Source organism: Chelmon rostratus, chromosome 6 (assembly GCF_017976325.1).
Source record: "Chelmon rostratus isolate fCheRos1 chromosome 6, fCheRos1.pri, whole genome shotgun sequence".
NCBI lineage: Eukaryota > Metazoa > Chordata > Actinopteri > Chaetodontiformes > Chaetodontidae > Chelmon > Chelmon rostratus.
In genome coordinates this window covers 7,974,235-8,114,756 of record NC_055663.1, presented here as the reverse complement: position 1 = coordinate 8,114,756, position 140,522 = coordinate 7,974,235, and the positions used below count along the sequence as shown (strand labels likewise).

At 41.8% G+C, this 140,522-nt stretch overlaps 10 protein-coding genes across 15 annotated transcripts; 3 read left to right on the top strand and 7 right to left on the bottom strand.

Annotated features, from left to right (window-relative positions):
* Nucleotides 1–304: 304 nt before the first annotated feature.
* On the bottom strand, nt 305–27,817 carry LOC121607968 (1-phosphatidylinositol 4,5-bisphosphate phosphodiesterase gamma-2-like). The gene is made up of 33 exons (XM_041939044.1): nt 27,626–27,817; nt 21,519–21,710; nt 20,488–20,637; nt 19,442–19,535; nt 19,307–19,354; nt 18,865–18,949; nt 18,625–18,705; nt 18,482–18,525; nt 18,299–18,371; nt 17,054–17,155; nt 16,627–16,745; nt 16,092–16,177; nt 15,892–16,009; nt 14,902–15,070; nt 14,670–14,765; nt 13,756–13,842; nt 13,194–13,354; nt 12,458–12,658; nt 10,823–10,945; nt 10,560–10,740; nt 9,708–9,776; nt 9,503–9,612; nt 9,235–9,331; nt 9,067–9,139; nt 7,832–8,004; nt 7,482–7,584; nt 4,799–5,002; nt 3,926–4,065; nt 3,610–3,718; nt 3,343–3,510; nt 2,291–2,379; nt 2,060–2,181; nt 305–1,955 (listed from the first exon to the last, which is right to left on the bottom strand). The coding sequence occupies exons 2-33, from the start codon at nt 21,700–21,702 to the stop codon at nt 1,913–1,915; spliced, it is 3,702 nt and encodes a 1,233-aa protein (XP_041794978.1). The 5' UTR covers nt 21,703–21,710; nt 27,626–27,817; the 3' UTR covers nt 305–1,912.
* A 1,417-nt stretch (nt 27,818–29,234) lies between these two features.
* On the bottom strand, nt 29,235–38,302 carry meak7 (MTOR associated protein, eak-7 homolog). The gene is made up of 9 exons (XM_041939402.1): nt 38,216–38,302; nt 37,272–37,477; nt 36,705–36,968; nt 36,414–36,558; nt 36,125–36,336; nt 35,374–35,560; nt 33,286–33,404; nt 32,084–32,263; nt 29,235–31,319 (listed from the first exon to the last, which is right to left on the bottom strand). Exons 2-9 carry the CDS (start codon nt 37,440–37,442, stop codon nt 31,191–31,193), a joined length of 1,407 nt encoding a protein of 468 aa, XP_041795336.1. The 5' UTR covers nt 37,443–37,477; nt 38,216–38,302; the 3' UTR covers nt 29,235–31,190.
* Nucleotides 38,303–53,681: 15,379 nt separating this feature from the next.
* cotl1 (coactosin-like F-actin binding protein 1) lies at nt 53,682–64,019 on the bottom strand. The gene is made up of 4 exons (XM_041938997.1): nt 63,594–64,019; nt 62,660–62,742; nt 56,368–56,525; nt 53,682–53,823 (listed from the first exon to the last, which is right to left on the bottom strand). The coding sequence occupies exons 1-4, from the start codon at nt 63,668–63,670 to the stop codon at nt 53,713–53,715; spliced, it is 429 nt and encodes a 142-aa protein (XP_041794931.1). The 5' UTR covers nt 63,671–64,019; the 3' UTR covers nt 53,682–53,712.
* A 5,991-nt stretch (nt 64,020–70,010) lies between these two features.
* Nucleotides 70,011–78,864, top strand: klhl36 (kelch-like family member 36). 2 transcript variants are annotated; one of them, XM_041938803.1, is made up of 9 exons: nt 70,011–70,310; nt 71,498–71,605; nt 72,897–73,091; nt 73,325–73,447; nt 73,604–73,825; nt 74,828–75,133; nt 76,469–76,696; nt 76,967–77,124; nt 77,659–78,864. In XM_041938803.1, the coding sequence occupies exons 2-9, from the start codon at nt 71,519–71,521 to the stop codon at nt 78,230–78,232; spliced, it is 1,893 nt and encodes a 630-aa protein (XP_041794737.1). In that variant the 5' UTR covers nt 70,011–70,310; nt 71,498–71,518; the 3' UTR covers nt 78,233–78,864. The 2 variants fall into 2 exon arrangements, with proteins under 2 accessions (XP_041794737.1, XP_041794738.1); XM_041938804.1 differs by lacking the exon at nt 70,011–70,310 and adding an exon at nt 70,319–71,375.
* Nucleotides 78,850–88,624, bottom strand: zgc:56622 (uncharacterized protein LOC326033 homolog). The gene is made up of 10 exons (XM_041938805.1): nt 88,294–88,624; nt 86,139–86,315; nt 85,697–85,813; nt 85,185–85,262; nt 84,781–84,897; nt 84,176–84,288; nt 82,636–82,723; nt 82,462–82,545; nt 80,103–80,185; nt 78,850–80,017 (listed from the first exon to the last, which is right to left on the bottom strand). Exons 1-10 carry the CDS (start codon nt 88,381–88,383, stop codon nt 79,984–79,986), a joined length of 981 nt encoding a protein of 326 aa, XP_041794739.1. The 5' UTR covers nt 88,384–88,624; the 3' UTR covers nt 78,850–79,983.
* Nucleotides 88,625–89,885: 1,261 nt separating this feature from the next.
* On the bottom strand, nt 89,886–97,053 carry tat (tyrosine aminotransferase). The gene is made up of 11 exons (XM_041939610.1): nt 96,756–97,053; nt 96,267–96,371; nt 95,984–96,051; nt 95,150–95,308; nt 94,519–94,657; nt 94,332–94,384; nt 92,209–92,361; nt 91,980–92,108; nt 91,582–91,665; nt 90,747–90,845; nt 89,886–90,606 (listed from the first exon to the last, which is right to left on the bottom strand). Exons 1-11 carry the CDS (start codon nt 97,051–97,053, stop codon nt 90,466–90,468), a joined length of 1,428 nt encoding a protein of 475 aa, XP_041795544.1. The 3' UTR covers nt 89,886–90,465.
* Nucleotides 97,054–103,184: 6,131 nt separating this feature from the next.
* On the bottom strand, nt 103,185–115,327 carry LOC121608213. Its single transcript, XM_041939400.1, has 5 exons — nt 115,241–115,327; nt 114,500–114,601; nt 111,935–112,048; nt 109,617–109,725; nt 103,185–107,974 (listed from the first exon to the last, which is right to left on the bottom strand). Exons 1-5 carry the CDS (start codon nt 115,307–115,309, stop codon nt 106,140–106,142), a joined length of 2,229 nt encoding a protein of 742 aa, XP_041795334.1. The 5' UTR covers nt 115,310–115,327; the 3' UTR covers nt 103,185–106,139.
* A 1,611-nt stretch (nt 115,328–116,938) lies between these two features.
* pdf (peptide deformylase, mitochondrial) lies at nt 116,939–120,071 on the top strand. 4 transcript variants are annotated; one of them, XM_041938905.1, is made up of 4 exons: nt 116,943–117,050; nt 118,020–118,245; nt 118,321–118,687; nt 118,789–120,071. In XM_041938905.1, the coding sequence occupies exons 2-4, from the start codon at nt 118,069–118,071 to the stop codon at nt 118,944–118,946; spliced, it is 702 nt and encodes a 233-aa protein (XP_041794839.1). In that variant the 5' UTR covers nt 116,943–117,050; nt 118,020–118,068; the 3' UTR covers nt 118,947–120,071. The 4 variants fall into 4 exon arrangements, with proteins under 4 accessions (XP_041794837.1, XP_041794839.1, XP_041794836.1 ...); XM_041938903.1 differs by having other exon boundaries at nt 116,939–117,040; nt 118,020–118,687; nt 118,789–120,069; XM_041938902.1 differs by having other exon boundaries at nt 118,020–118,687; nt 118,789–120,069.
* On the bottom strand, nt 119,896–124,630 carry spata2l (spermatogenesis associated 2-like). 2 transcript variants are annotated; one of them, XM_041938900.1, is made up of 4 exons: nt 124,508–124,630; nt 123,026–123,392; nt 122,368–122,661; nt 119,896–121,693 (listed from the first exon to the last, which is right to left on the bottom strand). In XM_041938900.1, exons 2-4 carry the CDS (start codon nt 123,386–123,388, stop codon nt 120,668–120,670), a joined length of 1,683 nt encoding a protein of 560 aa, XP_041794834.1. In that variant the 5' UTR covers nt 123,389–123,392; nt 124,508–124,630; the 3' UTR covers nt 119,896–120,667. The 2 variants fall into 2 exon arrangements, with proteins under 2 accessions (XP_041794834.1, XP_041794835.1); XM_041938901.1 differs by having other exon boundaries at nt 124,525–124,597.
* Nucleotides 124,631–125,157: 527 nt separating this feature from the next.
* Nucleotides 125,158–132,836, top strand: si:dkey-238o13.4 (uncharacterized protein LOC560780 homolog). The gene is made up of 6 exons (XM_041939469.1): nt 125,158–125,304; nt 126,911–127,018; nt 127,396–127,535; nt 127,809–127,905; nt 128,577–128,701; nt 130,671–132,836. The coding sequence occupies exons 1-6, from the start codon at nt 125,220–125,222 to the stop codon at nt 130,845–130,847; spliced, it is 732 nt and encodes a 243-aa protein (XP_041795403.1). The 5' UTR covers nt 125,158–125,219; the 3' UTR covers nt 130,848–132,836.
* The last annotated feature ends 7,686 nt before the right edge of the window (nt 132,837–140,522 follow it).

Genomic DNA, 140,522 nt, shown 5'->3' with positions numbered 1-140,522 from the left:
ATGACTTCTATTAATATCCAGTACTACTACAGTAATTAAATATCCAGCCACTTCAACAGTTATATATATATGTGTGTGTGTGTATATGTGTATATATATATATACAAAAGTAGCATTGTATTGTAGTATTGTGTATGTATGTATGTATATATATACACATACATATACATACATATATATATATATATATATATATATATATATATATATACACACACACACGTATATGTCTATATGCGGAGTATAAACCTCCACCCTGCCAGAGGTGGGATTCGACCCAAGTAAGTAAGATGAAATACAGATATAGGGTGTAGTTCACCGAGCATACTTTATTGACTTAATCCATAAGAAGGTGACAGAGGGATTACATAAAAACTATAAACACTGGCCTCCAATTAAGTCAGAGGCGGTATGACAATTCAAAGTGGGGGTGGGGGGGGGGGGGGGGGGGGCACCAGATTTTTCATATCTGGATTTTTTAATATCTTATATTTTAGTTTACTACTAGTCTTTCATAAAATGTAGCTATGATCATTTTATTTCACGAGTCAAACTATTCTTGTAATGATGTCTTGACCACAGGACATTAAGGCTACAGGTTCAGGATGTGTTACTGAGGTGATTAGTGGAGCATCAATCTCTTTTCAAATGTTTGAAAATGAAATGTAATCGGTTATACACACTTTACTGCATCTGAGAAATACAGGAATAGCTTGTTTTGTATTATCATTGGCTGCTTACAGCTAAAGTTAGTCGCCGTCAGACAGATGTTAAGGAATCACATGAAAATTTTACATGTGGCGATTATTGCACGCACGCACACACACACACACAAGGGTTATACATACTTTGGCTGGTGCTGCTCAGTCTGAGCTTTTATTGGCAATGGAGCAGACACTGCTCTGTGATGTCAGCACAGTCTCATCTGTACTCACGCTGGTTCCTCTGCACCGTGTTTTAACTTGCAGCTGTTGCCATGTTGAAAGGTTCCTTTCATCTGTGGCTTGATTTTCTCTGTTCTCTACAGTCACCTACATTGTGGATCTAGTCTTTTTATGTGAATTTACGCCCTGTAAAGTTTTAAGGTGAAGACAAAATTTAGCTCTTTTTCAGGGAAGGTGACAGTTAAGTGTCACTTGCTGCTCTAACTGTGCCCTTCCAAAAATTTTGGCTGGCATGACGCCTCTGAATCAAGTCCATGAAATGTTCTCATTACATTAAGTCACCTGTTTTCATTAATCTGACCTCTCTTTCAAGGATACAACACATTACCAGGCTGAGAAAATAATGTCACACTGGTGAAAACACACAGCAAAAACAACTTTCATGTCACCAGACTCACACAGTGCCTGAACGCCACATTCCACATCTGTCGTTTCACACTTGAAATTAGACAAAAAAATAATAATTTCAACACACACTCCTTAGTCAATGAACAGTCTGCTGTTCTGCACTGAAACAGTTACTTCATTCAGTGGTCGCTGCTCTTAAACTGGCAATAAATATTCTGTATAGTTTGAGTACAGACTGAATGCAGAATTGTTTGGCACCACACCGGCTGTCTGTTGGGAAATGTTACAACCTCACATCTTATCCCTCATAAAGGAGATACATGATTCACCCTCCCTCAACCTGCCTCACCCAGCCCTACTTAAGTTCATAGTTTCCAGCATTTCCCAGGAAAGATCATACGTTTCTTATCTTAAATAAATATAGCTATTTGAGGGAACATTGGATTTTTGTCATTTTTTGGTATGAAAAAGAAAAATTATAACATGTCACAAATAGAAAACTCGTAATTGCACAGATCACAAATTATTGAGAAGCAGAGGGAGGTGACATTAGATTTGTGGTGGGCATTTTCCATGGCCCAGGCAGGATGGAGGTGGACAGGCGAGGTTCTGCTGAGTCCTCAGGAGTAGTTCTTACTGTTGTTTATCTTCTTTTCTTTTGTCCTGGGACACAAAGAAAAGACAAATAATTAGGACCTCAACCCATTTCATTTGATTTAACCACCATTCATTGGCTTTCCCCCACAGTCTGTGAGAAGGAGGCTAACCTGTGCCTCTCGCTGGAGCGCTGAATGTTGGTGTGTGTGTCGTACAGGAAGGTTTCACTGCTGAGCTCAGACTGCTTCTTCTTCAGCTGGCTGGAGGACGAGTACAGCTCCTCCTCCGCTTTCTGAATGACAAGGGTCACGAGACCACAATCTCAGAAGTGCCTCTAGACTGAAGTCAAGCTGCGGGCATATGTAAATCAACAGTGATGTGTGCTGCGTGCGTTTGCTCACCCCGGCTTGCTGTACATTGATGTAGACCAGCAGAGAGGCTAATTCTAAGTTTTCACTGTAGCCGTTTTTAAGAGGAACAGAGCGGTAACCTGTTTGGGAAAAAAAAGGAAAACATTTAATCAACTCTGTTTGCAGTTAAGTCTGTTAATGATGCTACAATATCAACCAATCACATCAAACTGTTATAAGGGAGTCCTCTCTGCACACTTTATTTGGATCCTGTTGCTTGTACTGTGAGTACCCATCAGGTGCACTGCAGACTACACATCCAGCTTCCATGCTGGGACACTTTTCATGCTCCAGGTTTGCTGTGTGTCAGTAAGTTTGTGGTACTCTGATGAAACACACTTGAATCACACTTGCAATATGGTATGCTGATTAGCAGTGTCAACACATATTGTAAATGTAAATATATGATCCAATTCTAAAGTTGTTGTTTGATTGGGTATATCAAACATTTTTTGAGTGGGAAAATAAGTCTGACACATGTTTTCACTGCTTTGCTGATGTCCGTCCTCTCTCTCACTCCTCTCCTGATTCAGTGAATTAAGAGTTTATTTCAGACAAGTTGGTGGTGATTATTGAAACAGTGGAAAGTCAGACCAGGAAGGTTTTGGCCAGTTTCATTTTGTTGTTTTGCTGTTTGTCACATTTGAATGAAGTACGTTTTATGATGATAAAACAACTGTATTTGTGAATGGAGTCTGGTAGCTTTGGCAGAAAACATTACAGGCAGACCTGATGTTCACTGTGATGGATTCACATTTCGAGGGTGAAAGTAACACTGTATGTCAAATGAAGGAAGAAACATTTGACAGTTTGACATCAATGATTTCTGTCCACTCTTTGTTGTATACAGAATCTGAGCTGTCTCAAAAGGGATAAAAGATGAGGTAAAACTGAGAAGTAATAAAATATTGTGTAGCCTGCCTCTAGGAAAAAGCAATATACAGTAAAATAACACTCTTGCAAGGGCAGTATGACATGAGTATAAGGAGTACAACGAGAGCAGCTCTGGCCCTCTGTGCTCTAAAGCATGAGTGAGTTCCTACCTGAGCGGATGCCTTTGACAGGAAATGTGGCCTGAGCCAGGAAGTTGGGGTCTGAGAACATGTCCTCCTCATTGACCACAAAGCGCAGGAAGGTGAGTTCAGGCTCGTACACGTTGAAGACAACAGGCTCTGCTGGGGCTTTCCACACGGGGTTCAGACCATTATCACCTGCAGCAAGGAGAACGACAGCACCGCTCACTCATCAATTCTACCCTTTTTCCATCTCGCAGGTTCGCCGTTTATCCTCCCCACTTCCCCTTTGCTTACGATAGACGATGGTTTTGAACTTCTCTTCTGTGTGTCCACACAGCTCGATCTCCACGAATGGACTGGCGATGCTGCGGCCAGGCTTAGGAAGGTGTCTGGCAGCAATCACCTGCAAAAGACAAATACAATGCTGTTAACTTCTCTCCTGATCACTGAGCTAAAGGGCATCATGCTCCTCTAACATGATAATGCAGTTTGACATTGTCAAAAGTCATTGTCACAATATTACACTTGGCCCTGAACCTGAATATAATGACCTCATGATGATGACTTGTTAGCCAGTTACTAATAAATGCGTGTTTGTGTTCAGACGTACCCTAACCACAATGTTGTATTTGACCTTCTTCTTCTCCTGCTGAGGGTCGTAGCTATCATAGCGCATGAGCTCCGGCTGCAGCACGTAACCTGTCCGTCCTTTCACACTGAAGAGGGCGCTGTTCAGCTGGGTGTATTTATCTGGGCGGATACATACACATTGTGAAAATCTTAGTGAAACACTCCACATAAGAAGAGATGATGGAACCAAAGTGGTTGCAACAGTTGATTACATCTTTCCGGCTAAAACGCCAGCAAGTGCTGTCTGCTCTGCCTCTCTTCCCCCACCCCCGCTCCTGCCTCAGGACCTCACTGTCCTCTCCGCCTTGCATTTCATGAAAGTTTCCAGATCCTGCCATTCCTCATCTGACTACCAGTTGTCCCTCTGGAGTTAACCTCCACTGGCAATCATCTGACCCTGCTCCTCCCTACACACCTGTCCTTCCTTGCCTCACACCTGTTCCTTGTTCCTTTGTCAACCTCCAGTGAATAGACTGTACAAAGGCCACTTTCCCCTGCTGATATGACAAATTGTCATTGTGTGACTAAGACTGACGCGTGAGTCGAGTAGTAAGTAAAGTAAGGAAAGCACAGGTGTAAATAATAAAATGGATGATGGCTGAATTCCATTTAGTTGCTTCAGTTTTAGGGTTACTTCCACTCCAATTAAAATTCCACTACTATTCCCTTGTCGCTGTGATTTTTGCACATATTCACAAAACTGTTGATATCCAAGACTTTCATAATGTTTAAAAGCAGGTGTGGAAATGGAAAATGGATGGATAGACAAGAGTGCAAGAATTTTGTATGGAACCTGAACGAGTTCCTCTACAATAGTCCTCTCTGGGAGGTCAGCCTGGATAAACTTCTGTACCTGCAGTCTGGTAGTTGAGAGCCACCATGTGACAGCCGCAAGCCCACAGAGGGTAAGGGTCGTAGTTGGAGGACTCCACACGCTGACCTTTTGGGTAGACCCGACTCAGAGCTTTGCGGTTGTACCGCAGGAAGTCTTTGGTGCGGCTCTTTCCTGGGATCTTGTTCTCCACGAAGGAGCGGATCTCTTTGTAGCTGTAGCTGTCTAGAGACAGAGAAAAGAGCAGTGATGGTCAGCTGATTTCAGCTCCTATCAGTTGATGCTGACAGATCGATAAACTGGACTGAAACTGGATACTTGGTGGGTACACGGAATATCTTTGGCTTCACACGTTGTTGGCTGGTTGTTGGTGGCAGCTAGCTATCTTAGCATGTAGTTACTGATTGTGCTAGCTGATGATGTCATAGCTGGTGATGTCACAGACAGGTTTGTTGCGTGCTAAGATGCAGAGAAAGATTGCTTGGTTTGTTGATTGGTGGGTTGAGCATGCAGCCAGCGGTGGCAACGTGCTAGGTAGCAGAACATATTGTTGTTGTAGCTGATGATGTTATAGACAGAGGCAGGTGCAGGGGTTGTTCTGGGATGCTGGGAAACACTGTTGAGCCTCCTATGTGTCGTGGGTCCAGCTGAACAATGTACCAGTTATTGTGGTGATGACCCTGTGGCCTTGCCTGCACTCTTTCACTTACAGACAATTATTGAAACCATGTTGTTCTCTTTAGTAAGGCCGGTCAAGATGATTCAGGCATGGAAGAGCTTCTCAAAGAAGTGGGTTTGCTAATTAGTAGGTATCTGTATGGCTTGTGGAACTGTATTGATACCTGTGACAGTGGCTCGACTTCTGAATGGACCATAGTATTCAGATGAAACTGTCCATCAAGCCAGTGGGTTCAGCTAATGTAGTTAAACCAAAGCAGACAGAAGGCCAGGTCAAGCTGCAGAGTATCTGCTCTTTGCTTGGATGAGTGTGGGTTTTAAAGGTAGTTAAAGGCACATTAGGTCAGAGTTACAGAATGTTGTTGCCTGTCAAAAAGCCAAAAAAGCTCAGCAGATGTGTGATGGCACAGCCTGACACCCACTGCAGGGCCGCATTATTGGTTAAGATGATGTGACTGTCTTGAGTTTCTGAACCATTTAGACTGCATTAATGATATGGTACGAGTAAATGACTTATGTAAATAACTGCTAAATATAGAAAAAGCATAGTAAAACAACAGAGTCACCTAACAAAGACCGTTGTGATGTGGATGTAGGTTATGTATTATTCAGTGCATTTCTAAATTTAGATCGGTGTGACACAGGAAGCTGTCTAGTCTTCAGATCTTTCCCTTTGGTCACATCCTGCTTCTTGCAGAACTTTGAGTTGTGGTGAAAGAACGGTGAAGGCAGATCCTCGCTGAATCAGTTGACAGAATGAAAATGAGTATCAGTATTTAATTTCCATTTCCTACGGATGAATTTGTCCAGTACAGTGCAAAAGGCTTTTTGATCAAACTTTCAAACTCCATATTACACTTTGAAATATTAACCGAAATTCTGCAATTGCATCGCTTATTTTAAAAGGTAAAAAGGCTTTCATCTTCTATTTGAATGGACTCCTTAATTGAAAATAGACCACAAAAAAAAACAAAAAACACCTGTCATCATAGTTTCACTGCAAAACCAAATGCACTGTTTTCTCACTGGTCACCTGTATGCTCATTACATTGCCTATTATTGGTCTTAGTCATGCAAAGAGTTTTTTTTATATATTACAGGTAGTCATTGTGCCATTGCCTGTCATGTTTTTCAAGCCTTTTCTAACTGGATTCTGACACACAGATGCACAGATGTGCCTTTCTGTTCTCCCATCTCTTCCCCATCATCAGAAATGCGACATCATTGGTTCTGCACAGATGTACAGTTGTGTGTCATCTGCATAACTATGGACACACAAACTGTGCTCTCTGACGATTTCACCAAGTGGCAGCAGACGTATTGCTTTGTTATAGACAGTCATAGCTTCTTTCTTATATATTACAGTGAACTGTGAGCCCAGTTGTCGTCCATTTTCTTTCAGCTGCTCGACAGATTCTCGTGCTGTTGTTAAACCACGGGGAGATTCTGTCAGTCGACCTCTTTTTAACCTTTGGTGGAGCAACAGTATTAAAGGCAGGAGTCCTTAATGAGTCATACTTTATATTTTTTCCATACATACAATGTTTCTACATATAAAGCTTGTTGTGTGAATTGTGTGAACAAAATAATTCAATTAATGTAATTGGCAGAGTTCAGCTGTGGCCTGAGTCAGGTGTTAATTACACATAGATGGGGAGAACAGTGAATGTAAATTGTATCAAACTTTCTCCAGAGGTCTTTGCTATAGAAACTTGGTCTAATCATAATCAAAATATTTCAGTGTCTAAGACTAAGATATGTGGAAGCAAATCAGAGTGTAGTATGTATTTGTAAATCTTCTTTCATGACGGGGGGTCAGGAGATCTGTGGCTGAATTACAAAGCTTAGCAAATCTTACAAAGCAAACTCCTAGCCTGCTCTAAATCACATTAAGAGTATAGACTGCTTGCGTTGGAGTATGTTTTCACTGTGAAGTTGTGGTAAAGTTCGTCCCTTCGGGCCTTAGTTGCACGACCGCGTTGCTTGTGGTCACAGCTGCTCAGTATGTGTGTCTGCATGTGTTTACCAAAGCGGTCCTTCTCCTTGCTGCGTGGCTGACAGTAGACCACCAGGTCCGACATCTCCATGGCAACCTCTGCCTTCTTCTCCACTTCCTCCTGCTGTCTGATCTGAGATTCGACAGACAAACAGTCAGTTCCTGTTTGCACAGTCATACTGACGGACCACCGGTAAAACACGTCATTGTGGTTATACAGTATGTAGGCTGTTTCAGTCATATACTGGGCTTGGATGTAGTCACAACTAATGTGATTATATACATATAAATAAAGTCGCAACATGGTTTAGATATCAATCTAAGTTTGAGGTGTGCTCTACCACCACTACATATATTGTGATATGCCATAAGATACAAACCTCTTGTTCCCTGTTGTATTGCTTGCTCATGGCTCTCTGAGTAATGTCCCAGGCCACCTTGTACCATTCATACAGCTCCTCTACAGAGCCTGCTGCCAGGTCAAACTGCAGACTATCCTGCTCCATGTCCTGCAGGGTCAACACGTGGGGCTTCCCATTTTTACCAATCTTCACTAGAATCAAAGAGACGAACAGTGAGAGAGAGGGTGAAGAGGGATGCACAGCTTCTATACTTTTCCATATTTTAGACAATTCATACTTGAATCCCATTCTAAATTTTGGACTCAGTCCCTTGACTTTTACAGATTAAACCACAGGACGCCACATTCATCATTACAGCATGTGCAACACTCAAAAGGCAAATAACATTTTTTTTTCATGTGGGAATAAGCTAAATGGCATTCAGAGAGAATTCTCAGTGTGTCAGGATTAACTCTCTAACACTACACATATAACAGCTGTGTACACTATGCTCAGCATAATGATGAATGATGTTTCATGTAAAAATCATGTCATTGGAAAGCCGTGAGAGCTTGTGCACTTTGCCCCCATACATGCTGTTGTGTGTGAGTCCCTGTTTCCTTTAATCTCTGAAACAGAGGTAGTTCATGCAAAGTTAGCACAACCCACACTGGCCGCATTTATGGGAAATAGGCTTGGTTGAAATCTACAGGAATTTTCCTTTAAAGGTTTCCTTGGTCTGCATCTCTACTGTGAACTGTGCAATAGAGGCAAAATGTTGCCAATCAAGGCAATTAATCAGGCTTTAGGGGTTTGTGACCACTAGTGGAGCAATGCTTTACTAACAAAAAGGGAAACTTGCGAGTACATGCACAAGCACGGGTATGATGCAATTCACACTCCAGTAATTTCATGCTATTCTACTGATTGACAGATTGTGGTGGTGGTGTCAGGAAATGTAGCAATGTTCTAGCAAAAGGCAGGAAAGAAGAAGATGTCTATTCTTCTGTTGTAAAAGGGTCATGAACATTGAAGGCTAAATAAAAATGTCAAGACTTATCCGATGTTGGTTTAGTTGACACCCAGCTGCAGTAATATTACTTTGATTACGTAGCAGTTGCTCTTTATAGCTTGCAAGCCTTGCTAATTAGCTTTTTAACTACTAGGAAAAGCAACATGACTGTTGTGAGGATAGTGGAAATTTCTGTCTGTGGTGAATGAGATATATGACTGTATGTGAATGTCAAGCATGTCCAGACACTAAAATAACTCACAGTTTTGGATGTTGCACTTGGAGATGTCCACAACACCCTTACATAGTTCACCCAGTGGGTTGTCTTCCATGTCCTGTTCACACATCACAAACACACACAGATTATTCTCAGTCAGTCTCTATGCAGACGAACCTCCACTCCAACTGTGACCTAAATTCTAATCTTCACCTGGTTTTTGCTGTCAGGTTTGGTGTTGTTGGACACTTCCTCTACATAGTTAGATGGGAAGAACAGCTGCACCTTTCCACCGTGGTCACCTTTCCGCCTGTAGTGAGTAGAATATGGGGGGCGATGAACGGTACAGCCAAGTCTTGGCAAGTATATGCAGATGAACATGCAAGATGCAGCGGCATAGAAGGGTCTAATCTCTAAGGTATGTTAAAGAATCATTACCAATCCTTGATATAGCTGCCCATGTGTGTTTGTGTGGACTCACCATCCATTGCTCTCCTGTGATACATTGTGTATCAAAGCTCCTTTACTGAAGCTGAGCTCATCTGGCCTTGTAGCTTGGTAGCCATACACAGCCCGAACTGTACTTTTAGGCTAAAGTAGACAAACACACACAGTCACGAATGTCGAAGGAAAGCACACAAGATAATGGCCAGCCAAAGCTGACAGAATATAGTTTGCATACACACCAGTGAGGGTTCAATCTCATTGGGTTCCACGTATGTCTTCATCTCGTAAAGGGAGGCACAGTCTTTCTCCTGTGAAACACATTCCACTGTTAGACGCCAGCCATCGCTTACAACATGTTATTGGGTTTAGAGGCATATATTGAACTGATATTGGCCTTAAATGTCCAATAGTGAGCAAATAAAAGGTGACTAGGATGTATTGAAGACTATTTTGCAGGACAACAAGATAGAAAATGTAAGTTCGACAGCTTTGAAGACATTGGAGGGTGTTTGTTTTTAAATTCTTTTTCATTTTATTTTTTTCGAAAATATTTTAACATCTACTTTACTAAATCGACTGGCACATTTTCTACAGACATTCGTGGTTCAGAGATGATGAATGTTAATGACTTAAGTGACCCCAACTTTTAGTCTAATCTTTTTCATCTTTAGCAGGTTGACACTGTTAGGTAAGAGTAACAACTATTGGATGGATTGCCATGAAGTTAGTTTCAGCTGTTCATGTCCTCCTCACCGTGAATTGTAATCATTTTGGTGATCTCTGACTTTTCTTCTTAAGCAATCATCAGGCCAAATTTTCAGCTTGGGCAATACTTTGGTTCATGACCAAATACCTGCAAAGCTAATGATTCTTATCAGCCTCAGCTGGACGTTCTGTTCAGAGATTATTAGCAAATGTCCGCATGCCAACATGCTAAACTAAGAAGTTGAACATGAAATAGCTTCAGCTTTACAATATTTCCGGTGGATTGTTTATAAAATTAAATTTATTATGTCTCCATTTTTTCTTTGATTACTACAGTGATGCTCAACATTTTCTCTGGCCTTCGTCTGTCTCCTCCAGTAACTCACGGTGCTGAAGCGGTCCACCAGCTCGGGGGTGACGGGGTAACGCAGCTTGATCTTGCGATAGAGTGGCTTCTTCCTGAAGTAGTTGACCAGTTCCACCAAGCTCTCAAACTCTGTCGTGGTGCCCAGCAGGTACATGTTGCCCTCCTTCTGGATCCGGCAGTGTTTTACCTTACCATCACCTCTGAAAGAGGGAGAACTTCAATTTAGAACAAAAAAACACACAAAGCAGTGAAAGAGGAGTAAAGTCGTAAGTGTCACTGCACCTGAATGTGATGGCGAAGGAGTCCGGTTCTCCTTCTCTCTGTCGGATGAGGAAAGCTCCATCTCTGGGAATCCTCAGCAGGTAATCCTCTGCCTGACCTCTGCTCAGGTTACTGTAGAACCACCTGCACATCACACACACAAACACACACAGGGACAGTTACATTGTGTGTGTGTGTGTGTGTGTGTGTGTGTGCGCGTTTGTGTGTGTGTGTGTGTGTGCAAAGACCATTGTCAAAAATACTGCATGTATACACCAGTATTCACACAAGTATTCAACTACATTGAGTATGGTGGTGGTATGTGTCAGATGACATTACAGCATGCTGCTAAGACAAAAGAGATGTTTTTTCCTTTCGTGCAACAGAAGCGCATTTAAATGGAAAAATGAAGTGAACAAAGAGAGAAGGGAAAGAGTTACTATGCGTCTGTGGGTGTATGAGAGTGAAAGTGAGAAACTGAACGCATCTAACAGCATGTGCGGCTGATTCAGACACAGAGGTAAAACTTCACCAAACCACTACAACAGTATCAGCATGAAAACCATTGCACCTTCACATTTAGCTCTGTATATATACATAGTGTATAGAGGGATTAGTTGAAGTGCTCTTCAGTTGCTTGAGACTGTTCTGCAGTCCTTGTTGCACATGAAACCTGATTAAATCAAACTGTTTGAACAACAGGTTGTAATGTACTCGACACCAGCTCACTAACAGTTACATGTACACCCTAACATGTCTTGATGAGAGTCAGATGAGGAAATAAATATCTAATTTCCGGGTGTCCAGAGACACACCCACGACACGTTTAGCCTAGCTTAGCACAAAGACTGGAAGAAGGTGAAAAGATAGTGAATCTGATATTCCTGGTAATGTTCCCAAAGTATAAAAACCTCATTCAAATTCTCATGTGCATTTGTACAGTAATGCACACAACATGATAAATAACTAAATAAACTAAGCCTTGGTACAGAGCCAGTTTGTCTTGTGGCTCAAGGGACTGTGTTTAGAAAAGGATAATATATATATATATATATTTTTTTTTTTACAAACTAGCCAATATAGTGTTTTAACATTTCTGATTTTAGCTGCCTTTAAAGGGGAATTCCTGTAATTCAGTTTACACATCAAAGTCTGTTCACAGATCTCAAGGAGTCATAAAATAAAAACTGTAACACTTTCTGTCCAGATGCTTGTGGATGCAGTATTTTGTTATAGTTCAAGTATGAAAAATATGGTAAATCCGAAGGATAAACAAGTATTTTGATGTGTGAAACCTGGTAATGAGGAATGGCCTCCAGTGGTAAGAGTGAGGCTGCATGTTATCTGTACATCAGCAGGCTGATTTATTCAGAATTTACACTGTTTTTTATGCTGCTGGGAAGCTTCCTCGATTATATGGATAATGTTGTTTATTCTGCTGTAGCATTATGTCCACACAAGGTTCAGATTTAAATATATAAAACATGACACTACATCCGTCTAAATGTTGGGGAACACAGAATAAATGCTTTAATTAAGAAAAATTATATCAAGGCATCATAATTAAGTGGTATCTTACATCGTATAATGCATTTTATCATGTGTATCTAGCTCCTTGTAATGTATGGGAATGGGTTTATATACAGTATGACATACCCTTCACGTAGATGTGGGTTGGGCGGCGGCACGGTGTCGGTGAGGCGCAGTTCAAAGTCTTGGCAGCGCAGCGGGTTTTCTCTGTAGTGCTGGATCAGAGCGTACACGCTGGGAAAGTGCAGGTTTGGCGTCAGGAAGTAGTAAGTGTGTGACCCATCAGAACCCGAGCGAATGCGACAGTGCTGGACCCTCCCACCCCGCCTGAAATGCACAAAGAAAACGCGTTTACAGATAAGGACATTTGCTTTAAAGCGATTACGCAATTTGTGAAAGCAATAAAAGTAAGAACATTGTAAAATTTGCACTTTCTGAGCTTGCGGTGGTTTTGCCTTCGCGGGCTGGGTTTTCGGATATAGTTTGGGAATCAAAATACTAAAATTTTTTAATCAAATTGGAAACATAAAGTGAGTTTACACATGACAACAGGATGGTGCAATGCTTAAAAGGTTGTCCCCAGACTGGTTCCACACTATGTCCCCAAATGGTGCCATACTATTCTAAGAAACATGGCCATCTTTTCTTTCTCAAGGGCACACCGCTTTGACTTGTCACATACAGTATCTGAACCAAGAGGATCGACGCAAATACTAATACTTCATGTGGATTATGCCAGCATGGCTCCTCAAAATATGGCTTAGAAATGCAACAATGCAACAAAAAATTTTCACACAAAAAATCTACAGTCCTCAAGCTTTTGGTTGGGCTGACCACAAGATCAAGAACTTGGATGTGGTACCAGAAGGAGAGGGTGAAGTCTGTGACATAGGTATCACTCTCTCGGACCAAGAAGGTGCCATCTCTCCCCCCGATCTCTGCGCAGTAATCGTAGATCAGACGCTCGCCCATCAGCCTGCCCTCCTTCATGCGGCCATGAAACCAGGACTCTGTATAGTGGTTCTGAAAAAGATGAGCAGCTTTTTTTCATATGTACACATGATACAGTATCTGTTTAATGTAGGAAAATGATCACTGTATATATCATACTGTACATCATTATCAGAATTGTTTCTCCCATGTTGCTTTTGTGTCAGCACTGGGCCTAAAATCCACGATTAGCCTTTGATAATAATAAAAATAACAATTATAATATTATCATAAAATGACTTCAGTTGAATGATTTTTTTATATATATATATTGACACCTGCATTGTTTCCATCCATGGGTGCTGTGTAACACTCTTCTTCTTCTGTGCCTTTTCTTGATGCTTTGTGCATTACCAGCACCAGCTGACTGATTTGACATTGAAACGATGCCATAAAAACTTGCTGGTAAACTTTCCCCTCTCTCTCTCTTTTACCTTCCTGAGATCTTCTTCCTCCTGCTCGTACTCCTCTGCATAGTACAGCTTGTCATCAGAGATCACACAGTAGTGCTTGTTCCATCGCTGAGAAAGGGAAATGAAAATTTACATGTTTAACTTCACATGCAAACAAGCCGCTCACACAGGGAGCTTTTCAGAGCAACACGCCATAGTTTTACTGAAATGACTCACTGAAGTTCAAATATTAAGTATTTTTTATATCAACAAGGGAATCCCAGCAATGACACACATACCTACAGGAAGTGTAAGATGCTAATTTTCAAATTAATAGTGACGTTTCAGGGATAATTATCCTCTATAGAATCAGCAGGGGTGCAGTATAAGACTGGAGCTACTTTTGCTGCTCCAACTACAACAGATATCATTTACAAGTGTGTGTAGCTCTAAACATTAGAAAAAGGTCACATCAGAGAAACATAACTTGGGATACCTAACCTAAAGTGTGACATGAAGGCAGTTTTAAGTAGGTGCATGAAAATGACAGTATATTGTTTGATCACGATGAACACCGATGCACCGTCACCGCTCGGGAGGCTTCACTATAGGAGGTGTGTTGGCCAGCACAGCATAACTATCACTGACACACCCACTGTAACACCTCCTCTCCCACTTTTACACAGTGGTCGTTTATTTTCTATACTCATGCTACACTGCTGAGCATGTTGGAAATGACAAACTTTTTAAAAAGACCTACATAATCACCACACTTACTTGTAAACTTTGCTTTACTTGCATGCATTTTGCCTTCAATTCACGTTTTGCTTATGTCATATCAAATACTTCACCTGTGGTTTCTAGTCGACAACCAGCTTGAACACAAAGCAGTCGAACCTGCCAGCATTAGGAGCCTCAGGTACCTTACCATACCCATTTGACCCCTCTACCAGTACCTGGTCCACAGGGTCCCAGATCTCCAGGTCTCCCTCTTTCTGCCCCTTCCTGAAGTCTTTAGTGATTCCTGCTCCCTCCACACTGAGCTTCTTGTGCTGCACATGGTCAACAAGGAGAGCACAGTCATGGCCTTTAGCAACGGCAACAAAACAGAATAAAACCTTTTCTCATTGATATACCAATTGCAATGACACAGCAGTATATCTACACACACACACACACACTCAGTACCTTGAGTATGATCTTGCCTTTCAGCTGTGTAGGTGAAGGTAGCTGCTCAGCCATCTGCTCCACAGGGTCAGTCAGCAGTTTGTCTCCAAACACTTCTTTGAAGATTCGAGCCATCTGACGCTGCTGCTCTAGAGGGCAGTGCTCCTCTATGGACAGGATCACTGGGAACCTGAGAGCAGGAGGCACGGTTATCAAGATGCGTTTGAGAAAAATGCATCAAGATGCAAGAAAAGAAAGAAACAGACAAAACAAGGGGCCAAAAGTGGCTCATTAGCTTTTCTTTAGTCAAAAACATTTTGCAAAATGCTGGGAACCACAAAAATCATTGGGGATTGAGTTTGTAATGTTTGTAATGGTTTGAACTAGTTCAATGACTGGAATAATATGGGAAAAAAAATAACACAACAAAATTCTGCAGTTACAATATAAGAGTAGATACAGTAGGGTGGCTAAAGAAATTACATGCAATCCCCAAATAATATGAACAACAATGTGAATGGGGCTGAACAAACTGAATACAAGAATTTAGAGCTGCAGTGATTAGTTGATTAATCAACTAGTCGATCAAAAGGAAGTTAACTGCCAACTATTTGCTGATCAATTAATCAATTCTGTCGCTTTTTAAGCAAAAATGTCTTCATTGCCAGGGTTTGCTGTTTCCTTTCGTTATTTATAATCTTAAATGTCACTCTGGGAAATTGCGAAGAGCACTTTTGAATTTTTTTTCTAAAAATCATAAATGTTAGTTGCAGCCCTGTAACAAAATAAATCATGAGATTAACACTTTTATCTAACCAGTGATATTGACATTCAGATGTGACAACGATCTGGCTAAATGAGGTGAAAGAACATAATGTTGTTATACATAGATTCAGTATCAGCCGGAAAGACAACTGTGAACGCTCTCATACAGTGTGTGCGTGTGTGTGTGTGTGTGTGTGTGAAAGACACACACATACAGTAGTGACAGTGTTTTTTTGTGACTCTTACTCTGATGCGACAAAAGCGTGATCGTTGATGGCTTTGACCACATCCTCAAACTTGATCTTGGTCGTCCTGGTCCACCCGTGGTAGATGATTGGCTCCCCGGGCCCTTCCCAGCAGTCCACTGGACAGATCAGAGCATTATTTATCCAGCTAAGAAACATGCATGATCTAAGTGTAGCACAGCGGGGATGTTACATACTCACATTCAACACAGCGGCATCCCAGACGCAGACAGCGTACATAGGCCTCTGTGGACGACTCGCTACGAAGCTGGTCACCTGTCAGGTAGCTGTTGAAGAACACAGGGAACATGCTGAGTTACATTTATTTCACAAAATTCAAACCATGGTCATGTGTTGTCGCCCTGCTATTGACATCATGTATTGGTCCTGATAATTCATATTAATAAATAATTAAGAAATGCTTTATAACTCCATTACTAAGAACACCTTTAGTGTTGCCAAGTCACTTAAAACCACTCTGGATCTAACTTTCTAAACTCCATCTCTTCTAAAGGTGGAAATGTTGATAAAGTCATTTAGTGCTGTGTTTCCTGCCTCCACTTTGTGTCTTTCGAATGGGTCAAACTCCACTGAGCAGCTCTGGTGTAGGGTTTCTGCTTGGATTGTGTTTTGGCAAAATAATGCCAACATTGTATTGAAATGATCAATCACACAGTAAAACTGTGCGTCACTATACAGCAGATAACTTGAATAGCGTGTGTGAAGCCACACTGACGTGTTGTGTGAGGAGCTGATCCAGTAGTGGGACAGAGGGTTGTTCATGTCCAGGTTGCTGATCTCTGAGAACTTCTCGTCCCACACAGAGTTCTCCTTGGAAAAGAGGAAGCTGAGGAACTGGAAGAGGACAAATGCACAAATGAGACGCAGCAAAGCTTTCACTAGTATTTTTCAAGCCAAACAGAATTTTCACCATACTTGTAACACGTCATTCTTGTGTAGGCCACTGAACTACCTCCCTACAAATAACTATTTAGTCATTTCCTGCCAACTTCAGTTCAGTGTTACACAAACTGCAGAGGAGAGGCTCAGAATGGCTGATGTGACAGTGAAGTACGCCAATGAAACGCTTGCATACGGTGTCACAGTCTGCTACATCTTCCATCTCTGTCACACACAACACGTGCAGGCACAGAGCAGAATACCTCGCTGACGGTGAACTCGGGATCATTGGTTTTTCTCATGGTGTCGTCGATGAAGGTGGTCATCAGTTCTCTGACCTGGTTCAGATCACTGGCCCAGGGCTCCTGAGGGATGAAGGGGCACAGAGAAGAGAGACAGTACAGCAGTCGTACAAGCTGCCATTGAATTGCTTTCTTATCTGTGCCTGTCTTGAAAAAAGTATATGATGTTTCATTCAAACTGGCAAAAATAAATATAAGCTATAAACTAAATTGTGTCTGTCTTAAAAAATCCAAAAAATGACAGGAGCATCTTTTTATCTTTCCACCGCAAAGAATCTGCTCTCCAATGAGATCATATCTACTAACTATAAATAAAACCAAGCGTTCAAATGGAGGTAGGATGTGGTTAATAAATTATTTACTTAGAATTTGATACCAGAAGCTGGTACCTAAAGTGATGATGAATGGTGAATATACATAACATGGGGGAATATGTACAGAAAATGTAAAGAAATAGGTAAAGAAAACAGAATTTGAAAATATGATAATGACACTTGTAATTTATTTATTTGAGACTCAACCATGTCCCACCATCGGCCACAACTTGGAGTTTGGGGGTTTGGAGTACCTTAGGGGTTAACTCTGGGCACTATAATTTCATCTCATTACATTTTTATGCTGATGGCACTCAGCTACAACCTTCCAGTGAAGCCCACCGGCTTTGCACGCTGCCTGTCCCACAGAGCTGCTGCCAAAAACTGGACGCCAAATAATTTTCTTCAATTAAATTCTCATTCATGATTAAACTTGTTTGCTAAAATCTAAAACATTGCATCCCAACTCAAATCTCAATTACCACATCACTAAAATAAAGTCTTAATTTTATTAACTAAGAAAACTGCAAACACTCCACTGTCCAAGTTAAATCAGAAATATAGATCACACAGCTGAAACAGACTTTTTATCACTATAGTTATGTAAATATGTATATGTGTAAATGTAAGTTAATTGTCATACTGTTTGCATGCAGTCATAATATGGGTTGAATAATTAAATTATGGTTCATTTTACTGCAGGTTTGCAACATGCATTATTAATTATTTAAATTATTTGGATCACACAAGTCTAAAACACAGCCAGAAAGGGCTTGAGGGAACAGTTGTTTGACAGGCACAAAAGAGCAGGTAAAAAATGAGTCAGACATGCAAAGTTTCACCAACAACTCTCCTGTCTGGTGTACTAATCATTCACCGTAGCTTCTTTTACCTTTTGCTGGTAGATGAGGAAGCGCTGGAAGTCATGAAGCAGAACCGCTGAAGCATCTGGTTTATCTGTGTTTCTGTATAACGGAAGAGGGCAGACACTCAAACCACGCTCACCAGCTTCAACGCGTTTTAACAAGCTGAGTTTCATTCGCATCGGGGGAAGATGAGAGAAACACGAGCTCACCCCAGAATAAATGCGCACGATTCCCTTTTGAACTCATCGAGGATCTGAGTTTAAAAAACAAGATGAATGAATGTGCTGGATAAACATATGTACAAGAACAAATACAGTGTACATTTACTTTAATGGGATCAAGTCAGCCTCACCTCATTCTGTTCAAACATTATGTGGTTGTACAATTTATGAAACTGCTCAAAATCCAGCCGCTCTTTCTTTGCTCCCACTTCCTGCGAAAGCAGAACATAAAAATGAGTGAGCTAACGAGAGCGGATTTTTTTTTCTAAATCAGGTCACGTTAATATCTGTTACGATAGATGGGATGCATTGATGTGCATTAATTCATGACACACAACAACAATGAGGATATGGCATGGACAGGAGAGTACCAGGAACTTGTCTTTGAGAACACGGGAGCTGGGGGCCTTGTAGTTGAGCAAAGGAAGCAGAGCCTTCAGCTCCTTCATGGAAAGGCTGGGAAAGACACACAAAGACACAATGCATCGTGTGTACTGACGTTTATCATAAATATGATCCACAGCGCAGTCAAGGTGTGCTAGTGTGTGGAATGTTTGGAATATGATCCCTGAAAGTTTTCACCACTTTTACAAAAGCTGTGATCTTTCACAGCAGCCACAAAGTGCAACAAGTTCCTGCAGGTTTTCTCACGCTTTTTTCAAACGCTACCTTTGAGGATGCACCCGGTACACTAGAATTACCACCTCACGGTTGTCTGCCTCCACCAGCCAGAATGGGACAGACAGACTGACAGAAAGAATGACCAAGTCGTATCATACTACTCATATATATAAATAAATATATATACAGTACCTGTTTGTTTTGGTTTGATTGACTGAATACATCTGCTTTCTGAGCCAACTGGAGGGAAAATAACAGAGAGGCATCAATGATTGGATGAGTCTTCATCCTTAATAATTGTGTGTGTGTGTGTGTGTGTGTGTCTACCTCTCTATGAGAACCGGCGTTGGAGCTGCCAGTGTCTCTTGCCTCAGCAGTTCCAGTCCTATCAGCCATTTTTGTGCCTCTTCCACAGAATCAGCTGCACAGGAACACAGACAGTGTGACTGTACTGAGCAGACATTTATCACTGTGGGATGATGAGCAGTGGATCTGCTCTTAAAGCATAAGGGACAGATCCGCTCTGTTGGAAACACTCTGCCTTTGAGTTCTCTTTGTTCACGAGAGGAGAGTAGTTCAACATTTCAACACACTTCCTGGTGCACTGAGCAGACAATGTGAACACAAACTATACTGCACCAAAGCACTTGATCGAATGGAAAATAAGACAAAGTGCAAAGTGCAAATGGAACAACTAGTCATACTGTATCAACTGTTAGGTACCTGTTCTGCCTCTGGTCTGATCCAGACCTAACATCACTTTCTTGGTTTGCTCAGTGCTTCATTGTGGTTCACAGAGTAGTGCACCTTGAGTACAGAACTCCCACCTAGACACGTACTAATTTTCATTTTGGGTAAGTCTTTTAAGAGAATACTTCAACATTTTGGTAAAAGTGCTTCATTACAGAGCTGCTGTACAGTTAACGTAGCTCAGCATGAAGCCTGGCTTCTCCAGGCTGGCCTTCTCTGCCCAGAGTGCATGTAAAAACACACACACCAGGTTCAGGTTTAAGGTTGAGTTAGGCTCAGTGACTGTGCCAGTTTAACATAAATCCAAAATCTGTGCACACCAACCATATCTGGCAACCCGCACAATAGCCAAATAACAGACGTTCTGGTCGGATGGATAAATTCTCTTAAAGTCAAGAAATAGCTCTAACATGTAACTGCCTCCAAAATGTTGAATTAGTCCTTTCAGTTGCAAAATCAGCATACTGGAGGTTTTCATTCAGAATTCTGTGGTTGGCCTTCAAAACATCAAGCATATCCCGGACCTACAAATGAGCTGGAGTTTAAACAGAACACTACAGAAATCCACTTTTCATGAAAGGTAATTCCAAAACTGAGGACAGAATCACACATGAAGCCCTCACCTCCCAGACTGAGGGTGTTGAGAACAAACTGGGAGCCGTAGAAAATTGTGAAGCAGGTATTTTCATCGTGTTTATCCTTGCCGTCTTTAAAGCGCTCAAAGTCCTTGGAGTTCCTCCCTGGACGAACCTCTCTGATCTCAAACAGGTCCACTGAAAGACAGCACACATTTTTGGTGGTTATCATTTTTGAAGGAGGCAATTAGGAGTGTGTCCCTGGGGAGTTGTCTCTCATTCTTGGCTCTGATTCAGTTTCACGCATTTTCAGATTACTACTATAGTTAGTGTTCTTTAGGGCATGGATATTTGTATAATTTTCCAAAATGGCAACATGGAATAGCATGCAACAAACATCCTTCCAGATCCCAAACTGGTATAAATTTGGATGTTAGGTTTGTAACTAGCTGAGAAAATGTGGCGTAAAGTGACTTTTAGTTTGCAGGGGTTTTCTTTATTAGCCTGTAAGAGTTCTGCCATTAGGACAATACAATCATGGTGAAGTTGAATGAGAGGTGCCCTGTAGAGTTTTATTGTGAACAAACACTCCTGTGTACTTTTTTCCGCAAAACACACTGTGTGCATTCTTCAAATGTGACAAACCTGTTGAGAGCATTTCCTTCCTCATACATATTGGAATATTTTGAATCTTGCGTTTTTAACATTCACATTTGCTAGCTTGGACTCACCTTCTTCCTGCCTTTGCAGGTGCAATAACATCTGCTGATCAGTGGAAAGAGAGTGAAACTCTTGGCAGGAGTCTACATCAAGTTGCCTCAATGCTAATGTGCGTGCATGTGTGTCCTTGTTTTTTGTGTATGATACAGTGCAAAAAAAAAAAAAAAAAACTGCTCAACGTGTAAAAACAACAACAACAACAACAAAAAAAAACCTCCACAGGGCACCTTTAAAGGACTATAAGTCATCAGTAATATATCAACTAGTCAATCAACTAATTTTGCAAAAGCTTACCAGCCCAGGGGTTTTAATACTGAAGAGATACTGTCACTGTATTTTAAAATATGCTGCATACTCACAGACACCATCAGTCTTGTCGGCGGTGCGTGTCCACGCCACCTGCCGGGTCTCCATGATGACCTGCACGGTGAGCCGCTCCGCCTTCTGCCGAAACACCGTCATGACGACGCCCATCTCCATGTCCCGTTTGATCAGAATCTTCTTGTACTCCGTCATCTCGCCCTGCTGCCCCCAACAAGCCATATCTGCAGCTGAGACAGGCCAAAAAGGAGACGCAGCTCATTCACCGCAACTACTGCAACTGCTGCTGAAGGTGTAAAATGTTTATATTATGAAGTGCTACTGAAATTCTGCAAAGTGAAATCAGCTCCATGCAGCTCAGTCTGCAGGAGAAGTTTTATTCCTCTCACCTTTCAAAAGATTTGACATGTTGGAAGCTTGAAATTACACTGTCTTTCACATAAAGGTCAGTTAGCTTGTAGGCACTACTTATCCTATGAAAACAGTTGTACAAGCTCTGGATGAGCTTTGTCAAGTCCGAGAAAATAACCCTGGTGATGTCATCAGGGTTATTATGAGGCCAAAAGAGTAATTCTGCATCTTTATAGTGTCCCTTAAATCAACTGGTCATTCATCAATACATGAAAAGCAAATGAAGTTAAGCCAAAGAAATGTTTTTGTGTCCTCTGAACTTTCCGATCAAGTTTTGCTTGACATTATTGGCAAAACAAAAAAATTCTGGTCTTTTGCTCTTTTATTTACAACGCTAATGTGCAACACACCAACATGTTTTGGAGGGATAAACTCTACAAACTGGGTCTACAGGGTTGTGCAGTTCCAGGTTCAGCATTGAGCATCAGAGGAACGTGTTATTTCGCAAGCACTAATCCACCATTTCTCATGTACTCATGTTACTGGTTGTTTAAAAAAACTGCTTAAGGCTTTTGGCACCTTACACTAACACATCTAGCAGCCTGAGAGTGAAACCATCTTCTTGTGACACATCAATAGATCCTGCAATGGCCTTAAAACATAATCAAGCTTCCCCTTGCAGCACTTTAAATCAAACTGAACTGTAGGTCTGAAGGAGTCACAAAAAACAGAGTTCAGCGCGGAATGATCTCAGTCGTAACACAGGACAGAGGTGAAAAGGAAGCATCTTATTTCATCATTATTGTTGAATAACAGTCAATGGTGTAGATGAAGATGTATCACTGAAACATCTCTGTGTCTTGTTTCTCACCTCTCATCAGTATGTGACAGCACATTTGTTTTTTTTATAGCAATGTCATTTTTAAAATAGATCAGATTTATTTATTTAAATGTTAAACCTCAATTCTCTGTTTTATTACATGATGGTGAAGACAAATTGATTTAGTTCCTTTTCTAAATAACAGAGTGTGAAAATGTCCTCCAGAAGATTATGCAACATTTATATCTTTTGAAGAAAAATAGATTGTGAAAATGGGTGAAAATATCAAAAGGAAAACACACACACCACAGGTACCGTGGACCACAAACTATAGTATTAAAGACATTCTTAACTTTCACCTGTAATTTCTCTGATAAAAGCTTCATAGATGAAGCCCGGCCTGCCCACCTCTGCACTCTGCTACGCTAACATAGGAGCTGATTAATTGATTGATCTCTGCCTGACACATTCTGGTTTTGGCAGAGGAGAGAAACCAGCAGCTGATTCAGAAACACAACATCCTTCATGTAGATCTTCACTGCTTCCAGACTTCACCACCTCTAATCCCACTCTAGCTACAGAAAGGTCCAGTTGGTGATTTCGTAGAATTGCTTGCAGGCACAAACTGAGCTGTATGATGGCCCGTTAACCTCTCATCACTGTGTCACATCCAAAGTATCTCTATTATTGCTTTTCACTTGAAGGCAGGTGAATGTTTCACTACTATAAATTCAGTGGTATTTAAATTTTAAAAGCATGTGGGGGTTAAGATATGAGCAGTTACTGCAGCAGCACAGAAATAAGTACAAATAACTACATAAACTTAGAAAATAGCAAAAAAAAAAAAGTTCAGTTAAAAAGTAGATAAATTCAAAAATAAGAATAGAATTAGATAGGAACCGACACAGAGCAACTCAACTCAAAATTACAATAGCAATTAGGCAATAGCAGTACACATACAGTATCCACAGCTGGTGTTGCACTTGCACTAACAGTGAAACATCACCTCAAGTAAAGTGACATGGTGGTGTGATTGGTAGCAGCAAGGAAAGGAAAGTACTGTACGTATAAGTAACTAAAAGTAGTAAAAGTCAATGACACCGTCAACTACAACAGCATAGAGTAAAATATTGTATGATTATAAATAGATAGAACCAGTAAGTATTACTTTAGTTTATTAGTTATTACATTTCACAATTTCGTATTCTTTTTCTTATAAGATTCAATTGGTTGTTATTTACTGTTAGTGAGACAAAACAAGACATCTGAAGATGTCGCCCTGGGACTCAGGGAATTGGGATTCTAATTTTTCACTGTCTTCCAATATTTCTTTGGCCGACAATTAATTGCTGGAGAAAATATCAGCAGGTTAATCCATAATGAAAACAATCATTAGCTGCAGCCCCAACCCTGTTTATGACCAGTGTCAACAGGATGTTGATTCATTGTTCATGTGCTGGATCCTTTAAAAGTTTTGGTGATCCATCTACGATCATCTCTTTATTCTACCCAACTTGCTAAAGCACAGATAGCTCTGAAAATCCAACTAACATGCAGAACGGTGGACTGCGATGCTTCACATATAGATGCTGCTGCAAAGAAGCTACGAATTATAAAACGTGGATGCATCACACACATCTCCAACCAGGCAGCACAGAAGATCTTTACAATCAGTACAGTTTCAAGGTGGAGACCCAAGATTAGTGTCACCAACTCAGCATCTGACCAAACATGAAATATGGTCACAATCCCCCCCTCTGTTCCTGAGTTGTGGAGTTGAATAGACAGAAGGTTATGAGGTCACAATGACGTTGACCCTTTGACCTTTTGGATAGAAAATGTCATAAATTTATTGCTTGAGACATTTGTGTGAAATTCTGTCATAATTAGAGAATGAATTCTTGAGTCATGGCTAAAAACATGTTCTGTGAGGTTAAAGTGACCTCGGACCACCAAAATCAAGTCACTTCATCCTTGAGCCTTAAGCCTTTTCTGAGCTTTCACATCCATGAGAATGGGACATGTTTCAGTGTATCCTCTCCAGCTGAGGGCCATTAGAACGATCACCCACTTTTCTTCACATACGACAGCAGTATTAATATCAGATGCAAATATTAGAGCTCAGATACATATCTTATTATGACCAAGCTCTCGTTCTGCCTCAGTTCATTTTATTATTATCAGTCTCTTGCCTCTGTTTCAACACATTCACTCCTCTATGTTAATCATTAATTTTATGTTGTACATACTGTATTAGTATATTGCTCGATGATTATAAGGTGTATAAGACAGGAGTTGGTTTTAAAGAGGACGGGTGGTTTTGATATGACGTACTATCCCCTGGTACGGTGCATTCTAACGGCTCAAACAGAGTAGGAATATGTAGTGCAGTGATAGTGCCAGATAAAAAGAGTTACTGAGAAATAGTGTGTGCGCAGAGTTGTGGAGCTGAGAGGAGTGCTGAAGGGTGTTCAACCTGGTACGCCGCAGCACCTAATATTTAACTTGCAAATGACCGGAGATATCAAAACAAGACGGTGACACAGAAAGAGTTCTGTGGAGTTTTAAATATCAATAAAAAAAGGCGCTGTGGAGAGCATAGAGAGGAGAATGAATGAGTAAATAAAGATGAGACGACTTAATAAAAAGAATGAATGCAAAAAATAAATAAAAATAAAATAAATCATTTGGCACCAAGTTGCCTCTCTTCATATCAAGATGTGATTGAAAAGAAATATACACTTCAGGTCCAGGGAGGATTTCAGAGAAAATGCTCTGATGCACCTCATTATAAAAATGACTGCATAGTTTCACTAAATTTAGATTAGACTGCATTAGATTCAACTTTATATTGAGTACAAGTACTGACACAACAAAATGCAGTTACATTAATAGTAATATAGAGCTAACACTAATAAATGTCAAATCACATGTTCATTGTGAGAACATCTATTGCCTTCCTTCTCCTACACTAATGCATACACTACAAAAACCTGAAACTGACATTACTACCCAACTCTTGCCCCGGTTTTCCTTGCTGAAACCTTTACCCCTGTGAAGGGATTGTCCCCACTGGGATCACTGCAGCCTTAATTAGACTACCAAATGTAATCCTACTGATGCAGCAGTGATAAATAACACACACACTGTGCCCATACAGCCATATGTGTTTATGTCATGCATGTGCAAACACACACGCTTCAGGAAAACCGGTGTTTATATGATCTATGGTGCTGTGCGTGAACATGTTTGCTCTGTTGGTGCTTATGCTTATGTGCACACACAGCTGCAGGCCCTCTGGTTAGGCACAAAAAGATTGAATTTCATGCTGGGTGTCAAATGGTCAAAACTGCCCTAACTACACTGGCTTCAGGCCACAGGAGTAGATGATGCAGTGGTTACAGTCTCACCAGAGTGGCCCTGCAATGACTTTTTTATATATATTTCTGTGGGCTAAACTTAGTGTCACCACAGTTCACTGACTGCAACACCACCACAGCGTCTTTTTTCTCTTTTTTAAGGCGAAAGTAAACCGAGCGTTCAACACGATATTAATGCGCCTTATCAACATTACAAATCAAAAGTTGTAAGTTTTGATTTGTAAGTTCATTACATGATTTTAATTAAAAGTAATTAACACTGCATAAAAACACTGAATATGAAGGTGGAGGAAAGAAGACAGCAACGAGAGCTGTGGTGCATGTCCCGGTGTGCCAGCTCTTTTTCTTGTGGCGGAAGGATCGCTTGGAAACACACAGCAGTTATGTCCCACCTCTGCTCCTCAGGCTTTTTAGCGTCTTTTAGCTATCTGCTTTTGTTTTTACGAGCCGCTCGCTCTCAGCTCTCGTCAGCGGAGTTTCCACCGACAGGCAGCTGTTTCGAGCTGGAAGAGGAGCTGGCCTGCACCGGATACCCGGTCAGAGAGGGGCTGGTGGAGGAAATCAAACAGTGAGCGGGGAGACAGTCACACGCTGCTCACCAAACGGCTCGCCGGGGGCTAACGCTAACCTCTGTGTCCACGTTTGAAAGCGCGGATACTCGTGCTAATGCCGGGCTACGAGGTAGAGCGGCTTTGCTAGCGCCCCGCAAATGTGTTAGCCAGAGCAAAGCTGCCACGAAACCTGAAACTATTGACCGGCGCAACCGTTTTCAGGATATGAAAACACTTTGACGAGCCTGCTGTTAATGTTTAGCTCATTATTCAGACGTTCAGAGTCCCTTGTTTCTTCCGTTATGCCAAACAGCAGTGCGGACTACCTTCATCAGAGAGAGGCTCTTCATACTCGGTGCTGAGCCGCGTTCAGTGGCTGTTCCCCCTTTTTTAAACAGCTCGTGAAGGCACCGTGATCAATGGATCCAATCCATCTAATGTTCCATCAATAGACAAAACTATCTCAGAACCAAACCAAACTACAGCCTCCTAAATGACCACACAATTGAATCAGCACCTCTCTAAAAAAATGAGTTTTCACAAAAACTGTTCCTGGACCTTCATACGTGTAGGATTTACTGCAGGACTGCCGTGTTGGACTGTATAAACGCACATCTGAGCGCACAACCAGAGCCAGCAGGAGGTCACTCAGGCTTCACACCGACCGCTTCTCGTTCAAACCATAAAAACAGAAATGAAAACTCCTCCAGGACTGACACAATGATGCGCTATAGCTGCAACCTTGTGTCACCATATTGCTTTTAGTTATACTATCTATTTTACCTGTTCCCCCCTAACTAAATAAGCTTCCATATGGTTCCACCTGTCAGAGTGCTGGCAGGATCAGGGTGGGAGCAGCAAGCCGCCTCCTGCCTGCTGCCTGCGCGCCTGCAGCCGGTGCATCAGCGCCGTGACCGGCCGCAGGACCGCAGACACACATCATCTGCAGCCCGGCTGATACGCCGCCAGCAGCCAGCGGATTTCCCCTTCTGACTTTACTCTGACACACCACTTTAACGCGATCTCAAAAGGCATCAACTTACCTTTACAAGTGAAAACGATTCTGCCCAGCTGTGCAAAGTTGCCGCTTGTTTTCTATCTGATCATGATTTGAAGGTTATGAAATGAAGCTGGAGAGGATGTAGAGTGTTGACAAAAAGACCAGCCGCAAAACGGTCAGTTCCTCTATCTGTGTGTACAAGGAAGTAAAAGTTAACTTGCATTATAGCCATAGCCTACATTAAGTTTGGCCTATTAAAAAAAATGCCGGAAGCAAGGACGGTATCTATGCAAAGTGCGCTGGGTAGGCGGCATCAGAGCACGAGCTTTGTCAGGATGAAGACTCATGTATATTTTTTTTTTTTTTTTTTTTACAAATAAACGTTTTGGTCCGAGCTTCGCGGATTGTTTTGGTGTTTAGTGTGAAAAGCTGCTCGAAGCCCGCTGCCTCTCTCTGATGCTGAGTGCAGCCCAGCGGCGTCAACACAGTCCATCAGCACATGTCTGACAAGTGCTTCTCACTGTGGGGGTAGAGGACACCTGATTGTCCATCAACGTGGTCCAGAGGGCCATAAGAATTACTTCATTGACTGGAAACAATCCCAGTTATAAATCTGAGAGGAGAGAAGGAAAGAAAAGACGGAAGACTGTGTTTTTCTGTCTGCCAGTGGTGGGAGACCACAGATCCTAGACTTAAGTAAAAGTAGTACTACCACAGTGTAAACATAGAGTACTCTTTTGCAGTAAAAGTCCTGCTTTCTAAACCACAATTACTCAAGTAAAAGTGCAAAGTTTATATCCACATAATGTACTTAAAGTAGGCTTTCAAAAGTCCTTATAATGCTGCAGTTATATTAATATATCATTTTATTGCAGTAGTATTACTGATGCATTAAAATGCTGTGTTCATGAGATAGCATTTTAATGTTGTAGCTGCTCATTTAACCAATTTAATACACTGCTGGGTAATTTAATCTATAGAACAATGCTTCGGAGTTTAGAGCTTGATCATATGTCTTGTATGTCAAATCTTCAGATCAATGTAGTGGAGTAAACAGTACAGTACAATCACTCGCTCTGAAATATAGTGAGCATGGGAATACTTAAGTAAAGTTCAAGTGAAGCACAAGTAGGCAGTTTTTAAGTATAAAACTATACTTAAGTACAGTGCTTGAGTAAATAATAATCGACAACCACCGCTGTCAGTTATGTGTTTGGCAGACAGCTCTGCTGGTCAGTATGAAAATAACATCAAATCTTTTAGGGTCTACTGGTTACAAACGTCCTTTAAAGTAAGAACTGTGGATGAGTGTTGCAGAAGCAGAGAAAGTAATTTATTTCCAGTTTCGTCTAATCCCTATGTTTGTGGATTACTGGGTAACTCAAGCCCTCAGGACTCAGGAGAGACATTTAATGAGATATTTCTTAATTTTATAGGATCACAAGACAAAATGGTCGGGAACCACTGATAATGACTTCGATAATAACACAGTCCGGCGTTCTCTGACGTGTGAAAAGATTGAGAAGAGTTTTAAAAAAGTTTGAGAGAGCGGCAAATACCATAGAATTAACGTACAGCGTTTAAGTAAAGGCTGAGCAAATATGATTAAAAATAATGGAAAATACATCTCCATCACTTCAATTATGGGCGCATGAATGGTGGCTGAGTATAGATGAAATATGTGATCATATAGAAAAATAATGTAGCAGTGTATAGAAATAAATTAATTTCAAATACATGAATATATACACTAGTGCATGACATCTTGTCCGTACATATGTCATAGGCCTGTAAAGAACGTTTACCTGCCCTAACCTGTATGAAAGGTATTGTACTGTACAAGTTTGTTGATTGATTGGTTGATATATTAAGGTGGCCATACAATTCCATACAACATGTGCACAGTGGTTATAAACAGCATTCCATCTGGCTAGGGGGGAACAAGTGTGATGAAGATCTTATGATGAAGTGATCCAGTGGCTGAAAATATAGTCACATTTCTGGGAATAAAATAATAAAATGATTTCCATACACAAATAAAAGGACAAGTATAAACATTCTTTATGGAGCCATGTCCTTCATGCCACTGTGTGAATTGCTGTAAGATTATATAATAGATTTGCATGTTACTTTACTTTCCTCAGTAATTTGCATGATAGCAGAACAGAGGAGGAGGGGGCTGAATACAGTGTTGCCTTTCAGCCTCTGAGCAGGCGTTTGTATCAGTACAATTAGAGATGTCAGAATGTTGATATTGAGATATTGTCGTTCATGTTAATGACAACATTTTACAGCCTGTCTGGCAGTCAGACATGACCACAGTTCACACAACTGAGAAACACAAGTGAAAGTAGGTGCACCGTCCAGATGCCCTCTTACTTTAATACAAGCCACACTGTCATAATGTATTCACTACGCAGACACAGACACACACACACGAAGAAAATCCTCCATCATACACTGTATTCTATGACATGATCGTAAGAGGCAGAAAGTTTCTAACTGCACAATTGTGATCATATTACTTCATGTCTGTTGATTCATTAGAGTTGTCTGTCCAATGACTTAGTAACAACCTCTCATTTAATGTCTAGGTCATCATGAGGGTTAACAAGCCATAGACTTTCACAAAAGAAAAAATCCAGAGGTGCATCCAGTCAGTATAAACGGATAGTTAGAGGAGTTTTTTGTGTCTTGTATTCATGAAGCTTATCCACAGCTGTCCGTCTGAGGAGGGTACTTACAATACCTCTGGTATTTGAACAAACAACTGATGTATCCTCTTGTATTCGAGAAATTCCCTGAATAACTCCAAAGCTTCTCAGACGGTTAAACCACTTGTGCAGGATCTTTACATTAGTCCCATGTTCACACATACAGTAGATGTTGTGGCTCAGAATGTGAGGAGGCTGGAGAGGATGACTGACACACTCGTGTCAGATTGTGTCTCCTAATCCTGGAAGGTTTTTAATACTGTACAATAAATAATCTATCACTACACTTTAAACCCAGACCTTCAGGATCATTCCCAGTATGAATTTATCATTATACATAATTATTAATGGTGTAACTTACTGTTACTGTTACAAACTTCAGTTAGTGATTTCAATAGAGATGATGTGGATGCATTGCGTTCAGGTCGACTAAGCCTATTGCTGGTGAAAAAATTGGTTTCGCTGCCTCATCTCTGATAGATTTTTCAAGATCAAAACAGTTTTCTTCTCTCAAACACCAGTGTAGCTTGCTGGAGATAAGTGTGAATACACCCCTGACACATTGGTCCCTTTCTTGGCATTGAATTGTCCTAGAAAGGGTCAGATCGGACTTAACAGACCACTTAAAACCTGCCTTTAGACGTAGTTAGGCTTTGTTAGCCTGGTTAATGTTGTAATGATGTCTTCTATAGCCAACACCATCTTCAACATCTGAAGAAGATGTTCAGTTGGTGTGTGAACGGGTCCAAACAGACTGAAAGGTAGGGAAAGAGAAATGTAAAAGTCAAATGTAAATGTTATCCAGTTATGTCAGATGATAAACTTGTGTCAGTGCCAGGTGGACTGGGAGCCTCAGTATGGTAAAAGTGTTTTGGTGTATCTCCCTATCGCCCCTCACTGCTCCTGGTCTTCCTCCGGCTCCCTGAGGCCCTGACTGTGCAGAGTCTTCCCTGTCATCTCCATCATCGCCTGAACCTCTGGATCCACATCCAGGATACTCTTCTTGCCCTCCCCCTCCTCGCCCTGAAACACAAAACACACAAGAATAGCCTGGGTTTCATTATTCAGCTGTACAATGTAAAAAAACTGGAATGTAAATGAGGTTCTCTATCAGTGGTGCAGATGATACAGTTAATTACACCCCTAAAATGCACACCTGACATCCAAAAAACAAATGGGTGGAGAGTTTTATTTAGTTGTGTTTGCAATGCCCCAGCTCTTAAGCAGGAGTTTTCAAAGGGCACTTGAATGCAGCATTATTTAATACGATATTTTGTTGCCGTATAATCATTGGGGGAAAGAAACACATTAAGACGTGAAACACCGACGTGTTCTGTAACTCCTGACTGCATAATACAAGAAAGGCACGGAAATACTACGCCTGTGGCATGCCTGCATCTGTCTGTCTCCCTCTTTCATTCCCACATGTCTCCTCCAGCTCCTATGAGTTTCTGACTACCCAGCAGATGGCCCTGCTGTTTCCTCCATGTGTCTCCCCCAACAGCAGCAGCGTTAGCCCCTCGCATATTACTGTAACATCTGCAGTGTAGGACAGCTGAAGATGTGGAATTATGTCATGCAAGATCTTCTTGAGTATTGCTTGACATTTGCAAGATTAATAAATAATTAGCTCCTGATTTCCGAATGGTTGGCATACCACATAACCTTAACGTCCCCAGTTTGACTGCAGCCAGGGACCTTTATTGCTTGTCATACCCCCCATCCCCTCATTTCCTGTCTGCCTCTATTATGTGCAACAAATAAAGGCAGAAAAAAAGCACTCTCACCTCCTCTGGTTCTGGGGGTTTTCCAACCGCCCACACTTCCATTGAGTCCAGGGTGAAGTCCTCATCTCCAGAGAGCTGAGGGCTGCCATAGGTGGTGCACTTGGGCCGTGCGCGGCTATGACCACAACCGAAGTCACTGTCCAACCACAGACCGAAGTAACCGTGCTGGCCGCCCATACCCTGATGAAGACCAGAAAACATAAACACAAAGAGACACAAAAAGAATGAAGGCAAGTAAGAAGAATCATCTTTATCCTTTATTTAAGCCCCTCTGTTCCGTCCCGAAGTGGGAACAATATTTCTGGACTTCAACACTTAAAATAGGACTATTCTCATGAAAGTTTCTGTTGAACACTCAAATTAAAGCTCAGGGTGAATGTGAAAACAATATCAATAGTCACACCACATTAGAAGAGATTAACATTTTCTGAATGTGACCAACTTTTTTTAGGGACAACAGAATAAACTTAAAACACAAAATTGACTTATCATCATCTTATTGAGCTGTTAAGTGCTGTTCAACGGTCACTACTTTTAGCTCTGTTTTGTTCTCCACCAGCTCCCGCCAGTCTCTAACTGTGTCTGTCTGCTGTTCGGCACTGTGTGGGCAGAGTTCAGTGGGTTCACAGCTGCCTGCAGCTGCTGGAAACAACACTGGTGAGAGTAGATTTGCACGCCGCTCTTTGGTGACAATTCTGTGCAAGTTTGACACCACAGTCGACCACTACAATATTAAAATTAAAACACAAATTATTAAGTAGTGCAGCATTTTAAGCTTATTATTGCTACATCACTTGGCCAAACAGTGTCTGTTTGTTCACCAGTTATTAGGGCCGCTGTTCTACTGTAACTGATGTACGTTCTAAAATAAATACTGTATGTAGCAAATAACACTGTATCATAGTGGTAACATGGCAGGTCAGAGGCACTGGTTGACAGGTATGAACGCAGTTTTTGATAAAGGTTTCTGTCCCCTAAATTCCAATGCCACCACAGACCTCTCTTGCATGTCATACTCCCCATCCCCCTTGCTGTCTTTCATAGTTTTAAATCGAGGTTTCTGTCGTCTAAATCAGAAACCTTGTATAACGATGCGACTATATCACTATAACTGAAAAACTGTTTACATTTTAAGTCCATGTGATAATCACAGGCCACCAGCAGCAGAATTAAAGCTCTAAACTACACTACTGCAGTCTCACCAGTCCGTTGGGCATGGTCTGCTGATTCTGGTTGAGGTACATAAAGTGTTGGTTGTATCCTGTTGCTGTATAAACTCTCAGTCTGGGGAACACAGCGAACAGGAAGCATCTGGAGTCACCTGCACGCACAAATAAACAAATCAGAAAGATCTGAGTGAAAAATCAAGTGACAGCCCACACTATTCAAACAAGTGGTATTACTTCCTCAAAGTGTCCTTTTATCAGTGCTTGAGTATTCGTCTTGATGTGGGGTCTGCTCCACACCACCATGATAGCACTGTTTCTACCACAGCATTATGGACTTAAAAGCCTAAATTCCCTAACAAATGACACATTTCACTCCTGTGTGAGTTCTATGAAGCTTTGTCATCATGTGGGATAAGTTATGTGTACAAATCACCTCTGTTCTTCATTCAGCAGTGCAGAATCAACAGTTCCATCAGTGGTTTGACTGCTGTTCAATTTTAATTTGGCTGTATATCTTGGCACTTCAGCAAGTGGCTCCCAAAGTGGGTACCAGCGAATCCCGGGGTGCCCTACAGATGAGTCAAGGGTGCCACAAGATTTGTATGATTCGTTTTTTTGCGATGATATTTTATTTATATATTTTAGTGATGTCACACAGTTAGAGAACTATAGAAATGTTGGAAATATTTGGATTCCATTCTTTTTCATGACACATTTTCACCTGTCAAATACAAGTGTAACCAATGAATTAATTAATCATGAGCCGATGTGCACGCTGGTTTACTGATGCAGTTAAATGTCACTGAGCAATCATTAATGTTATTATTTCCAGCTGTGCTTTTGCTGCTACAACAGTCTTTAGGCAGGACAGGGTGATGTAGGGATGCGTGATTTCATGAATGAAGCCTGGACAAGATTTTTCTTTACACTGAGGCTAATGCAGCTGCATGATGCCAACATGTGCCACACTGGTTACCTTTGCATAACCATATGTGAAGGGAAGCTCATCCTAGTTGTATAAATATCCGTCCTTTTTTGTGACAGAGCTGTGCGCTGTTTGCTGGATGTGGACCCAAAATTTACATAATGGAATGTGTGAAGTGAGGTGAAGGGCGACGTGATGCGACCGTGGAAGAGGCTGATGGACATGCCCGATAACAGACTGACCAAACAAATTTTCTACTGGGATTATTCAAATAATTATTCTTAGGCAGGAAGCTTGGGAAAATATCTGGCAAGGCAATATAAATTATGCTGTGGCATTAGTCAAATTAAAACAATACTATTTGAAAATTATGGACGGTAAGGGTCAGAGGAAGTTGTACGGAGGTGTATTATATTTGTTCTTTCACTCTCATTGTGCTACTGCTCTTGTTTGTTATGTTTGAAGTGTCTTGACAGACCATGCGGGCTGGTCAACTTTTGCTTGACACTTTGAAAAATAAATTAACTTACCTAGTGTTTCTCATCAGTTATACCAATAATGACAATATCTATATATCTCTATTACCTTGCAGCCAGCCTTATGCATAAGCAAACTATGCTTAGGGCCCACAGGGCCACAAGAGAAATGTCCCACAAGACAGCTTTAAAGTCAAACATGATGAACTCAAACGCAAGTACTTCTCTGGCACCGCCAAAAAAAAAAAAAAAAAAGGCACGTTTACATATTATGTGTGTGTTTGTCTATTAATGCACACACAAGGATTATGCCACTTCACAGACTGCAGGAATGCTCCTGCCACATTGTGGTACTACAATATCAATTGGCTGTCATGTTTTCCTCATAAAACAAATAACATTTTAATAAAGTTTTATAGTAAACTGTATAGTTAACTATATACATAGCTTCTAGGCTTATTTCACAGTTCTCAGCTCCAGGCAAAGTAAGGAGGCACCCAGAGAAAATCTGACCCAGCATAGTATTTTAAATACTACAAACTGTGATTCACTTGTTAAAATGAGAGCGCGAGTTTTTTAGGCTAATGTTACTGTAAAACTGCTGAAGGGGGATGATAAACTAGAGATGGCATTCATCGAATTGCAAATTCCATCGAAGGTCTGTAAGTCACACAACATGAAAGTGCTGTGGGATTAGACAGAGCTAGTCCCTTCTCTCACCCTGGAACTGAGGTTTGACCTCCCAGGCGTGGGAGGCGAAGCCCCCAAAAATATGCCCCTTTGTGTCTTTGATAAGCAGCAGGGTGGGCCCACGCTTTGTCAGGCCGGCGACCATCCTGGTGAAGCTCTCCCCGTGCAGCCGTGTGGAAAACACACATCTCCAGGGGGCGCTGTAGGTGTCTGGCAACTGGAGAGATCGACACAGAGGTGTACAATGGCAGTGTGTGTAAATATGAATAGAGATACATTAGAAGTTTAAGATTCTAAGGTCTTGCATGTGTTTTTAGGTATTAGCTGATTAGGACTCTACTCAGGTTGCAGTTAGGCTGTCCTAACAGGGGCAAATAAACCAAAAGCAAATTGAGGAAAATGTCTACATGCCCAAACGCACACGCACACACACACACGCACACGCACGCACGCACACACACACACACACACACACACACACAGGCTGTTAGTTCCTGTCATAAAAATAAAACAGGTAAAAATAATAGCAGTGGTAACTATTTGACTACAGCCCTGCTTGTTTCCGCTCCAAAGTGTTTGAGAGAAACTGATGATTATGGCATGTCGCTGCTGTGCCTACTACTACTACTACGGACGAATCCTCATCAAGATATGATGAGTCTTAGTGACATATGTCACTGCTGTGGATACAGAATGTCAACAGTGATACACTGCTGTTCCATTGAGGAACAAGAAAAAAAGAAATCTATCAACATGATGCCATATACATTTGCATTCTGACCTGTGGTGCCAGAAACATGAGGGTGGGAAGGTCCAGCAGACACCTCAACTCTTTCCAGGGCGTCTCCCTGCAGGGGGGCAGCAGGGTGGGGGCCGGCCTGCCACTCAGGGACACATTTAGGCTTTCAGCTACCAGCATCTCCAGGTACAACGATACCTGGGAGACCCTGAAGATCCAGTCCTCCAGGCAGGACACGTCGCAACCTCCCTGATCTGTGGGGTAACACAGGGTGAAAGTTCACATTTACATACTATTAAAATATTGAAAAACCTTCAAATCACCTGTTTACCTGAGGGTTTGAGCTCAGAACACATTTGCTCTGCCAGGAGTTTGACACCCAGGGAGCCATCACCCATTCTCTCTGGCTTCCAGCCCTGCAGACGCCCTCTGTGGACCAGAATCTGAACTACAGCAGATATCAGGTCCTGTAAGAACTATGAAGAAACGGAAAAGGGCCAGAGTAAGGAGGGATGGAGGAAGCACAGTGAAAAGGGGGGTTGTAACAAAAGACAAAACAGTACAAGAGAAATACCACAGAACCTGACACAATCTGTCCAATTTCACTGTGTCCTCTACTCACCTCTGCTACCTGCTCACATGTGACAACAGTTGCTGGCCCTGCTCCACGGTGGGACATGGCCATAACGAGAGGAGCTCGTTCTTCTGCAGTGCCCCGCAGGGTGTCTGCCAAGAAGACGACCAACTGCTCTCGACCTACACCAGAGGGAGCAGAGGTGCTGGACTTCCCAGAAGCTGTGGGTGCTGCCAGGCCAAGGTCGATACTACACATGCACAGGTAGACCCTCCTCACCATGGAGTCTGGTACCAGGCTGCCCATTGAGGACTGGGAGACAGAAAAGGAGGAGTACAACACACTGGCAGACACTGCATTTCCCTGACAGATGTACTGATACTGTAAATACACTGGATACTCGGGACATTCCCAAGTAGGTTTTCACATACAAGGAACCTGAATTGGTCTTTTGGTGCATAACAATTGCCATAGTAAATAGAAAATATGAAGGAAAGAAAAGGCAAGTGCTGCAAATCAAGGACACATGGAGTATGCATTGAGTTTTAAGCTTACTGACAATATTTTTGTTAGAGTGACACCTGTATGCAATAATTATACTGCTTTAACAGTCACCTGCAGCATCTCAAGCGTGAGAGTCTTCCCTGCTGGTGTTTTCCCGGGGGCTCCTGATGGACCCCCAGCACCGCCCTGCAGCCTGTCGAAGACCCCTTCAACCACAGGCCGCTCCTCGGGGCGGAAGCGGGCCAGCCGCTTCTGCACCACCACACTCTCTGTGTTACCCATGGTGCTCTACGGTACCATTAAGGGAAAAATCCACCCTAAAACAGAGTACATATTGTGCTTTATTGATTTCAGACAGCATATTCATACATGGTATTCGTATATATCTAAGTAACAGAGAGCTGGCTACTTAAAATGGAATTTCCCAACCCCCCCGATTGGAGACTAGTGACAGCTTCAGAATCTGTCTCACAGTCTGTGCCCTTCAGCTTAGCTAACTGCTAGTAATAATGTTATTATAATATTTATATTATTATTCATCTCAAAACTCTTCTAGCGCTGACCACAACCACAGTAGTGCACGAATAATTTGTAAATAAAGCAATAAAAAAATGTATCGTAAAGTATTTATGATGTATTTATGTGTAAACCTTTCACGGCCAGAAGATACAGAGGTGATGCAGAACAACATAACATAAGGCTGGAGCAATATGAAGTGTTTCATTGAATCGGCTAATGAAGTAAATTATATTTTCAGTTTCTCCCTGTTTTGTCAAAGGTCTTTAGAGTCATATTCCATGTGAAGTAAAAACTATAGAGGTAACACTCGATGAAACATCTGAAAGCAGTATTTAATAAGCCTGCAGATGTCTCCGTGGTTTAAAAAACTGTTATGGACCTTGGATGATTAGCTCACGCTAGCTAGCTAAGCATTCGTTACTTTATTTGTATCCCCTACACAAATGGCTATATATGAAATACTTCGTGTGAATATTTAACATGCATGATGTTCTCAAAACTAGGCGACTTATAAATGTGTCTAATGTGCCGCTAACCTTTCAAAGATGAGCAGCACAGCTTTCCATCCTGCGTCTATTGACAGCAAAACGCAAACTTCCTGGTGTTAATAGCGATGACGCTTGTAGGAGCCAATCAAATGAGCCAAATGTTCACCTGATCCATTGTGACTGGTACATGGTGTCAGGAGGCGGGAACAATTGGCTGTCAGTTAGTAGGGGGGTTGTTCACTGACAGACAGGGTCGGGGTTTTTTGAGTTTTTGTTACTGAATAACCACAGTAAAATCGACTGATATAAATCAATGGCGTCTGTATGTTTCTCTCTAACAGCTACACTGCAGTATTAAACCACAGAGTGCAGTGAAGAGAGCAATCCATCTTTAGAAAGACACACACTCAGTCACAACATGGTCATAGAAATGAAATGCATGTGTATGTGGCATGTGGTAATGAACAGAATGGATCGGTTTTGTCATAATACTTGAAATTATTAGCGTTAAAGACTAGAAAAATTGCAACTTCATTGTGATACCACAATCTTACTAAATACGGCCACTGTTATTTTAAAAGATCTGAAATAACATTAAAAATCTGTTGTTTTATAGTAAAGTAAAAGGTAGTTGTACATATTTCCAGAAGATAGGCCTTAACAGTAAATCCAAACAGATTGTGATTTTGGATCTGATGGCATCACTGATGTTCCCATACCTACTTTTATTTCACAACTGATTTCACAGACAGAAATTACATGCAAGTCCACACAAAAACCCCATAATACACAGTCACATGGGGAGAAACTCATGCTATCCCATCTTTCACCAGTAGAGTCTGCACAGGAGCAGCTGGAGAGAGCCAGAGCCCTCTGCAGAAACAGTAAGCAGTTGAAAAACGCCTTTTAAGGGCATGAGACTTTCTATGTGAGTGAACTGAACTGGGTGTGTTGCATTGTAATGAGGTCTTGTAGGGCAGTGGATGCGCCCACGTGGGCACAGCTGAATGTAGGTGACGTGCAGCCTTCTGCCCACATTAAGTAAACCGACTGCTGTCAACAGGATATCAATGAATCAGTGTGTGCAGCATCAGATGAACCACAGAGAAAGAAAATCATTTCTGAATCTATGTTTTCTGGAGTGCTTTTAGTGTAAAAACAATTTCCAAAGTTGATTCTGGGGCATAAGTGTGAGTAAATGAATGAATGAAGTACCAGGTACCAAAGTATTTAGCTCCAATCCAGTTCCAGGTCATCATGAAAACACACAGGATGTAGGTAAACGATAAAAACCTGTTCTCTGACGCTATCTTAAATCTTTCAGTGTGCAAAGAGTTAAACATGATGTAATATGTGCACAGTTCAGTGTGTTATATTTCTGGTGAAGTCCAACTAAGGACTTAATACGAGCTCTTTCATAATCATCCTGCTTTTGCACAAGCAACGTGTTTGTTCTTGGTCTCATTAAAAACACACTTCATTAAATTAAACTAAATCAGCTGATGGAGAGAGATTAAAAATAAGACGCTCAAACACACTTTTTTTTTTTTTTTTTTGTTCCATCACAACCTGTTGAAACTGAAGCTGAATCCAAATGCATCTGCAAGTCATAGAGTCATTGTGAAAGTGAAAGAATTGAAGATAAATTCACACTTCAGTCGCTCTGGGCTCCAGTCCCCCTCCCCCAAAATGAATGAAGCAAGTTTCTACACTTCTGTTATGGTTTATGCCAATATGCAGGTATGAGAACACCAAGCTGGGTTACTCCTGAAAAACTGGCAGGTGTAACTTTTGCTTAATAGTGGTCAGAAATTTGATCCATAAATTCCACTGCTATCAGATGGCCAACACTGAACAGCAGTTTACAATACTATGAGAAAGGATTTTACAAGTGTGAAGTGGCATCACAATGGAAGTCTTTATATCTCTTATCATGCTGTGACAATCCAGCGGGAAGCAGCTCAATAAGGAGAGATCATTGGATGTGCATGACAATACTTACTGCCATTTTATTTACTGGAGTGATGGATAAGATTAGATCTGTAAAAATACAGGTAAAGGTGGAACCTGAGAGAAAAAAAATCTTGTACACTTTAAATAAGCTGTTCCTTCTCTATCTGTCTCCTTGTTTTTGCTTCTTTCATTCTCTCTTGCTCTGTTTCTTCTGCTTCACTGGTGTTTCAAGCAGGTACAGACAGAACCAGGCATGGTTCACAGTTATATGACTGTGTATATTGACACGTTCCAACAACAAAAAAAAGAAACTTGGCTTGATTGCTATGAATTGTGAACTGAGTGTGTTCACTACCCTATACTGATTCAGCTGTCAACAAGTTGAGACCTGAGAAGTGAGTGTTGTTAGTTCTTCTTTTCTCTTCCTTCTGCCCACTAACCCTCCTCTCAGTTGCATCCCTATATGGTAAAAGTCTCACTGCTGACTGACTGCACAGGAAATGCTCCATTTGAATATCAAATTGAAAAGGTGTAAAATTATAGCTGCATTTGAGGTGGAATAAGGAGGCGAAAGAGGAGGAAGATTAAAAAGGAAGATAAATGACTGAGCACAGTGACTGAGAAGGTAGAAGATTTTTATCCTACATCATCAGGGTCTTGAACTTGCAGCCTTTGCCGGCAATGTCACGTTGCGACCGTGTTGAGCTACGTAGATAAATATGAGGCAGCTTCTCACTAAGACTTGCGCAAACCACCAAGGTTTGAACAGAACGAGAACAGCTGTCCATGCATGTAAAGGCAGACGAATAACACTCCAGTTATGTCATGTGTTGCACATACTACACCCCCATGCACTGAACAGTAAGCAGTGTGATGTGCATACTTTATATATATAGAATACAGCAACAAAGTCTGACTAATAAACAGCATTTCTCAAACTAATCAAATGAGAGCTTATTTTTCTTGTTCATCTTCTTTCTCAAAATCTAACAAAAAGTTAACAGCATAAAGATCTGAAGCAATACAAACTAACTTGACCAAGCTATTTATGCAAAAAGTTATGAGAGAGTTGACTTGACGTTTGGCATTCACATCAATGTAAGGAATGCTGAAATGAAGAAAATATATATAAGGAATAGGTGCATTACCCTAAAGAGTATGACAGTTATTCTTCATCTACAAAATAATTCACAGGCTATCACAGATGATGCTTGTGAGGCGAGAATGTTAAAAGATTTTAAATTTCCAATGACTGCAATAGTTTGCATGAGGATAGAAATTCAAAATAATGTCAAAAATTCAGATTTTGGCCAGAGTTTGCAGTCGCTGTTTAGAGTAAAACATGTGATGCACTGTAGGCTTAATGTTTGATTGTTTGTGGAGGACAGTCTGAAGATGCAGCGTAATGTTGGAGGAGAAAGTGAAATTAGTTTTAGAGTTTTTGAAAAAAAGAGTGACGGAGTTCATAATTACCACCAGTTCAATGCATCCTCAATGCATCGATACATTTCTGCGCATTGGGGCTGCATTCTGGTGAAATATGCAACGCTGTAGCATGTGCAACTGATTTGTTATGAAGTTTTGAATTTTAGAGAGTTGCTGTAGCACCACCATCAACACTATTAAGCCACAATGCCACTGGAATAAGTTTTGCATAGGACTGTACCTGTGTGCAAAGTTTTGTTTATTGTCATGCATGGGAGGAGAGGTTTCCTCCCAGGAAGAAGGGGAAAAATACAGGCAAATACTGGCAAATACAAGAACAGGCCGCACACAAGCCACACACACCACACATACACATCCCCACCCGACTTCAAAGTGTTCGTGCATATCCATTTCAAGAAAAGTTATTCTGCGCTTGCTTGCCACATGTAATTATCATCACATTTGTCTTTGTATTCTCCCTTCAGGGGCAAAGATAATGAACACGATACCACTAAATTCTAATTTTTTAAAGTTTTTTAAAAGAGCTTCTGCAAAGAAAGACTAAGACGTGCAGTAAAAATGATCCGAACCCAAAGCATTTTCTGCTGAGCTTTTGACACAAATGGCACATGAGTCCTGTCACAAGGGCAACTGCGTGTTTTCCAGGTGTCATAATAAAACAACAACACCAATGAGTTTCTACGCACATTCTTCTCCTGTGCTTTGCATGTGTGTACTGAAGGATTTCAATAAGGCCAACACTCCTATGAGTCAGAGACCATTTTTGTTTTGTTTTGTTTTTCACAGAAAACCTGACTACTTCCCCTGCTTGTGTGCATGCACTGCAATGTAGCGCCTCGGGCTGCAGCTGAGCTGCATCTTTGAAAAGCTGCGATAAAATGCCACTTATTGTTATGTGGTTTCTTGTCAGATGGCAATCCTATAAAAGAAATATTCTCTGTAGGTACAAGCTTCTTCATGTAGTGATGACACTTGATGGTTATTGGTCACATGGAACTTATTCTTATATGGAACCATCCTTGCACAAGACTGACGGAAATAATTGCATGAGAGTGACCAGCCACACAGTTGACCTAAAACAAGCAAGCAAACACACACATACATGCATGCATAGCCACTTCTTAAGAATCATATCTGTTCCTGTCAGCTGCAGTGAAAAACAGCTTCCTGTTTCTGCTCTCTGTGACTGCAGCTTATTCATCTGAAGAAATAATCCAGGACGTCATCACCGCTATGATGCGGGTGTTGGGACTGTTTGCCGACTTGACTGTAAGGTGCAACCTTGTGAAACAGACCTGTTACAGAAGGCAGCCGCAGCACACCCATGAGGTAGAAGAGCTTAGATGTCTCCTATTTCACAAAAGTAATCTGGAGGCACACGCATTTCAACAGACATGCAAATAAGTGTAGTGCCTGAAAAAGCAAAATTGGTATCAAATTAGGGGTCTCAAAAACTTACTGATGCACCATATTGCATCAGTTTGAGATTGGAAAGGGAGTAGTTGACTGGACCAATATGCCCTGCGATCTCACAATGTTTTAAAGATGTTGGTTCCAAGAGTAAGAACAGAATTAAGCAAAAAAAAAAAAAAAAAAAAACCCTTTAAAACACACCACCCCTTCTACTGAATTACAAGTCATTTTTAAAGGATCAAGGCAATTGCTCCTAAATTTCCACTGAATATCAACTGGATATTGCGTTCACTCATTTGTAGTGTGTGACAATTGTATTTGTCTGTCTGTAGTGTTTATGTTTATTGTTCTCACAGTGCTTACGCTGCCTATTCTCCAAGTCAGACAAAAAAAGCTACTTTATGCTATATATACATAAACAATAGTGGATTCAATCCTCTCATCCAACTCTAAACTAGATAGCAACTTACCGTATGTTCCAAAATGTTGAGCTACTGCTTCAATAGTTAAATATTGCAAATAAAACATCATGATCCTATAAAATATCTTAACATAATGTTGTTATAAATGAAACTCTTCCCCAACTCCTCCAATATTACAAGGCAGTTTACACATTAATATAGGACTTCCCAAAGTCTCTTTGGAATAAATTTTCCATTGCTCAGTAAATTGTTAGTTATGAATTGAATTGAGTATGCAGTGTAGCAGGCGATTATTCACAGCGATCCTGCTGTCTACTTCAACATTTTTACAGTACATGCTGAGCTGTTGCTGCATGGGGAAAAAAGGTGCTGAAAGTAAGTAAGTGAGTATGAATCTGTATGTTTTTACACACTCAGATAAAAGATATCCTTGTGTATTCACTTTTAGCTGCCTTCACAATACAACAGGCCTAACATCATAGCTCAGATGTGGCCGTAGCTTACATATCATGTCTTGATCTACAGTGGTATTCCTAAAACTGGTCTGGGAGTCATTCAGAGTGCCATTAAAATGCACAGCCACTCTAGTTATTATTATAAAGGTCAGTGCACAGAGGCAGTTGACCTTTCACTGTAACCTCATGGCTGCAGAGACAATGCAATGTGCCAACAGAGCAGGTTCAATAAATGAATAACTGCTTTACTGGTTGTCACTGATCCATGCAGAGCAGACAGTTAAAGTTTAATTAAAATGAGAGAAGAGTCTTCAGCGGGAAGTGGATGCGCACAGCGTGTTAGTCACTGCAGTGAGCAGAAAGATTTAAAAAAGGACAGTAATTGTTCGAGACAGCGAGAAAGGGGGTCAGACAGCAGAATTATGTCAGATATAGCTGTGGTCTGACAGAGACAGACAAAAGGGGAAAATGTAGAAGGGAGCAGGAAAGGAGATATGTGTTGCCTTGAGGTACAACATTGAGATAAGGGTGAGCGGAGCTGTTGTGTACGCTGATGGTAGAGTGCTGCAGACATGTGACACTCACAAGGAGACACGTGGTACACAAACAGTTCTCCTGACTTCACAGGAAGATGTGAAAATGTTCTGTAGGGCAACTGTCATGGTGTCATGTTCAGTAAGATGACACACTTTACACTATACATACAAAACATATGTGCAGTATACCACTACATGTCACATTATGAGTATGGAAGTACAGTGTGAAGCAATAATACAGTACAATACAATATGATGAATTCTGATATGCAAAATCCCATAAAGTGCTTGATATGAAGGGACAGGATACCTACAATTATTGTACATATAGTTTGAAATATACACTATATGACACACTACTAATCGGCTGATACATTACAACACAATACAATACACCCAATGCTAAATGATATAAAAATTATACAATTATAATCAAAGATTATCAAAGATCACATTTAGAGACAATAAGATAAGATATCATCTGATGCACTATGTGTTACAGCTTGGTAAAGTACAGTATAATATGACACAATATATAACATATAATACAAGCAATATGTCACAAATGCATTATGATCCTATTTGATTATGATACAGCATGAGGTAAAATATGAGACAAGAATCCCTGATTATTAAATTCATCATGTGGAAAACTCTTTCATTTACTCTGTGAGACATCGGCCTCGCCAGACACAATCATGAAAATATGTTTGTTCTTATCTCTTTTCAACCGTTTTTCAACAGTGGAAAAACGGTTGAAATTGGAATTTGAATGGAATTGAAATTACATCCTCCAAGCAAGGTTTTGTGTTGGTGAATTTCTGTATTTTGGCTCAGTTCAGCTACAAAGTTCACATGGACTCTGTAAAATTTATTTGACCATTTAACCTAGTCAGTCAAAAGCATCATGAATACAATCTGGCACAATTTTCCTCTGTGTATTGCTCTGGGTCAGACATCTTTGAAATAACTTTTGGAACAGGAAGTGAGCTGCCCATTTCAACTTCCTTACATGCAGATGTAGATAAGCTTCTGCTTAGTTTCACTTTAATTACACACTTTGCCCCACAGTGAACTGCTAACAGAGGCGTTTAGAAATGCCGAGTCAGGGAGAAGAAAAAACGCATGCATAATAGCATTTATTTGTTTTTTTCAATGGATCATATGGTGCATCTGGTGGATTTCTGATGTAACTTTCACACACTTTCTGGGGGCTGATCTTTGCCCCAAACCTAATGATGCATTTGTCACACTGAAATACAAAGACAGCAGCAAAGTATGTGGTCAATTTCTCTTTTATTTATATGCCTTCATGAAAATTTTCTCCAACACTTTCGAAGTTGTGAGCTTCCATTAGCAGGGAAAGCTAGCTTTGGCTAGCCGGTACTATGATCATTTACTTGTAGCATTGATGCACTGATATAAACTGCATGAATGAAAATGAATAGAGTCAGTGTAGCGTGTATTAGATTTCTACATTACAATGGGGATAACAAGTTTATATATTTGTGTTAACGTGTAATCACTTGAGTTTGAACAGTTTGAACCTGAAGTACTTTGTATTTAAGACTGAAGGTTTTGGTACATGCATGAGATCTGTTGATTGCCTAACTTAGACATGAAGATGACATCTTTCATATGAGCGGTGAATAACTGAGAGGGGCTGCTTTATCATCAGCAGTGATAAAAAACCAATAACAGCCTGACATCACAGCATACAGACACCCCACTGTCAGCTCGTATTCAGAGTGTAAACGCACTCAGTAAACTCGGTAAACAGATGCTCATTTGGGGTGGGAGAATGAAGTCGCCCTCAGCTCGTTAGTCCCTGACAATGGCATCTCTGTGCCAACACTGTGCAGCGCTGGCACACAGGAGCACTGAGAACTGACCCATTCACGCTCACATTCCCTCTCCGTCGCTCTGTCTTCCCTATTCACATGGCCTGGAAGAATCTGAATAGAGACCCTCCCAACCTCCCACCCCCATTTGCTTTGCTCAGTTGCGCAAATTTCAATTTCCAAGCCCCCCTTCGTCCTCCCGCCGGCCATTATCTCCCTCTCGCTGTCTCTCTCTGTGTCTCTCTCTCCCTCTTCACCCAACTGGGGTCCCCAAAAAACCATTACTCCCAAGTCTCAGTCAGGCCTCCAACACCTCCCTTCTTTACATTTGATCTAGACTGACCGCCACAGTGAAGTGAATTTGTCAGGACATTCCTGGATCACAGAAAATTACAAGCAGCCTTAAAAGCTCACTACCCTTATTAATGATTCATTTTACAACAAGCAAGGTACAACAGCGACTAAGAAGTGCAAAAACATCTGTCAAAACACAGACAACATGAGCTATGGAAAAGGATACAAGGGATATCTTTCTTGAGGAGATGAATTCATTAAGTAGGAAGAGACCCCCCCCAAAAAAAACACTCACACACACAAAGCTCGTACACACTCAGGGCCCCTGCCTGTCTCTTTCTCATGATGAGCTCACTCCCAGAGCGAGGGGTTACTTCAACATCATCCGCCGACTCGGAGCACGCTGGTCCGTTTGGATTTGGGACCCCGCTGAGCTGTGACTAACCAAATGTTGAATCGGTCAAACAGTGGTGACGGAGTCGCAGATTGAAAGTGAAAGGAACTGACGGACCAAGTTTGAAAGACTTTTATTTCGAACTCTAAACAGAGAGTCTTATATTGTGTATCCAAGGCTGAGAGTTATACAGACGTTATGCAGCTTTTCAGTGTTTACAGATGAAAGGACACATCAGTGGCCAGATAGAGACGTCTGAACTGCAGCCGACACACATGCTCACACTTTTTCTTTGTTTTTTTTGTTTGTTTTTTTATCCTACCAACTACAGCCCATGACTACATTCACAAACGTATCCAATTTGAAATGAATCTCAGTTCTCATCCAAAATCTATCATCATCCTGTCTCTGTGAGGGCGCTATTCTAATATGCATAGAAATCCAAAATCGTCATCACACAAACATTTGGAGACTTTGGGTGGCTAAAAACAATTCTTGCTCTCTCTCTCTCTCTCTCTCACACACACACACTCATGCTTGACAGAGCACATGACTCGCTGTGGGCTGTAAAATACTGTATGCTGCTGTGTTGAGGAGGTCTGAGGAATGCAGGAAGGATCTGAGTGGTATCGCTGTGCAGGAACTGATCTGACAGGCCTTGTTAGGACACTCCTACAGGTCCTGTATACTGTCGCTCTCTGGTGCGCACAAACAGATCGAGTAAAGGCCGCACTGAGGCCGATGATACTTCCTGCAGTTACCTTTGGCCCTGCTGAACGGAGCCGTACATGCAGCTGTCCATGCAGGACACAGCGAGGACTGTAAAGTGAAACAGACAAGGCAGGGGACATTTGTAGTTGCAAAAATGACCAATGTGTTTCCAACAGTACCAAGGGTTTCCCATTTACAGAGTGAAGTGCATATTGGAAGAATACTGTAAAACCAGCATCAAGCGGAGGGTTTTTGAGCATGTGAAATGATGCCCAGAAGTACCTTTAAATCCTTTGTATACCTGTGAAAATCAGACTTACACCATGTCTACACTGCCTGCGTAGCCCTCCATCTGTGTCCACACAGGATGCGTTCAGGCACAGCGCTGAGTGTAGGTCGCCCGAATTCCAGCAGTAGTCACAACCCAGTGTACAATCACTGTAGTTTCGTGCATAGAAGGAAATAAAATAGAGCTGAAGTGACACGCATGCAGTGCGAGTGAAAGATATTGTTGCTGTGTTGAAACGTTTGTGGTAAGTGTGACTCACTTCTTGCGACTTGAAGACTCTGCCTAAATGTTCCGACGGCGCAGCCACACAAACGAGACCCACTGGAATGCTACCGGTTGTCCCAGTCCAGATGGAGGGGTCCACGCTGGTCTTAAGTGGATTCTCATCACCCACTCCTTGCATCCCTTCAGCCATGCTACATGCATGGCTTGAAGAATGGTAATGTTTGTCTACATGTCGGCCAGTTTCTGGTCATCCAATACTTTGGTTTATGACCTGACAAAAACATTCCCATTAACCTCTGCTGTGCACACTAAACTAAGATGTTGCATATGGTGTTTAAGTACAGCCTCACAGGTACAGCTAGCTATGGCTATAGACTCTTAGCCTTTGTTGTGCCTTTGAACAGGTGAGAACAATTAAAATTGAACTCTGGTAGCACTCCGTGAAACTGTGGTTTCTCAGGAATAAATAAAACAACAGAAATAAGGAAGCGATCTTGAAATTCAAGGTACTATGTGCATATATTAGTACCAGTTGTTCCTCCTTCTTTGGAACCTGAGCATCAGAAGCAATGATGTTCACACTCAGTTATTTCTCCATGTTCCCCAACTGCAGAAAATCTAATCGTTTGTAGAGGCATGAACCTCATAACACAGCACCTTAACTTAAAACACATCACTCCTGTCTCAACTAGCCTTAGCGCCCACACACACACACACACACACACACACACAAACATAGCATGATCTTAAACTTCATCCTCCACTACTCACTTCCTCACAGCTTACTTAAAGCCAGTGAGCCAACCAGAGCTCTGTCATTATGCAACCTGCTATTACTCCTCATAGATCACTGCAACCACCCAGCCAGCCTGTCAGACATAGACACACACACACACACACACACACTCAACAGAAGTCATGTTTGATAAGCGGCTGAGTCATGCCGACGAACCATTAATCCATTCATCCGACAGCTGTAGCAGAACGCTGATGGTGTGTGGGTTTGCACAGCTGGGGGCCATCGACTGACCTGATACAGACCAGCAGCCGTCACTCATATTGAAAAGCCGGCATCGACAGCGACAAGAGAACACGCAAATTAGGCCTCTCTATTGGAAATCAGTGTCCAGCCACTGATTATTTCACTGACCGTCTCCGCTGACTCGCCACACCTGACCATGATGTGAGTGCGAGAGGCTTAATGACTGTGGATTCAGTCATCAGGAAGCAGTGTTCAATGGTAACACACTTATCAGTGATGTATTTACTTATCCCGGTGATTAGCAGTACAGAGGATGGCCGTTCAAATACCAAACAGTGAAAGAGAATATTCTCTGAGTGCGACTAATATTGATTTAGAAAGGAAGAAGAACGTTAGCATGGCAGAAACAGTGCTGAACAGCATGACAGCCAGAGATTAACCTGAAAGCATTTCTACATTTAATAAGTAATTCATTGAAATCCAATAAAGTGACAGTTGAGATCTGGGAGGATGGTTTGGCTACAGCAGCAGGACGAGGACGGACAGCGAGGACATAAACGAGACACTGACTAGAACATTATAGGACATTTCATCTTCCTCCCCGACTGCTGACTGGCTAAGCATGACCGTTACAGTGGTGACCATGGAAACCCCTGGGAGTCCCCTAAGCTCCCAGGGGCGGTTGCTTTGTGGACTCTGAATCCACAAGTGCCAAGATGCTCCCATTACCTCATCCTACACTGGTAACAAAAAGAGATTTAAAAAAAGGTACATTGAAGAGTTCTTTACTCGAACTTTTTAATAGCATCATAGCACTGCAATGCATTTTTCCACATGATGAAAGGTTTAAAAGCCAGACAAGCCAGAAATATACTTTTTATTCCACACATTCACTTCTTCTTTGTGAAAACCCGACACCTACATTACCCGCAATGCAACTCAACCTCCAACGGTTTGGTCAGAAGTTTGGGTGCGTTACGCTCGTAGCGGCTCAGGTGGCCTCCAGCCGCGACAACTTGTAGTTTTCAAGCAACATCACTTGAGGCCACAAAGGCTTTGTATAAATTTTTCACATATGCAGACCTGTAAAGAGACAGCTGTGTAAAGTCCAACTGAAATCACAATTAGCCAACTGCTTTTGCAGTTAAAAATCACGTCAATCAAGTGACTTTTAAACACAGCGATTACTTTCATTATCTAAAAGGACAGAAGAGGTGCTCAGGTTAACATGAGATCCTTCTTAAATGCTTAAACCTGAGTGGGTGGGCTGGTGTTCGTGCTAGATTGACAGCTGAGCGGCAGGCACACGAGGACACAATGTAAAAATAACCCTTGAACCAGTAGCAGTAGCTTACAAACCAAAGACAGGCAGCATTTTTAGCAGTGGTGGTTAAGACGAAGGACCACATCATCTCACATCTAAAGTTATATTTGCAGCTACATTTTTAAGCTCTCCAGCGTGCTACAGCTGATAAGCTAATTAGCTCATCAAGGCTGCAAACTAATGCTGACAACCCACAGTTCCTTCATGAATGTTTGTTTGGCAGATCATTCAACGAGCATGCTTGCAGGTAAGACATGAGCTGGAAGTCTACTGTGGGCTGCTGTTCAAAGCTTGTGGCTCTTTTTGCGTCGCGTGTGACCGCCAGCCTGCGACAGAGTGGTGGTGAATACATTTCTTCCTTTTGGTTTCTTATCATTCTCTCTCTCTCTCAAAAAAGAGTCTCATAGAATTTCATACTGAACAAAGTTTAATGTACATCAATGGCTGCAATACATTCAAAAGTCTAAAAAAAACACTGTAAAGCCTGCATTTGAAAATGGTCAACAAATATGAAAGTATGACACATCAGAAGCTGTAGAAAAACTTGTGGGGATTCTGAGACAGGTTATTTATTTTGATTTAGCATTTTTTACAACAAATCAGGGAGGTCTTTGACACATAACAGCTCTATAGTGTCTACAACTACTAAACTAACATAAAATGTTGAACAACCCTCTTTTTCAGGGTGTAAGCCAACTAAAAAACATGGAAATAGCCTACTTACTTTTGGACTTTCAACTTCTTACCAAAATATCTATTAACTAATCTACGACTATTCGTGTACTTGTAAGCTTTAGAGACACACAAAAGACAACGAGAGGCAGGTTTTGGAAAAAAATTTATTTTGAAATGACTCATCTTTTGCCCACTCAGTTTTCTTTCTTTTTCTTTTTTTTTTTGCATTATTTTTTTGAAAATCTCTTCAGCCAATGTCCACGATAACAGTGCTCTTAAAAATAAAATCAAAAGGTCAAGGGTCAGAGAAAATACAATTCATCTCAAAAACAAAAACGGTACAAGATTTTTTTTTTTTTTTTTTTTTTTTGGTGGGAGTAAGGGAGGGTTAAAACCAAATAAACAGAGATGCTACAACCGAGAAATGGCTCCCCCTGGGTTGGGACGATACACCCAGGCCCACATTGTGCTGGGCAACATGCTGATCAAAGTCCCGCCCCCATGTCAGGACACGGCCAATCACAGTGTAGTGTCCACAAGTTCCCATGATGCCCCTCTCTCCCTTGGGAGACTAAGGCAGTCAAACACAGTAGGTTACAGTATGCGAGATGAAACACCAGAAGAAAAGATCTCCATTTTCAAAATCCTGGGGGAAACATTCAGTACTTGACTAAAAGATCTGCCGATGGATCAATATATTAGCTGTTTCTATAGCGTCATATGTACACGCTCTTTGCCATGTGCTTTTCTACAAATTCTGCCTGCAGCTCTGGAAACTGCTAACATCGATTCCAACAGAAACTGGAAGGAGAAAGTAGTGAAATAAGGTCCAAAAATGTTTGCTCTCAAAAAAAGCATATTTGGACTGGTGATGAAAGGGATTCACGGCACAAAGCAGGCAAGTATGAAGACAGGAGGATGAATTACAGCCCGTCTCAGGACAAGATGTCATGGTTGACTTTGAGGCTGTAATCCAAACACAGCTGTCTGGCTGGAGATGAAGAGGTGGCTAAATGTGTGCTTAGGACTATGACTCAAGCTCACTCAAAGCAAGCCGCCAACCACCACTGAGGGTACTGTTAGAAAATGGAGATCTCTCCCTCCTGGAGGTACAGTGTATCATGACTAAGAGCATGGTCTGGTGTCAAACACATGTCTGCAAGTAAAGAGTTTCATTTCAAACCGAGCCATCCACCCGTGTCACCGAGCTCATTCTAACAGTATGATCCATGACCACAACACGAGATTTTGAAGTGAAACCCTTCAGTTTTTTTTTTACATCCTCGTGGCATGAAAGTATTCCTAGCGAACAGTGCTGAAGCCTCGATGTAAAGTACTGCTCAGCTGAAGCCCAGCTGAGACGAGGATGAGCGTGAGATGATGATGCACAGTAGATAACCAACCATGAGCTGACCAGGGGAGAGGGCAGATGGTAGGTGAGGAGAGAAGGCAGTCTGTGATCTTTAAGAGCGCTTATACACTTGCTTTTAACTATGCTTGCTTTTGGGAAATTTCTATATTTGTTTTCTTGCTGACGCTACATCAATACCACTCTGTCTGTTCAACATGAGGCTACAGCCAGCAGCTGCTTAGCTTAGCTTAGAATGCAGAAATCAGTTAGCCTGGCTCTGACAAAAGATCAAAAAACAATATGCATGCACTCACCTCTAAAGCTCGATTATTAACATGTTATATCTCATTTGTTTAACGTGCAAACAGTTACAGTGGGTTACATGCTGGACTACTCCTGAACCAAGAATAGGGACTTCCTGGAGTCTCCACCGGTTGCTTGGCAACTGCTTTCGTGTCATTTTTACACTTTTTGTACAAACTAAACAGACAAGATACAAAATGTTGATTAGAGGTGGTGGCTGTCACGAAAGCAAAATGGCATATTTGCAAAAATACCAAACTATTCATTTATATTAACATCCTTGAGTGTCACCATGTTTAAGATATCTTTATGTGTGCAAAACCTGAAGCTCAAGCAAGAAATTCCAGTGTTGGCCAAAGAAGATCCCGTGGATGCAGCTCACCCATAAGTCATGTTAAAAGCCAGAATATAAGCGCCCTGATGCAGATGTCATCATTTTAGAGGTGCACCAGCAGCACCTGTGCCAACACATAGTGGCTACAGTAACTCTGATTTGTTTTTATCTGTTAATGTATTCTGAAGCTGTTGTTGAGAGTGCATTACTAAGCTGTTAAAGAAAGAGAGACTTTTATAACAAGCCACTGTTAGGCAGCATGAACAGTGCTTGGTTAGTTACGCTGCTTCTATAAACTGGCCGTGGTGCACCTCTGCTCTCTTTGTATGTACCTGTGTTCTTGCAAAATGAGCAAATTGTTTACTATGAAGTCTCGCCGCCGGACTTCATTTGAAGGTAAAATGTGTGTGTTGGGTGCATGCGTTTCCCTTTCTTCAAGCACCCTCTCCGTCCCGTCCCGCCCTCTCCCCAAGAGGTAGCAGCCCTGCCCCACCGCTCCCCGCCCCCACCTATTCCATCCCACCCCAACTGGATCAGACCCACCCCCACCCCCACCCCAACCCAACCTCGACCCTTCCAGTGGACTGCGGCCCTTCTCTACTCAGCCTGAGCATCATAGTTGGCCCCACCCGCCTTCTTCAGCTCCATACGGATGTAGTCCTCGTCCAGTTCCCTCAGGTCACTTAACATGAACTCCTTGGCAAAGTTCTGCAGAAACACAACACATGCTGAGGTGAAGAACAGCATCAAAGGATAAATGGATCTTGCAACAAAAATGCAACACCAGTTTACATCAACTGCTGAGCATTAAAGGATCACTTTGCTGATGTTCAGCCTTAGATTAAGAAAACAGCATAGCGTGAAAACAACAGGTTTTTTAATGTTCTTCTACAAACCAGTGACGTCATTATTGGTTCTCAGATGAACTACAGACTAGTTTGGCTTGGATTTCTTGTCTCCGCCTCTGCGTATCTAGGGGGCGTACTCTAGATGCTGCCCAAAGATTCTTCCTTCCTGTCTTGCTTATATTGTAAACTAGCTACATTTCCAACAGCGAAAATGGCATGATTTAATAAGAGTACAGTGGATGTTTTAGATGACGATACTTTTTACAGGACATGTATTCGAGCCACAGGATACAGCTGAAGCAATCCAGCGAAGAGGGGCCGAGGCTGCGGCTGTATTAGCCCTGCCAGAGGATGCAGCTGGCAGGGACCATCCAGAACCTGAGCTGCCAAGAGCAAACAGCGACTGGTGGTGCTGTTGCTCAAATCGCCCTCGGATGCCAACAGAAGCTGAATCATTCTGCCGCACTGAATGCCGCCCCGAAGGAGCCTGCGTGTTCGTTGCTATGCGGCAAAGTTTTGCTCCTCGCTTAAAAAGAGGAGTGCCGGAGACCTTTTTCAGGACCCCAAAGATAAACTAGAAAAGATAACAGAGACCAGCAGGGCCAGAGGGCAGATGACCATTGAGTGAGTGTGTTTGTCACTTAACGTTACGGCCGACAAAGTAATAGCTACAGGCTAGGGTGGGTGATACACAGAAATGTCGAATAAGCTGTTGTCTCAACATGTTTTTTCCTAATTGCACGGCTGCTTGTTCGCCAGATAAAGTCCATAGTGTATTTTCACAAGTGTCACTAAATGTCATGTGGCAAGCACACTTCTCTATCATATTGGCTAAAAAGTTGTCCAGTGTATTGCCACCCTTTTCTATGTATATATACAAAGCTGAATTATGTATTTTTATAGTGATGATGATCAAAGTAAGCTGCAGGTACACCTGTCAGGTGTATGCAAAATCATACCTGCTGATTAACGCAGAGTTCATTTCAATACATTTTGTTTCCGCTCAAAACAGGGCGAAGTAGGTTTGCTGGGCGGCTTTGGGACGTATTTGGAGGTTGAGTGTCAGGAGCTTGCATGTAATGCATTCTGGTACATGTAGGCACCGTGAGAATGGCGGTTCAAGCAGCTGCTGTCAATACAGCATTATTGGGTCAATTGACTACATTTACCATCAACACTCATTGGATATCCACACAAAAAGTGGCAAATTTCTCCTTTATGAAAAGCAATGACTGAGGGCTGTTCAGCACCACATCACAAAAAACACACACTTTACAGCTCTTGTACAACGAGAACAGACCAAATGTAGAATCAGGGGCTGGGTAACGTTTGAATTTGAAAGTGTGTTTGTATAGAGAGCAAAAACAACACTTTCAATAACCCGGAAAATGACAAACTTGTCAATGCATCAGTCCTGCCTCACATGGATCTGATCGAGCAAATCGATGCAATTCAGTACTTTACTTGGTGCTGACGTTCAAGACCTGGTCCTACCGGTCAAACAAGAAAGTGCCACGCTGGAGATTTCAACAAAGGTCAAGTATGAGCTTCAGTAACCTGCAACAGCTGCTGCTTGTTTCCCAGTTCACATATTTACTAGTTTTTCACCACTGGAAGCACTATGGGGCAACATTTTGATGTGCAGGCCCCCATTTTTCGTTGTATCTCTTGCTCTACTAGCACTCTCACATGACGGCACACAGAAGGAAATGCATTCAACGATTCAGCTGCGAGCTGTGGTGAGGGTGTGTTCGTTCACTCCACACCTTTAAAGCTGCGTTAATCAATGCATCTTTTTAGCCACTTTGGGGCAATGGAACGAACAGTAAACACAAAAATGATTCATTTGGAAATCTGTATCCACTTAATGAATGAAAGTCCAACATTTACTCTCCCTCTGGCTCTCTTTTGCTCTCCTGCTTGGGGGGCAAGAATCCCCAAGTCACCATGAGCATGGTGAGTTTTTCCATTGCTAATCCAAAAATATTGATCAGCGCCGCTTTAACCAAAGTGAATCTGGAAAACATGGAGCACATACTGCTAAATGTTTACAGTATATTAGCTCACACCCTTGCTGTGACTGCATACATTACATTTCTAATGTTGGAGCTCCTTTGACACATTTAATTATGCACCTGCTTCATTCTTTGGTTGATTTATTGATGAGTTTTGACTCTAGATGTTCTGGTCCTAGCACTACATTTCCTCTTCATATCATCTGGAGGTGAAAGGGTGTGTTGCTTTTAACAATCCAGTGTATCCAGCATTCTGTTGCCATACTGTCTCTGTAACCACTCAGTTTCCCCAGGGAGACCATTACAGCTCCACTCTGCCTCACTCTCATGATGACAGCCATTATTTTAATTGCCACCCTCTCCACATGCGACACCGCAGAGTCTCTGACCTGCACGATCTCTTTGACGATCGCCTTGTCGGTGCTGATCTTGGCGCGCTGCAGCCCGCTGATGTTCTCGCCGATCCAGGTGATGAGAGTGAACTTGGCTCGTTTGCTCATGGCGTCTCCCGTTGTGATCCGGACGAAGCCGAACAGACGAGAGTCATCTGAGGGCAGAGACGGAAGAGACAACGTCAGCGGCGGAAGATACACATTGAAGGTGCTTGAAGCTGCACATTTCATCACACACCAGTAAAAGACACACACTGAGAATTCTCCTGTCTGGCCAGAGGCTGACACACACACAAACAGCTGTAAATCCTTGTCACAGTCTGCTGTTGCTACTGGATAGCAACTACTTCTGTTTTTCCATCTGCACATAGAAAAAGGCTACAGATTGCACATATGAACAAAATAATCTCAAAGTCTGTCTTTAAGTTATACTTTATTATGATTATAATATTATCATTCCTTGCAATAAACCCATCCTATGTACTAGCAGCAGTAGGCAGCCACTGACAAACTCCGGTTAGCTTTGGTTTAAGGGCACTGACAGGAGCACCTGGAGCAGACTCCAGACCTGCCTGGGCCGGGACTCGAACCCAGGATCGTACCAGAAGATTAAAGAGTAAACACAGTCAGAACAGAACAGGAGCTCAATCACATCCAATCACTTCAGACACAGCTTCCCATACACACTGAATGTACTATCTATGTAACAAGACATAAAGTCTGTAAGTTAAAAACTGATTTTTATTTAAATCTGTACATTTGTGTTCAGCGCTTTGTGTTATGATGTGCTGGTCTGGTGTGTGTGTGTGTGTGTGTGTGTGTGTGTGTGTGTGAACACAGACGAAGAGAGAGAGAGAAAAGAAGAGAGAAAAGAGTTTCAGCGTTGCAGCGCACATGACTAAAAGGTTCTGCATTTTGGCTGAAGTTTTGTGAAGTTTGCATGTGTGTGTGTGGGTGTTTGTGTGTGTGGGTGTTTGTGTGTGTGCATGAGTGTGTGTGTGCACGAGGAACGCGCAACGAGGAAATATTCAGGTCAACAGACTAAATGAGTCAAATCTTTTGTGAGCCTTGCAGTTTTAACACAGACCTCCCAGTGACCACGCTGGCCGCTCTCACAGTTCTCCACTTCAGAACTGACTGCGATGTCTGAACACACAGATCCAGACTGAAGAGGAACATTTCTCTTCTGTAAATAATGAGTTTGTTTAAGTCGTACCTCCCGAGAGCAGACGTCACAAAGTGCTTCACAAAAGACATAAGAAGAAAAACTAAGAGCAATAAGGGACAGCAGATGTCGAAGGCAAACAACCCGCTAAGAACTAAATGGCATGTGGGAACTACTCCAGTTTCACTACGCCTGTGTTCACATGTACTGCAATTTTACACTAATAATGAAGTCAAATATTTCAATACTTAGATCGATCAGAGGTAAAATAACAGCTTCCTTGTCAAAAACAACTAATTCACCATTTCAGTTCTGTTCTTCTGAGTCAGCCATGCTATAACTCAACAAAAGTAACCAGGGGTGTGCAGTTGCTATCTAGTGCTGTCTAATAAATCTAATAGGCCCTCTATTGAAGTCCTGCACTGGCCACCACCATATTGGCAGGTAGGGAACACACTCCCCTCTGTGCTGGTAGCACATACACCGCCCGGCCAGAGGAGGGGTCAAACCCAGAGATTGGTTTCATCGTGTTCCTCTCTATCAGCATTTATGGATATCGGAAATTAAACGCACCATGATTTGGTGGTTAAACTATGAGCCCGCAGAGCTCACGAGGCTTTGCAGTGATCATTTTCTAAATCACGCTGTTTGAGAAAGTGCAGATTGATCGGTAAATGCTAAATCAAAGCAGCTGGACTTGATTTTGGATCTGCTGAAGAACGTGTGAGCGGGTGTAGTTGATAGATGCTGGCCACTCATGCCGCTGGACGACTTCGTTCACACAAGAAGAAAACAGAATCAGCTAAAGTTGATTACGCCATTTTCACAAATAACTCGGGCTGTCTTGTCTGCTGCCTTCAGGCGGTAAGGTGTCATTATGTTACAATAACATGAACACATTACTCATTATTCTCTTCCAGATGTTCCTGTCTGTCCGTGACTGACAACAAGTCTGCATAATGTGACCATGAGCTGCAGGGCAGAACTTCCCCAAGAAAAACGTCCATCTGGAATCCGTGGTGTGTTAACAACACACAAAATCCACATGCACGAGACTGATGCACGCAGCTCTGTTGATAAATGTAATGAATATATAGTTTCTGTACTGTTTTCAATTGAGTATATGCCAGAAACGCTCCCTCAGCCCCCCAGTGTCTGCTGTGAACAGTGTCAGGTGTTAGTCAGGTTCAAATATGTAGACTCATATGTATATACACATATATACAGACTGATATGTCAGGATGCGTGTCTGTAGCTGCTGTATGTAAATATACTTGACAGACATGCCCCGTGTTACACTCACTGTACTCATTTAATACACTCTTGGTTTTCTCCCTCATAAATGCAGACGAGACGTCCATTCATTCCCCTTGTTCCACTCTGAGAATGAATCACATTACATTCCTCATTAACCTACATTCTCGGGCAAGTCACTCTTTCCAAAACACGTGAAAACGCACACAAAAGAATACAGTGACATCATTTTAGATCGTACCACCCACCCCTAATTTGAAAAGTATTGCAATATCACAGTAATAGTGCACTTTGTGCATACATGTGACCATCTTGGCTAAATGCTGCTTCTGTGTGCAATACGTCAGCTTGACTTGTGTATCAATGAACTTTGACAAAATTGACTGTCCATTAATTTGTTCTGTGTAAGAGTTAATCTTTTAAGTTAGCTTCACTTGTGTGTGTGTGTGCGCGATTTTATACTGGATGTGAAATGACTGGAAATCTCTGTTCAGGGTAGTTTAGAGTTGTGAAATGGGAGAGATGTGCTGCAGATGGACAGAACAGAGGAGAAACAGTCAGAACATTCTTTCAATGAACTTAGTAGCGATGAATGTCATTAAAATGATATCACCAAAAATTTCATTTTAGACATTTATTATACATTTATCTACTATTTTATTCATACATTCAGCTGTTTTTGGTCCATCTGAGTCAAATTATATTTTCATAAGTTCTTCAGGCTTCAACTTTTCATCATTAGGGCCAAATGATCTCTTCGCACAGTGCTCGAGGACAACCGGGCTGATATTTTTCTGCTAATTCTGATATGTAACACATGAGTATCATTTTATCTGCAGGTACTTTTAAAAGGTGAATATAAGAAGATATGTAAAAATGGAGCAAAAGCTCCAAAAACACTGTAGTCCTACAATTCCCATGAAGCAACTCAAAAGCATCTTTCATTAGACCCTTACTGATGACATCAATACGGTTGCTTTCTCTGGCTTCAGAAAGATATAGACATTATACAACTGCTGATAAGATTACATTTTTGGTAAACACTCCACATGGTAGTCAACCACTTTATGATTTTAAATTAAAATCCTCAAATTGAGACGATCGATCATGAAAAGGTTCTGAGGGTGATTACAAGCTAATTTAATGCACCTGTTGAAAGGGCCGTTGATTTTACCAAACTGCATTAAAGGTTTTTACAGTGTGGCCAGTATTATCTTTATGTACCTGTTGATAAAAACTTTCCTGGCAGAGCCTCAGCAGCACTGCTCTCAGATCAGGCCAGCTGCACATTAAGCTGCACATTAACAGTATGACTAGGAGCAGCCACTGTAAAGAGTCTTATCAGTACAAAGGACTTCACTAGTTTCAATGCACAGTAAACTCTGTGACACTCGAGGTGAGCCTTTGTCTCCTCTGTCATGACCACTGTTTGAGATGGCAGAGAGGGACAGAGCAGCACCCTCACCCCAACCTGGGGCGCACCCACACTCCCACACTTCCTCCCTCCTCCACAGTCTTAGTCTTCCTGGTTTGTCTTCCCTTTAAAGCCATGCTGACTCTGCAGCCGCCCCCCCACCCCCACCCGCTGCAGAGAAAACTGCACTGAAACTACAACAATGATGAGACAGCAAAAAGCCCTCGTTGCGAGAGACTTTGTTCTGCATAAATTGACTGAGTTTGAGCGCAGCAAAGGTTGGCGGGTGACACTTTATCTTCCTGTGGACGCTCCCCCCAGCCAACGTTCAGGCCCCGTGTGACACAGCCTGGAAACCGGAGCCATCTCCTGTGAACAGTGTCAGGTCGGACCTACCAACATGTTAACTGAGCCCAAATTTGCTCTCGTTTTTACTTTTATCTCTGCTAACAGCAGGGCCTGAGGATGGAGACGCCAGTCAGTCGGCCATTTAATTTGGTGTGGATCCCCGAAGGATGATGACTGTGGTGTTAAACTGATCTCACGCCAGGTCAGTCTCAGGTCAAAACTTCCCCTTCACCCACACTCCTGTTTGGCTGACTCTCTGATACTGATACAATCGGAGATCCAATCTATCAGACACTTCACAGCATCAATGTTAGGTCTGACCTGCTGCTGGCACCAGATAAAAAATCTGCGGATTCATTCAATCATTAGGATTCAGAATGTGGATCTTGAATATCGGAGCTGGAAATCACAGCAATCCAGTAGAAACGGTGGTCAAAATCAGAAATGGTAACCTCGTGGTTGCACCAGAAGAGAAGCTGGTATGATTCCTCCTCTGGAGAGCACGAATGCACACTGGGTAAGTGAAAACTCTGACCTACTGGTGGAGCTAGAGGAAAAGCTAGGCTCATCAAAGTCAGAGGGATTCATCCTCTGAGGACGATGAGTGTCAAACTGCCTAATTCGTCATGAATCATGGCAATCCATCCAATGGCTGATGAGCTTAAGCAGCGGGCGGACCCTCCAACCGGCCGTCCCCACAGCCGTATTTCCCTTTAGCTGATAGTTTGGTGACCTGCGATGAATAATTGATGGACACTGACTAAATAAGTTATTGGTTGTTGCTACACTTTTTCAGCAGAAATTGGGTTTACAAGCTCTGCGGGCCAATGAAATGTAAGGATTTAGGCCGTGCATGCAGCATGTTCTTGCATTGATCCGTGTTGTGCACACCAGGATTCCTCTATTTTGACTTCCTGAGAAGCTGGATAAGTTCAAGATCGCTATTCAAAAGGAGCCTTCCTCTTCAAGCCTCACCACAAGATCAGTCAGCACCAGCTCCTCCTACACTCTGGGTTTTTTTTTTTTTTTTTTTTTGCAGGGCTACAACTTCATTGCTAAATAAGGAAAACAAGCCCACAGACAGACAGAGAGATGTCTGATAACGCGTGTGTCATCTCTGAACAGGAACTCATGGCGAGCGCACCAGCTGAATTACTGCAAAGCGCGGTGATAAATGAGCTATTTCAACACAGCCTTGTGAGCTCTGAAATATCAGGAAGAGACAGAAAGGAGTACAGCCCTGAGGCGGCAAGCTTTAAAGGCATCGAGAGCAGGCATCAGAAAGAGCCACACCCAACAGCTGAGCAGATGCTTTACTCAGAGGGGAACTTACATCTGAGCGAGGGATGTTTTCCCTCTACATCCAGCCAGCACCCATTAACCATGAGTCTTCGCTCGCTGGGAATCTTCATCTGAAAGTCCCTGCTCCACTTTTATTTTTTTTTTGTTGCTACTTTTCTCCTTTCTGTGAGGTGCAAAAATAAGCTCCATGCAAACAGAGCCCCTGCTAATCACTGCACTGTGCAGGGAGCACACAGCAGAGCTGATCCCTCATTAAAAGAGACACACACACTCAGTAAGAACACGTGTTTAAAACTGTGTATTCTTTCCCCCAGCTGCAGGGAGATGCTGCTGTGGCAACGGTTTTTTGACTTCACAGGAGGTGAGGGGCGAAAACGTTAAACTTGCATGAAGGCCGACTAGTCGGAGAGCAAGGGCTGGAGTTTAAAGCAGATTTCCAACATATTCCCATCAGGGTTCGGGATAAGATTGTGCACAGACGCACAAAAGGCTGACCTTATGTGTTTCACCTTGTGAAAACCACGTGCGGCATATTGTCGAACAGATTATGCAATTGCAATGCATACAGTGTTAAGTGCTTTGACAGTGTAGTTACAGGGCTCAAGGCCAACGGTTGACAGAGCACAGAGTCTTAAAAGATTAGTGTCCTGCCAAGTCAAGCTGCGTGGCATATAGGCCGTTTAACCCGTCCAGAGACAGAGGCCACACACATGCCACAAAACCTACATCAGCCAAAGGCAGGGAGAGAAATTGCAGCATCGCATCACACTGATAAGACTTGGTTTGAAATGAACGCCACTCCTTACCTGTGCACATCCTCTTGAAGTCCTCATAGTCAGAGCCTTGTCCTGCAGGTATGATCATAGAGCCCTCGTATTTGAACGCAGCCCTGGAAGACGCAGAAGGCACCGTGCGTTATTACTCCATGCATTATTCACCCTCATGATCTGTTGATTCACAACAATGGCGCTATGTGCACAGCAGATCCATTTTGCGGAATGCCTGAGACGCCCATGCAAGGTGGCGAGCCGCATGTCGGCCGTGTGTGCCACCACTGTAACGTTATCCTCTGTGAATACAGGACAAAGGAAATTACTTCTGCCCCGCTGGGCCTCATAACTGTGCCGTGTGTGACCGCTAAATAGCCAGAATACAGATCAGCTACATGGGTTCAGCTAGGACAGGAGGCTGAGAGGTGCTGCCGTGTGAGGTTTTTTTTATATATATAAAAAAGCTCTGAAATCAGGATTCACGCATCCAGTATGACACAATTCACGAAGGTCTCAGCCTGCCCCCATCTGCAGGTCGTGCTACTTTGAAATATGGAGCGATTTAAAGTTACCTCGTCTAAACGGTAACTACAGCTCGTTACATTTTCACAGTCTTTCTGAACATCTCTTCCATTCGGCGTGTATCCGCTCAGCCGCACTGTGCTTATTTTAATAAAATGTGAACTTCCACCCAGGGTCCGCTTCATATTTCGGCACCGCTCTCCAGACGGCGCAGTGGGCGGTAACAGGCGATGCGAATTAAAATTAGAGATGAGATTAGAAGGAAAAACAGATTACTGCATGTGTTAACTGAGCCGGTTGCTGGAGTGAATAATGGCGAGTAAGTTTTAGCTGTTCAGACGAGGCTCTGGCTTACATGTGCGACATGCTGACTTTGGCAAATATGAAAAGGCAAAATAGTCACATTCTTAAACGGAGTCTGGACAAGCAGCCGCGTCCGCGCACTCACCAATTGGTGTCCGAGTTATCGTCTCTGACTTGGTTGTAAGCCTCTCTGCAAGCCTCTTTATCGATTCTGGTTGCCATTTTTCGGGTGGACGGGGATCAAACAGTCGAAATCAGCGGTGTGTCAGTCCGGAGCAGGGAGAGCTAGCTACGCAGTAATAAAGCAGCTAACTTACACAGTTGATGTTATACATCAGAGAGCTATAACTGATACCGTTACACAATAGGCTTCGCTCCAAAATCACGACCACCGCACTGACACAACTGAGCCGGCCGGACTCAACAGAAACACACGGCTCCTCTTCCAGCGGCTCCGTTCATTTCCTGTAAATCGCCACTTTATGGGCGTTGGTGATGTTCGTCGATCAGGTTGCCAGAGAAGACAGAGAAGTCCCCCAGACGCTGGAATCACCTTCTCCCTGTGAATGGGCAGCCGTATGAGGGCCGCTGTCAAGGCAGCCGCGACGTGCTACTACGTTTTCCGGTTGTGACTTTCAAAATAAAGTAAAAGTGATGAAGACAATGGCTGCAGTGCTCTCAAAACGATAGTTTACATTTATACAATAATGCATTTGAAACAGTATTGTTTTAAATGTGTCCAACACAGTTGTGACAGTCTAATTATTTTTCAAAAGTACAACATTGGCAATGATTATTAGATTGTGTTACATTTATTTAGTTGATGCAGTTATCTAAAGCAACTTACAATAAGTGCAGCTACCCCATTTGCTTTCACAGAGTGGTCACCAGTCTTCTAGGGACCTTATACACGCGTCAGCAAAAACAGAAACTTCTTGAGTCAGATTGTGATTTGGTACAGTCATAGGAGAGCATTTGCTTCCTGATTACAGCAGCAGGAGCAGGCCCAGCATACGTGGATGGTCGTGTGATGTGTGTTTTCATGCGTTAGTCTGGACGGATGTATTTTGAAACAGTGCTTAAATACTTGTCTGGACAGAGGTCATTTTTAGTTTGAAAAACACACATTAATGTGGACGTAGTCTAAATGAGTTGTTAACCAGCACAGCAGACAGAGCACAGCAAGGCAGAGAAATGCCTGTTTGAATAGTAGATACACTCATCCTAATTCTAACTGTCTTGAAGTAAGTAAGTTACTCAGAAAAGTCAGAATCCACACTATGATAAATTAAGCAATCGTACATTAAAGTCTAGCTTTTTTTTCCATTGAAATGAGGCTATAGGCTGGATAAAGTGGAATTTATGTGGTTCTCTCCAGCTGCGGGCGTCTAGAATCATCACTTCAACCAAGTCGTCCTCTTTGTGCTTTCAATTTCTTTTCAAAAATATTTTGCTCCTTAAATTTACAGTATGTTAGTTTAATATGCAATTTATTAGCTTCTATTTATTCTGTATTTGCTCTGTACAGTAAATGCACCACCTTACAGTTCTGAATCACCTGCCACACCAGCTTGATTCGGTATGGTCAGATGGATGAGAGGACTACTCTATATCTTTGAATCAGCTTTCATGCTTTTAATTTGTAGAAAAGCCTCCACACAAAAAGATATTACTTTGATATTTTATCATTCATATAATTTTAGCTTTTCTAGACTGCACAACAAATTCAAAATGGACGGGTATCTGTGGGCAGAATGCTTACAACAGTATTCTGCTGGCATACAACACTGTGGGGCATTGACTAAATAGAAATTCAAGCCACTGAAAACTATTTCAAATGTAAATAATACATTTGCTGTCTTGAACTGTACTTTTTTTTCTTATCTATGTTAAGCTATTATTAAAGGAAAGTAGAAAAACATCAATTTAACTGGCAATTCCAAACTGTTGAACAGTAACTAAGTCTGTCAGAGAAATGTAAGCAGCAGCGGAGACATTATCTTCTAACACAATGTGAAGATCATGTTTATATGAATATACACCCTGTAGTGATCGAATTCCAGACAGAAAACCCCCAACATCAAATGTACTTCACTTTAGCAGCATGAAATCCGATCTTCATTTTACTAGATTTATTTATCAATATTGGAAATGATACAGAGAAAAGCAGAAGAATGGGAAAAGACAGTTGAGATGTCAGTTCTGCTGTCAGGATACAAAAGATGAGAAAGGGGAAAGGAGACAAAAATAAGCAACTTTGAGCAGAATTGGGGCAATATTTAAAAAAATAATCCTTAATCAACATGAGAAATAACTGCCGCTGAGAACAAAAGCGTAAATCACACAATACATTTAATGATATATCTGTGACATCCTATGAATAAGTACAATTGTTTTGATTTTGTACACCAGAAAAATGTAATACACAGTTTTACATTCAATGACATAATTTGGTGTTTTATTCTGAAGGGAAAACAGGCAACTTCCGGTTTACTTTTGCTTAATCGTGTACCTTGACACAACTCAATGCAGCGCTATTAAAATCCACCAATTTCGTTTCAGTAATTTCATTTTAATGGGTTTCATTGTCCCTGGGGGACAATTAAGGACTTTCAATAGAAGCACCCAGATACACGTTATACAGGTTATAGGCCTACTAAATGACAGGGCAGCAAGACCATCAAATAAAACAACGTTTTTAAGTGCACTGAAATAATGAATTTAACTTAAAGATTAATTTTTTTAAATTTAATTTTTAATGCACGTTATAACTGTGAGTGAAATAAATAAATAAAGCTGTTTATTTCACGCAGTAATGCACTGGTATTTACAAATGAACAGCATTTGTATAAAAAATCAAAAGTTCACACATCTGTTTCTTGGTCTTTCACAATCGTGCACACCTGTCACTCTCTGTCGTTTGTTTTTGGGGCTCTCCCTCTGTTTCACCTTTATACATCAACCGGGTAAAGACAAATTACATGAAAAAATGACACACTGAACAATAACTAGCTCACAGTTATATAGGTGTGTTGTTAGCTTGCTCACAAATTCCATTGTTGCTTCTTGAATCATCATTTTCCACCTGTGTTCTAATAAAAATGGCCGCTGCTTCCTTCTTCTCCCCCCGCTGCATGTTTGGCGTGACGGTTGCCCTGGAAAAAAATGAATGAAAGTAGCATCTTTTATTAATGACATATAATATGTACATGTCATTATATATAGATAGTGACAGGTGTTTATTCGCCAGTATTTGTTGTTAATGTTGGCTAATAAAGACACTAAACAGATTATGTATCACAGTTCCTGCACTCATTCATGCACTGCAGTAATCCACACAGCAACAATCACCGCACTGCCTCTAGCAGCGACTAACTGTCGGGATTAACCCGCGGGCTGGAGCACCTGGCTTCACAGTTACAACAAGATATCCTGTTACATTTCCCTTCCTGTAGTAAGATATCAAAACAGCATGGCATTGTAGGTGAACACAGATGTCAATAGAACTAAACCTGTTAAATGTCTGCATCGAGAACACTTAATTTAACAACAGGCCATTTTAAATTAACTTACTCTGATCAAACTCCTACTGTAACATCTGCTGCAACACAAATCTCGACATGACAACTGTACCTGTACAACTGATTCATTCAGGTGGTCCATCTGCTGAACTACTGCAGCGTTGCACTCCTCCTGCTGCAGGCTGCAGACCACTTCACACCTGTGTGATGTGTGTGTTCTTTGTGGTGGGGTAGTGGCTCTGCTGACTGTGTCGGTTATGCACATTTCAGGGCCTGGTTTGAATACCAGCATGTTCCTCGTGCTCTGGAGGTGCTTGGGTGCACTGAGGAAGGCCTTACTGAAGATGGAGACCAATGGGCGTTGATCCGTCTCTGCTGTTACTCCCGCACAGGTAGTAGTGGAATCGTTGACAGGCAAAAACAATGCTCAGACATTCCTTTTCAACTTTGCATAGCTGCTGTGTCTGGCACAATGCACAGGAAGCGAATGCGACTGGCTGCCCCTCCTGCAGCAAGCAGCAACAGGAAGGGCATAATACCTCAAGACATTATAATTCCTAAAGACGGGCACAGCCGTGACCAGAATTTTGATCTCGTTCATGTCATGTTTGGTCAGCCAGTGGCAAAACTTTATCCAGAAGTCTCCTCAGTGGCTCACAGACTTCTGATAAGCACGGCATTAACTTTTGCATCTGTGCAGCTGGGCATGTCCAGGACCGCTCTGAGGCCTTCCACCGACAGCACGTGGCCACGAAAGCAGACCTCTCTGACGCAGAACTGCAGCTTCTTCATGCACAGCCTCAGTTTCATTTCTCTGCATCTGTGCATCAAAGCGGTGAGGCTTGCATGGATTTGCTAGATGACTCAAACGCACTGCTGGTAGGTCGCCATTCTTGCCGCTGTCCCCCCTCCACAGTAAGGCATTTCCTGGGCCTAGAACTGCCACAGCTTTTCATTTATTGTACATTGGCAGCTGCATGGCAAACCTCTACAGCAGATGTTAATGTGAGCTCTTTTTCCTCATGCAGGCAGCGTCTTGTGCCCTCATCACTTACACCAAGGACAAGCCTCTTCTCATCTCCTATGAGTTGCTCTCTTGAGGTCTTGTATTCACATTAGGCTGCTTTTTCTCTCAGTCTTGTAACAAATGCATCAGTTGTTACCTCTTGAAGATGACAGTATTGTTGAAATGTCTCAAATGTGGCTGCTATGTCTTCCTGCTGAGCTGGAGTGAGTCTGAGCATTGCTGCTTACAAATCTGATGCTTTCTCACTGAGTCCAACTATTGATCCTCAAACTGTGCTCGAAAACCTGCCCAGATGCTGCTCAAGTCACGAGACGTCTCCACTGGCTCAGGCGGGGGAATGATTAGCTGCAGCGATCAGGCTAGTTAGGGAACCTCATGTGAACGGTAAAAAAAGACTTGCCCCATCAGTAGAAATAAAACATACGTCGTGCTAGCAACAGGGGCAATAAGATCACTTTTGGGTCCTGGTCTATCTGACACCATGTCGCATGTTGGTGAATAGAGACCCTAGGCAGATCGGATTCGAAACCCAAGGAACCATGCTTGCTGAAATTAACTTGAGTCATGTTTTGGTTCTGGTTTGACAGTTCTCGGTTCTGCGTGGGTCCGGGTCCCAGCCATGTTTGGTTCTGGGTAGTACATTTCTAGGTGTTTTTGGGTTTTGTCATGGATTTGTGGACCCATGAAGACCTCAAGCCCTTTTTCAAATAAACTACTGGCTGCTACAGCTTAGTTGTACCCAGAACAAGTGGTTTTATTAACTTTATAACAATGTCATAGCATTAACATTACACAACGTGCTGTTAACCAACCTTGCCCACTCACTTACAGTTGTTCACAGCTCACCTGCTTATTCTAGCTCTCTGACTGGTGACACGGTATGTCCATCTACCAGTATTACCCAAGTGGCAACCTGTAGGGCTGAAAAATTAAGCCAAAGCCTAAGTGCAAAACCTGCAGTTCCTCGAATGGCAACTTGAGGCTGGATCCAAAACCGAGTCAGTCCCCATAGACCCCCCATATTAAAATGCCCAACTCTATAGCAGAAATAAATATGTTTACAGCCTGGTACAAAAAACAGATTTGGTCTGGTCTGCTTTGAGTGACAGCTAGCTGCAAGGTTTCAGCAACCAGGCTGGATTTTCCAGTCACTGAGCTTCACAATGCCTCTTCAGAAACCTGTGAGTGGTGTCACAAAGACTACATCCATTGTTTTATACAGTCAATGGTATTTCCTAATCCCATGACACCCTCAAGAACTATGTTGTAGTCATTGCAGCCCGTTTCGTGGCTGAGGGATTGTCTTCTTCTGTGCTGGTTGTTAGAGGCAGGTTGCATCCAAAATGTTGCATTACCGCCGACTCCTAAAAAAGGGAAACGAATAAGAAAACAGAAAGAAAAATTCCTCCCCCCTTCTCAATATAGGTTCTGAGAGGGCCTGAAAGCCTCCCCCAACAGCCCCTGCACCTTTTCTCCAGGAGCTCCCATAACATCCCCACAGCATCTATTTCTCTTCTCTCAGATTTCTTTTCCACTTCAGCAGCACAGCTAGTCACCATCGCCAATATGCTAAGATCTTAATCTTGTTCTTACAAAAACAATCCCTTCCTCTCCCCAGCCAACTGGAGTTCTCTTTGATTCTCACTATCATCTCTTTTTATGGCTTTTTCCTCCCTGGTTTCTTCCCGCTGCTTCTGTCAAACCTATCCACCTCCACCTTTCCATCTCTCAGTCAGCACAGCTACCTTTACTCCATTGGAGCTGAGTTGATCTCATGGACCAATTTCAAATCTTTTTGTTCCTATAGTATTACTCATTAGACAACAAAACATGTCAAAAAATGAAATAAAAAAGGACAAAGGTCTTTAAAAAATACCATAATCGCGCTTTAAATTTCACACGAGTATATTTTCACTTTTCTTTACTATCACTCCATGAATGTTTAATTTGCGGGCATTTTTAATAGACACGAGTCAAACGAGTTTATTTTGAAAGTCTAAACCGGAAGTGTATTTGTTTACTCAAGCTAGCAAGCTAGCTCGTAGATGATATGCTACATTGTGCAGCGCTGTCTGTGATCTGAGAAAGTATGTATTTACAGGAATATGTCTCTGTAAGCAGAGGCGGTGTTGACAGAGGTCGTTTCAGGCTGCGGGCCACAGCGTGTCATCGTTGAAAAGCGTCGCATCTTGACCGTTTCCTCCAAAAATGCAGCTGCCTGCTCCTCTTGTGCTAAACTGCGGTAACAACAGATGCTATTAAGCTAACTATCTGAGAGTAACCAGATGCCATCTGCTCCACCATACGTCCAAATGTAAGCATTCGCCAGTTTATAACAATGGGAGGTTTCCAGACTGTAAATCAGAAAGTGACTTAACATACATTGTTGTCATTGACTGTGTGACTTAATGTGAGTGTGTGTATTCTCGATTGTCTAGCTAACAGCATGAAGACCAAAACCCTTCACAGCACAGAACGATGCTTCCCGACATCTCCATTTACACATAACGTTTCTGAAGATACGTAGCTTTTCTGGGGCCTCTTGTGTAAATGGTGCGTACGTACTAAAAGTTTGCGTACGCAGGTTTTCACGCACACGCGGGTTGTATAAAAATGTCACTCAAACTGCTAAATGTCTCCAAATGTCTCTAAATAATGGCTCCACTGCAGTTACGCTGCTATGACTGAGAAGCAGTCAATAAAAAACATACTTATGCCCGCTGATACATCAAAATAGTTTGATAATTTATGTGGATGATGGTTAACATGAAAATGCTGTTTTTCATAACCTCCGTAACTTGTCAGGCTGTGAATGAATGAATGAATGAATAAAGTCACTTAGGAGATAGTTCCAGACTCCGCCGCGGTGGTTTGTGCGCCCTCCGCCTCGCTTCAGTAGCTCTGGCTGATTGAACCCAATGAAAACCTACTGAGACTAAATCCCCGCAGACGACGTGGCCTACTCACTGTGCCAAAGCCAAGATCGCCGGTGAACTGGACAGTCTTCATAGTGCGTCCGCTGGGAATAGAATAGGTCACATGTCATGCGTAATTGATCCCGTGCATGGTGTGTAATTAACTAATGTGTAATTTGGCATCCACTGTGATCTCAGACCGTTTTTCCTTGTTGTACTGGTCTCTGATCCGGCTGCATTGCCACTGTGACACTGCGTCAGACCACAAAATAATCCGATTTTTTCCACCTCAGAAATCAGCGCCTCGAACTCATGCTCGGTGTTTTGCAGCAGGATTGGCCACTGTTATGTGGACAGTAGGTCATTTACGGGAAGAGCCAAGGTGGGGTATATGCGCTCAATTTCAGGTTGATTGGGATGTGTAAAGGAAAGGTGTGCAGCACCTGATGGACGCCATGAGTATGGTAGCTATGCACTCTTTTATATGTGAGGCCCCAGGTTCTCACTTCTGTGCAGGATTTATTTACTACCAGGATTGAGGTACAGTTGTAATACCAGCTTGTGTGTGTTTTTGTGTGCCAATTAGATGATGCCAGCTTGAGGGGACATGTCTGGTGCATTATGCATTATGGACAATGGCAAACCGAGCCAGAGCCGTGTGTGTCGGCCCCAGCGGATCAGTGAGTCGTCCAAGGTCAGTGTGTGTTTGTGTCTGTATCGCTGAGACAACTGATCACAGATCTGAACCATACAGTCAGACTCACATACACATACGGTCAAGAAGGGGAGAGGCATTCATGTACTTTTGCAGAGACAGCACAGTGTTTCTCTTCAAGAGACACTATAAACAAGAGTAATTCTCATATACAGAACATGTAACTTTCTGATGATGGAGTACAATGTATAACTGCTTTGCCAGCTCTTTTGTCATCAAATCTGCACCTGTCCATCTGAACATTGCTCCATAATGCCAATAGTGGTCAAAAACTGCACACGGTACATTTAAAGCCGCCATGTTTTTTCATTCATAAAAAAAAAGCATCCCTTCAACATGCAACAACACTACAGCATGATTAAACATTATTTTTTTTTATAGGTCTTCATGTGCAAGATAGCTAAAAAGGACCTGCATATACCTACCATGCATATACATATTCAGAAAAGACAGGTTATCCTAAACAGCTGTGGACTGTCAGTGCCACATGCTTCAACTAGTATACAACGTGATCATTTCAACACCAGTTCCAACACAGACAGACCAGAGAAGTCTGCAAACAAATTAATTTGGTTCTGCTGTTTGTGTCTCTTGGCATCAGCCTTATATGTTCAGACAGCTGGAAGCACATTTACATCCCCTTGAGAGTCACTGTGTGGGTACCTGGACTAGCATCTCGACTATGAGAGGCTGTCCCAGTGTTAATGTTACTGTTCACAAGCCTAAAATATCTTGTTAAGCTCTGAATACTGCAACTATCGGCAGGCTTACGTGTTGACTGCCACCGTAAAAGAACAAATCTTGTTCAGTGTTTTCCCACCAGTCTTTATCAGGCACAAATTAGGACTATGGTCAGCCAGCGTAGCGCTATTTACATTTGGCGAGGCAGCTGACGTACGAAGTAGACCTCAGAATCTTGCCAATATTGTCACAGTGAGTCAAAGGCCGCAGAATTTAACGCATTCAAATCCAAGCAGACACATGCAAGCTAATGTTATACATGTACTGCATTTGATCTAGCAGGAAATCAGTTCTGAGTAAACTGCTTACCATGCTCTCATAATAATCTTATTATACCAAAAAAAGCCACATATTTTGCTGCATTATGATGCACTGATCCACAAATCACCTGTTTTTTACTTGACAGATCTTATACTGCTAAATCCCGGGCAGAAAAGTCAGCAAATCACTTGCAACTGGCTGTAAAGCTAAAGTAGGATGTTTTGATGAGACCTTCCTCGAACCTGTTGTCGGCGTGTTGTGTTGGCAGGTGTTCCGCTGGGTGGATCAGGCTGTGGAGGTGTTGCAGGGCCTCAATGAGCAGCGGCAGCACAGCCAGTTCTGCGATGTGGTGCTGGTGGCAGACGACCAGAGGGTCCCTGCTCACCGAGCCCTGCTGGCCGTCTCCAGCCCGTACTTCCACGCCATGTTCACTTTGGGCATGAGGGAGGAACGCCAGGAGGAGGTACACAGGATGCTGCAAAGAAAAGTTTTGTAGATAATTTGAACAATGGGAGTCTTTGTGTCTTTAGCTCACTTCCTCATTGTGTGTTTCTTCCTTATTTTCTGTACTTAATTTACATACATATAGCGTATTAATAGTAATGTCATTGAGATAACTCCTCCTTGGATGGTGTGCACAGACATTATCATATGTCCACTCCTGATTAACCTCCATTGTCCTCTTTCTGTCTGCAGGTGGAGCTGGTTGGGATGTCTTTCATTGGTCTGAATGCTGTAGTGGACTTCCTGTACAGTGGAGAGCTGCCATTGGATGGAGGAAACATTGACCATGTGCTGGAAGCTGCCCACCTTCTGCAGGTAAAAACTGGACACTTCCTATTCAACACATGATGTTTAATGTACAGAACAGGCTTTTAATCAGAACAAATGGTGGTTTTTGACCATTTAAATTGTAAAGAAATGTAAAAGGTAATGTAGAAATAATGAAAAAAGTTAAAACCTGGTGTTACTCAGGTGTGGCGAGTGGTGGATTTCTGCTGCCAGTACCTGGAGAGGGAGGTGAGTGAGGACAACTACCTGTACCTGCAGGAGCTGGCTCTGCTCTACAGTCTGGAGCGACTCGACACATTCATCGACCAGTTTATCCTCACACGCTTCGCTACGCTCTCTTTCACCCCTGATTTCCTTCGTGACATTCCTTTACACAAACTCACCTCCTACCTCTCCAGTGGCCAGGTAAATCCTCCACATTGTTTATACTGTTTATACTAAAATTATTTGCAGTTTTAAAGTTAAAAACTCTAGATCCACTGTGTACATGAGCTGCTAAAGGACGGGGATAAAGCAAACTGAAAACATATTCATCATATACATGATCAGAACATGTCAGATCAGATAATGTGAGCCCATAAGATAAAGCAAGATCAAGAGTATGGCCCTGACAATGAGTGGGCCCAGTGAGAGAGATAAAAGAACCAATCAGGGATTAAAACTCAGCACTTTTAGAGGTGAAGCAGGCATGAATATTAAAATCGCCTACAATTAAAACCCTCTCTTTTCTGGGTAGCATTATTGATAGGAGCTCTGAGAAATCATCTGTGAAGCCAAAAGAAGGTTTGGGGGTGTTTTGGCGAAAGCTAAAAAGATGACTAAAATGTTCAATGTTCTTTGAAAGAGTAGGAATGGGGCCAGATGTTATAGTTTCTATCACACTTGATCATCAGACCTGTCAAATGGCGTAAAACAATAAGAACAAGAAGGCTGAGCTTCAGAGGGATGGAATATCTGCCAAAAAGGCTGAAAGTTTGTGCAGGTATCTAAATGAAACCACCTAATTTTCTATAAAATATGCTCTTCTCTCAAAATCACAACTGAAGCATAATGTATAAGTTATGTGTACGTATCCTTCAAGTATTTATCTGATTCTCACCACCTAACTAATCACTTTGAGTAGGAACTGGTTAAACCAGTCCTTTAGGACTCTCTGTGTGTCCCCCTGTCTGAAGGTAAGGGGTATGTTGACAGTGGTGAAGGTGGTGGTATGGCTCAGAGCAGGGCGCTGGAAAATTTCCCATATTTTCAAATACTGATTGTGTATACATGATGTCATTAGTTCCGCTGTGTACTTGGCTGCACACGCTCACACTAGCAGTCATATTAGAAGTGACAGTAACAGATGGGTGTAAGCTCATTAGAAGCTACAATAATTAATCTCTGAGCTCCTCTCTTCATCGTCAGGTTCAGCATGACAGCGAGCAGGCGCTTCTCCAGGCCACCCTGCAGTGGCTCAGCCAGAGTCCCGAGCGGACCGCCCACGCCAGACAGCTCCTCTCCCACATCCGCTTCCCTCTAATGCCGATGGGGGACCTCGTGGGCCGGGTGCTGCCGGCGGTGCGGGCCCTGCTGCCGGAGGAGGCCGGCTGCGAGGCGCTGGTGGAGGAGGCTCTGGGGTACCACACCAGGCCCACCGCCCAGCCGCTCCTGCAAACTGGACGCACCACGCTGAGGGAAGGGGTAGAGCAGCTGCTACTGATTGGAGGAGAGGTACAGCTTTGAATCTGTCTCCTGACAGTTTGGGGAAAAACTTTGCTGCTTTTGCTCTAGGTTTGAGACTTGAATCGGACTTGACTGATGAGATACTTGATTCTTTAAGTCAATTTTTTGACTTGGTAATATCTCGTAACAATAAAGACAGCGACTGGCAGGCCTTGCACAGCCATATACCTTTTCTTTGTAAGTATTTGAGACTTGACTTGGACTTGCTACTTTAGTTCCTGAGACGTTGTGACTGTTACTTGTCAGTGTTATATTGTCAAACAACACAAAAAATACAAAAACAACCAAAGCATCTTTCACAATGAAATCTTCAGACCATCATTGAGTAGAACGTAGTAATGTAAAAAAAAAAAGTAGTAGTGTAAAAAAAAAGTCAATGGTTTAATGAATAGTTCAAAAAATGTCTTGATGATCGACACAAAAGACTGAAGGGGCGACTGCGAGTGAACAGGCCAGTTTTACAACTTTCATGTTAGAACATGTTTCTAAAAGTGAGTCTTTCTAAAGGTACAAGATGTAAGATATGACCATGACCATTTTTGTTTAACCCTGTAAGGCCCACTGTTGCAAAATTACAACATCAGATTTAGCTATATTAACAAAAAAAATCTGCAATTGTTTTTTTTTTTTAAAGACCATTTTACATAGTCAGTGGGTCCTATTGTTTAACCCTGCGATGCTATTGGATGGTAAATGAGTTCATAGGTCTGGCCATCAGGCCATGAACCCACAAAACCTGCAAACTTTGGGGGTATTTTGGCTTTACGGGGTTAAAGCATTCAAAAAAAAAAAAGACTTCTTCAACACAATGCGATGATGTAGTAGTTCTGTCATTATGTCAATGAAGTCTCTGCACTGTGTTTCAGATGTATGTGTTGTATTGTGTTGAAGAAGCTCAGGCCTCCCCCCGTAATTACAGTTTAGAGAAGTGTGCAAGTGTTTCACAAGCTCTCTTAGCTTCTTTAGTCCAATACATAACCAATAAGCTCGCAAAATGCCAAGTAAGGAAAATATTCTTGCACCTGTTTTCCTCATTAAACAGAAAAGTACAACTCATCGCAAAACACACTTCATTCAAACTCAACAGAAGAAGAAAACTCACTAAAAAGGTCTTTGTTTATCTTTCCACTGTCCCAACAACATGGGCAGCAGTTAACAGTTGTGGTGAGATGCTGCCCCCTATTTGTTTGGAGTGACCCTCGACGCAGGTGGACATATCTTACACATTGTGCCTTTAATGGCTCTGCCTAACATTAGCTACAGTAAACTCCTTAAATTTAGCGGAACAGAAACTCATTAGATCTCCTCTCTTTACTTTCCAAGGTGTCAGAGCGTGGAGAGGAGCTAAGTGCCAATGTCTGCCGGCTGGACGGTGAGTCGGGAAGCTGGGAGGTGGAGACGGAGCTGCCGGCCCAGCGGAGCCACCACTGCCTGGCAGTGCTGGGGGGCTTCATCTTCGCTGCCGGCGGCAGCTCGTCCAGGGACAATGGTGGAGACGCCGCCTGTAATCTACTGTACAGATACGACCCCCGCCACAATCAGTGGACCAGGGTACTGTACCAAAGAGCCGGTTCTGTTCTCCTAATTGATAACTTTTCTGTTCGCAAACATGCAGAGCACAGCATGCTACTTGGGAGGATTTTAAGCACAAAAGTGCCAGAACATTAAAGAAGGGAGGTAATCTGAGAAGGTATCAGGGTAAAAGTAAATTCCCAACCCTCCAGCTGCCATTATTTATTCTTTTATTATCTCTTGCTTCCTGTTTGTTGTCTGTTAGCAGCCAAGAAGCCCAAAGACAATAACAGTGTGCTGCTTTTCCAGGGTGCTCCAATGAACCAGCGGCGAGTGGATTTTTACTTGGGGGCGGTGGGAGAGTGCCTGATCGCTGTGGGTGGGAGGAACGACACTGGAGCTTTGTCGTCTGTGGAGGTTTATTGTCCCGCTGAGGACTGCTGGTCGTATGTGGCCGGACTGCCCAGGTAACACATACAATTTCTCTTACCGATGGGTTGAATGAAATTCTGGGGGGCGGTGTTTAAATTTTTTTTTTTCTTGAGAGCTCAATAAATTAGTGTGTTAAAAGAAAAACTGAGACCAGCTGAGCCTGATTATGTGCAGTTAATGCTGATGGAAGCTGACCTAAGCCTGACAGACTACAGCCCATAGAAAAAGTTGTGTCCTTAAGAGGCCACTGTGCAGATGACACTTTAGGAATTGAAATGTCCTTTTCTCTGGCAACAAATGTGGGTCAATATTGAAATGTTTTCATCCCATTTGAAGCTGAAGTTGTCAGTCCAGTTTTCAATCATGCAACTCTTTTGTTTATTGTTATGTAATGTGTGGCATAACAGCGTCAGGGCTGCTTGCATGGCTAGAGACATTTAGTCATTAGTCATCATACTTCTTGAGAACCTATTTGTTGTTTTGCCAGCATTTTGTTTCTTTATCATAGTATCAAGTTCTATGACTCTTTAAGTTTAACACTCCTACATTTTGATTTCTGTCTTTTCTAGGTTTACTTACGGCCATGCTGGCACCGTCCACCGTGGCATAGTCTACATCTCAGGCGGTCACGACTATCAGATCGGCCCATACCGCCGAGATGTCCTGAGTTATGATCCGTCACGGGACAGTGATGTGTGGGTAGAACGCCAGGCCATGTCTCTGGCCCGGGGCTGGCACTGCATGGCCTCCCTCAACCACCTCATCTATGCCATTGGGGGCAGCGATGACCACGAAGACACCACAGAGCGCTTTGACATCCTGCAGGTGGAGGCCTACGACCCGCACAGTGGCCAGTGGACCCGGGTGGCGCCGCTGCTGCTGCCCAACAGCGAGGCAGGGCTTGCAGTCTGGGCAGGGAGGATCTATGTGCTTGGGGGCTACAGCTGGGAGAGTATGGCGTTCTCCAGAGCCACTCAGGTGTACAACCCCGACAAGGGGTCATGGTCCAGAGGGCCAGACCTGCCAAAGCGCATCGCAGGAGCTTCCGCATGCGTGTGCACTGTGAAGCCTTCGCCATCGTCATCCTCTCCGGAGAAGAAGAAGATAGGACGAGGGGTGAAGGGAATATCACACCCCACGTAACAACAGTGACTTTCTCTTTGTCCAAAAATACAAGGCCTGCAGAGACTGGCAGAGACAGAGCCTGGTACATACATCTGATCCAAAACCTCCAAGAGATACATTATGTTACATGAGTATTAGAAGCATTTTGTCACCAGAGGCACTGCAGCATCGCACCAAGGGAGAGGACGAGCGATAATGCTAAACACTGAATTAACCAGAGTTTTCTTTGATAAAGAACACCTGATGTGTTTTGACTACAACTACAGTAAATGAGTGGCAGTGTTTGTAGACATTTACATTCACAGCTACATAGATGAAGATAGCAGTTAATTTTGTGTCCTTGGTACAGTAGATACTAAAATATGTATTAGCACTCTGTCCTTTTGAAGTCCAGATATGGGAGCTCGTGGATGCTCAAAGGCCGGATGGTGGGTATGAAGTGCAAACCTGCAGGACGGGCTGCAGGGTGGGAGTGGCACTCTGGCACTCCTGTCCGCGCTGTGGACAAACCTACACCTGCACACAGGAAAGCCACCCGGACGGATGACTTAAAACTGGGCGTACCAGCAGATTCTTTTGTACAATGCTGATTGTTTGGAGCCGTTAAAAAAAAAAAACACGAGTTCAATGCAGTGTCTTTATTTTGGAATGTAGGCTACACATAACATGACAGCATGGCATGTAGCAACGACTCTGTTACCACAGTTAACCAGTTGTTAACTAGCAGACAAGTGTCTGTTTGTGTTAAATCTTATTAAATATTTAATATTTCCAACCCTTGTTTGATTGTGATGTTTCAAAGTTTGATCAATGATTTTTTCCACGTCCTCTACATAGATCATATGGTGAGGGTGCTGACTTTTTGCCAGGGATGTGCAGCTTTAACCACAGCCTTTTGGCACGATATCTCGCATGAAATGAGCAGACACATATTTTAAGATTTGAGTCAGCTGAAGGCATGAAAAAGTCAACCAGAGACAGCTTTTTTAACCAACTTATGGCGCTAACATTAGCTTAATTAGCCAGCTAGATACAGTTGATAAAAATCTGCCTCCAACAGCTGTCATTACAGCCAGCACAACAACAGTCAGCAACTAGATAAATAAGCTGCTTTTGTCCGGTTCATCAGCTGCTAAATCTGCCACTGTCGTAAACTGCGTATGTGCATAAGAATCTCCGTACAAGAACTACAGTTGATTAACATGCTGGATGCCTGACAGACGCATTTGTTGCTGTTCCACTGTCAGATATTGGGTCAGGTGACCACCGTGGTGGGCCACAAGCCCAGAATAATCAGTGATGTCCCTGAGAATCCTCATTCCAGCTCCAAGGTCAGGCTGCCTTGCAGGACTAAAAGCATTAGAACTGACATTGTCTAACAGAGATATTGTCACCACCGCCTCTAGAGTACAAAACTCCACTCATTTTCAAGGTCCATCCAGAAATGCCCTCCTTCGCACATCACACTTATTCAGAGAGTGTATGGAATGAAATTAGAGTGTGATTATGTGAACACAAACATACAGTATTTTATTCATAACAGGAAATATTAGAAAAGTAAGCATCACAGTTTTCAGCACAATAGAAAAGAGCTTATCAACACCCTGATATTCATTACACATTCATATTTTCACTCTTCAGATTCACCTTCACATTCCTTCATTATTCGGTAAACAAGTCAGTGATGAATTACTGTAGGTAGACTGCATGTAGCTCGCCCAGTTGATGCTCGTGGTATCAGTGGATCCAGTCTGCTGTCTTTCCTCTCCTCATACAAAGGGATAATACGGATGAGACTTGACCCTGAGAAACAGAAAAACAAGCATGACTGTGAAAATAGCCGCACCTCGAGGATGACTGCTGCTACAATGGCTGCGCGTTGACGTACTCTTCGAGCATGCAGGCTTTCCATCCTCGGTCCAGTCCTCTCAGTGCTCGCATGTCTTCGTCTGTCAGACTGAACTCAAAGACCTGCACAAAACAGCACCAGCAGTGGATTGTACAGACAGCTGCAGTGAGGGGACTCAGCACATCAACTTTTCTCATTACACACACTTGAGTTTCATTGATTCGTTTACTGCACTGGAAAGATTTCATTGAAAAAAGTGTCGACTTTTTGAGTACCAATACTGCAGGCTCTATGATGATGTGTAGTTAACCACTCAGCCCACTCCTGGTGATAAACATCTCAAAGCAATTAACAGTTCAAGGAGGTTCGTCTCAAAGATTAGAAGTACAAAGGCTTTAGTAAGAAGTGGAGGATATGAATACTGCCCCTCTCCCGTGGGAGAGCTTTTATATCTTTACTCTTCAAACATCAAGAGGGCTGAATCCAGACCGTGAAAAAGCTTTTTTTTTTTTTTTTAATTCAAGTTTAGATTTATTTCAGGCAAAGCTTCTTGTTGTTATTGATCCTCAACCGTGACTGTTAAAAGTGAAATAAAATGCAAGTGTGCAGGTCTTCTGAACTGACGTTATTGGGTTGTATGTATCCACTTTATGATGCTTTCAGAGAGGCTTGCAGTCAGAGCACAGGCACAATGTTTTTCAATTATGCTGTTTTTTTTAAATAGCGTCGCACCCACGTGACGTGCGTATAATAACACCCCTTCAAGAAGTCCACCATTTTGGTTCAGACTGAATATCTCAACTTCTATTGGCTGTATTGCCTTGAAATTATACATATTCATGGCCCCCGAGGATGAATCCTACTAACTTTGGTGATCCTCTGACTTCCTCTAGCATTACCATGAGGTTCATGGTTGTGGTTTTGGGTGAAATGCCTTGACAGCTGTTGGATGGACTGCTGTGAAATTCATTCACATTCCTCAGCATAATAACTTCCTTTGACATATCATCTAGCTTATTGTTGTACTTTCTGACTATAGCTGATGTATCCGGTTTATATTACTATTACTATTACTATTGTATGACACAAAATAGCCTTTTTTTGTTTTTTGTTTCTTGATATCCAGTTAATGAACTGGCACTTACAGTCTCCTGTAGGCTAAAATTTTGGCAGGGACTACATCATTTACCAAGGAATATTAATTATTCATTATAAGATCTTTTTTTTTTGTATTCTATTTTATTTAATTTTTATTTGCAATAGTGGCAGCTGAAGAGAGACAGGAAATGCAGGGAGAGAGGGGATGACATGCAGCAAAGGACCCCAGCCTAGAATCGTACCCTGGCTGCTGCAGTAAGGACTCTTAATACATGGTGCACGCTCTAGGAGGTGGTACCAGGGGTACCTAGAGACAACTATTTTTATATAAGCCAATCATACTTAGCATTCATGTGAACATTTTATTTAAGCAGCTGAGGATGCAGCATCTGTTCTGCAGTCATTTTGCTTCATGTATTATTAGTTTTTTGTTGTGAAAGGTTTTTGACCTTTTAAGCGGCACTAAACAATATGAACATATTTAAAAGTGAATTCAGTGACTTTGTACTGACAAACCCACAGAGAAATATCATCTGACTTTGCCATTTCCCTCAGCTCTGGAGAGCTCTTTCTCATCTTTAAGCTCATTGTTTTGGTTCGGCCCGCACCTTTACTGCTTTAGTTCAGCCTCACGCTTCTCGTCAACCTTGCTTCCAGCCACAGCAAGCAGCTGTTTTCAGTGAAGAAAGCTCAGATAAACCAGCTGTACAGCACTTGCGAAGCACCAAATGGCAGACAGACATAATTAGAGACTACCCAGTGAACACAGTGGAGCATTTAGCTGCTAATGAACCAGATAAATTTCTCTGGAGGTGGTGGCAGACACAGAGTGATGTGAATATTGGACTTATATCCATCAGGAAGACAGAAACAGTTCACAGAATAACGTACAGAGTACTTTCTTTTGCAAACGTTTTCCAGTTTAAACTTTAGAGGCTGGTCATATGTCAGCAGCATGTTTCCTGGTTGTTCTGCTCCCCAAAGTGACTAAAAATCAATGAAGAAGGGTTTTAAATAAAGGCATATTAAAAAAATAGTAGGTCTTGTTTTTCAAAAACTGGATTTGGTGTGAGCTCTGTTGGGCCACAGCTGCATCTGTCAGGAAGTGGCATTCTGCAGTTTCCCCAAAGCAACCAAATAACGCAAACATCCACACTCTGTGAGGAGTGAACAATGGCTAATGAACACACTATTATCACAGAGAACAAAGCAAAGTGGGCGCTAAAGAAAGTGTGCAATTGCTACGAGTGAGCGTGAGAGATAGGAGCAGAAAGTGGATAAAACTTAGAGCGGTTTTCACCTTTGTGTTTTCAAGGATGTGATGAGGCTTGTCACTCTTAGGGATGACTGCAACACCCTGCTGCACGTGGTACCTCAGCAATACCTGGGAGCACACCGCTGTTACAGACAAAGAAATACACACACACAAACACACACACGTTCACACCTTTTCAATACACTTACTCACACTGACCTGTGCAGGGCTGTGTCTGTGCTTCTTGGCTATCTCTGCAACTACTGGGTCCTCCAGGAGCTTATGTGGATCCGCGTCTTCTCTTATTCTGTGACAGGCAAGATAAAATGCTCAGAGGAATTTTAAATCATGATTTTTTTTTTTTCATTTTTAGGCTCAATGGGTAGCCCAGCAAGTGCAACGGCAGAAAGAGACAAAGATACCTCTGAGCAACAGCCAAATGAGAATAGAAGAAATCAGCAGTCATGGGCAAAAGAAATTGGAAGCTTAGCATCAAGGTACGTGCAGAATCAACTCAGAACAGGTTCCTGTTTCAGTGTCAAGTGTACAAAAATTACTCTGTCAAGCTGGGATTAACAGCAGTGTTGATTTACCCCTTTCTTAAAACTTCAAAATAAAAACAGGAGGTTAGTCCCGGGTTAGCACCATTGAAATTGGATTACAGGATATCAGCTGAACATACTGTGGACTGACAAATCACAGCTTTACACCATTCTGGTTCAATAATAATAATAGTTTTTTTTTTTTTGGACTGGAAAACAAATTCAAAATTAAAGGACGTCCAAGGGAGATGGTTATAATGATGTTCTCCCCTGTCACGCATCAGAAGTTTTAATCTTTTTCATTCTTCTTCTTCTTCTTTCTGAGCCAAAACGATGCAAAACATAAATAATACATTTGATGTCTGAATTTTGCTGTTTGTATGTATGTTAAAATAACTCTTATTGAAGGAAAGAAGAAAAACGGACAATTACTATGGTTTGTGACTCGTCCAACTGAACAAACTGTTTTTCATTGTGACATGAATTTTCCATGCCATGTTAAAAATGTCACAGCACAGGAAGATAAGTGATGAGGTGTTCTGCATGTTAGTGTTGTGGCAGCATAAACCAGCAAACTATCACATGAAAACAGTGCTTTGAAGGACACTCCTACTGACTGTAGTTACATCTGTGACTGAGTGTCAACAACATGACAATAAAAAAGATTCAGTTCGTAAAGATAAAAAGCTAAATTCTTGTACTTTAACATGTTTTCCATTTCATCATAACACAGTAAATACATAGATGGAAAGGAAATGGATACTCTGTAACAATGTGTATTGTATTTCACTTTGTATTTATTTAGCTGTTTTAAATATTCCATACTGCAGACCAACATTTATCCTATTTGTAAGTAAATGAAATTAAAGAGTAGATGGAAAATTTTGAACTCTCATAACTGATGTGAAGATGTCAAAGGGTTAGTTTTAGGATGATGGATAATATTATGCACTACTACAACTTCGGTTGGGATTTGGCGCTATATAAATAAAATTGAATTGAACTGAACTGTAACACCTCACAAGTTATCTGATTCGTTTATAAGCACTCATGTTAACTGTGCATAATAAACAATAATGTGTCCTTTATGGATCAGAAAATGATCCCTGAGCATGATCACACCCAAGTTTATGATATCAACAGAAGCATTCAGGTTGATTCATTTATAATCATCAGTCTGAGTCAGTGGAGTGTGTGAGTGACGCCATGTGTCTTACAGCTTTGGGGATCTCGCAGGTGAGCCAAAGGGGCTGTAGGCAGTCAGGGCAATGTTTTTAGATTTACAGAATTCTACCAGCTCTGTCTGCACCAGGTAGGGATGTAGCTCCACCTGTGAATGATATAACGCCAGATAAAAGGTGAGCACATATGGAGGCTGATGGAGAGAGTTCTGTAAGAGCTGGGTAAGTTTCTGAACTTGGCTTTAAAGTCAGCTGTTGAGCAGATCCAAAATTCAGTTCCAGGAAGCTCTCCCTAAAGAGCAATGAACAAAACATAGCATTACGATAAGCTGGGTGCACCACACATTTTCACATATTCTCATTTTATTCTTATTCCTGGAACGACATTTCAGTCCTGCACAGGAACAGATTCTAAATCCAACTTATAACCAGATTGATTGCTGATGGTCTTTTTCCTCTATTATATTCTTCTATTGTCTTACAAAGGCCATCAGTTAATTGCCAACAACCCAACTGACTAGAACTACTATTTTACCTTATACCGTCAAACTTGGAGTATGCAGGTACAAGGAAATCAAAAAGAAATTGGATGAACAGACTTTCTCCTGCTTATGTCAATAAAGTAGCTGAATATTCAGTACCTGATTGACAGCGGGAGGCACCCTGCACAGAGCAAGAAGTCTCTCCAGCTGCAGGATGTTGAAGTTGGACACCCCAATGCTCTTCACCTTCCCTGAGGCTTGCAGAGTTTCCATCCCCTGCAAACACGACAACAGACAGCCACAGTTAAAAAAAAAACAAACGTCATCTATCCTCTCAAAAAGGCTTTTGCGGTTTAACAGAAAAAATTAAAAATCTCGTTCCCATACCAGGTGGATGAAGTATGTTTGATTTAAAACTAGACAAAAACAAATCACTCTTGAAGGAAATCCGACAAACTTTTTATTTTCTGTTTTTCTGTCACTGGCATGACAACTTGAAGTGAGGCTATATAAATTTAAACAACAGAAACCACTGAAACCAGAGTGGGTACATGTGTTCTTACCCTCCATACGTCTATATAGTCAACGTCAGAGGTCAGCATCTTTCCATCCTTCTTTGGGAAAAGCTCATCATCCACTTTCTAGGAAGAGATGTAAGGGAAACAGTCAATTGTCAAGTGTTTGAAGGCAAAGATACACCGTGTGTCCTTTCCTCAACTCTTTCAAGGATATTTAGCAAATTTATTTAAATTAACATTTGTATGCATGTGTACTTGTTGTCGTTGGTGGAGACCAAATCAGAGTAATACTGAAGTCAGCAACTGTTGGCTTATATGTCAGCCATAGCAATGTGACACGCCATTAGTGTCTCAGAGCTATTCTCTGTGTTTGGTTTGGAGGGGCTCGACACCCTGATGGTCAAGAATCATTTGATGCAGCTCCAAAAGATTTATTGTTGTGGCAGAGTCTTGCGTAAACAGACTTTACAGGCCAAAAATGTCACACTCGGATCAATCATTTTTTCCCTGCCTGGGGTAAGGGCAGGAGAAAAGATATTTTGGATGTTACGCTCAACCTTTAGGCCAACAGGGAAATGCACAAGGTAAAGATCCAGGTAGTCCAGCTGGAGATCATTCAGGGACTTATTCAGGCACACAGGGATGTCTTCTGGGGCATGATAGGTACACCACAGCTATATATAAAAAAAACACAGAACAGCAGGGTTAACAGAAGACTAAGATATGATATATGATATATAAGGCAGCTTATTAAGCATTACAAGACTAAAAGTCCAGCGCTTGATAATGCCTATTCTAAAATATAGTACTTACATCTTATTTGAATAAATCAGAAAACATTCCTTTTATCTGCGTGTAAGGTTCAATCAGGTTCAATTTCTACTCATTGCAATTCAGAAAGGACAAAACATCTCAGTTGTGTGGACAATTGAGATGTAATTCCCCCAGCTCGTGTTGCACTCTGGCTCAGCTGTAACACCTGTTCTCCTCAGCACCCACCTTACTGACGATGAACATGTCCTGGCGCCTGATGATGCCTTGCTGCATCTTGGATTGCAGAGCCTTGCCAATATCAACTTCATTTTTGTAGCTGTACGCGGTGTCTATGTGGCGGTATCCAGCTGCAATGGCAGTCTCTACTGCACCCTGGATTGAGGTGCGGGGGAAAAAGGAAGACTGCAAAAGGAATAGCAACATTTTAGCATTTTTTAAAAATCTCTGCCTGTATTCTCAGTAATGTTCTGTTTCTGGTCCTTATGGTAATACAGTGATTATATCAGCACTGTAGTGTGATTGGAGAAATAGTTATTCACTTTCTCACTGAGAGAAGATCAATAGCACTGTCGTGCTTGTCTGTTAAATATGGAGCTAGATCTAGCAGCTGGTTAGCTTAGCTTAGCATAAAGACTGGATAAAGGGGCATATTGTCAGCCTAACTCTGTCCAATACTAACAAAATTTGCCTGATTGTGGAGTGAGGTTGCCAGGAAGTCACTGTACCCACAGTGTAACCCTGACCAAACAATGTCATTTTTAGTTAAATGTTTTTCCAAAAATATCACTTTTATTATATAACTATTCCTAAAAGGATTTACCAAGTTCAAGGTAGAATTGAATAAGATTAGCTTTATTACCCCTAAAGTGAAAATGCTACCGTGGGACAAAATCAAATGCAACATAAAAATTAGCAATAAATGGCAGTAAAACAGAGTAGCACAGGAACAGCATGCACATCTTGCAGAAACAGAAACAGCCAGACAGTTAGATCAGGTTGAAAAAGTCATACCACAGAGTTGCATATAGTAGGTCTTTGTCTGAGTTTTTGGTGCAGTAAGCAATGGGAAGTGTTTGGGGCATTGAACTATTTTTCCATTGTTGCACACCACATCCATTAATAGATTTATAGCAAGCACCAGTACTGTAAAATCTAGAAAAGCTATTTAAGGTTGGGGTTAGGGTCAAATTTATCTATACAGTGGTTTTCACAGACAGAAGTCACAAAGTGTTTTTCATGGCCAATATAAAATATTCCAAAATGAAATCATAAAAGATGAAGTGACCACCTGAGCCTCTTACATAATGAAGAAACAAATTCATAATAATGCAAAAATAGATAAACATTTAAATATATACATGCATATATAACATAACGAAATACATAAAATGCATGAGCAATGTTAAATCTGCTTATCATCCATCCCAAGGACAGCAAATGTAAAGAGAATGACAGGGGCCCCAGAACCGAGCCCTGCAGGACACCACAAGACTCCTCTCCTGAGTGGAGAGGAGTCAGACGCAGAGTGTCCAATAGAGATGGTCAAGCTTCTGTCAGTGAGGTAGGATGGAAGTGCAGCGATGTCCTTGGCATATTTTAATGCCTCTGTTCCACAAAAAAGTGTCCTCAATAAAGTGTCTATGTGTAAACTTGTGGATAGTTATCCTGTAATCCTGTTTGCAAGGTTAGCACCAGCACTATTTTGGAGTTTTCCAAAAAGTTTTCAGTGTCCTTATACTGCTTGTGTGTGGACAAAAGGCCAAAACACATTAAAAAAAGCTATGTTTGTTCTGAGAAATAACTTTGTATGTGTGACTGGGCATCAATCTCTCTTGGCACACTAACATCCCGGAGTCTTGTCATCACAGTGAAGTTGCCAGGTATCAAAGGAAGACTAAGGAAGTCATATTTTGTTTTTTATAGGCATTACACAAACAAGGTACGTGTTAATTGGTGAGTGGTAGAAGTGCCCATGGTCATATTTGTAAGACTGGTCACAGCGAAGCTAGCTGTTTCCCTGTGCTTCCAGTTATTATGCTAAGCAAAGGTAAGTGAATTGACTCACAGTTCTTATTTTCATCTAACTCTCAGCAAGAAAGCAAAATAAGCTTATTTCCGAAAATTTCAAACTATTCATTCAGTAAAGGAGACAGGATCTGTTTGCAGCCGATTCCTCTGTCAAGGACAACCAATCAGAAGTAGTATTTTCAATTGCCTTCCTATGTAGACTTCATTCAGTAAACACTTTCACCTCAATGCATGTGTCTTAAAAGAATCATTGAGAACATTACTCTTATGCAGCAGTATGTAAGAAAACACAATGATGGTAGCCGGATTGTTTACAGTAAAAAACAGATATAGGAATGAGTGTTGAAGCTACCTTCCATGTCCCCAGACCCAAAGCTGGCATTCGAGTGCCATCATTCAGCTCTATGGTCCTGGCCACCTGTGTGTCCTCCATGGAGTACATTTAACCACTGCTGGAGAGAAACAAAATGAGAAACTCTGCGCACACTAGTACACTGTCAGAGCTTTCCTCTTCCTCTTTTTCCCTCAAGCTGCAACTGCTGAGTCAACGTCCTTTTTCTTTGCTGAGTTCATTTCTCTGTGTCATGTGTCCTTCTTTCCTTCTCTCTTTTTCTCCCCCTTTCTCTTTCTTTCTCTCTCCTCTTCCTGCCTTATCAGTTCTGCAGTTAATTATTGGACAACGCACAAAGTACTTCACCGCTGAAGTGAAGTATTTGTGCGTATACACAGTAAGTGAGGAGGAGCATGTTGCAAAGGTCACTCTTCTCATAGGGGTAGAGCAGCACACACACATGAACACACACACCACACACACAGGCAGGGTCACATTGGAAGAAAAATCTGCTGTAATATTTCCAGTTCAGCATTAGGTGGCAATATTGTATTACTGAACTGTTGATGTTGATTTGAAGGAAAAAGACTTTCATTCATTCATTTCATTTCATTCTTCCATTCTCCAAATATAATAATAATAGTAATGAAGAGTTCATTTGTAAAAACAGATTTTTATTGCAAGGATGTCAAGGTCCCGAAAAGGAGATTGTGCAGTAGTATTGTGATCAATTTTCTGGATGTTTTATTTTTAAGAAAAAAATGCTGATTTCCTTTTTTTCAATGAGAATATTCAAGACTGGATTACCAATGGCCAATATGATTATTGAAAATATGTTTAGACTCCTAATTATTAATCTGAAGGGATGAGGGCCTTGAGGTGGTCCTGCATTATTACCTGTCTTTACCATCCTCTTGTAGGGGGGCCCTGTGTCAACATTGACAATGTGCATCTCAAAAAATAAATGTGTTTAACTAAAATGAACAAAAACAGGTGGTCTCTAGGGTCTCTAGGTTTTTTATACCTTGGGGCCCTCTAACAGGTTAATGCCATCTTGTGAGTATTTATTAGTTTCTTGGGGATGTGAGCATTTCATTTTAGCTTCTGTTATCATTTGTTATTTAAAGATTTTATTGTAAACGTTGGGGGGACATTTTTGACCCTCTTATGGCATGAGATAAAAAGTTAGAGGACCACCAAAGTTTTAACAGTTCAGCCTGAGAGGGATCTGTGCAACTGCTGTCAAGACATTTCACCCACGTATGTCAGCGTCATGGCGGTGCTAGAGGAATCGTCGGGGAATCACCAAAGGCCTTACCTGTAGAGAGTGAAGGAGAATTTGATCATCTGAAGCAAATTCGCTTCAAAAATGTCTTCTTTTTTGCTGGGAGTCCTCTTAGGCTGCCGTTGGACACTGTGCAGTCTTTACAAGGCTCAGCACATTTTGTGTTCAAACTGCCATATACATAAAGTGTACACAACATCAGTACTGGTAAAACAAACTGTCTGTCTAATTATGTTTTATGACATTAATCAACACCAGTCATGTCAACATGTTTTTATTTGGCAACTATTAAGAAAACTGCTAAGTACAATTTTGTGTCTGTAAATATATGTGACACACAATTAATATACATAAAAAATATACAAGAATGTTCTGATGAAGAGAATTGTTTTCTAGCAAAGTATGCAGATGATTATCAGTTCATAACATTTCCTAAAATGGATGTTCAAATACAAAATCTGCTTTCCCTAATTATGACCACAAAGAAGCCAGCTGGTGTGTACAGTATACAGTAGAGTCTACCATCCTGCAGTTGATATAAAAGACGTTACATTACATAGATATACAAAGCGTTACACAAATTATATAAATACACAAAGACAAGTGGAGGTTAATATAAGTTTCCTGTATAAAATATAAATATTAGGTCTGCTCATTTCATATGGTTTACATCAAAAATTACACCATCAATGGACCATCAGATAGCTTGCTTCCAAGCTTTTTGTTGCCACAGTGGTGACTATTAACACAGTTTTGATATCAGATTTTTACACCTCTAACTTCATAATGCGGTGGAATAAAATTTCAAAGCTGACTTCAGCTCTGCGTGTGTGACAATCAATTGGTTCTTCCTCCAGGCTTTGCTCTCCACACGGTCCATGCTGTCGGTCTGGTGCCTCTCTGCTGCATCACTGGTCCAGATCATTGCTGTCGCGGCTGCTGGGCCGATAGTGGCGCTGGCAAAACTCCCTGATTCGAGCACAAGCCTCCACCATCATCTCCTCCGGCACCGTCACCACAATGCGACAGAAGTTCGGATACTCAAACGCCTGGGAGAGGACAGAACATGGACAGTCTTCGGTATTTAAATGATAACACCTGTCTGTCGGTTTGAACTGAAGCTTGTATACAGATGCTAGGACAGATGGATCAATGTTAAGCTGTGACAAAAAAAGGGATGAAGTCTTACTGAGGCAGGTAGACAGAAGACAGACTGCTCGGTCACCAGCCGTTCAGTGAAGTCCACATCGTTCTTAAAATCTGGAAAGCGGTCCATGTCAATCCCCACCTGGACAGATATGCACATACACGCACGAAGAAGCTCAGACTCATATTCAAACCTTGATTAATTCTATAAAATTGTGTAGAACGACAGAAAGTTCAGGTTCACACGCGTGAACAGGTGAGATTAGAATCTGAATGTGAAATAGCTCTGATGCAATATGTAACATCAGTGTCCAAGTTTGGTTTATCTGGTGATTTTTGAGATATGTTTATGCATACATGCATCTAATATATGTGTATGATATGTTTTTTCCTGCTGAACTACTGTAGCTACAAAAAAAGCTAAAAAAAATCATTAGCAATGACATTCTAAAACAACATTATTAAATAATATTTGAATTAAATTATATTATAATTAATTAATTATAATATATTATAATTGCTAGTAGCTTCCCGAGACTTTTTGATATCTTTTATCATTTCTAGGCTAAATTGGACATTTCAGGTGGAAACTACTTCTTGAGAAGTCAAAAAACATAAATATACACACACGTATACATAAATATATACATACACTACTGCACTACAGTATGTGTTTTTTTTTATTGGAACTGTTAAATGAGGTGCAGTCTGACTTTAAATCAATACACTCTGTGACGAGAACTTCATGTGTAAAATCTGTGTGCCCCTTTATGGGCAAAGTCACCATGACACAAAAACTGCATGTTTGTCCATGTTAAGAGTAAACTACACAAACACACACACACACACACACACACACACACATTTGTTGTACTGACCATGAGGTACATGGCCCCTGAAGGCATGACGGGGTTCAGGCCGGGGATGGTCGACAGCTCATTGTAACAGATCTCTGAGTTGGACTGAGGAAGAAAAAGATGAGTCAGTCTCACGTGATGCATATTATTGCAGTCAGAGCAAAAATAAATTCATCAAGTAAAAAAAATGGACACATAAACTGAAAGGTTTCTGAACATTTTGATTCATATAAATACTTTTAATATTTAGAGTGTGAGTCTAAAATATAAAAGCTGCAAAATATACGAATTTGCATATTTTAACCAAGACATCTGAAAATGTAAATAGAAATACAAAATCTAAGTACTGAGATCAAAGTGTAAGTCCCAGTAACATAAAGACATGATAAAAGATAGATATTACTCATCCGCCTGTTTACCTTTAGGAAGCTGATGGTGTTGTTGTAGAAGCTTTGAGGTGTGTTGTTGAGGATGCTCTCCAGGGCACCTTGAACGATGCTGCAGGCTCCCAGAATACGCTGGGTCAGTTTCACCAGACCCTGACGAATCTTCACAGGGGACAAACTACATGTGTCAGCTGGGTGAACCTAACCGTACCGGAGCCTTCCCATTGATTGAAGCAATGCACAAAAAAAATCGTCTACACACCTCAGATCCAAATATGTCATTCCTGTCATGGATGAGGATCCATCCCATCCTCCAACCGGGGACCAGCCAGCGTTTAGCCAAGCCGCCGCAGGAAAGGATGGGAACGTCACTGCTGAGAGACGCCATGGACGGACAGGCGGAACCTGGGAAAACCTGAGAACAGGAGCGGGAACAACATGAATTATGGTCAGACAGAAGAATCATCCACGGTCAGTGTACATGGTATGCAGGTTAGCTGTATCTCTTTTACAAAACAAACAACATTATTCAGTCAAATTATTATTTTTTTATTTGCTTGTATAATATTTTAGATTCATTCTGGGATAAAGAAGAAACTAAAGGAAGAATACGAGGAGCGAAAGAGTAGTAGAGCTGGGGGGTGGGGGTTTGGGTGAAGGAAAGGTTGATGACACATTAACCACAGCGACATATGCTCCTCCCACACAAAGCTGGATCCCATTAAAGCCAGACTGACGCTGACCGGGGAACTGCCCCGCGTCCTATTGGCCAGGCTGCTTTAAATGTCTGAACAGCAACTGACATCTGAAATGTGCCTGCACAGTACATGTGTCAGCATAGCTCTGTAATTTGGAGCAATTTCTGGCTTGTGGCCAACTCCGGCATCCCTCCCCTCTCTGAAATTAAGTATGAGTTAAGTAAGACAGGAATTACATTCAAACATAATGATCTGTACAGAGCGTGCGATGAAAAATTGTACGTAAATGAAAACATATGCAAATGTTTGAATGGAAAGTATGGAAACAGTTCATTCTGTAAGTTCAGAATAATAAAATGACTGACTTTATGAGTCATGAAGGTATACAGAGAGGACCGAGACTGTGCAGACAGACGCGTAAAAACTGAATTTATTGCTGTAGGTGACAGGAGAGGAGACAGAGGATGTGCCCCACTGACTGAGCCCTGTTAGGTCCATGCAGCTAACAGACACCCTGGCCCCTTAGCCTCCAAACACTCCGAAGAAAGGCCCCACCACCACACCCCCGACCCAGCTCTCCACCCACCACTACACGCCCCCCATTCCTCCCATTTCTGCTGCCAAAAGCCCACATCCGCATTAATTGCAAACACATGCAGGCAAAAAAAGTGCCGAGTCATTCTGGTCGGCTCGTGCGAAACAGTCAGATGTTCGTGGTGGTGGTCTTTTCCACTCACAGCAAATGCAAGCCTACAAAATTCATTCTTCTTTGCGCAACTGACGGACAGACACCTCTGCTTTTGTAGCTGCCAGACAAAGTTAAGACACTACATACTGAGACGTAAGAAAAGACTGAAAACTGAATTTGTTGATATTCGATCAATCGAAGGTTGAACAGTGCTTTTAAACATGACCCATGAGTCGTATTTGTCACCTTATCAGAATGTTAATTAAGTGGAAAACTACTGCACTAGACAATGACCTTGTCACCACATTTGTTTTGAGCTGACAAACAACAGTCAGCCTGGCGGCAAGTTATGTGTTCTTTCCTGTTTATATGTCTGTGTGTACAGGACTCTGTGTGTACTGTATAGCTGTCTACATGTTTGCACAGCCTTCAGCTTAAGTTTGACTCGAACAGACTTGGTCAAGGCCAACAATGATGTCAGCACTTTGGACTGAATGTGCTGACGATGTTGTTTTCTGATTTCCACTTTTGATCACATTTGGTCATTTGCGATAATATTCCCAAAAGAAAGTTTAAATATTTTGAGAACTAAGTTCTAAGATTACAAAAAAAAAAGATGAAATACTCAGTTTTAAAATACCGTTTGAGGTAATACTTGCTGTTTCCCACAGGAATTAATTCTGGACGCAGCACAAGCTTAAAATGCTATCACCCACATCCACATCCACTGCTTGCACTCGCTGACCTCCCTTCCCCCCGTTCATTCAGCGTACCCGCCTTACTGGTTGCTGCTTCCAGGCCTCATTCACCGCACAAGGCCTCATAATCCCCCCTGTGCTGATGTGGGGTTGTCCACCCACCATCCAGAGCCAGGGCAAATACCGTCAAATACCACCAAACCTCTGCTGTCATTGTGATGAAAAATGTGTCTCGCTGGTGTTACAGAGGGCCAAGCCCACCTGTGCTGCGTGACTTGTGTTGGTGTGTAGTTGTACTCACCATATCACTGTAGATTTCATCAGCCAGAATGGGGACACAGTGTCTGGAGGCCACTGAGAAAAACAAGCATAATAAGATGAGGCAAATGCTGCGTGATCATCCAAATGTTCGCCTCTGACTTCAACTGTGATGGCAATTCAGAACGTTTGCGGGTTTCTACTCAGAGTGGGGCAGAGCTGCAGCTAACCTTTGATGATCTTCTGTAGGTGTTCCTTGGTGAAGACGGAGCCACATGGGTTGGATGGATTGGTAACGATCAGACAGGATGTCCTCTCGTCAATCAGGCTCTCCAGGTGTTGCAGGTCAGCCTCCCATGACTTGTCTGGCTGCAAATTAAAGACGGATGTCAGGACGAGGACAGAAACTTCATTGTGCATGATAGCACACCAGAGGTCTGACGGTGTTCAGTGACAGTTACTATTGACATGAGGAACATGAGGAAAGCAGCATGTCACAGCCAGGTTACGTTGATTCAGTGCTGGAGATTGTACCGGGAAGGTGAAAGGTATCCCTATACTGTTGTTAACAGTTAACCTATATCCTTCTATGGTCATTGACTAAGTCCTTGAAACTGTGGTTGCTCATTCCTTGTAGCTAACTTCTAACTAGATCATGTTTTAGGTTTGGCTCATCCATTTGTCCATTTCCTCCGCCTTTGATTTCTGCCTCTACCCCAATAAACTGGAGATGATTGGAAACCTCTATCAACTAAATGTTGACTCTAAATGCACATTGAAAGGTAGCTGCAGTTAGCGGCAGCATTTAGAACATAAAGAGTATGAACTGCATGGTGGGGGATGGTACCCCCTCCTACTCACCAGCAGGTTGTAGAGTTTGACCTCAATGCCCATGGAGACAGCCAAAGTCTTATATAAGGAGAAGCCTGGGCATGGGACCAGGATGTTGTCCCCCGGGTTACACAGAACACTGATAGCCAGGTCAATGGCCTGACTGCAGCCGCTGGTCAAAATCACATCCTGGAAGGGAGGGCAGGTGCACTTTACTTTTGAGAGCATAGACACCAAAAGCGTACATCCCTGCTAACCCCACAGTTTCTTTTTATTTCTTCTTTCTTTCTTTCTTTCTTTCTTTCTTTCTTTCTCTTTAACCTGAATAAAGTCACTGCAGGCAAGCAGATTCACTTCCAAGACATGCACTTTGATGGATTACAATGTGATTTTTGGATTATATATGGTGACCATAATATTGTAAGTATTGTGTTTATAGCATAATGCTGCTAAAAGTTATTTTCATTTGGTCACAATATGGGAACAACGCAAATATACTGTGATTCAGAATTAAAGGTAGTACTGCAAAAGAATGAGAAATTTAAGGATATAGAGGAATGTTTTATTTTGCATGATTAGTCTGGGCGGGCCTCACTGTCCTTCACACTCGCATACTTAATGAGGGCAGAGTGCTGCATAAAGCTGAAGGAGTGCAATGCTACTTATGACTGTGTCCATGTATTTAGACTAAACTGATTTCTCCTCTGACGTCAGACTTGTACTATAATAAACTTTTATATTCAAGTAAGGACAGCTTGATCTGAACGAGTTTTTATTCTTCCATTAATCAAAGTGAAGTGGCGATACGTTTTTCAACATAAAAGCATGAATGAAAAAGGTATGTGGTGTGCGAGGAGTGAGCACCTCTGCCTCTAGGGGAGCCTCGGGGCAGCTGTAGAAGTTGGCCACTGCCTGCCGGCTCTTCAGGTAACCTGCCCGCGGACACAGAGAAAATATACAGGACATGCACACAGCGTTGCATTAGGTCCACCAATCTGAGTGATGAGTGAAACATCAAATCACGTCACTGCCACTAATTTCTATTAAACATGAGCGTGCACTTTGTGATTTACTACTTTCAGACAATTTTAGGTTAACACATTTCTCAAAACAAATTGCAGTTGGTTTGCTAATTAGCGTGACTCACCAACAGAGGGAGCATAGCCGTTGTATTTTTGGGAGTCTATGGCATCTTTCATGGCCTGAAGCACTGAATCATCTGTAGGCAGGTTTCCAAACACAGTGGGATCCCCTAAAGAGCAAAAGTAATGGCGAGCAATTAGTCAACAGTGAAATAAAGGAAAAATGTCAACACTGACATTAAAAAATACAAGAAAATAAAAAGCTAATAGAATTAGTGGAATACAGTAAAAAAAAAATATATATATATATATATATATCAGAGGACGGCAGTGAATGGACAGTATGATTGTAATCTGAGAGAACAGTTAGTCGTTATCAGTTATAGACACACATTGCTGGATTAATCTAAAGAGTGGACGTGTTTATTGCTTGTTGGCTAACTGATAAATGTATTCATTATTACAAATTAACTAAAAATTTGCACTGCATGTAAGCAACACATTGGCATCTCCAATTTTTAAAGCACCAGTTTTGTGGTGCAGAAACCTCTTACCTATGGAGAGTGCAATCATGGGTTTGTCTGGGTTCGGGGTGATTTTCATCCCGTCCACAATGGCCCTGATGGGATTGAGTGTGTTTTTGGCCATCTCTGAGGACTTCACGTCCCATCTCTGCCTGCGGCTCTTGGCTTTGGCCGGATACAAACTGCCATTCACACTGACGTGGTGGATGCCGTTCCCATGCACTCCTTTGCCATTGACTCCGGTCCCATTCAGGCTTTTGCCATTGATGGTGCTTTTTCCGTGGACTCCATTCCCATTCATCTGAACCAAGTACGACTTGTTATCCATCCTGGAACTGATGATGAGGATGGACAAGAAGTGCTAGAGCAGCAAAATGTAGTGATATTTCTAGTGATAGAAAGTATATATATTACTACTCAGTACTATCCTTCAGTTTAATCTTGAGGTATTTTGACTATTCTGTTATATGCTTCTTTATACTTCTACTCCACTACAATTCAGAGGGAAATATTGTACTTTTTACCCCACTACATTCATCTGACAGATACAGTTACTTGGTACTTAAGGTATTTAGATTTGACTTATAATCATGCGATCATTTTATGAAATAGAATGAATTAATATAGATTAAAGTGCCCAACACTATATAGAATATTCATAATTAGTTTCTCTGCAACCATCTACAACTTCAGCATGCTCCTTACACGTTAATCAATAATAATCGGCCAGTAACAGCCTATAAAATGAGCAATAATGGAACACCATGAACGAGACTGTTCTGCTTAAAGACTACTTTTACTTTGGATAACTCTGAGGTGCATTGTGTTGCTAGCATTTCTGTATTATTAGTATGCAAAAGTATTTTTTTCACAGTGGGGTATGAATACTTTTACTTTGGTAGAGGATCGAAATACTTCCAACAGTAGGAATTTCTCTGGCACAACTGCAAAAAAAAAAAAAAAAAAAAAAAAAAAAAAAAAATTGCCTCAAAAGTTTTCTGCAGAGAAGAGGATGACTAAGAAAAAAAAAAACTAACCAAAATAATCTTATTGTTTTGTGAAGCTTGCTCACTAATCAAAAAATGCTATCTAGCATTATTCTGTATATTCAGAAATCATTATCAGATGAACATAGACAGACTTTCATTATTATTTCTGCTGGATTCCCTAAATTTTATTTTCAGTCATCCAAAAGTCATCCTGTTCTGCATGGGTTACACTCTTCATTGAACTGACAGAGAGGAGATTCACCAGCCCGCTTAAAACAGGGGTCTTACGAAGACCATGTTCTCAGCTCTTACAAAAATAATTCATCCATCGTTGTGTAAAAAAAAGCTTTAAAAGATAAATTTGCAATGATATATTCCCCAAACGAGAAGAAAAAATCTTAACAGCATACATTTATCTTTATTTTTTTATTACCAAGCTACTCCGTTCATTGTTCATCTGTTTAATATCAGACCATTAACTGAAATAATGAAGCTTAAACAAAATCCTATTTGAACTTACCTCATTCAATATTCTGCAGAAAATCTCTCCAAAAAGCTGCAGCGCAGTTTAATTACTCTTGCACAACCTAGACAGCATGGGATGTTTCAAGCCGGTTTTATAGCAAGATCCCAGAAATAGGGTGTTGAGCCCTGCCCATATTTCCATTGGTGGAGGCTGAGGGTTGTGTCATTACACCCCTCTTACATCACTAACCAGAACCATATACCTAAAACCCTAAAACACAATCAATTACCAGCCAGGAGGAGAGGGTAGGTATACAGTAGGAGGGGTCTGACGCACAGCCCGGTGGCGTCTGCAGGAGTGTGTGTCACACACACGCATGCACGCAGGCACACATATGGTGTCAAAACAGAGAGGGCCTACAGTGCAGGTCTATCAACACAGCAGCGGGGAAGAAACTGAAAACTATTTATGTATTCACCTTGTATCTTTACTTGGAGGTACTTTTAATATTTGGAAATATATTAATTGTAAAGGGCAACAACAAATACTCCCCCTCCAAGTCAGAGTGTCTCTGCAAAAGAAATGAAATTACATTACTTCCATTTCATACAACATTATACTTATACTTGATTACATTTATTTGAAAGTATAATTTACAATTTCAGACTGTACATATGATGATCTTAAAAAATATGAGGCGGTGTTTTGGACAAAATATAATTATTTCCACCAACTACAGCAGTAAAATGCCACTCTACAATGAGTATACCTTTCAGTACATTTTCTAATATATATACTGACATACTTCAGTAACATTTTAATGCTGGACACTTGTACTAGAGAACATTTACATTGTGGTGTTAATACTTTTACTTCAAGAGAGGAAAGCCCTCTTCCTCCATCTGCTGCAGCCAAAAACGACACTATGGAACCGATAACAGTAAAGTTACGGGCTGTAAAACCAAACCAGTGAGCTGAAAACTGCTATAAGGCTCCATAGAGTTAAAAGGAAATTGCAGCCTTTTTAAAAAAAAAAAATACAAGCAATGATTATAGCTGCTATAGCAGTGTTTTCCTACTATGACAATTCAAAATGTCTGCAGTGAAAAAGCTCTACAAACAACATAAATGTATTCTATAAAATTAGGCTTTGTTCTATGTAATGGACATAATGGACATGAATGGCAATGCAGTACTAATGGTAGGAGTTACTGTAAGTCATTAGCCTCTTGCCTCTGTTCTAGTTACTTATTCATGATGGTTATGACATACTAATAACTGAGTCAACAAAACAGTTTAACAACAAGTTATGATTCATGTGACTCGGTGTTTGCCAGATGTGTGCCTGCAGACTGTCCAGTCACGTTGTGTTAAATCAACAGCTCACAGACAAACAGTAATTTACAGAAAACACACTGATGATGGCATTCATGTGCCGCTGGAAGCATCTAGGTCAGGCATCTCAAACCGGTTCCATAAAGGGCCGCGTGGCTGCAGGTTTTCATTCCAACCCAGGAGGAGCACATCAGGCCAACCAATCAACATCAAGGGATCATTTAGTTATCAGCTGAAGACTGAGATCAGCCTGGTGTGCTGCTCCTTGGTTGGAATAAAAACTTGCAGCCACGCAGCCCTTTATGGAACTGGTTTGAGATGCCTGATCTAGGTCATCTTTCAAAGGTACCCCATTTCGCTCATTTGCGTTCAATGAACTGGACAGTGAGCAGCCTCATTGGCTGGCAGTGAGCAGTCAGGTCAAACCTAAACATCTGTGGAAAACTACTCTTTACATAACAGCCACTCAGTCTAACCGCTTTTTTTTTTCTTAACAGTGGGGGTTTCCATGCTTCTCATTGGCTCATTTTATAGTCCCTTTGAAATAGTGCCAGTGAAAGCCAAGGAAGTCCTCAGAATAATAGAGAAAAGATTGGTTAAAAATGCAGCCAATGGTTGGCATGATAATGTTTAACTTTTTCATAAATCTTTAAAAGGTTATTTTTCATTATTGACAAATCCCACGAAAGAGCCAAAACCAACAATGAATCTGTACAAATACGAATATAAAACATGAGAATACCCAACCCAGCCTGTATCTAGTGCTTTCTGAACAGGATGTTCTGGCTGCTTGTGCGGCCCTTAAGTGTGACCTTGGTTCTCTGTTTTCATCCAAAACTGCAAAGTCACTGTCTGGTACTCCATCAAAGGGGGATACGACACAGTTTCATAAATCAGCTCGCTGGAGGAGTCTGCGCTCAGCACAAGAGGTCAAGGCTTTGACTTTAGAGGTGGAAGGGATCATCTACATACTAAGATGTCACACATTTAAAGCAAAGCACAATGACCATTGGAAACAGAATCAGTATGTGCACACATACGAGGAATTTGACTCCGGTTTAAACATTGCAGTCAGTGTAGGAAAAAGGTACATACAACTCAATGACAAAAAGCAAAAAGACTGGATCAGCAGCTGTTGAGGCAGCTTGAACTTCCTGAGCTGACACAGGAAGTACATCCTCTGCTTTTTTTATTAACATGGAATTTCAGTAAATGAAATGGAGTTCTCAGAGCAGAAAGCCTCTAGTATGAAACCTCGGACAGGTAATTTAAATGTAGGTTGGGAAATCAGACGAGTGACACAGAACTACACAGAGACCAACAATTAAAATGCTTTTGAAACAGTGAATCACCACTACAGAGACAACAGGGCGGCTGCAAGTGTCAGAAAAGGAAGAAGGACAAAAAACAGGCAACTGGCAAAAAACACTAATGTGCTTTCCTTATTGGGACATAATCTTTGGAACAAGGCCACAGCCACACTAGCTGAACACTGACAGGGTCACAATCACTCTGCTAAGATGCTGACGTTAATCTGTCTAACATGTCCTCTGGACATTGCCATGTACGGTGGATTAAAATCAATAAGTCTGACTCCACAAGCCGACACCCCAGGACTGAAAACAGCTTTAAAAACAAAGATAAATACCACATTCAGTATTACTTCATAAGGTGGGATCATGCAACACCACATGTGTCTGATGCAACACTGACATGACGAAAAACATACACAGCTAGTACATTTGACGATAAATAAATAAATAAAAAGATGGCCTTCGATGGAAAATCCACCCTAAAATAGAATTATTCATTATTTTCTAAAACAGACATTTTAATTTGTTAATCAAAAGCATTTTCTGATGAAGTCTAATGAAACTGCTGGACTGTTGGGTGTAATAGCCCAAACAGAAATTCTATGTTCCAGCAGAGCCAGTCGCTAATCATATGATGACGTCTTCAATTTCAGCATGAAGCTGTGATTTCCAGCATGGCAGTGTTTGCTTTATTGTCTAAAATACTGTGAATGCCATCTTATAAATTCTGTTTTAGGTTGGATTTTCCTTTTCATACGGACTTATGTAATGACTCAATAAATACACAGTATACCCTTTGAAACTTTGTACCCTGCCATTCAGCTAGTACTGTATCGCAACACAAAGATCCTTGATCTTTCTGTCTCTCACTGTTAGCGATGGCACCTGTGCAACATGGGCAGCATGAAGAAATCAAAAGAGAATAATGACGAATAAATAATAGAAAATAACACTTTTAGCAAACCACTCATTTTATTTTACCAGAAGTTCCATTGACATCGAAAATCTGTTTTACAAGAGAGACCAGGCTGTGACAACAGCTGCACACAATCACAGCATATACATGTCACAAGATACAAAAGTCCACATGAAAACAGCTATTCAGACACACTCAAGAAAAAAAGCCATATGTGTCCTTCACCACATTTTTTATGATAGCCCTGAAATTCATTAAAGGACACAAATGTGTCTAATTTTAGATTTCTGAGTGTAGGCAAGTAGAATTTTGCAGGGGCCAGATCAGTGTAAGTTAGCTACGAATATCATATTGTGGTTAGGAGGTTTGAGGGACTCGTGACATGTTGTGATACATGCAGGTGCATGGACGTCATGGCATGTGTGTCCTGTTGCAAGTAGATTAAAGTAGAGTAAAGTAAAGTAGTAGAGCTCATTTTTGGCATTAGCTGGACAAGTTATAATCAGCAACAGATGACGTACAGCATAAATATAGTTGGGTTATGGTGTTGTTATATTAAAAAGTGACTTAATATCAGGGTGAAAATCTGTGTTTTTCTGTCATCTCTCGCTGAGAGCCTCAACCCTGTTTAATATTGTCAAAGGTGTGCTCTATTACACCCTGTCAGGCCGGGACTGGATTGAGGACTCAGGTGCAGAGTGATATCGTAACAGGCTTTTATTGTACACAATAAACAACCAATGACCTCTTCGATAAACGTGAAAGCAAAGGCTATGAAACTTATTCTTGATTCAAACGTCCTGGACCAGGTAGTGGCCAGAACACAAGGGAACAAAATAAACTTAGAAAAAACACAAAACGCTCTGATGAGAGGAATCGAGGCTATAAAACTTAGAAAACAGAAATCGCTCCAGATGGAGGAAAAATAACAAAGCTATCAACAATTATCTCTGAAAATTAATAAAACAAAAAAAGCTCACAAGGAGGATAATGAATAGGCTACGAGGTATTTTCGGTACTGGACTAAGAAGCTTAAATAACTGAAAAAACTCTCTCAAGGAGGACTATGAAATATCTAGGACAAGGACTACTAAACCTGAACAACAAAAAACACTCACAAAGAGGACTATGAATCTGCAAGGAGATAACTATGGAACTCAAAAACTCAGAACTAGACTATGAAATTTTACAAAACACAAAACGCTCACGAAGAGGATCAAAGGCTTACTAGGCGACTTGAACTATGGCTGTGGATCTTGGGAGGCACGGGTGAAACGACCATCAGACGAAAAACACACTGGCACGAGACAAGGGAGACGCAGACTATTTAAACACATGGAGGGTAATGGGCAACAGGTGGAGACAATAGGTAATCAGGAGGACGCACCGGTGACACATGAGGGAGGGCAAGTGCTCTGAAACGAGAGGAGAGTTAGGTTCACAAAATAAAACAGGAAATAACAAGACAAAAACCCAAGACGAGACAAACCTCACCGCGGTGTGACACACCCATGACCACAACCAACAGTAATGTCACAGAACACTGACCAGGGCTGTCAAAATAGGCCAGAAATGATGCTTGATTATTGCCTCTAAAAAAGCACATCTTTTTGGGGCATTATGTCCATAAGAGGGAAAATCAATACAAGAGACATATTTCTTGTATTATATTTCAACATCTTTTAAAAGATCTACATTACTGCACATTACAAAACAAATAAAATAATGTCCTAAACCACACTGTTGAATTATTTGTTCATTTCAACTTTACCTACATTTCATTTTCAATCAGTCAAGGTGATGTTGTGTGCACAGCTGCCCAGGTCCACACGTCCTGGAAGACGTCAATGTCCCAGACAAACAGGAGGAATTAAAGTCAAATATTATCTGATTATTTTCCCATGTTTTGTGTTTAAGCGACTAATAGAGACAACAATATTTAGAGTTTTTCCAGTGGTGAAAGAGAGAGCTGAAACAGGCTGCAATGTAATCCCTCTGGGTGTTTCCGTACCATCAATGCATGTCCACTAAAAGTGTGTTTTGCCTCTGACAGGCTCCCTACAGAGATACCTTCTGTCAAAGAGTAAGATCTGTTTTGTTGAACCACAAAAAGTTGTTCAATCCCTCTCACCAAAGCCACCAGACTCCATTCACAAAAACAGCCATTTTATCATCATAAAACATACAGTACTTCTTTCAAACTGCTTTTTTTACCGCCACAATCAAGTATATGGATTTTTTTTTTACAATTTGAATAAAATTTCTGACACCCCCCAGGTCACACTGCTACATCACTGCAGTCAGTGATGAATAAAGAAACACTCTCCTGTCAGTCTCCATTGAACTTACATGAATGTATTTTATTATGTTCTGGTACTGAAAAGTGGTGGCCTACATAGATACCCCCCACGCTGTTATGAGAACAAGAACATTAAGAGGAGTATTTTCTGCTCTTAGCGATCTTGTCAACAATACCATCTGGAACCAAGCATATCTCCAGAAAATGAGACAACCAAAGTCTTTTGATCTTTATGGCTGGACAGACTGAAAATTCTCCCCTTGCAACACCCGTTGCAGTTAATTTATCTTATCAAATTCTCTAAATCATCGCTAAAGATGTGAAAATGCTTAGAGGCAAAGCTATAATTCCTCACATAGTACTGAGACTATCTAGGTCAAGATTATGCAAGGCTATCCTCGTGAATTTCACGAACTTTATCTTTAGCCTTCAAAATCTTGGTGAAATTCCAGGTTTAGTGTTTCACGATCAGACTTGTTATGTGGAGTTCATTACCCTACTTTCGCAGGACATGGAAGAATGAATTTGAAACAATTAGATTGATTCAATAGTGGTTGCTTTAATTGTAGATCTCAATTCAGTTACAGGCTAAGACGGTTAATCGCTCCCCAAACCTCATTTGTCCAAAAGGAAAACATGATAAAATGTAACAAACAAAATTCTTCAGTGACTGAATAAGAAGGTCTGGTCCAGGTGAAGCCCGTTATAAGACCTTTAATAGTCAAAGCAACACATTTCTAATCTTATTCTGTGTTGACCTTTATGTCGAATCAGGATGCATCATACAAGGGCACAGATACATATCAGTCCTCGGGTCAAAAGCCAGTAACCAGTGTCCTCATTTTACCTCCAGCACAAAGGCCCTATCTATTATTCCCTCCAACAGCACTGTGTAAATACACAAATGCAAACAGTGGGGGTTACTGCTGACCTCAGTGCTGACCCCGGGGTGATATGCCGCACATGTCTACACCAGTTTTTGGTTCACACCTTTGACCATCATGCAGACAGTTAGTGCTGTGTCGTGCCACTGGACACGCTGCCATACACAGCTGACCTCCACTAAGCTGATTGGTTGACTCTGAAGACAGACACATGTCTGGTCAAAGAAAATTAGACCTGACTCCCACTGGGCAGTCCATGGGGTATGAGTCCATATCTGCCTAACATCAACTGACAAGGTGGTCCACCCTTTTACTTTACACACACACACACACGACTTAAGACATTTTTTAAAGACTTTTTTAAAAAATGTATTTTGTGCCAAAAAAATGAATTTTACTAAAACCAGGGTCTTAATAACACCATGAAACGGATCTCTGAGCTAGAGTACCTTGTACCCAATGGTACCTTGTACCTAAGCAGGCATCTATGACCCATGCAATTTTACAGAATTAGACAGTTACAATTAAAATATGAACAAACCATTTACAACAAATTATTTAAACTCAACTGACCGGATGTAGTCTAGCATGAACTCAAACCTTCCTTGTGGTCGACATGGACCTATGCCTAGTCCACACATACATGGTTGTATTTAAAATAGAGCTTTTCCTCAAGACAACACAAGCACAGTTTGCCCATATAAAAACACAAAAACACAACTGAAGCACTGCCAAGAGCGTGCCAAACCAACAGGCGGGCAAACTTCCTCTTGTAAGCTTAAGAAATAATGGCGCACGCTGTTGTCGCAAGCCAAACTATCATTAGATTTTGAGTCTTTGCCTCAGACAGATGACTTGGTTGTTCAATTTTGTTCTGAAACCTGAACCCTAAAATGAATTTCAGTCTGTCTACATCAACAACTGTTCAGACAAACGAGTCGAATCTAGCGTGACATTCCTCTCAGACTTTGTGTCAGTTCCTAAAACCTGAAACTAGCATCAATGAATAGAAATGTAAATAATATATAAATCACTCAATATTATCTTATTGCAGGTATTCTGGTATCTGTGGTGGCTCTATGTCGGCTGATAAGTGACTGCAGCAACAGAAACAGTGTCATCATTGCCTAGATTGTCCACCACAGAGCACAGACAAAATGTTTTCAGTACAAAGTGTCCTGAAGTACCCAACGCTGGTCGGATCAAATGTTGTCATGTATGAATCAGGCTCCTTGCAGCCTCATACTCTAAGAGAAGTCTTTTCTTTTTAATGCAAGGTTTGTAGTCAGGGTCACAAACAAGTGAGTCCTCACTATCACTACTTGAAGAATGACTGGAGTAAAGAATGTTTGGATCAAAAGAAGAATTTGCATCTTCTTCCTCCTCCTTCCTCCTGTCTGTTCCACTGTCATCACTGCTGCCTTGGGCCAGGGGCTCTGCATACCTGGTTGAGTATCTCCCCTTGGTCACTTGGTAACACTCCTCAGTGCTCAGCCTGGTAAGACTCACATAGGGCTGTAGCATTTTGGACTGCAGCAGCACAGCCTGACTACATAGTGACAACCTCAGCTTGGCTCTTTGGACTCTGCTGGTCTCACACCTGACAGCCACGCAATTAGAGTTGGAGGTAGATATGCCAGTGGAGCGTGGTAGGGTCTTTGATTGAAAAGGACTGATGTGTGTCTGAGGAGGAGGTTCAATTGAGCTTCGAGGGACAACCTTTTGGGATGAGTCAGTAGGTAGAGGGATCTGGTTAGCAGTACAGACTGAGAATGGAGTCCTGGATTGACAAATAGAGGTAGAAGCATCTAGTGTAAGAGGCCCAGGGACACCAAAATCAGCAGACAACGGCAGGTAACTTGTCTGAAAAGTAGTTGGGGCCTTTTTGAGCTGTTCAGTAAAAGGATTCTGACTGAATCTGTCCAGAGCCTGTGAATGTCTGGTGGTAGTACAAGCCCGTCTGAACTTCCTTGAAAATCTGGAAGAAGACTGCTGAGTTGGGGGTTGACAGCTGGTAGAGGTAGATGCATCACGAGATACAGGAGCTATTTGCACTTTGTGTGTTGTATTGGGAGAATTTGCTGGGGCCACGGTTTCTGGTTGGGCAAATGTAGAGTCTTTTGTCATTGCCTGAGGTATGGCGTCATTTCCTGTGGCATGGCGGAGAGGAGCGGTTAGTACCTGAGGACTGGAAGCAGAAGCTTCCTGTTTGTTACTAGAAGTGGTGACGTGATTTGGAGATGCTTGATGGGGTTCAAATGTAAGACAGATCCCTCTGACAGAGGCAATGTCTATCAATCGGACCACAGGCGACAACAGGGCGGGCGGAAGACTGTCTCTGGATGAAGAGGGCTGAAGTAGCGGTTTCCAAGCGGAACTGCTTGCTAATCCAGGTGATCCAGAGCTCATCTTATCTTCAGAGGGTGCTTGTTCACATGCCTGCGCTGCTGTCTGAAGAATGGTGGAGGTCTCCGGAGAAGGATTTTGTTGGGCAGGGGGGCACGGAATAATGCCAGAAGGGGTGAGATCTTGTGATGAAGTGATAGATGAGGACGAATGGAACAACGGGGGAGATAGAGAAACATTAGCCTGAAGCAGAAACTCTTCTGAGCACTCGTCAGGACACTCCTGCAGGATGCTCTTCACCCATCGCTGGTGTTTGAAGCAGAATTGAGAAGAGGAAGTAGCATCCTCAACATAGTCACTGCTCCTCTGACTGATTTCCTCGTTTTCCTCAACACTGCTCTCTTCTTCCAGCATCTTGACCACCTCACAATCATCCCCTGTTTGCTGACGTCTCCTCACATCTGAATCATTGTCATTCTCCGACAAAAGAGGGCTGTCCTTGGACACATCTTGTTCAGCCTCCTCGTCTCTCCTGAAAACCTCTGACTGAGACTCGAGGGGAGTTTGGGCTTCCAATGACTTGAGGAAGGCATTTGAAGAGCTGCCAAGCAGAACAAACTTTGGGAGTTGAGAGCTTTCTATTCCACTCTTTCCATGTTTTGGTGACTGAGAAACCCTGCCCAGACTACAGGGAGCAACATCTAAAGGAATGGAAAGGCAGTGCATTTTGATTAACAAATGTTTAGTTATCATCAGGAGAAGAAAAGCATTATTGGCTAAATGTAAATGCAATCTTTTGTCCCATTGGTGCAAAGTTTAACATATAAAGAAATGCATACTAAAAGCACAATTAGATCTTAATATGTTGAAGGGGAACTACAGCAATTTATACATCAAAGTCCCTTTACAGGGCTTGGGAGTACTAAAAAGTTAAAATAAATTAACTTTGAAAATGACAAAAGTCCGGGGGTGTAGAGTTATATAGAACCGGTCTTAGCAGACCTCCGTAGCCCACTCCTCATCGCTGCTTGAGAGGCTACATTAGCTGCTACTAACATAACATAACTGAACCACTGACCATAGTGTCGGCAGTGCAGCTGCATTGTGGGTAAGATAAGCATCACGTTTTGACAAGAAGGAAGAATGCATGTATTAAAACATGATTTATCAGGTCCTGCAGCACCGACTTTGATCCTTTTTTTAAACTGTTCATCGTGAGTCTGACAATGTTGCAGTGTAGGAGTGCAGTGCTAAACATTACACACCAGAATTAATATAACAACAAGCTGCCAACTGAGTGAAAGGTGTTCATGGTGTTTGGTTAGAAGGCTTTATCATGTTATATTCATTTTATTGTTTTTTTTTTTTAACGATGCATGGCCTTTTATCTGTTTTACTGTTTTCATTACATTACTTTTCTAATCTCTTTTTTTCATGTGTCTGTAAAGCTTCTTATTCATCCAGGTCATGGTACTTCTAAGTGCTTGAGAAGGCCACTGGACTAGAAAACGTATTTTTTAGAAATATTTTTAATGTGCATTGGTCTCAAATTGTTTTGCTCTTTATATTTACAACATACTGTCTAAATTGATTGAATGATTAATTGATAACAGCCTCCCATGGTAAGCAGAGTACAACATGAGGATTTTTCATTCAAGGTAAATATGTGGGTAAAAATATTTGCACCCGGATGGCATTTTCAGACATTGAATACATAACATTGCTTTCCATTTAGGTATCCATTATGTAAAATGTTTATTATGGCTTTATGACAAGCCAGTTACGAAAACATGGCATATGGTGTGTAAGAGGGAGCAGTCTTACTGCCAGAGAACAGCAGTGAGTTGAAAAATATGATATCAAAGATGTGTTACCAGTTGTCTCATGGGCTACATTAGTCTTCATCCATACCTCTGAGACAACGGCCACATTTCATATCTTTTTAGTCATTGTAATAGGTCTACCATGGGTAGAGATCTTCTAACTAATTAGAGTTCAGTGGGTGGGATCATGAATGGGGGATGAGATCAGTGCAGCTGTGAGGAATGTAGTGTGTATCTATGGACATTTGTGATGCATTTGTATATATGGTTTGGTTTTTTTTATCCTCTTTTGTAACCTCCCTCCACTCAGCCAACTGGGAAAACTGCCATCATATTTCTGCAATGAGCCTGGTATCTGAATAGGGATTATCCAGGCAATAATGCACTCTGTATTCTATACACAATGTTTATAGCACTCAGTAAGCAAAGAGATACTGTCTCTTTCTCCACACATACAGTGTATGAAGTGAACTTCATGTTTGTATTTTATTTGTGTTGTGTGCTGGGAGGTGTTTCTTACCACAGTGCAGCAGTTTCTCTAGAGTTGTTGCAATGGTCGTGGAGTCAGAGGTTATTACTTCCAACAACAGCTTCTCCTCCTCAGTCACAGGGCTTTTTTTCTTCAGTATCTAGTTGACACAAGTGTAAATATAGCAAAAATGAAATCAGTAAGAAATTCCTTTTATCCCTCTGGAGTTTAGTGATGCTATGGAGGGATATTTTTGATGACTATGCCTCAAGAACACGTGTGTTTTGGTGATAAACAATGAAAGCAAACATAACATACAAGTACATGTGTATCCCAGGTTCCATATGTATTCCATAATGGGGACTGACACCAACACAGGGAGCTGACATAGATATTCTTTAACATGTGTCATTTGTAGAGCCACGCACTGATTTAGCAACATGTGGTCATATATGCGCCACAGATGCACCTCTGGTGAACCTTGACTGGAACATGTTTCAGAGCGGCCTGGAGCTGGTGAGAACCTACATTCAGACCAGCTGGGTCACACACATAACCTTCTGTTCTCGATCGTGTTGAGACTTTCTCTCCACCCTACATATTCCACATGCATTGGACACACCATGAGGAAATCATGCACACACAGGCCACTTAAACAGCCTGCCAGGTTGTCTGTGAAAGAAAATGACATCACTGCAAGCCAGTAAATGCTGGTCCCACAGGCATGGTATGTCAAGCCATGTCCTGATGCACTCACCCACAAGATTCAGCAAATCAGCTACCGACTGCCACGTTCATGCAGTAGAACTTCGTGAAGGTGGATGGGGCCGACTAAGAGGCCACCATACAAATCTCAGACAGAGGGGCATCCCGCCATAAGGTCATAAGGTCCCGTGTGGAATGTGGATGCACCTTTGCTGCGGCCAGCCGGCCTGCCCTTTCATATGCCTGTTGAATTGCATCCGGGAGCCTTGTGTTGGTGACTTGTTGACGCTGAGGTTCACCGTTAAGGCCATGACGCCACACAACAGACTGACTAGCGTGGGACTTGGACAACACCTTTTGGTGGAATGCAGGGTTTGGGCGTAGCACCCCCAGCAAAACCAGGCACGACACAGCAGCATTCTAGCTGGCAGGAGAAAGCAATAAATTCAGGAGGTTGGGTCCTAGCTGGCCATGCGTGCATGATCCAAGCCCAAGCAATGCACACAGTGATCATAAAGACGGGGTTGCGACCAGCTAAGAAGCACGTCTGTCGCTTGGGCCGCATGGGTAAAATGGCTGGACAAGCAGACGGGCAAAGTTGATGCCGCAAGCATCACTACCACCAGCCTGCGTAGAAAAGATAACAACGATCCAGAAAGGAGCCCACTGAGCAGCACTCACTCTCGCTGGATAAGTGAACAACGCTGATGTCAACACTCACATGCTAAAGCGTGCTCAACTCAATGCCAAGATACACACACACACGCACACACACACACAGGCCTGCTTGAACATGGAAATCAAGGAATCGGAGTGGCCACACATGCTTACACTGTATGACCACGTGTTGGTGCGTGTTTCTTAAAAAGAATCCATGTCAGCTGTACATATTATGCAATGTGGTAGAGAAGCAGTCTGGACACAATAAAGACATCTGTTCATCTGCAAGAAAACTCTCCAGGTTACCTTTAAGCACTTACTGAGACACACATCTTTACTCTTTATAGTGTACTTCATGACAACATACATTTACAGCACTTGCAGCAGTTCTCTGAAATACAAGAAAAGCCTCAACACAGCAAAGTTTTCATTTTTGAAATAACTGATGGCAAATTTTCACATTGTTCAAATGTTTTGGGCATCTCTTTCAGAAGGGGACACTAAACTGTAAAAACAGATTATAACTTTAGGGCATTTAATCGTTCGCAACTGGACCTAGTCAGTTTGTCTTAGAAGACGTTTCATTTGTAAACAACAAAGCCATTCACACATGGCTCAAGGAGCCTCCCAATGACAAGAATGGGACACTAACAAAGCAGACGACTGTCGTTGACACCCAAGGGTTGCACCCTACCCCGCCTTCATGGGGGATCGTTTGCCTCACAATAGAGTGATACCATCCTTGGTTTTGGGGCCTTTTTTTTGGCCTCACTCAGAGGATAAATACTTGAACCTAACACCATTTCATTGGACTAGAGCTGTCCTATCAAGTCTGGTGCGCATGAACTGATGAAGCCTGCTCGGATGAGAGGCGAAACGTCTTCTAAGACAAACTGGCGAGGTCCAGCTGCGAACGATTGAATGCCCTAAAGCTTACAATGACCTGGATGAATGAGAATATTCACAGGCACAGATTATAACAGACACAAACATAAAACACACACCTTATCAATGTAGGTATCTCCTGGTAATGCAGTCTCCAACTCATGCAGATAGTGCAGCAGCCTGTCCTCTACTTTCTGGGCATAATGTTCACCATACTGCGCCTCCATTTGATTCTGAAAAACAGCAAAGACTGAACATGCCATCTGGAAACAACCTTGAATCAGACTCTCTGTTCCATTCAGTTTAGACACACATTTTGGGTTTAATTATACATTGCAAAAACTTGAACCTGAAGGCCTCAAGGTTCAGTGTCCAAGCCAGGCTTGGTTAAGAAATATAACCTGGCTTGGACAGAGTTTGTTTAATCAAAACTTTATTTACTGCACAGGAGAAATCAAACATCACTGTTTTTGTCCACAATGTTGATCTGCACTTGTGTGTTTAATGTTTTGCCCGGTGAACTTTAATACCTGAGTTCCAGAGGTTATTGGGAAACTGTTTTTGCCAAATTCCACTCCAGCACCCTATAAACAGGTCTGGAAGAATTTTCTGAATGCTCCGCACAAAGTTTAGAGATTATTTGATCTTGCTGGCCACAAGAGGAAACAACAACGCAAAGGATTTATAACTCTTCATTCTGTCACTTTTTGGATGCTCTGAGTACATGGACAGCTCTACATTTTTTATGGTACGCATAAGGATCTGTTTGTAAAAGTAGCTCTGTAGAGCACCCTGCTGGATGGAAAAGGACTCACAGTTCAGGCCGAGAGAGAAAACAGTGTTATGTACTTACTCAGCCCACTGAGACTACATGCATTCGATGACTTGAGACAGTGACCCATCATTCTCTTATAATCGCAGTGCACAATTTAGACTTATTCAAGTTTCAGTCATGCTTTCAGAAAAATGGTCTGAAACTATCCTGCCAAAGGCACAATCAGGGACATATGTGCTCATTAAAGTTTGGCCCTGAATCACATGATGCATCTCATTTGTCTAGAAGCCAAAGACATTTAGCTGTTCGTCCTCTGGTCATCAAGGTTGGCAAATTTAAAAATGTGAAGTTGGGAAAACAGAATGTGTGAGCTGTGTGATTCAGGAGAAATGAAAAGGGGGAGACCCATTTCATTTATTTTACATACTCTGATCAGGTGAATTTGAGAATGCCAGTTTTCCAAGACATGGCTCAACACAACCCTGCAATCATCTGGTGATTAAAATTTGGAATGGGTGTTTAATCCTGATGTGTTTAAGTTTGCTAAGTTTGTCTCTATCCAATTAATATGTATGTGGATTTCTGCAGTAATATACAGTATATGTTTTTTTTGTCAGTGAACATATGTTTTTCTTTATCTTTGGGCTTTTTGAAGTATTGATTGAAAATGTATATACAGCATTCTAGGTCTGGCTTGTATTCATTTGTAGTGTCTTTCAAGCCCATGCTGCCTGGGTAGGATGACACAATAATAAAAGCTGCCATTCATTTATTCAACCAGCTGAGATGTCTGGTATTTTATTACTAACTATTTCCAATACTATTGCTGTGTTTACTATAAGGTTTACCTAAAGGGAGTGTGTGGTATTTAGTGGCATGTAATGATAAGATTGTCTACTGCAACCAGCTGAACACCCATCCCACCCACCAATCCACACATGTATTGTGAAAATGAATTTTTTGATTGTAGAAAGGAAAAGCAGCACCACCGCGTCAGATACACTGAATGCACTGCATCACGGACAGAAGCCACAAAACCAGAGTTTCTGTTGTCCAGTAATTACTACTTTTGTCCAACACATTTAAATCACTCCGGTCATAATTCCTGAGTTAGATGTGAAAATATTCTGGATTTACACTCTATTATCATTGCTTCTCTGACGTCCACCCTCTCGCTCACCCCTCCCCTGATTCCGTGAATTAAGAATTTATTTATCCAGAGTTGGTGAATGATTGTTGGAACAGTGGATAGACGGTTTTGGCGATTTTAATTTTTTTTCTGTTGCATTTGAATAAAGTATATTTTATGATGATAAAATTACTGTTTTTGTGAATGGAGTCTGGTGGCTTTGGCGAGAGTGATAAAACAGCTGTTTCTGATAAAAGGATCTCACTCTTTAACAAAAATCTATCTCTGTAGGGATCCTTTCTATAATAATGTCAGACACTATAACAATATGAGCCTGTCAGAGGCAAAAACAAACACTTTTAGTCAGTATAAGTACGTTGGTGTGGAAAAGTCTGGAGGAATCAAATTGCAGCCTGTTGCATGGCTGCTGGCTGAGCGCTCTCGTTTAATGTTGAAAAAAAAAAATAAATAAAAAATTGTTGTCACTTGTCACATTAGTCACTTGGACACAAAAACTTAGTAAATAGTAAATAGAAATAGGGTCCATAATCAGATAATATTTGACCGTAAATTCTGCCGTTTGTTTGGAACATTGAAATCTTCCAGGATGTAAGGACCTGCACCAACCGGAAAATCTGTGCTCGCGACATCACAAAAAAGATATTCAGATAGTTCGAACCTATGTGTTTTTTCAAGAGGGAATAATCGAACATGCTTTCTTTTTTTTCATTCTGGCAATTACTCGTACTGTTATAAGACAGCATGGTAAAGTAAACTAACCATAATGTAATCTTCACGTCTGTCCTTGTCCATAGCAAGAGCTTGTGCCAGAGTCTTGAAGTCCAGATGGTTCTTCCTCATTAGAAACATTTCATGTTGGCTCTGTGCAAGAGAAAACATTGGTAACTAATTGGTAAGATTTCCATATAAGCAGTAGTAAGGCATAGCGAGTTAATGAGTGAAAACGTAGTATTTCATTAATCAGACATACCAGATTCTAAGTGAGTTGAACTTTAAAATAATAGCTAAATAAACTAGAAAATGCATTTCCTGTATAAAATGCAGCATGAATGCTGACAGCTAAAACAATTTTGAAAGAATCTGAACTGCTGGCCCTGAGCCTCTAACAAAGCATGCTAACTTACACCATGATCTCTAACCTCTGGGCTACCAATCATCCTGGAAGGAGTTAAAGAATTAATAGTTAGAAATAAAAGAGTTCTTAATCGTCAAACATCTTTAAACCAATCAGACACTGCTGCAGATGGTATCAATCATCCACATGAGCATGTGTTCCTGTATGTGGGATCTGAACCAGTTCAAGTTTGGAAATATTTCTTTTCTTCTTCATAATTCTCTCTTTGTTCGTCAATACAAGAGAACCCTTTCATGCTACCAGCACTTCAACGTTAATATAAACAGTGATTATTCTTTAAATGAAATTGCTGTTTGTGAATTAATACTACACAACTGTTTAATATTTAAAAATAGGCAGAATGGACCCATAAGTTGGACACTTACACAGTGGTCTTGGTATTGAGGTAGTTTACTTGGGAAGAACTGGTTGATTTTAAAAACAGTATCAACCATTCCTCTGCCCGCCCTGAGCATCCACATAATGGCCTGGAGGGAGCAACAGTAACCGAGAGAGAGGGGGAGGGAAGCAGAAAGCAGAATATAAACACATTTTAAAAACACAGCCATGGATCAACTGCAGCTGCAACACACAAGTAACACAGACAAATAAACAAACTGTGCCGCCACGTATTTCCATACCATGGTCTTGAGGCCGAACATGATCTTCATGTGTTTGATGGGAGCCACCAGTCTGGGCAGAAGTCTGTAAGTGGCTTCCAAAAAGCCCATCACTCTCTCAAAGTGCTCTGTGTGCCTGTTCTTCATGATTGAATACACCTGAGCGGAGGCAACGCGCAGCCTCCACGGATCTTCAAGGCTCAGAGGCTGAGAGTCCATTTCTGGCCAAGCGGAGGGGTCCACAACTGTGAAGAATCAACAGGATGTGACTTAAGCACAGCACTTCAGTTGCATTGCACCCATTCAAAATGAGGATTTACTGTCCCTAAAAGCTCCAGCAACATGTACTGCAGCTGAGTGCAATGCCCCCACACCCTTGTGTGCTGCACCCCAATCATACAATTTAGTATCAAAATGAAGTAGCTGATATAATGGCCTCTTCTAACACAAAGGGATAAATCCTAAATGTATTTAAGCACATTAAATAGAGACACTTCTATTTAATTTGGAGGGAATTTGATGGTCACTGATTGCAAGTTGATCGACTCCATATTCCAGATGTGGTGGCAGAAGTGGTCAGACCCTTTTCTTAAGAACAATAGCAATTCAACCGTTTAAAAACACTCCACTGCAAGCAAAGGTCCTGCATTCAAAATTTTACTTCGGTCAAATACTATCTGTGTACTTTAAGTATCAAATGTAAAAGTACTCGTTCTGAAGAAAACATATTTTTATGTCATGTTATTGGATCGTTAATACTAGATTTTTTGTCCAAGGGGTCGCAAACCTAAAAGCTTTGGAAACTCTGTTTTAAATTCTAACAATGCATTTAATTTTGTAACCAAGTAAAGTACAAGTATGCCAACTGAAGTAACGTCATGAGTAACTGTACTTAGTTACATCCCATCACTGACTGTATCTCTGACTAAAGTCTTATGATAATGCAAGGAAACCCATAAACTAAAATGGTGAAAAAAAAATATTTGTGATATTTAAAAATGGGGTGTGCGATCTATCAACAGTTGCAGTCATTTAAAGGATGCAAACCCTGGGGTGATAACAAGTAAAGCATCTCATCAAAAACTATTGAGATAACAAACCTTCCTGTATATCCGTCATCTTGTGAGCCCAGACATGCTCGATGATCCAAAGCGGTAACTTTTTAAAGCGCTGTAACGTCAAGCATTTACGGACAGGCTGCAGCTCCACTCCTGCCATCCCCTGCTCGGTTTGTAAAGGGACAAAAACACCGGCTATTCGGCCGGTGAAACTTTCAAACCCCCCCAGCTGGACATGTACCGGCAAGTTACCGATCACTCGAGACGTTGGCAATTACTTCCTAGTTAAACTCACTGGTGATGTCAAAATAAAAATTTCGTAAGGAAGTGTGGGATAAGACAACCGCCGGCTATAACGCGTAGACTTTTATTATGAAGTTTCCTGTGACTTGTTGACTAGGAAGTAGTTGCACGGAGCCATGAATGCCTCTTACCCTCAGCTTGTCACCCTCTATCCTGAATATGTGGTCCTCTTCAGTTAGCAAGGAGGCGCGTACATTACTGTAAGGTAATTGAAGGTAACTGAGACATGCAACGTCTTTTAATAGCAAATATCACGCTTAGTTAGAAGCATTAAAAGCGTATTTCAAATATAACTACAGCAACTAGCTAACGACTTAGCTTTGTAGCTTGTGGTAGCTGTTGAATGGGTGCGCATGTTATGTTCACCTGCCTACTCCTTCGGCGGTGTTTGACGTACTGCTGAACTTAAGTTTTCAGATGAACAGAAGGCGCTACGCCAAGTCAATCACATATATTTTTATGTTAACCGCGTTCAACGACAATGACATATAGTGTATATATGATGAAATGACTAAAATATTCATATTCATACTCCAATAGAAGGATTTTGACAATGGCGCCTCCAGTGATAATATACATTAGTTGGTAAAAGCAGAAGAAAAAACTATACCCTGATGGAGGTACACTAACGTTGCATGGCCTACAGGTGTGTTGCCACACCTGCCTGTCGGCATACATGACCCAAACCAGATGTATGCCCTGTCTAAGGGAGACTCTAATGCTACAGTATTCAAAGATATTTTAGACAGTCGTGTACTTCCAACTTTGTGTCAACAGTTTGGGATGGACCCTTTCCTCTGTTTCAGCGTCGTAATGCCACAGTGCATACAGAACTGGTTGTCCCAGTGTAATGTGGAAAAACTTGACTAGCTTGCACAGACTGTGAGTGCCGGCTGTAAGACAAACCTTATCATCAGCATCCATGTTGTGGTTGAATGAGAGCAAATCCCTGTGGCCAGGATCCATAATCATATAGCAGTGTTGTGGCAGCAGATTAAAGGCCCTTGTCTGGGAATGTCATGTTAGACATTGGGCCAAGATTGGGCCTGGACAAATATGCCTCCTTGTCAAAGCAGTAATTTATAAAATCTCAAATTGTGGCATTAGTTGTTCATTACACTCTTAATGTTCTTACATTAAGAACTTACAGTAACTATATGCACTTTTGTATGATTTTCCTGCAGCACTGTGCATCACTTCACTGGCGTGTGACATCCCAGCTGCAGCTCCACCATGAATGCAAAACCATGTGTGTCTCTGCTCCAACTCTCCAGAATGGGGTTCAGACTTTGTGCATCCAAAGCCCCTCGCTGCAGTGCTGGGGCCTTGAACTTAACTTCCCCTTACCTTCCACATATCTCACTCCATTCGCCTGTACCCTGCAGTCATCCTTACTCCACCAACGTCAAGGTGCGCTCCTATCTTCAGTACATGAAACACATGATCCTATCCCGTCCCAGTCCTCCTTACTGTCACGTGTGCCAGGTCGGGGACCCGGTGCTGCGTTCACATGCGTCTGCCGTTGACCCTGCAGCCATAACAGGCCCTGAGATCCAACAAGTCATCAACACTATGGTGAAAGTGATGCGGAAAGTTGACTCTGTGGGACTGAGCGCGCCTCAGATTGGGGTGCCACTTCGCATCCTGGTCCTGGAATATACTGAAAGGATGTTGGAAGAGAGTTCGCCTGAATCGAGGAAGGCCCGTGGCCTTTCTGTCCAGCCTCTGAGGGTCTTTGTCAACCCCCAGCTGAGGATCCTGGACGGACAGACTGTGCTCTTTCAGGAGGCCTGTGAGAGCATCACAGGCTTCTCTGCGAGAGTTCCACGCTTCCTATCAGTGGAAGTGTCTGGTGCGTTTTTCTTATTAACAGTGCCTTTCGACTTTTGTGCCAAACCTCATTTGCTGACACTATGACTGTTCAGGCTGTATATTTTTCTCTTTCCTCTGCAGGTCTGAATGAGAAGGGAGAAGCTGTCTCGTGGCAGGCCAGTGGCTGGCCAGCTCGCATCCTCCAGCACGAGATGGACCACCTGGATGGCGTCCTCTACATCGACCGCATGGACAGCAAGACCTTCATCAACATCAACTGGCAGGCATACAATGAATAAAAGATCCTCAGGACAGATCACAAGCATTCACATCTGAATCTGTAAAACTACAATGATTTGACTGAAGTTCTGCTCCACCGTATCTCTGATCAACCAACATCGTGTTGCTGAAAGCCTTTCATTTGCTGTTTGAGCACATGACTGTATCTTCCATGTGAAAAGTCTTCTGGCTTGGTTTCGGGTTCTGGTATAATATAATATCAGGATTGTTGTTAACTGCTTCAACAGAAAATCCATTACTGCAGTGGAAGTGTATCTGTGATTGGCAAAAGCTGCAGAAACCCCAAAAGCTACGATCTTTCAGTACATCACTTTAAAGTCAAGGCTGAGAGAGGCATGTTCTGCGCACCTCAGTTCTTTGTCTGTTGAATAAAGAGGCTCATTTGTTGGATGATATGTGATAAAAATGAGTGAATCGCAAGTGTGTGACCCTTGTCTGGCACCATCATGACCGAAAAATAGCTGTACTAGTTGGCAAATTAGGGGAAATGTTTGTGGAGCAAAGAGCAGTAGCAATTTATCCAAATTACTTCTGCTCAACTCTTGTAAAGACATTTAAATGTAAAACATCTTTCAGAATTCTCAAAACTTAGCAGACACTATTTGGTAAAAATTGGTAATGCTACAGGTTTTACATGAGAACGGATGGATCTTTGTGGACTCTTTCACGTGCAACCAGACTTCATCTCAATGCATGTCGGTCTCCATGACTTTCACAGGTCCATGACCAGTTTTTGTTTGTGTTATTAATCATACTAATTTTGTATTCAATTTTTCCTTGCAGCTTCATCAGCAAAATATTTTCTCTAACACTAAATGTATTATACTAAATTAAGTTTAGTGGATAGGTTGACGTTGGGCCAAATAGCAATTGATTAGATTTGGATTTGATCCATCCAATGAAAGCACATACACACCACCAAATTCTGGTGGTTTCCAAGTTTATAGATATCAATATTTTATTAAAAATGTGACCTTATGTGCTCATAAAAACAGCTTCAATCCACTACTGTTCTGTCACACACATTAAAAAGGCATTTCTTTTCTGAAACGTAAAGTTTTGACACATAGATCATCATATAAATACATTAAATTGCCACTGCCCACCCGTTGTGTTTTAAAGCATGTTCTTTTTGCGATGTCAACGGAGACCTTGTCAAAAAATACTTTGTTTTGGGATTGAAATTAGTCAATCTGTCAACAGAATTATTTAAGTAATAAGTACCTATGACTTGGTTCCAGAGCCCTGATTGTCCAGGTGCTTTTTTTCAAAATTACAAACCTTTCATCAAAGCAATTTGCTCATGAATTATAAAAACACATTTTACAAAGACGAGTGGCATATTGACCCTTTTTACTCCAGTCTGTGCAGGCAACAAATACAGATAAGAACAGACTTCCTTGTGATTCACACTAAATATCATTTAAGTGACATGAGAGAACAAACGTAATCTCACCTTGAAGCCACAACAACACACAACATTTAAAAAATGTTGGCAATGGTAAATATGGCCACTTACAGAATAACTGACATAGTAATGCATGTTTCAGAAAGAGGACCAGAGTAGAAAAACTGGAATATTGTGTCAAGGCAACATTTGAATTTTTGATTTTTTTTGTATTTGATTTTCAAAACAGGAAATCCTTCTCCAGTACGCAGATTTAAGGCACTGTGATTTTGCTAGCTGTGCCTCATTAGTGCAACACTTTTCCAATACAAATCACACAGAGGATGACTGGTCAAAAGTTTGGCCACATTTGCATACAACAGGATTTCTGTACCAACAATCCCTACAGTACTCATTTCCACAATATCTGCACAGAACCGGAGGATTTCTGGAACATGGTGTCCCACAGGAGCACACTCCCAGTGGCTTGGTCTTGTGGTTAATTTGGCAGAAGTCTAGTCCTCTACAGGAGCCAGAGTGGAAGACACTGCAGCTGACACACAGGACCTGAGGGTCCGGCTGGGCGAGGTCGCAGCAGTTATGGTAGGTGATTGGATGAAGAGATGGAATGATCGATTTAGGCTCATCGCCGAGAACTAAGGAGGACATGGCTGCATTGGAGAGAACCGGTGACACACTCCGACCACTCACTCTGAGGCCTCCCTCCAGTGGTAACGCTGCTCTCAATTCTTCCATCCGTTCTGTCATATTATCAGCGAATACCACACGGTGGCTCTCCATGTTGCACTGCTGAAGCAAGGCACACGTGAAGTGGTGCAAGGTGTTGCATTGAATACAGAGTTTGACATAAAGATAGGGAGATTGGAGACAGCTACAAAAGCTGTTGGCTTCAGCCTCACTCTTGCAAAGCCCCATTGCTTCTGCCTGCAGACTGTGTGACTGTGAGTCCGCCTTGTCAAACGTTGACTCTTCACAGGGACGTCTGTCTTGCTTCATGCTGGCTGAGGAGCTTCTGGTGGTGTCTGCCTCCAGTGGAGACGTCTTGGTCAGCTGGCAGTTGAGTGTAGAGATGCGCGTGCCCTCTCGGGCAGACAGGGAGGTGGATGAGGAGGACAGGGAACTCACTCTGTTGCTGTGTGTTTTGACAGCAGGGGGTGATGCACGGCTCTGAATCACCCAGGTTAAAGAGCGGGGACTCTCGTCGTCATTGACAACCATCCCTCTGTGCCCCTCATTAACCTGCTCATCAGTGTACAGATCCTCCTCCACTTCTCCATCAAACGGCTTCATCAGCGGCTGGGTGACTTCCAGCATCTTCTTGGTGTTGTCGAGGGCGACCTGTTGAGATTAATGACAATGAATCCTCAACAGTTCAGATTCTTTTACTGTTCACTACATTTAGATCTAGCTGATGCTTTGTTCAGTCATTCTCAAACAGCAGGGGATTATTTGAGGTGGTGTAAGGCTGAGTTTCACACCTCAATCCTTTCTGGTAATGACAGTCAGGATCGAAAACTGTCGAACAATGGCAATGAGTCACTTAAGGCTGAGTATTGTCAACCAATACTAATTCCAGAGGCATCTAAGCAAAATAGGAAATCCTTTGAAGGTGCTGTCACGAAGATTTCTATTTGAAATAAACATATTTTATGAGCCCAGTGAAACTGGATTGATGTTCCAGAAGGATAAGACAAATCTCTTGCAGTTCTATTCAGTATATCTGACTCACAGGTTTGGATGGGAACTGTATGAAGTGCCAAACTGCAGCGAAGGATTTGTGATTCATTCCTACTGTCTACTACATAAAAGATCCCCTCCAAGAAGGCTGTACAAGCAGCACTCCGAGTATTTGGTATTTTCTTAACCTTGAAATTGTCTTTGCCCATCTCTGTGGTATGTTGGTGCCCAGCACAAAGCGTATGATGCGCAGTCGGCTGTGGATGTGAAAGTGATCACCAAGAAAAATTAGCCCTATCGGTCAGATGCTGGACTGACTGATTGATTGGACATACCTGTAGGCTGTTTCCTCTCTGCCTCTCCCTCACCACACTCAGCTCCCACTGGGCCTCACCAACGTGCTTCCCCAGAGCCGTCAGAAGGAGGCGACACTCACAGCGGGCCAGAAAGAAGGCACAAGACAAGCGGAGGAGGTCCTCCAGAGAGGCAGGACTGACTCTGGTTGCCTGGAGACGAAGCTGCTCGTGGCGAGAAGAGCTGGGCTGGTACCCCAGCAGGCCGAACAGTTTCTCAATCTGTGGCATCGACAGCACTGGTTTGATATAGTGGGTGAACATACCGGAATACATCTGGGAAACAAAAGAGAAGAAAAAGAAAACAAATACATAAAAAATGGGGAAATATATCAGATTTTCACCAATATATATATATATATATATATATATCAAGGTCAATGACTATGTCCTGAACTGTCATGGCAAAATAAAATTTAGAAAAAATTAAACTGTGTGTGTAAACCAGAATTTTACACTTCTCAGGGTGTAAAAAAAAGACTGAACTTTTAATTGAATTCCATGACTATAATAACAAAAATAATGAGAATAAATCACGTTAGTTAATAGGTGTAAAACGCTGTGTGAAAAAATGATTTTTCAACAAACTGAAATCAGAAATTATTGAAGGGACTCCATTGTTCCAGCTTTTTCAGCCAACCTTAACAACTTTGTACTCCTCCCTCCAGGGACCGAGGTAGAGGTTCAACGCTGCTTGCTCCACAACCTCGAACGCTTTAGCCAGGCCTTGAAGGCCTCCTCTGGCCCTGACTCGCCCGGCACCGGCTGCTGTTGTCGACCCAGCGGCTTTGAGCGACTCCTCCATCACCCTCAGTGGATCCAGACCCAGGCAGTGCGTCTCCTGAGCATCTGCGTCCCTCAGCAGCACCTCCACCTTCTTCCACAGCTCCTCATCGCTACACACCAGGTTGGAGCCTCGTCCCACTATTTGCTGCTCCAAACTGTGATCATAGGCGGCCACGAGCTCTGTGGCTCTCTGCCTGGAGGCACTCATCTCTTTCATTCAGCTGAGACGGAGACAAATAGAACATTGAAGTGAAGTGTGGAGCTATGGCACTTGTTCTCCCTTGATGATATAGACCATATGTACAGAGTGAATATTTAGCCAACACTGATTTAATCCATTTTATTGCACAGCTTTCCCTCTTAAGTAGATCAAATTTGTCTTAAATGAAAAGTCAGTAGGAAACTTTGATTTAACTAATATTTCGACTAATATTTCAGCAACAGCAGAAATCGAGCACACTGTTGACACTGGAAATCCACAGTACTACTTCCGTCAGCTACATCAAATACTACATATATTACGTTAGCATACATTAATAACCGAAACTGAAACTTGTGACATCTTGGCCTAAGTGAAAAACAAAAGTAATTTAACACACTAGTGTCGTAATGAGCTCACCACCGTGTTGACCAACGCCGTCATAACATTAAACCAACTATCAGTCATGAACTGGCCGTCATAGTGTATAAAAAACAACAGTCCTCTGCAACTCTGTGACGTTAGCATTAGCTTAACCCGTTTCCTCGCTGACTAGCTAGTTTTGCTAGGTTGCCTGTTAGTTTCATTTGACGTTTATTTAATTACGACAACCTCACACCCAATGTCTCATTAATTTAAAACCTCTCTTGCTTTTTTTTTTAAACTAACAACTAATGCGGCATAAAATACCACTCAATGAGTTTTCTGAAATGTGGTTACTGTTCTTCAACTCGGTTAACATACATAGCACCAACCAACGAAGAGTCAATTTTTAGAACTGGGCCAGACTGCCAGCCACAGTGCTCAATCTGTGGGGAAAGACCCAGGAAGTAACAGTCAATGTCCTCAGAAAAGTTATACTTTCGAAGATGATAAAAAGTTCCATGGTGTTTTGGACATACGCCGAGTTGAAGGGCGACTCTCGTTGATTTAGACAACGTTGTTATTCGGATTTTAGAAGACACGCTCTTTTGCCGACATGCAAGGCAGTATTAAATTAGTAAGATTATGAATGGCATCTCAGTGCAAGAGAAAATTACTACAATCGGAGCTAAGCTAACGTTACCTCGTAGCTACAGCTGCGAGTTTGAGCTAAATACAAGTTCTGCTTGACACACAGGAGACACACAAACTCACCTGTGTCTGGCACTTACTCAGATGTTTCTCAATGAAATACGTAAAACATTTCCAGCCGCACAGTCGTCGCCGTGCAGCCGATTGCGGCTTGACTGCACAGAATAAAGTAAACATTGTCACGTGGCACGGATTTCCCCAACTCCAGACAGGTGCGCGTGGTACGAGATCCGGGGCGGGCCGGGGAGAGTCCTTCAGTGGACACATGACTTCCAACTCAAAATGCTGGTTCAAAATTACACTGAATACCTGATAAAGGAAATATTGACGGAAACTATGAATGGCGTTCAGAAATAAATCGATAAAATGTCCATTTTGCCTGTGTTGAGTGTATAGTGAGCCTACTCGTATTTGCGAAAGCGTTCACCCACTAGAGGGCAGCATTTGATCATTTAAGCGCTCTGCTTCAGCTGCCTCTACGAATCAATAGCTTTGTCGATATTGTTAGTTTAAATCAGAAAGTAAATACACACTCACTCACACACATACACACACATACACACACGCAAACGCACAGTCCTGGGGTGAGCCTCTTTTGCTGACCTGCGGGCGTGGCTTCTGTGACACTGATAGAAGGGCGGAACTGAGGCCCCTGAGTTTAGTTTAAATCATCCCGGGCTGGCCAAGATGCTCTGCACAAGTCAGCAGCTTCACTTCGCGCGTACTCAGGGTGTCATCCTCCATCCTTCAGCAGGCCCGTGCAGCTGCAGCCAGCATGTCAAACTCGGACAGGGTTGTGTTAGCTCTGGGAGGAGCGGGGACAGTGGGCTCTGGGATAGTTAAAGCGCTGCTGGACAAAGGTAAGCTGGCCAGGGGCCACTTGGGGTCCCAAAGAAAACCCCTGTGTTTCGCTGAGAGGACATTTAGAGGAAATATTCTTAATGTACTATTTGAAGCAGAGGAAGATATTATATTTTCTGTGTTGATTTCCAAATTAACGTGGATGTTGTTTAAACAGTTTTACGCACAGGTGTCTGTCTCGCGGGTTTTATGCAGGGTGAATTCCATAACGATAAACTGCAGAGCAGACATTTTGTTATGTGTGTTTTATATCTGTTTTAGTACTCCATGAGTATTTTCTCGCTTTGAATTGTGAGATGACTGGTTATTGATCCGGCGCTGAGAGCGCGCCTGCGTGCGTAACCTAGTCAATTGTCGCGTTTATCTCCAAGCGCCCTGACATATCTAATAACCAGCTATTTGCTGTATATTCAGGTATGTAATGTTCCTGCAGGAAAAAACATTCAAAGCGCATCAGAATTGGTTTTGGCTGCGCGCACGGCACAGTGCTGCTCTACCAAATGTATCGAGGGCAATTATTATTTAGAAAAGTGTGAAATAAAAGATATTTTGATGGGGTTTGTTCACAAGTTTAATTGAATCTCCTGTCCAGAGAAATAATAGGAGGAAATTATTTCATGCCGAGTCACAGAGAAACATTTGTTTAATTCTGAATAATAGGTAACATGTCGAATGTGCCATTTGACATAATGGTGAAGTCATTAAAACGCTTCTTGGATTGTATTTCAGTGTGAGTAAGATGAATCCTTTGGACAATAGTTACAGAACATGTAAGAGACATTTTCATACAGTGTGGACAACATGATTTATATCACTTAAAAATGACTGAGGATTCATTTGATAGGGACATTGATAACAATGGAGATCAAAAGGTTGAGTATCTTATACAGCCAGACACAGAACAGTGTAAACAGCTGTGTGTTTAACATTTTCTGAGTTATTGATAAGTTGTGCTTTCTGATTTGATGATATTTGGGATTTTTGGTGCTTTGATCTGTTTGGTTTATCTGTTGTGCTCTGCTGCCTCTGCACTCTGAACCAGTGAGGCAGTGGAGGCAGTGCTGGACGCTGTGATGAGTGACTGGCTTTGGACTCGATTGCATGTGTAGCTTTGCTGTTTGAACAGAGCAGAAATTTACCATCTGCTGCTCTGTCACATGTATCTTTCTGATGACCTTGATAAACAGATTAAGACAACGCGGGCCTATTAGTGAATGTTCATTTTCATGTGAGAGGGATTAGTCGTGCTGTATCTGTGTTAAAGGTGCTGCTTTTGTTAGTCTGGACTACAGATTAATGTGGCGATGTGTGCTGTTTGTATGTGTGGTGGGGGTGTGTGTAAACAAATCTGTTTACACAGTCACATTGTGGAGACTCTCCTTTCTTATGGGGGCAAAACTCAAATACCCATAAATACCCACATAAATCATGGAATATTAGGGTGAGCATTAGGGTTAAAGTTTGAGCTAGGACAGTGGTGGCTATGGTTAGGGTAAGTCTCCAGGGAATGAGTAGAAGTCAGTGTAGTCCTTGTGATGGAAACACAACTCTGTGTGTGTGTGTGTGTGTGTGTGTGTGTGTGTGTGTGTGTGTGTGTGTGTGAAGGTTTCAGAGTTGCAGTGATCTCCAGGGACAGCAGCCGGCTGGAGAGACTCCGATCATTCGTCTCTCCTACCACAAAGGATAACCTTACCACTATAGTGGGCAATGTGGGTAAGTAGGGTTTCTACTTGCCAGTTTCCGTCTATTTGAAGCTCCAGTGTCTTCTCAGGCTCTTATAATGGAGGTGTGGATACGGTGGGATTTTCTACCAGTCTCAGTCTTAATTCCACCCATGTGGGAAACTGTACTGGTATGGCAATATACGGTACCATAGCTGCATTGAAAATAATCTCTAACAGCCCCTGAAGTCTGTGTTCATAACACCAGTACAAATTTGATGGATCCAACTGTACAAAAAATAAAGATTATTTTGCTGTTGTTAGAGCCTTTCCTGTGGTAAAACAAGCGTCAGGGTCTGAATGTTAGCGTCTCCATGAGGCTGCACTTTGCATTTAGCTCAAAGCACCACTGTGCCAAACATGTTCCAGGGTCAGAGGAGGGAGCCGAGCAGGCAAAGCAGGCCCTGCTGAAGGCGGTGGGGAAGGTGACCGACGTCGTCTCCTCTCTGGGCTTCAGTTGGTGGCAGGGGGGACCCCCACACACCCAGTCTCTGAAAGACCTACACTGGGTGAGCAGACACACATAAACTAGACTCAGTTAGACCAGTAAAGGAGGCTGCCAGTGGTTTTGATTAAATTTCAAAAGTAAGCATTTTATTTTATCACTTGTAATAGTTACAGTGGCGGCAGTAATGGGAGCCGTACAAGGTCCTGGTTGTCAGAAGAGAGTCTCCTATCACATCATGTCTGAATGTTTTTGCAGAGGCTTTTCCTCCGTTACAAGAGTGAGATTCTGATTCTTGCTTGATTATTTCATATCTCATCCCCCATCACCTCTCCAGGTCATTGAGACATTACTCTTCAGTACGTTTGTGTCATGGAAGGCCTTCTTCCCCTTGGTGAGGGACGATTCCAACTGCACCTACACCTTCATAACAGGTGACTTCTTTAGCCATTTATTTCTAATAATGACTCAGCCTCCGTCAGAAATGTATGTAATGTGGTGTGGGAGGTGCCTGTCTGCATGTGAGTAACACTGAGAGAAGGGAACTGACATGCTGTTTGGTCTTTCTACACACAGAAGCCGAACACAAATGATACATAATAATGATAATAGTAACAAACTTTAGTTGTATAGCACGTTTCATAGAAGAATTGCAGCTCAAACTGCTTTACAATAAATAAATCACATGCATCAAGTCCATCCATCCATTATCTATACACCGCTGAATCCTTTGCAGGGTCACGGGGGTGCTGGAGCCTATCCCAGCCGTCTCTCGGGCGAAGGCAGGGGACACCCTGGGCAGGTCGCCAGCCTACCACAGGGCTACATATACAGACAGACAAACATGCACACCACTCATTCACACCTATGGACAATTTAGAATTATCAATTAACCTCAGCATGTTTTTGGACTGTGGGAGGAAGCCGGAGAACCCGGTGAAAACCCACGCTGCACAGGGAGAACATGCAAACTCCACACAGAAAGACCCCAGGCGGGATCGAACCAGGGATCATGCATCAAGTGCTCCACATAAAAAAATAATTAAAAAGCAGGAAGAAATGTGTGTTTATACAGTTATATCCCCTCTGCTGCTCTGTGCCACAGGAGGAGCAGGTGAGAAGTTGCTGATGCCTGGTACAGGCTTCCTGACGGTTGGTGCTGCCAGCACCCTGGCCTTCTGCCAGGTACTACGAGAGGAGTACCCTGAGATGCCCTGCAAACTCAACCAGGTGAGACATTAATGGGATTACGCAGCAAGACCTCGGTTAACAAAGCACCAAAGCTGATATAGGATTTCTACCTGACCTCAGTCTCATAGCCTCAGAGGCTGGTTCCTTTAGTTCTACCCAGCTCAGCACGTGGAAGAGATCCTTCAGTTTGTGGAAAGATCCTGTTCTTTTTCACACACAGAGCAGCCAGAGGATTTGGAATAGAAAATTCATGCCGGGCCATCAGTTGTCACTTTGCTGTGTTGCAGGCCCAATTAGACCTGAAATACAACTTCACTCCACCTGAAATAAAATGCCGTTTTTTTTAATCCTACAGCACACATACCTGCTCTGTAAATCTTCAAATGTCCTGTTTTCTCTTTGAGATTTGACACAATAGACTACCCTTCCACATGATTCAATAGATATAAAAGGAGGCACTATTTCCAGCCTCTTTCTTCAGTTGGCTGTGGGCTGAACCATCCACTCCTGTCCCTCGTCAACTAAATTGCAATTTGAAACATAACTGGCAGTTAAGATAACCAGTTTTAATTAACACAACAGCAGTTTTTGCAATTGCAGTCATCATATTAATTACATGTAACTTGGAGCATGGCAACATCACTAAAAGGAAGGTCAAGGTGGCAAGAAAACACAAAGTGAAACATTAACACACAAGTTTTTAGAAAGGTCTTAGAGCATACGAGGGTAAATGGTAAAATTACTGGCCAAGTTCTCCACTTACACATTCACATAACTAACAGACGAACCTCGTAGTTCAACTCTAACCTTCTTCTTCTTACTGTAATTGTGCGCACAAGTTTTCCTGTGCGATGAGGGATTAATGAAAAAAGACAATCTCTGTTTGGATCATTCCACAGGTAAACAGGTTGATTGGTAACAGGTGATAGTTAATATGTGCTCAGGAACACTGCAAAGTGTTCCTGAGCACATGAGCAGTGTTCCTGTTGATAGTAGACACAGTTCAGTTGCATTGCACTGGTGCAATGATTGGACTCTGTTTTAAATTTACGTTTTCCACAGCATGTCAACTTTTTTGGATTCTGGGTTGTCGATTTCAGTTGTGCTCACTTCTAAATAAAGTGGTTTAGATAACCTGTTGGCTTGTCTACAACCTGTCTGATAGTCTGCACTGGTGTCCTGTTCTATAACTATTAAAGTGATGTTACTGTCTCCCCACATCTCAGCAGTTACTTTCATGTTACTGTAAGTGATGGCCAAAACTAAAAAAAATAATACTGAGTGACAATAAACCTTATTGTCATGTAAGGTACAACACCTTGTGCAAGCATTTCTGTAAAAGTGTTTTCTGAGCAGAGGTCACACTTACATGGTGGCAGTCAGAGCAGATGAACTGATGAAGAACTACCTCTCTATGGCGACCTTCATTCTTTCCATTCAATCATCTTCCTTTCCATTGAGGTATATGATCAGCTCAATCCAATATTAAATATACGTCAGATTAAGCATGATCAGGGGTAAATTGATGTTTAAAGTGCTGACCACTCTTAGTTGTGGTATGTGAGGCCACGCAGGGCCACGAAGGGTCAGATCAGGAAAAGATAAACCAGAGGTGGTCATGTTTGAGGGGCTATTAGGACGAAATCTTCTATAGATGTAGACATAGATTGTCGCAAAGGACAACATTCCTCAGTGGGACAATGCCCAGAGCATGATCTGGTCTTTGAGATAGGAAAGGTATGGGTGGAGTAAGACAAAACGTCATGCTATATATTGTGTCTGCATGTGAAGGGCAGAGTCTTCTGATCTGACCCTGAAGCTCTCTCAGAGGTCTCTTTAACTCAAGCTTGTATCAGCAGAGTTCTTCCTACATCATCGTCAGACCACTGCTCAGCAGGACCTGCTTGATAAACCTCACCATCCTTCTTGTCATTCTTTCCTTTGGCTTTCCTGCATTTTTCTAACCTTCTCTCGCATGTGTCCCCTGTCTTCCTTTATTGACTGGCAGGTGAAGATCAACACAGGTGTAGGCACTCCAGAGCGCATGGCACCTGGTTACCTGAACCACCTGGACCTGGGTGAGGCTGTTGCCACCCTTGTGGAAAGACGAAACACCTCCCACACCGTCTTCACCGTCAACTGCCCTGCAGACTTAAAAACTGTCCTTCTGGAGAGGAACCTTTAGACTTGGAAATCCTTCCTCCAGCCCTACCTTGTTGTCACATGGACACATCTATGCTTCTTCTGCTCCTACTGTTACTGAACACTCCAGAAGCACATTTATAGTGTCTTTGGTTCATTTGTTTTCTTCTCCCACAACTCTGAACCCCATCCATGCACAATTTCATGTGAACCGGCTGTTCAGCTGTTTCAACTAATACTGTATATTCTGCTTCCTGATTTCAGATTATTAGCTACTGTATTCTCTGCATGTGCTGTTGTGTGATAGGTTTGTTAAAAAAAAAACACTGAGGATTTGTTATTCTCACTTTCTCATTGTTGCCTGCGTCTGTACAAATATCATACAGTTATGTTCTGTCTTCCACATCATTGGAAGACATGATACCCAATATAACACAGCAATTTGTGGATCTGCTAAATATTATTGGAATAAGTCTAAACCTCTTATGGCCAAACCACCGGACAGAGCAGCTGAAGATTGATTGCAGAGGGAGGGATTTTTGACTGGATATAGCCAAGTTAGCTGAGATCCCCAATGACACTGTAACAACTGGTCAAAAAATAGGAGGTTGTGTGGTTGTAGTTTATCCAATCCTGTATCTACAAACCTGGACTTAAAGGTACCCTGTGGAACTATGAAGTAACACCTTGATGGAGGGATGCCTGTTTTGTCCATATTAGCACACACAAGAGGACAGACATGCAACATTTATGCTATTCCACTGATTGACAGTTCTTGGTGGTAATTGGCAAAAATTGTAGCAATGTGCAAAATGAGCAAAAAGCGAAGAAGAGGGTTGCCAGCCAGCAAACATTCTGTATGTAAATAATTCTGTTTTTTAAGACTTTGACAAAAATTGACTTTGCAAGTGTGTATTGAAGAGGAAATGGCATTGAACCTGTGGTTAGGCCTCAAGGAAGCACTGAACATGTGTGTAACTCTGCTTACAAGACAACTCCATAGGGTACCTTTAACGTCTTGATCTAAAGTTTAAATGTGCAACATGGTTGAAGAGTGGAGGCAATACAGCTCCTGCATTTTTGAGACACAAGGAATGTAGCTGTAGGGAATTTATATGTTGAGTCCTTAAAAAGTTGAAGATGTTGCGGATGCATTCTAGACTTGAGACATTAAGGACCTGACATATTAGGAAACAGACATTCACAACTGTCTCTGTTAGGGACATTGAAATGTTGTGGAAATGATGCAAGGTAAAAGCAGGGGAAGTGAATTAATTTCACGTCTTGTTACCCTTTTGGCTTTCAGTATGCTTGAAACGAACAAATTGGTACATTGTGTCACCCGCCACAACTAAAGAGAAAAATGTTTATACCTGATCTGAAAGGCAGCACTCAAAGGCAGAGCAAAAAGCCTGCCGTCATATTCTCCACTAGCTGCATCCCACTGCCTGCACGACCTTTGTGTTGCTGCACTGGGTTGTGCACATAAAACGTGACAGTAGCTGAAGAAAGAATGAAAAAAGAGCTTTAGAGAAAAGTTCAAATCCTGCATTATTTGTCACTCCCGCACACCATTTCAAACAATCTGACAAGCACTTTGTTGAAGCATCCTGCTTTTTTAAGGCATGGGTATGCTTGAAATTAGAAAAGAACAAGTTCATACAACATGTCGAAATAGATGCGTGAAGAATTATAAAAGACAGTTCAGCTCATCGCACACCTGGCCAACCACTGTGTAAAGTGGCTGTGATTAAGACTGTCAGTTTGGAGAAGTTATAAAAATTGTTGAACGCAGCTCCTAAAATTATAATGTCAGATAGTTAGACAGTTAGACAATCCAACAAGCACTTTGCTTGAAGCATACCTCCCCCTCATGGATGGAGACCATGGCTCTGAATAGTAAGTCTCATTGGCATGGTATGATTATGAAAATGTCAGACCCTGACTGATTATGGCTGATATGGATACAGTTACCCAGCATGGCTTGGCCCATTTTTTGCTTACAAATAAACAATAAACAAGATATGTTCTACATTATGGATCCTGTGTATTCATTGCAGTATTTACCAGTAAAAATTTGTCTAATTAGCAATGTCAAGGGCAACGCTATATGTCTATATTGGGACATTGCAGCACTGAAACAAAATTAACGCAATAATCCAAAGCAAGTGCTGGAGGTTGCTGTTTGGGGCGGGGTGGGTTTGGCACATTTACACCTCCCTAGCGTGACTGTCCTGTTCACAAGCGCTAGCACCGACCCCCTATGGGCCTTTCATGTTCAACATGTTATTTGGGGCAGTATGTCCCTTAGATAAACCGAACAGAAGTTTGAGGCCACAGCAGACTGCATTATCAGAGAGGGCATTGTAGTCTTGTATACTGGCCTGTTAATACATAGGCTGCATGCCTCCACAACAATAACACAAATTTGTCATGCGAATAAAGATGCATGTACTGAAGGTCTGAGCTACTTTTGATCCCTAGGTACAAGGATAAATGGGGTTGGATAAGAAAGCAGAGCGAAGAAAGAGAGAGTAGTAGCAGAGGGGGGTAGCCGGTCACTGTTTTTGCTTTGAACTTGTCGGCTGACAGCTCAATTAGGCCAAATTATAATTAAAGGGCACGTAAGAGGCCATTGGGCCCCACTTTCTCTTTCCTCTTCATCTCCTTTCCCCCTCCCTTTCTCTCCGCCTGAAAAGGGCAGAAACGGTCAAACACACCCACACAAACGACCATGTTCACCCTTTGACGATGATCTCATTCATCTCATTCTAATAGAAAAAGAAAACTGGCTTTTGTTTGAGGGGCCACAGCCTTCTAAACGAGACTCAACAGACCAAAGATCAGTCAGGGAAATGTGGGTGAAGAGATTAAAGGAAAAGAGTGAAAGTTGGATTTAACACTTAAACACTGGATTTGATGTAGGAGTAAGAGATCAATACACGAAAAAGCAGTATGGCTGAAACATCTCATGTGTTACATAAACTTTGGCGATCCTCTCGAACCTTTTTTTTCTAGTGCCACTATAATGTTGATTTTCTTTTTCAGGTAAAATTTTTGGCCAGAAGAAATCTTCATTGAAATTTTAAGACTACTGATCAATCCTGAGAATTTTAAATTAGATTTTATCGAATGTCTCCAGCAATCTACCCAGCACCTAACGTTCAAGGTGTATCCAGCTATGGGGACCAGGATATCTCGCTTCAACCTGATGTTTCCTCCTTGACCAACAGGGATCAAACTGTTCCCTCTGTTCTGTCAGGTGGTTAATGGCCAGCCCTCAGAACCAGTGTACAGATAATTTAAATCTTTTTGGGATCGTTGTTTTTTTCACAGCGGACGGACTGCAACCAAACCATCACAGGGGTTAACGGCAAACATTCCTCACTCAGTCTCAGCTTCTACACATGTATGAGTTTTCACTGAAAACACCTCACCCACTTTAAAATCTGATGTGGTAGTTTACTCTCTGCCCAGAACCACCGTGAACACTGATGCCCCCTACAGGTATGGACACTGCATCATGCAATAATGTTGCCTCAGTCAAGGAAGATGGTAATGCCATACCAGTTACTAGGCATTTTAACGATCTCACCGCTGCTCAGTATTTTCATTCATATGAAAACTTAGCTTACCCACACACCACACAGTCTCGAATTTGGACCAGGCCACCAGAGAGCTTTGCATATATTGTTCTGGACTTGACCTACCCTGGATGCAGTGACCCTTTCATAGTTATTGGAATCTACCATCTATTGGCAGGAACTGGAGCTGCAGGCTGTGAGGAATTGCAAGAAACTGACAAATTAATATCATACCATATTAGTTCTAAAATACTTATTTGGGGTGCTTTGAATTAGACTGCCTCTAAAAAAAACCTTGCCAGTCTACAATAACTGTGTTTAGGGCTTAATCTACATCATCAGATTTCTGGTGCTACACGACCAAGCAAAACCAGGCCTTTTAAATCAACCACATTAGATCTTATTATGCTAACCAATTAGCTATTTCAGTACCCATTAGTGCAGTTCTTGCTCAAGACATCAGCAACCACGTTTGAATTGCATTTGATAGAAATATTGTTAGTATAGAAACACCATATATATATATACACACACATATATATATATATAATCTATAGATATGACTATATATATATATATATATATATATATATATATATATATATATATATATATATATATCTGTGACAAAAAAATTCCAACTCTGACCTAGGAGTGAATCATGTTTATGAAATTTTTAACAATGTACCTAATGAACAGGCTCCCCATATAAATCCTGAATAAAACACTGTTCTAATCTTTGGTTCTCCACAAATATTTCCAAAGCTCAGAAACACAGCATGGAAGACAGCCAAAGCTACCAATCAGGCACCAGCAGCATTAACTGTCTCAGACTTACTGGAAAACCCAAATCTGACATTCTACTTGTCCTTTGTAGCAAATACCTCCGGCAGTGCATTTGAGGTTTGGAAAATAGGTAAATCTTTGAAGCACAGTCTTGAAAATCAAATCATGACAAACACATTAAATATGTGTGAGGCTTTTAATCATCACTCATCAACTTTTGATTCACTTGATAATGGTATTTTTTATTAGTTCTCTGGTGGCCATGTGCCACCTGCTAATTATGAACAGTAAACCGTTCAGTAACACACCGATAACACAGCATAGGGAGCAATTTGGGGTTCAGTATCTTGCCCAAGGATACTTCTACATGTAGACTGCAGGCGCCAGAAAACGAACCACTGACCTTCTGACAAGTGGATGATCACTCTATGTATTTCAACAATATCATCTCTGCCACCCAAATGGTAATGTATATTTTTATGCAGATGACACCATCTTATATTCCACTGGGTCATCTCTTACTCTGGCCATGCAAATTTACAGTCTGCTTCTGATACTTTTCAGATCTCAGATGAAGCATAAGCTTGTTTTTAAATTCTGACAAAATGAAGTGTATGCTACTCTCTAGGTCACCTAAGTGTATCCCCTGTCTTCTGCCCATATCCAAACTTCTGAAATTGTTGAATGTTACAAATACTTGGGACTCTGACACAATACCTATCAAGTAAATTGAAGGTCAAAATTTAATTTTTGTGATACATTTCTGTCTGCACTTGATTATGGTAATGTGGTATATATGCATGCTTCTTCCTCCACCTTAAAGCCTCTTGATTCCGTATATCACAATGTGCTTCATCACTGGTGATACATTTCCCACTATTGCATCTTATACACAAAAGGTAGGATGGTCCTCTTTAACAAACAGAAAGAAACACAAATGTGCGCAATGAATTCCTTGTGTGTGTGGGTGTGTGTGTGTGTGTGTGTGTTTGTGTCTATGCTTAAATTCTATATGTTTAATTTTTTTACACTTCAAAAAGAGATCCTGATCTCAATGAGACTACCTCATTAAATAAAGGACAGATCAGAGTGAATGCATTTATATTGCACACTGAATATACAGTAGGTTAAAAGGGATGAAGATATCTGTTGATGGTTTACAAGAAGATGATGACAATGAGGGAGGAAGAGCAGTTCGGCAGAGAGGTGGGTGTCAAATCGTTGCTCTGCTATTGATTAAAAACTGGAGTGGCTGAGACGAATGGGATTAAGAGTTTCAACCAGATGGAAAAATGAGCCTTGATCTTGGCAGTATGGCGCTCTGCCTTTCGTGAGAGAGCAGCGAGACCTCACCAAAGCAGTGTTGCAGCTTTCAGTGTCTGAAAAACCCACACACCACATTTTGACTCGAGACACCACAGGACGCAGTCACACCGGCTGACTGACAGACGGTAGTTTACTTAGAGAGGTAAAACAGCTATGAATGCAGGAGAATGTGTGTGTTTGTGTGTGTGTGGTCCCCAGTGAGCTATCATCTTTCCCTGGCCTAGAGAGTCACTAGGAGTCATAGCATTGTGGAAAAGGGGGACATCTATTTAATAACAGCTGCCTTCATGCTTGTTGCGTTGGAAATTATTGATATAGGCTTACACACTCCAGAGGCTTGTGTCTTATCAGTGGCCAGCTTTGAGGTCAGGGGACCGCAGAGTCAGAATGCTCAAGTCACGCTATCTCCGCCAGGGTGTGTCCCCACCACACTAAGAGGACACACAGTCACTGACACTGCAGTAAAACACACTCATAAACAGAGACGTATGCCAGCATGTCACACAGAGAAACTCAATTAGAAACTAATTGGTTCAAAATGTGGTTTTGTAAAGTGGGTTGGGGCCAAAATGTGACAATGGGGTGGGAGAGCATTTTACCACAGCTGCCATGTTTAGAGGAGCAAAAGAGGAGCGCTCGGTCATTTCATCACGATGCTCATTTTCTGTCAAGACAGGAAAGTAAGACATAATAATAATAATAATATAGCTTTGTTCATGCTTCTGAAAGCACATTTTTTGGGCTGCCGCTCATAAAAAGATGTGGCCTGGGTGTTAAGGTGGGGTTAAAGTCCCGATGTGTTCCAAAATAGACACAAAAAGCAGGGCAGACAGTGGAAAGCCATGTGATTCTGTATGCACCGCACTGTGTTGCTCCTTTTCTGCAGAATAAAAAAGCAGAGAAACTGCAAGCAGCATGACAGGACGATTTAAATACATATCCATAATTTTTGAAGAATGAAGGAGCTTAAGTGTAGTAAATGTGGAATATGAGGTCTTCTTGCATTCTCTTATTGTTATAAAGCTGACCTCTTTCATTAGATTCTTCCTTTCTGTTTGACAGATATCCTTATGTGGGATGTTTGCCTTTACTTTACTTTTACTTTGCAGTAAATGACCTAAAACATGGATGTATCTAACCCAAAAGCATTAGAAAGTACTGTTGGATATCATTTCAAATGTGAATGCTGCTCAATGTCCACATGAAGTGAACACTCAGAAGGACCCAACAGTGCTGTGTACGAACATGTAAAGAATTGAAACATCTATGTGATATGATGAAACTTCCTGTTTAATTGGGTTTGACACCTGGAACAAAGCTGCAGATAACTCCTGAAAATTATCTCTGGACAATATACAAAAACAATACAGGGACAACCTAATCTATCAACACAACATATTATTTGACATTTTGAGAGTTGCGCTAACACTTTGCACTTCTAGAAGAAGCATGAATTTTTTAGGTCTAAAATTAAGATTTTTTTTGTCAGTTGAAAATTCAACTGTGATGTTAGTTAAAATACAACACAGCTAATAAAACTCAAACTGCACTGTATGCTGGTGGTTTAAACCTGAAGCAGGAGGCGATGACCCCGCTGACCTGGAATGGACCCGAGGAACTACGAAACTGTGGTTCACTTAAGGGGCCGACAAGGTAAGTGAACTGGAAAGGGACACGAGGAACACACAGTGAGACAGAAAAAGAACATTCATGGAGAGAAAGAGCAAGAGGAGGATGATGCGCTGGGTGGTGCTGTGACTGATTCACAGTGGCATGTTGTTTTTTCTTCTGCTGCTATTCTGCCATGTGCCCATCACAGTTTCCCGCATCATCCGGGCCTCATCCCCACACAGACACACCGAACAACTGACAGCCGAACAAAAAAAAACTAAAACAAAGAGAAACACGTCACATCAGGTGCTGTTAGTTTAGAGCGTCGGGGAGCAGGGACTGTTTTTTTTTTTTTTTGAAACAGATGAGGGTTGTTTTCGAGTTCCACGTTGATTCTTTTCTCTCAGGAAGGAGCATATATGTATGGTTTATCATTAAAGTATAAAATGTAAAATGGTCTTTATTACATTTGTTCGCAATTAGATGTTAGTTAAGAACCTTCATTATTAGTATTTAAAAGAAAGAAGAAAGCCAGGGCTTCTTTTTCACCTTTTCACAGAAGACATCTTAATTTGTCATACAAGAAAACGCACACATGTGTTTAATAACATCAATAATGGCCCCATTCTATTACAGAGGTTCGTTAATCACTGCCAATGAGCTAGAATACACAATGCAAGGGCTTTCCTGCTGACATGCGTGACAGAGTAATAAATCTTTATAGATGAGCCTGTATTTACAGCAACTGTTGAATTTGCAGCCAACAATGTAACCCAGGCCTGTCACATAATACAGAGTCTGTGGGTTAGCCCGACAACTTTTGCTATGAAAACCTTGCTAAAAGCTTCTTTTAAAGCAAATTTAATTTCAGGAACAATTTTCAGCAAAGTGAGTTTCCACACTTTCACTGCCGTTAAACAATTAGACATCACTGGTGAATGTGGTCAGATACAAGTTGGGTGCGTGCTTGGTGGGACATGCAAGAGACTTTTCAGTGATAATCATGAGCCCGCTATGAAAATGAAACCATAACCCCATCTCGTCAAAAGCAGCTTTGATTGACAGTTTTCAGCACAGTGAGTTCTGCTGGTAATTTGACACATTTCGGAGTTCAAATAAAAAACTCCCATTTTAATGTCAAAGTTAATGCTATATGTTGCGAAATCATGCATCTTTAACAGGCTGAGTTTTGCCTCTTTGCTCACAGAATCTCAAACTACATTTGGCTTGGTTCTCTTGTTTTGTTTTGTTGGGGTAATTAAATCAAGAGATCATACTGATTTCTCAATAGCCTGCATCTTCTCTTCTAAAAACAGAATTACATCAACACTCTTTCATCAAAAATCAAAGCAAGCTGCCATTTGTGTCTGAAAATGACTTCCTCAACGAGGTTCACCCTAAAATGTCACGACCAGCTAAGAAGCACGTTTGCAGGTTTGGGCTAAAGGACTTCCCAGTTCCCGATTGGGTTTAAAGCAGAGCCATCTGCTGTGACTTATGTCACATCGTCAACAACCTAACCATCAATGTTAGTATTAGTGCAGACAGGTACCTCACAGAGAACCTGAGTATGCTGAACCAGCTTCATGATACAGAGTCAGACCACAGCACACGCATTAAATGACTTAAACATTTCTCTTCTCTCTTTATTGACCCATCCCTCAAACACACATTCATCATTCTAACATTCCCAACCTTTCGCACTAAAACGGTTTAATAACGATATGACACATTCAGTTTTCAAAAGCTCTGCAAAATGTACAATAAATCATTTACATGAATGTAGTGGCTTAATCCACTTTGCAAAATATCACAGCATCCTGCCATTTTTATTATAATTCCATAAACATTTATTACATAGACATAAATCTGTTTTGGTGTTAATGTCACAAAATGTAAGTAGTGGTAAGCAATCCATAACAGTTCTTAAGACCTCTTTTCACATCTTTTGGACACATACAAAATAAAAATTGAATAGTTCAAGCAAGCAAACGAACCAATATTAATAAAATGACAATTTACAAATTTCTCAGTCAGTAAGTGACACTGGAGGTAAGTCTGCTTTAGGTGTCTCTTAAAAACACAAACCATACAATATTTTTGCATAATTTAGCCTATGTATTACACAGGAAGTATAATTTCAGTCACTGCCCATTATCATCCATGATTAAAAACATGTGAATGTTTTTACACTCCCATCTTCCAGGAGCTACTTTTTTCCATTCATTCCAGTGCATCACAAAAATGGAGTCAAAGACTGGCAACCTGCTTGACATTAAGATGGGGATCACATCATCACAACCCCTTTTGTCTAAAGACACATTATTATTGCTGCCTTCTTGCTGCAAGTCTCAGATGTCGGAGTTTAATGCCAGGACACTTTAAGCTTTCTACTGCAGCCATGACACAAC

What these genes read in the sequence shown, in the direction of transcription:
- cotl1 (XM_041938997.1), bottom strand. Translation starts at nt 63,670, where the DNA reads ATGGCAACCAGAATCGATAAAGAGGCTTGCAGAGAGGCTTACAACCAA. An exon ending in CTTCAAGAGGATGTGCACAG is followed by an intron (nt 56,526 to 62,659) that starts GTAAGGAGTGGC and finishes CTCTGCCCTCAG; the next exon opens with ATGACTCTCGTCTGTTCGGC. An exon ending in TCGTCAAAGAGATCGTGCAG is followed by an intron (nt 53,824 to 56,367) that starts GTCAGAGACTCT and finishes GTGTTTCTGCAG; the next exon opens with AACTTTGCCAAGGAGTTCAT.
- tat (XM_041939610.1), bottom strand. Translation starts at nt 97,053, where the DNA reads ATGGATAACAAGTCGTACTTGGTTCAGATGAATGGGAATGGAGTCCAC. An exon ending in CATGATTGCACTCTCCATAG is followed by an intron (nt 96,372 to 96,755) that starts GTAAGAGGTTTC and finishes TTTGCTCTTTAG; the next exon opens with GGGATCCCACTGTGTTTGGA. An exon ending in CCTACAGAAGATCATCAAAG is followed by an intron (nt 94,385 to 94,518) that starts GTTAGCTGCAGC and finishes TGTTTTTCTCAG; the next exon opens with TGGCCTCCAGACACTGTGTC.
- LOC121608213 (XM_041939400.1), bottom strand. Translation starts at nt 115,309, where the DNA reads ATGGTTGATACTGTTTTTAAAATCAACCAGTTCTTCCCAAGTAAACTA. An exon ending in CTCAATACCAAGACCACTGT is followed by an intron (nt 114,602 to 115,240) that starts GTAAGTGTCCAA and finishes TCTCTTGCACAG; the next exon opens with AGCCAACATGAAATGTTTCT. An exon ending in AGAGAAACTGCTGCACTGTG is followed by an intron (nt 107,975 to 109,616) that starts GTAAGAAACACC and finishes CCATTCCTTTAG; the next exon opens with ATGTTGCTCCCTGTAGTCTG.
- pdf (XM_041938904.1), top strand. Translation starts at nt 118,069, where the DNA reads ATGAATGCAAAACCATGTGTGTCTCTGCTCCAACTCTCCAGAATGGGG. An exon ending in CCTATCAGTGGAAGTGTCTG is followed by an intron (nt 118,688 to 118,788) that starts GTGCGTTTTTCT and finishes TTTCCTCTGCAG; the next exon opens with GTCTGAATGAGAAGGGAGAA.
- klhl36 (XM_041938803.1), top strand. Translation starts at nt 71,519, where the DNA reads ATGTCTGGTGCATTATGCATTATGGACAATGGCAAACCGAGCCAGAGC. An exon ending in GGATCAGTGAGTCGTCCAAG is followed by an intron (nt 71,606 to 72,896) that starts GTCAGTGTGTGT and finishes TTGTGTTGGCAG; the next exon opens with GTGTTCCGCTGGGTGGATCA. An exon ending in CCTACCTCTCCAGTGGCCAG is followed by an intron (nt 73,826 to 74,827) that starts GTAAATCCTCCA and finishes CTTCATCGTCAG; the next exon opens with GTTCAGCATGACAGCGAGCA.
- zgc:56622 (XM_041938805.1), bottom strand. Translation starts at nt 88,383, where the DNA reads ATGTACTCCATGGAGGACACACAGGTGGCCAGGACCATAGAGCTGAAT. An exon ending in ATTTCCCTGTTGGCCTAAAG is followed by an intron (nt 85,263 to 85,696) that starts GTTGAGCGTAAC and finishes ATCTCTTCCTAG; the next exon opens with AAAGTGGATGATGAGCTTTT. An exon ending in AAAGCCTGCATGCTCGAAGA is followed by an intron (nt 80,018 to 80,102) that starts GTACGTCAACGC and finishes TCTGTTTCTCAG; the next exon opens with GGTCAAGTCTCATCCGTATT.
- spata2l (XM_041938900.1), bottom strand. Translation starts at nt 123,388, where the DNA reads ATGAAAGAGATGAGTGCCTCCAGGCAGAGAGCCACAGAGCTCGTGGCC. An exon ending in AGGAGTACAAAGTTGTTAAG is followed by an intron (nt 122,662 to 123,025) that starts GTTGGCTGAAAA and finishes TTTGTTTCCCAG; the next exon opens with ATGTATTCCGGTATGTTCAC. An exon ending in AGAGAGGAAACAGCCTACAG is followed by an intron (nt 121,694 to 122,367) that starts GTATGTCCAATC and finishes TAATCTCAACAG; the next exon opens with GTCGCCCTCGACAACACCAA.
- si:dkey-238o13.4 (XM_041939469.1), top strand. Translation starts at nt 125,220, where the DNA reads ATGTCAAACTCGGACAGGGTTGTGTTAGCTCTGGGAGGAGCGGGGACA. An exon ending in CACTATAGTGGGCAATGTGG is followed by an intron (nt 127,019 to 127,395) that starts GTAAGTAGGGTT and finishes AACATGTTCCAG; the next exon opens with GGTCAGAGGAGGGAGCCGAG. An exon ending in CACCTACACCTTCATAACAG is followed by an intron (nt 127,906 to 128,576) that starts GTGACTTCTTTA and finishes TCTGTGCCACAG; the next exon opens with GAGGAGCAGGTGAGAAGTTG.
- LOC121607968 (XM_041939044.1), bottom strand. Translation starts at nt 21,702, where the DNA reads ATGGCTTGTTGGGGGCAGCAGGGCGAGATGACGGAGTACAAGAAGATT. An exon ending in AAGGCAAGATCATACTCAAG is followed by an intron (nt 14,766 to 14,901) that starts GTACTGAGTGTG and finishes GACCATGTGCAG; the next exon opens with CACAAGAAGCTCAGTGTGGA. An exon ending in AGGAAGAAGATCTCAGGAAG is followed by an intron (nt 13,355 to 13,755) that starts GTAAAAGAGAGA and finishes CATCTTTTTCAG; the next exon opens with AACCACTATACAGAGTCCTG.
- meak7 (XM_041939402.1), bottom strand. Translation starts at nt 37,442, where the DNA reads ATGGGTAACACAGAGAGTGTGGTGGTGCAGAAGCGGCTGGCCCGCTTC. An exon ending in TCACGCTTGAGATGCTGCAG is followed by an intron (nt 36,969 to 37,271) that starts GTGACTGTTAAA and finishes TCTGTCTCCCAG; the next exon opens with TCCTCAATGGGCAGCCTGGT. An exon ending in TTCTGAGCTCAAACCCTCAG is followed by an intron (nt 36,337 to 36,413) that starts GTAAACAGGTGA and finishes GTTACCCCACAG; the next exon opens with ATCAGGGAGGTTGCGACGTG.